The following is a 144179-nucleotide window of genomic DNA, read 5'->3' as shown; positions in this document are numbered from 1 at the left end:
GCCGGTTCATGCATGAAGTACTCAAACTATGTATTTTTTGGCCTCTACTTAGCTTTTGCTGACAAATGTTACAGATAACACGAGTTGGGTCATCTTTATCGATCTGAAAAAATGCCCAGGCTATGCAAAGCTTAGCACCCATGCGACCTGAAGAGCCACCACGACTTGTGGTGAGAGGCAGAGTTGTGTTTGAGGATGCAGTTGTTGACGTGCTTCCAGTACTACGTCTCTGTCCAGGAAGGCGCAACCTGACCTCGTCGTCACTAGCATCTTCCTCCACCTCCTCTGCTGACCTCATCTCTTGGCTGACTGTGGGTTGACAGTAAGTGGGATCTCCAACCTCATCATCATCACCCTGTGCGTTATCACACCCGTCGTCCTCAGAGCCAACCTGTTCCTGCCCTGACAAAAAACTAAAGTTGTCGCTCCAATCAGGTATTTGAGTCTTATCATCGTCTTCCTCATTGTCTCCACCAACAGGAGTTACAGTTTGGGAATGAGGGTCTACATTATGGTCAGAACCTTCTGCGTCTGGTCCTGGATCCGACTCATAAAGATTCTGGGCATCAGTGCAGATTATTTCCTCGTCTGGATTCACAGAAGCGCTGGAGTCGACCTCTGATTCCCAGGCTATAGTATGAGTAAACAGCTCTGCAGACTCAACCATCTGTTCTACCTCATACTCAGATGGGCAGCTGGAGATTTGGGAGCTGTGAGGAAGCAAGTGCGATTGGGGTGACACCTTTGAGGACTGGAGTATTTGTGATGTTGAAGTTGATGTGGAGGAGAGCCCACTTAAAGGAGCACTTGATATCCGTTGAAGCACCTGCTGTTTTTGTGCCTCATCTGGAATTTGTAGCGATTGGCGTGGCCGTAAGAAAGGGTTCTTATCACATTGTCCGCTAAAAGAAGTAGACATTTTAGTTTGGCTGGAAGATGGTCTTTCTTCTGCAGATGTTACTGTTGCTTTAACACCTACCCCACGGACACAACCTTTTTTCCCCTTCCCAACACGCCTATTCCCCTTTACACCAGCAGCAGGCCTTTTTCCACTCATTTTGGTGGTTAACTAATTCACAACTCTGGAGTTGTTTGCACAAAAAAACAATGGATGGGAACCGAGCAGAGCTGAGTGGCCAAACTGTGGTATTAGGCCAAAACTATTGGCTGGGTTAGATGCAGAAAAAAATTATATTCAATTTGCAACCTGATGGAGGTCAGTACAGATGGACTAATAGAACAAGTCCCACACACAGCTAGAAGCCCAAATATTTTTTCAGAGGTAGATGCAGAAAATTTTTTTATTCAGTTTGCAACCTGATGGAGGTCTGTATAGATGGATTAATAGAACAAGTCCCACACACAGCTACAAGCCCAATATTTTTTCAGAGGTAGATGCAGAAAAAAAATATATTCAGTTTGCAACCTGATGGAGGTCAGTATAGATGGACTAATAGAGAAAGTCCCACACACTGCTAGAAGGCCAAATATTTTTTCAGAGCTAGATGCAGACAAAAAATTATTTTGAATTTGCAACCTGATGGAGGTCAGTATAGGTGGACTAATAGAACAAGTCCCACACACTGCTAGAAGGCCAAATATTTTTTCAGAGCTAGATGCAGAAAAAAATTATATTCAGTTTGCAACCTGATGGAGATCTGTATAGATGGATTAATAGAACAAGTCCCACACACAGCTAGAAGCCCAAATATTTTTTCAGAGGTAGATGCAGATAAAAAATATTTTTAATTTGCAACCTGATGGAGGTCAGTATAGATGGACTAATAGAGAAAGTCCCACACGCTGCTAGAAGGCCAAATATTTTTTCAGAGCTAGATGCAGATAAAAATTATTTTTAATTTGCAACCTGATGGAGGTCAGTATAGATGGACTAATAGAGAAAGTCCCACACACTGCTAGAAGGCCAAATATTTTTTCAGAGCTAGATGCAGATAAAAATTATATTCAATTTGCAACCTGATGGAGGTCAGTATAGATGGACTAATAGAACAAGCCCCACACACAGCTAGAAGCCCAAATATTTTTTCAGAGGTACTGTAGATGCAGATAAAAATTATTTTTAATTTGCAACCTGATGGAGGTCAGTATAGATGGACTAATAGAGAAAGTCCCACACACTGCTAGAAGGCCAAATATTTTTTCAGAGCTAGATGCAGATAAAAATTATATTCAATTTGCAACCTGATGGAGGTCAGTATAGATGGACTAATAGAACAAGTCCCACACACAGCTAGAGGCCCAAATATTTTTTCAGAGGTACTGTAGATGCAGATAAAAATTATTTTTAATTTGCAACCTGATGGAGGTCAGTATAGATGGACTAATAGAGAAAGTCCCACACACTGCTAGAAGGCCAAATATTTTTTCAGAGCTAGATGCAGAAAAAAATTATATTCAGTTTGCAACCTGATGGAGGTCAATATATATGGACTAATAGAGAAAGTCCCACACACTGCTAGAAGGCCACATATTTTTTCAGAGGTAGATGCAGAAAAAAATATATTCAGTTTGCAACCTGATGGAGGTCTGTATAGATGGATTAATAGAACAAGTCCCACACACAGCTAGAAGCCCAATATTTTTTCAGAGGTAGATGCAGAAAAAAATATATTCAGTTTGCAACCTGATGGAGGTCAGTATAGATGGACTAATACAACAAGTCCCACACACAGCTAGAAGCCCAATATTTTTTCAGAGGTAGATGCAGAAAAAAATATATTCAGTTTGCAACCTGATGGAGGTCTGTATAGATGGATTAATAGAACAAGTCCCACACACAGCTAGAAGCCCAATATTTTTTCAGAGGTAGATGCAGAAAAAAATATATTCAGTTTGCAACCTGATGGAGGTCAGTATAGATGGACTAATACAACAAGTCCCACACACAGCTAGAAGCCCAAATATTTTTTCAGAGGTAGATGCAGAAAAAAATATATTCAGTTTGCAACCTGATGGAGGTCTGTATAGATGGAGTAATAGAACAAGTCCCACACACAGCTAGAAGCCCAATATTTTTTCAGAGGTAGATGCAGAAAAAAATATATTCAGTTTGCAACCTGATGGAGGTCTGTATAGATGGATTAATAGAACAAGTCCCACACACAGCTAGAAGCCCAATATTTTTTCAGAGGTAGATGCAGAAAAAAATATATTCAGTTTGCAACCTGATGGAGGTCAGTATAGATGGACTAATACAACAAGTCCCACACACAGCTAGAAGCCCAATATTTTTTCAGAGCTAGATGCAGAAAAAAATTATATTCAATTTGCAACCTGATGGAGGTCAGTATAGATGGACTAATAGAATGATGCTATGCCCAAAAGAATTTACTTCACTAGGTGCAGTAAAAAAATTGGTATTTTATACACAGGTGGTATATCTTGCAACACAGATAGGCTACTCCACTGACTAACACACTCTGCAATAGGCCAAAAAGGATTAGCTTTGCTAGATTCAGCCAAATGCTGTGAAAAAAACTTGCACAGCACTGGCACAGACCTGCCTGGCAAAAACTGATAGGAACTGATGTAACCTAGTCCTGAAAAGGACTCCAATTACAATTAGTCTTTACTCCCACAATCTATCTATTTAAGAGCACAGACCTGCCTGATAAAAGTCGTAGGAAATGCTGTAACCTAGTCCTTAAAAGGACTGCAATCACAACTATTCCCTACTCCCAAGCTATCTGTAGATTTGTGCGAAAATTGGCTTGAAATTAACAAGGTATAGCGCACACAGCAACAGCGGTGCCGTCTAACACGCAGCTGCAGCAGTGAGAAAATGGTGGCGACGGGGAAAATGGCTTGGTCTTATAGGGCAAGGACATGTGACATACACTGCCAATGACACATGCCCTTGCTTGTGTGAAAAAAAGCACTTCGCTCCGTGTGTGCGCTGCTGATAGGCTGACAGATTGCACCTCCCCACTGTAAATGTGGGAAAGAGATAAAAAAATGGTGATCTTCATTGTTCCTGCAGAGATCCATCCCCTGCCCCTCCCCCCACCCCGCTGTACACTCAAACTGCGTATTAACATTCATTTTCATCATTACTGAGAAAAAATCCAGTTATGATTTTGGTGCACGAACAGTTATCGAACATAACCTCGAACAGCCGAATTTTTCTCAAATTCATCGTGTTCGCCGAACGGCTCGAACACCGCCCAAAACAGCTCGAATTTGAGATTGGCGAACAGTTCGAGTAGAACAACGCTCATCTCTACTTATATAAAAAAAACTACTAACAGGAATTGTTTCATGCGTTGCGCAAGTAGTCGTCCACAAAATAGGAAAGAAATCACTTTCACTTACTCAATACAAACGATACAGTGAGGAGCCAAATATCTGTATGAAATTGGAGGAATTGACAGGTAGATTTTTAGAAAGGGCATATCTACTCAACTTCTAGAAAAAGAGAGAACATTTTATTTTACATTTGCACAGGTAAGGTAACGCAGGACGAACACAGTGTATCAATATGTATCATGCACTTATAACAAACATTTACTCTATGTTGTGAAAACACTAGCCACTATTTGAAGAAAAGGCACACCAACAGATAGATAATATAAAAAAAATTAATAGTAATTTAGCTACAAACAACAAAAAAAACACAGGGATACTTTGGTCATAACCGATATGGTCTCATTCAAGAACCAATTGAAACAAACAACTCTTAATCCTGGCAAAATCCTGCTACATATCTTTGCCTAGGATCTGAAGAGTATATAAATATTACCAAGGTAATTCTATTGTCCACCCTTATTCAGGGAAATTAAACTATGCAAGGGACTTCTACACATGTGAATCTGCTTTTGTTGTATTTGCAATTACAAGTAGTGATGAGCGAGCATGCTCGTTACTTGAGATGTACGAACATGCTCAGGTGTTTCCCGAGTATCTTCAGTGTTATGTTTGAGTCGTGTTGTGTGCATGATTTGCGACTGTTTGACAGCTTTAATACATGTGAGGAATGCCTGTTTCACCTCACATACACACTGCATACACCTCACATACACACTACACACACCTCACATAACATACTGCACTCACCTCACATGCACACACCTCACATGCACACACTGCACACACACACACCTCACATGCACACACTTCACACACCTTATGTACACACACGGCACACACCTCACATGCACACACTACACACACCTCACATAACACACACTGCACACACCTCACATGCACACACTGCAAGCACCTCACATGCACACACTGCACACACCTCACATAACACACACTGCACACACCTCACATGCACACACTGCACACACCTCACATATCTTTCACTGCACACAACTCACATGCACACACTGCACACACCTCACATACACACACTGCTTTATGCTGGAGGGAATGATGATCTTCCACACTATGAGCAGCAGCTTCTCCTGCTGGCAGCAGCACTGTCCCAGCAGACACCTCCCTGCCTCTACTCTGCTGGGACTGCCGACAAGAGCAGCAGGAGCTGACAGGAGCAGGGGGAGCTAACAGGAGCAGGGGGAGCTAACAGGAGCAGGGGGAGCTGACAGGAGCAGGGGGAGCTAACAGGAGCAGGGGGAACTAACAGGAGCAGGGGGAGCTGACAGGAGCAGGGGGAGCTAACAGGAGCAGGGGGAGCTGACAGGAGCAGGGGGAGCTGACAGGAGCAGCACAGTACACAGGGGGACACAGGAAGACTTATCTGGTAGCTGAATTTGGTAGGTTCTGGGTCTCTGGCTCTCTCCCCCTCAGAGGCGCAGTGCAGGAGGGCAGGAGCACCGGCCGATGAGCACTTCTATCACTATCACTATTGATGGGGGAGGTTCACTGCTCCTGTCCTTCATTGCACCCTCCTCCTCTCTTAATGCCAGGCCCTCACCCAAGGTCCTGAAGTTCCCCAGAGTGCAAGGCCTGTGGTGACATCACGGTCACATGACAGGACACGTGATCATGATGTCACTACAGGTCCTGAATGAAATTATCAGCGAAGCTGCTGCTGTAGACTTTGGAGGTCCCCAAGAGGGTGGGGGCCCTAGGCAGATGCCAAGGCTGCCCTGCCCTAATTCTGGCCCTGTGCAGAGTCTCCATCCAGATTAGGCCTCACTGTCCCATCCTCACTAACCATCATGTTTCATGAAGGGGCAAATACAGCTAGATGATATCCACACGATCTGGCCATGTGTAACTACCAATGGCTGAACGTAGCTCCTGCACCTTAGGCACACCTGCACTTGGCAGTAGATGGTTGTGTACACATGAGGATCAGGCAATCACTCACCCCACTGGCAGACATCTTGTTCCCTCATGATGTGTTCTCAAGTTAGCTGTTCCCAATACTGTCCGTTAGGAACAGGGGAATGGATTCCCTCACATGCTGGCTGGGTGTTGTGGTGCTTCTCTGTGTGATGTTACTTCCTCTCCATCTTGATCTAATCTGATCTCTTCTGACTAAACTGTACTTTGTGTAACCAACTCCACCCACCAAAGCATTACCTAGCAACTTGCTCTAAAGTGGAGAATTAACTATTTACTTACTGAACTAGTGTAGTAAGTGCTGAGTCATAGTGGCATAGAACATAACATTAAAGGCACATACATAACATTCATCATTCTTATAAAACACAAATGCAATCCCAGCTTTGAAGCATTACAGATATAGATATGTTTATTTCCTTTATGTGTATTGGAACAATACAATAAAAATAGAAAAAAAAACGCAAATTTGACATAATTTCACAGAAAACCCCAAAAATGAGTCTGACAAAATTGTTGGCACTTTTCCAAAATTGTGAGAGAACAACTTTGTTACAAGCATGTGATGCTCATTCAAACTCACCTGTGGCAAGTAACACATGTGGGCAATATGCAAATCACATCTGAAACCAGATAAAAAGGGGAGAAGTTGACTCAATCTTTGCATTGTATGTGCCACACTAAGCATTGAGAGCAGAAAGTGAAGAAGAGAACTTTCTGAGTTGCAACACAGAATAGTCTGGATGGCAGATAAGCAGCCCCAATCAAGTTCCAAAGAAATTCAAGCTGTCCTGCAGGCTAAGGGTGCATCTGTGTCAGTGCAAACTATCTGTCAACATTTGAATGAAATGAAATGTTACGGCAGGAGAACCAAGAGGACCCCACTTCAGACACAGAAACATAAAAAAGCAAGACAGCAGTTTGCCAAAATATACATGAGTAAGCCAAAATCCTTCCAGAAGAGCGTCTTGTGGAAGGATGAGACCAAGAAAAAGCTTTTTGGTAAAGCACGTCATTCTACTGTTTACCAAAAATGAAATGCGACCTACAAAGAAAAGAACACAATCAAATATGGTGGAGTTTAAAGATGTTTTGGGGTTGTTTTGCTGCCTCTGGCACTGGGTCCCATGACTGAATACAATGCATGATGAAATCTGAAGATTTCCAAAGGATTTTGGATAACAATGTAGTGCTGTTTGAAGTTTGCAAAAGAAGCGCAGTCTAAAATTCCAGTTGAAAGGTGTAAGAAGTTTGTTGATGGTTATAGGAAGCGATTGATTGCAGTTATTTATTCCAAAGGGTGTGCAACCAAATATTAAGTTGAGGGAGCCAACAATTTTGTCAGGCCCATTTTTGGGGTTTTGTGTGAACTTATGTTCAATTTGCCCTTTTTCAGTTTTTTTTTGTGTTGCGGCAATACACACAAAAAAGTAAACATGTGTATAACAAAACATGTGTAAGTGCAATAATTTCCTGGGAGAAATACTGTATTTTGTGAACTATAAGACATTGTGGACCATAAGATGCACCCCAAATTTTGGCGAGGAAAATTCATTTTTTTTAAATAAAATAGTGGTGCGTCTTATAGTCCGATTTTACGATAGCTAACCAGGAGGGGGGCAGCAGTGGAATGAGGTCTCTGGAGGCAGGGTTGACGATGAAGGAGGCTGGCGGCAGCAGGAGTGGGGTGATGCTGAGGGCCCCGAGATGGTAGGAGGGGGTGTTCCGTCAGTTCAAGGCTCCCGAGATCATAATCTGCACATACGCTGCCTCCGGCAGCCATTTTCCTGCAGCCCACCACAAGGAGATCAATGGAAAGGGGACTCATCTCACTGCCGACATACTATGAAAGCCAAGGGCCCACAGCCTTTCACAACTGGGACACCCCTTCCTCCCAACCTGGGGCCTGGTGCAACGCCCCAATCCTGCTGCCGCCAGCCTCCTTCATCGGCAACCCTGCCTCCAGAGACCTCATTTCACTGCCGCCGCCCCACTGCCGGCCTCTTGCAGCAGTGACCCTGCCTCCTGTGACCCAGCTCCACCACCGACACCCCCCTTGGTAAGCTACCTTCAGATTATTAGACGCACCCCCAATTTCTCCCAAATATGGGGGGAAAAGTGTGTCTTATAATCCGAAAAATATGGTACTTCATTTTCTGGAACAATTTAAAGTGTGTCAACACTTTCGCCAATGACTGTTGTGGTAGATCGGCTCACTTGGTTGCACATAGAGGTAGACACAGGAACAGTGTCACTTTAAACCTTCTGCTGGGTTTATTAAGAGTGCTGCATAAACCACAGCAATGTTAACAAAAACAAACATGGCCTTCCGAGCCTAAAAGAAAAAACAAAACATAATGTATGGCACAGTCCTTGTTGCTATGGGTAACCGCCTGCTTCAGGAAAAAACAACCCAAGGTTTATCTTTCCTTCACATGACAAAACAGCTCAGAGCTTTCACCTCCAGGCACACCCCATGCCAAATGCTCTAAAATGCTGGTATTTTATCCTCTGACCTTCTCTTTTTCTGCTGGTGTTTAATCACCCCAACACTAAAGATGGCTGATTAACCCCTTATCAATTTGTGTGCTGGAACTTTTTTCCTATGTTTATATTACTGAAGCTAACAATCTCAGTGCTACATATCTCCCCTCCAGTATGTTGCTAGTAACTTTGTCACATTGTGTACACATGTATATATATTTGTAATAATGAAAAATTAGATATTCTGAAGAATAACCAACATAATTTAAAAGAAAAATGTTTAACAATACTGTAATAAAAGTTGATGTTTATCTTTAGGCCTACGCATATTCACTGCTTTAGGTAACAGATATATTTGTATTACATGCTATATGATGTTTTATCTTGTCATATATAAATGAGATCATTGAATTCACAGAGCTGGTGAATCTCCATGGCAGATGTTTCTAATCCGCAGGGATTGCAACTTTAACGACACTATCTATGATTCATAAATTGCTTGAATAGCCTTAAAATTTAAAAGGTAGTTCTGAAATAAGCAAAGAGATTGCAACCTTCAACTTGTGATTTCAGTTTTCTCATAAGAAACATGCTTGTTTTATAAACAGTAAAAAATGGTAAACTTGAACACATTCGAGAGATATTCAATTAATATTTGCTCCGAGCAGATTTAACTTAACTCCAGCTAATCTACATGCCTGTGATCAGGTTCCAAGTAAATTTCAATGGCTAGTTTACCAAAAAATTTTCTTTCCATGGTAAATAAGATTATAGATAAACTCCAATAGCTATTTGGTAGATATTTACCTACAGCTCTCAACCGTCCCGAAATCAGCAGATTTGAGTCACTGTTCCGGTGTCCTGGGTGGTGAGCCAAGTGTCCCAACCTATTCCTTCCGCAGCGTGTGCACTGATTGCTGATCCCACACTGCACTGCCCTTTAAATAAACCGCAGTGTTACTTGAGAAGACAGAAGCAATGTATCACCACTATCTGTCTACTCTTCTGCAGCAGAGAGCACACAGTGAGCACCATGTGCTGAATAGTAGCTTTGGCAAAGCTGAGGCTTCTATTAGACCAACCAGTCACGTGATTGATTGTTTCTGCCTGACATATTAGAGCCGCTTGGTACTAGTTCACCATTATCAGCTCTGCCAGTCATTTATCACTAGATAGTTTCCATGTAACTGAGGCTCCTAGAGATGCCTCAAATACAGTGAAAATTATGTACAGTACAGAAAAAAAAAAGTGTCCCCCAGAGGTCTGCTAATAGCTTTTCGGGGAACAAATTATGTAAAAAAAGAAATAAGATTATGTATCTTTCATTCTATCTCTCTTATCACATATCTATCTACAGTGGGGAAAAAAGCATTTGATACACTGCCAATGTTGTAAGTTTTCACACTTACAAAGAATGGAGAGGTCTGTAATTTTAATCGTAGGTACACTTCAACTGTGAGAGACAGAATCTAAAAAAATTCAGAAAATCACATTGCATGATTTTTAAATAATTAAATTGCATCTTATAGCATGAAATAAGTATTTGGTCACCTACCAACAAGCAAAAATTCTGGCTCTCGCTAACCTGTTAGTTTTTCTGTAAGAAGCCCTCCTACTCTGCACTCATTACCTGTATTAATTGCACCTGTTTGAACTCGTTACCTGTATAAAAGGCATCTGTTCACACTCTCAATCAATCACACTCCAACTTCTTCACCAAGGCCAAGACCAAAGAGCTGTCTAAGGATACCAGGGTAAAAATTGTAGATCTGTACATGGCTGGGATGGGCTATAGGACAATAGGCAAGCAGCTTGTTGAGAAGGCAACAACTGTTGTCGAAATGATTAGAAAATGGAAGAACCACAAGATGACTGTCAATCATTCTCGGTCTGGAGCTCCATGCAAGATCTCACCTCGTGGGGTAAGGATGATTTTTAGAAAGGTCAGAAACCCACCCAGAGCTACATGGGAGGACCTGGCCAATGACCTGAAGAGTACTGGGAACACAGTCTCAAACATTACCATTAGTAACACACTACGCCGTCATGGATTAAAATCCTGCAGGGAACGCTAGGTTCTCCTGCTCACGCCAGCACATGTCCAGGCCCATTTGAAGTTCGCCAATGACCATCTGCATGATCCAGAAGAGGCATGAGAGAAGGTGATGTGGTCAGATGAGGCCAAAATAGAACTTTTTGGTATCAACTCCATTCTCCATGTTTGGAGGAAGAAGAAGGATAAGTACAACCCCTAGAACACCGTCCCAACTGTGAAGCATGGTGGGGGAAACATCATACTTTACAGGTGCTTTTCTGCAAAGGGGATAGGTTGACTGCATCGTATTGAAGGGAGGATGGATGGGGTCATCATTCACAGACTTATCCAATTGGAGTAAATTTAAACTTTAAAAATTAATTTTTATTAAATATTCATTAAGACTTATTCAAAACACTAGCTATAACTTTAAAATAGATGACTAAAGACCCTTAAATCACTGGACTAAAGTTACAATAGGGTGTTATTCTGCGCACTCAAATTGCTATTGATAATCTTAGAACTTCATTGTGTAACGGGTCTGGGAGGCGGAACCTCTGAGCAACTTATACAAGGGGGCGGTCCTTGTAAGGAAGCGGGTGGCGACCAGGGAAGACAGGCAGGTAGTCACAGCAGGTGACCGGGACAGTCTCTGGGTAAACGGGCAGGAGGTCACAGCAAGTGACCGGGGCAGTCTCTGGGTGAACGGGCAGGAGGTCACGGCAAGTGACCGGGACAGTCTCTGGGTGAACGGGCAGGAGGTCACGGCAAGTGACCGGGACAGTCTCTGGGTAAAGGGTAGGTACGACCTGTGACGGCTGAGCCTCCAGGTAGTGTTATGTTCTGCTACCAGAGCTAAGGAAAGAGAGGAGATCTGTCCCTACGATAGAACTCAGCTGAATCCCTACGATGTAACAGGGAACCTGATCCTGCGATCAGACCTGCTAAAATCCTAAGCTAGTCTGTACGGAGACCTATAGATGTGGGGAAGGAATCCCTACAAGTACTAAGGACTGGGAGGAAAATGGGACACCTCCTAACAGAAATAGTAGCAGACAGACGAACAAACAAAATATATAGAACATAGAGGTCCGTAGACCAAGCAAACTAACAGAGTTAGATACAGAGCACAGGCTAGCTAGAAAGTAGTTATACAATGAAGTCCAGCAAAGCCAGAAGGGCGGAGCAGGATTAAATAGGCCAACAAGGTCATGTGACCAGCAAAGGAAAAAACCTAAGAGCAAGGTTCTAACAGTACCCCCCCTTCTAAGAGGATCCTCCGGATCCCCTAGGACCAGGCTAATCAGGAAATCTCCTGTGAAACGCTCTGATAAGTCTGGACGCGGAAACATCATCTGACCTCACCCAAGAGTTATCCTCGGGTCCGAAACCTTTCCAGGCCACAAGATACTGCAAACTACCTCTATACCGTCTAGAGTTAAGGATGCGAGAAATTTCATATTCCCCGTCCTCCACCACCGGAGGAACAGAGGCAGAGGCGTCACCATCCGACACAACAGCTTTTTTTAACAGAGAGACATGAAATACCGGATTAATTCTCCAGGAGGTAGGAACCTCCAACCTAACAGCAGATTGGTTGACAACCTGAAGCACCTTAAAGGGCCCTACAAACTTGGGACCCAATTTCTTAGAAGGAATCCTCAACCGCAGATTCCTAGAGGACAACCAAACCATGTCACCAACAGCGAACAAAACCTCCTGTCGTTTCCTATCAAAGTAGTCTTTAGATTTTCTGTTGGCCTCCTGAAGATTACCACGCACATCCGTCCAAACTCTCTCCAAATCACCGGAAAAATTCTCCTCCTCAGGCATGGCAGATCCCAAATTGGAGAACGACCCAAACGACGGATGTCTCCCAGAACAACAAAAAAAAGGCGAACAACCAGCAGAAGAAGATGTATGATTGTTCAGAGCAAATTCAGCAAGTGGCAGAAACTCAGACCACCCCTCTTGATTGTCTGCCACAAAACAACGCAAGAACTGCTCAACATCCTGGTTTTTCCTTTTTGTCTGGCCATTAGATTCAGGATGATATCCGGACGAGAACGACAAATGAACTACCAACCTGTCACAAAAGGCACGCCAAAAACGAGCCACGAACTGAGGACCCCTATCAGAAACAATGTCAGTAGGAACGCCATGAAGTCTGACAATTTCCTTGACAAAGGCCTTAGCGAGAGTTTTAGCGCAGGGCAGTTTGACGAAGAGAACCAAGTGACACATCTTGCTAAAACGGTCCACGACCACCCAGATGACAGTAAAACCCTCAGAGGGGGGAAGGTCAGTTATAAAGTCCATAGCCAAATGTGTCCAAGGAGCACTGGGAACCTCCAAAGGACAAAGCAACCCCGCAGCAGGAGTATGTGAGGACTTAGATCTAGCACATATAGTACATTGACGCACCCACTTAATGACTTCCTTCTGCCATCCAGGCCACAAAAAACTGCGACCCACCAGTCTCTATGGGGAGGCAAAACCTGCGATTCCTTCTCAGAAAAAACTCTCCAAAAATCCTGAATAGGAACAGGCAATTCTCCCCTATCCAAAGCTGCAATACGCCCGTTACAACACTTGTCATAACATTTATGGCTCCAGGATTTAATTTCACTGGTAGACCAATCCAGTACAGGATTGTGAAATTTTAACCAGGGCAATCCCAATATTACTGGAGAAGGCAAGTTATTCAAAACTACCAAATCCAATTTCTCATGGTGAACACCATTAATAGTGAGAGGAAATTCACAGACCTTGAGAGTAATATTCTTCAAAGGGGAACCATCCACAGAAACCACAGCAATGGGGGATGATAAAGGTTCGGGTTTTAAATTGAGTCTTTCCAAGAATCCCCCATCAATTACATTCAGAGTAGACCCACAATCAACAAACACCCGAAATTCCATTAATTTTTCCTGAGCAATCGTGGAAGCAGCTAAAAATACACCCTTGGAATTTAAACAGGCAATACGGGCATGACTGACCATTTTTTTTTCTTTCTTCATACGAAGCTCACAGCCTTTAATCAAATGACCAGATTTTCCGCAATAGAAACACAAGCCTTCAGAAAATCTACGGTCTTTTTCTTGAGAGCGAGGTGCCACCGATCCAATCTCCATCGGTTCACCACTGTTAGTACACACATTCTCATAACCAGAAACTGACATAGCAGAGGATTTGCTCTCATTAACCCTTGCACGCAGTCTCCTATCCACCCGTATAGCTAATTGCATAGGCTGTTGCAAATCTTCAGGTGTAGGATAAGCAATTAGCAGGTCTTTAACCCTTTCATTGAGCCCAGCAAGAAATAGACTTTTCAGAGCAGAATCGTTCCATCCTGTTTGAGTAGACCAACGACGGAAATGAGTACAATATTTTTCCACATTACCTGATCCCTGTTTCAAATGTCTCAACTCAGTCTCAGCTGATGCGACACAGTCAGGATCATCATATAATAGTCCCAAAGCAGAAAAAAAACTATCCACTGATCTGAAGCACGTATCACTAGGTTGCAAAGAAAAGGCCCACTCCTGAGGCTCTTTGCGCAAAAGTGACATTATGAACCCTATGCGCTGGGATTCATCCCCAGAGGACTTGGGTCTCAAACGAAAATACAATAAGCAAGCATTTTTAAATGAAAAAAATTCTCGGTGTTCACCAAAAAATAAATCCAGCAAACATACCTTAGGCTCCAAGAAATGTGCTCCAGGACAGTTACTCACGTGCTGACGGAGCTCGGCCACCTCCAGAGAGAGTCCCTGCAGGCGATGAGCCAAATCCTGAACCGACACCATGATGGAACAGAAAAATCTTTCCTTATAGAATTTGCAGGCTGGACTTACTGTTATGTTCTGCTACCAGAGCTAAGGAAAGAGAGGAGATCTGTCCCTACGATAGAACTCAGCTGAATCCCTACGATGTAACCGGGAACCTGATCCTGCAATCAGACCTGCTAAAATCCTAAGCTAGTCTGTACGGAGACCTATAGATGTGGGGAAGGATTCCCTACAAGTGCTAAGGACTGGGAGGAAAATGGGACACCTCCTAACAGAAATAGTAGCAGACAGACGAACAAACAAAATATATAGAACATAGAGGTCCGTAGACCAAGCAAACTAACAGAGTTAGATACAGAGCACAGGCTAGCTAGAAAGTAGTTATACAATGAAGTCCAGCAAAGCCAGAAGGGCGGAGCAGGATTAAATAGGCCAACAAGGTCATGTGACCAGCAAAGGAAAAAACCTAAGAGCAAGGTTCTAACAGGTAGGCTAGCAGGCAGATGGCAGATGTGTGCTCCCAGGTGAGCAGGCGAGAGTCTCTGGATAAGCAGGTGGTCACAGCATGTGACGGCGGAGCCTCCAGGTAGGCTAACCGGCAGGTAGCAGATGAGCGCTCCTAGGTGAGCGGGCAAGAGTCTCTGGACTGGCAGGTGGTCACAGCACGTGACGGCGGAGCCTCCAGGTAGGCTAGCAGACAGGTAGCAGATGAGCGCTACCAGGTGAGCGGGCAAGAGTCTCTGGACTGGCAGGTGGTCACAGCATGTGACGGCGGAGCCTCCAGGTAGGCTAGCAGACAGGTAGCAGGTGGGCGCTCCCAGGTGAGCGGGCAAGCTGGTCCATAGACAGACTGACAGGTGTCGGAAGGCAGACCGTCGGACCTCAGGCTAGCAAGCAGGTAAGCGGATAACAGGCAGGAATCAGACAGCAATCTGGCAGGAAACTGGCAGGTAACTGGCAGGTAACTGGAAACGGGACCTGAGGGCTGAAGCAGAGTAGTGAACAGTGCAACAACATTGCTCGGGCACCTCCATTTTGGAGGAGGTGCCTTATATATGGTGAAGTCCTCCGGCCATTGGCCGGGGACTCCTTAGGACGGCGCGCGCGCCCTAAGCACCGTGGCCGGGAAGGAGCGCGCGCTGCCAGCAGAGCGGGAGGAGGACACCGGGCTCGGAGCGGAGAGGTGAGGGGAACAGCTTCCCTGCCTAGCAGAGGGCAGGGACGCCGACGCTACAGTACCCCCCCCTTTAGGCCCCCCCTTTTTTAGGCCAGACAGAAATTTAGCAAGGATGAGAGGGGCATGGATGTTCTCCCGGGGCTCCCACGTTCTCTCTTCAGGACCAAACCCCTTCCAATCTACTAGAAAAAAGGTCTTTCCTCTTACCCTTTTTGTGGCCAGAATGTTCTCTACCTCAAACTCGTTTTCAGCGGAAACCGGAGCAGGTGGCGTACCTGTAGACTTGGAAAAAGAGTTAAGTACCACGGGTTTGAGGAGAGATACATGGAAGGAGTTAGGGATCCGCAAGTTGGCCGGGAGTTTCAATTTATAGGCCACCGGGTTGATCTGACTGATGACCTCCAGAGGACCGATGAACCGAGGCCCTAACTTATAGGAAGGAATCTTGAGCCGGACATACTTGGACGAGAGCCAGACCTTTTCCCCTGGACGGAATTAAGGAGGATCCAGACGTTTTTTGTCAGCGTGTCTTTTCATACGCTCGGACGACTGAAGGAGTGCGGACCGGGTACTCTCCCACAAGGAGGAAAATTTGTTAACAAGAGATTCCGCAGCCGGATTATCCACCGAGGTGGAGACGGGAAATGGGATCCGAGGACGCTGACCGAAGACTACAAAAAAATGGGGATTTGGAGGAAGATTCGCTCTCGTGATTGTTGTAAGAGAATTCGGCCCATGGCAGGAGATCCACCCAGTCAGAATGGTGGGCATTAACGAAGTGCCGGAGGTAACTGGTCAGGATCTGATTGATCCGCTCCACTTGACCATTAGACTGTGGGTGGTAAGCGGAGGAGAAGTCCAGGGTGACGTCTAGCAATTTACAAGTGGCTCTCCAGAAACGTGAGGTGAACTGTACCCCACGATCCGACACGATGTGGAGGGGCAGGCCATGAAGACGGAAGATGTGGCGGATAAAGTCTTTAGCCAGCTCGGGTGCAGACGGGAGGCCTGGCAGGGGAATAAAGTGAGCCATCTTGGAAAAGCGGTCAGCGACCACCCAAATGACCGTACAACCGACAAAGATGGGGAGATCGGTTATGAAGTCCATAGCAATATGCTGCCAGGGGGCAGCAGGCACAGGAAGCGGAAGGAGGCGACCGGCTGGCAGGTGTCTCGGGACTTTGTTGCGGGCGCAGGACACACAGGCAGAAACAAAGTCTATTACGTCCTTGTGCAGGGTAGGCCACCAGTACTGCCGGGTAATAAGCTGGAGGGTCTTTTTCTGACCGGCGTGGCCAGCTAGTTTAGACGAATGGCCCCAGTGTTGGATCTTCTCCCGATCAGGTACTGAAACGAACGTCTTACCGGGAGGGAGACGATTTAGACTCACGGGAGCCACTTGCATTACTCTGGCGGGATCGATGATATGTTTGGGTTCTTCCTCGAGATCGGACACCAGAAAGGATTGGGACAAGGCGTCTGCTTTGATGTTTTTGTCAGCCGGGCGAAAATGAAGAACAAAATCAAAGCGAGCAAAAAACAAGGACCACCGGGCTTGGCGCGGGTTAAGTCTCTGGGCATGCTGGAGGTAAGCTAAGTTCTTGTGGTCAGTGTAGATTATTACCGGGTGAAGAGCCCCCTCGAGTAGGTAACGCCACTCCTCCAATGCCAGCTTGATGGCCAATAACTCTCGGTCTCCTATGGAATAGTTGCGCTCAGAAGAGGAGAAGAGTTTGGAGAAGAAGCCACAAGTTACCATTCTCCCGGAAGACGATTTTTGGGTAAGTACCGCTCCGGCTCCAGAGGAGGAGGCGTCAACTTCCAGGAAGAACTGCTTGTTGCCGTCCGGGCGATGCAGCACCGGGGCGGAAGAGAAGGCCTGTTTTAAGGAAAGAAAGGCCTCCTCTGCTTCGGGCGGCCACTCTCTGGGATTAGTGCCCTTACGGGTGAGCGCAGAAATTGGGTCAGTCCGGGAAGAGAAGTGCGGTATGAATAGGCGGTAGTAGTTGGCGAAGCCCAGGAACCGCTGAATAGCCTTCAACCCCTCCGGTCGAGGCCATTTCTCGATGGCAGACAGTTTCTCAGGATCCATTCGGAGGCCGGTCTGAGAAATAATGTAGCCCAAAAATGGAAGCGAGGTCTGCTCAAAGAGGCACTTCTCATATTTAGCGAAGAGGTGATTCTGCCTGAGCCTGAGCAGGACCTGACGAACATCCCTCCGGTGAGTCTGGAGATCCGGAGAGAAGACCAAGATGTCGTCCAGGTACACCACTACGCAGGAGTAGAGAAGGTCCCGGAAGATGTCATTGACCAACTCTTGAAAGACAGCAGGAGCATTACAGAGACCAAAGGGCATTACCAGATATTCATAGTGGCCGTCCCGGGTGTTGAATGCAGTCTTACATTCATCCCCCTGACGGATACGGACCAGGTTGTACGCCCCACGGAGGTCCAGTTTGGTGAAGATTCTAGCCCCCCTCAGACGATCAAATAACTCTGGAATGAGCGGAAGGGGGTACTTATTCTTCACCGTGATCTGGTTAAGGCCTCTATAGTCTATACAGGGACGGAGAGAGCCGTCCTTCTTTTTAACGAAAAAGAAGCCTGCTCCCGCCGGGGAGGTAGATTTCCGGATGAATCCCCAGGCCAGATTCTCCTCAATATATTCGGACATCGACCGGGTCTCAGCAGCGGACAATGGGTAAATACGCCCACGGGGAGGCGTAGTACCGGGTAACAGGTCGATAGGACAGTCGTATGGTCTATGAGGGGGTAATGTCTCTGCCTCCTTTTTATTAAAGACATCAGCAAATGACCAATAAGGAGTCGGAAGTCCAGGTAGATTAGTTGGGGTAGGAGAAGGACGGACGGGATGAACGGGAACCAAACAAGTCTTATGGCAGTCCTGTCCCCAACGAAGGACTTCTCCGGTCCTCCAGTCAAGCACGGGTGCGTGTCTCTGGAGCCAAGGTAGGCCTAGTAAGAGGGCGTGAGAGAGTCCAGGCAGAACATGAAAAGAGATGCTCTCAGAATGCAGCATTCCCACCTGCAGAGTAATGGATTCGATGATGAGTTGGATGGGACGTGGTAAGAGGCCCCCATCCACGGCAGCGACAGATAAGGGTACAGCCAGAGGTTTGGTGGGAATGCGGTGTTTTTCTACCAGGGACTGTGAAATAAGATTCCCGGCTACTCCAGAGTCAAGTTGGGCTAGTTCGAAAAAACGGTTCTCCCCGCAGATAATTGAGACTGACAGCAACAGAGATGGAGAGGATTTATTCTTGTCTAGGTCGACCTCTCTGAGCGAACCTAGACACAGGCGTTTCCCGACCTCTCCGGGCAGGTACGGATCCGGTGCTCCTTGCTGCCACAGTAGAAGCAGCTCCCCTCGGCACGGCGTAAGTCCTGACGGGTTTTGACCATCTTGGTTTGGTCGACCTGCATAGGCTCAGGAGAGTGTACCTGGGGAGAAACGGAGGGAGTGACGGGTTTCTGGAAGGTAGGAGCTAGACGTGGAAACCTCCTCTCACGGGTGACCTCTTTGGCACGCTCCTGGAACCGTAGGTCAATCCGGGTGGCAAGAGTTATTAAGTCATCGAGAGTGGTAGGAATGTCCCGACCGGCGAGTTCATCTTTAATACGGCCAGACAGACCCTCCCAGAAGACAGATACCAGAGCGTCGTTATCCCAGGCCAGCTCCGAGGCAAGGGTACGGAACCGTATGGCATATTGGCCCACGGTGAGACTTCCCTGACGGAGGCGTAGCAGAGACGATGCGGATGAGGTTTTCCGTCCGGGTTCGTTGAAGACTTTCCGGAAAGCCGTGAGAAAGGCAGGCAAGTCGGACACCAGGGGGTCTCCTCTCTCCCATAGAGGATTTAGCCAAGCCAGTGCCTCCCCCGTGAGATGGGACATGATGAAGGCTACTTTGGCCCGGTCGGAGTTGAACTGGTGAGACAGGAGTTCAAAGTGCAGGGTGCACTGGTTTATGAAGCCCCGTGCCTGAGCGGAGTCGCCTCCGAAGCGAGGAGGTGCAGAAAGCCGGGGTCCGGAGCAGGATACCATGGTATTGGTGGGCAGCGGAGCTGCCGGGTTGCGAGTCATGACACTAGCGGAGGTTGCTGGTGGAGCAGTCAGAGTGTCCAGGCGAGAATTGACATTCCGCAGGTGACTCAGGATGGACTCCTGTTGGGACCTCTGACGGGACAGTTCATGACAAAGGTCCGAGAGCGAGGGAGCTTGGGTGCCACCGGGTTCCATGGCCCGAGCAAACTGTAACGGGTCTGGGAGGCGGAACCTCTGAGCAACTTATACAAGGGGGCGGTCCTTGTAAGGAAGCGGGTGGCGACCAGGGAAGACAGGCAGGTAGTCACAGCAGGTGACCGGGACAGTCTCTGGGTAAACGGGCAGGAGGTCACAGCAAGTGACCGGGGCAGTCTCTGGGTGAACGGGCAGGAGGTCACGGCAAGTGACCGGGACAGTCTCTGGGTGAACGGGCAGGAGGTCACGGCAAGTGACCGGGGCAGTCTCTGGGTGAACGGGCAGGAGGTCACGGCAAGTGACCGGGACAGTCTCTGGGTAAACTGTAGGTACGACCTGTGACGGCTGAGCCTCCAGGTAGGCTAGCAGGCAGATGGCAGATGTGTGCTCCCAGGTGAGCAGGCGAGAGTCTCTGGATAAGCAGGTGGTCACAGCATGTGACGGCGGAGCCTCCAGGTAGGCTAACCGGCAGGTAGCAGATGAGCGCTCCCAGGTGAGCGGGCAAGAGTCTCTGGACTGGCAGGTGGTCACAGCACGTGACGGCGGAGCCTCCAGGTAGGCTAGCAGACAGGTAGCAGATGAGCGCTCCCAGGTGAGCGGGCAAGAGTCTTTGAACTGGCAGGTGGTCACAGCACGTGACGGCGGAGCCTCCAGGTAGGCTAGCAGACAGGTAGCAGGTGGGTGCTCCCAGGTAAGCGGGCAAGCTGGTCCATAGACAGACTGACAGGTGTCGGAAGGCAGACCGTCGGACCTCAGGCTAGCAAGCAGGTAAGCGGATAACAGGCAGGAATCAGACAGCAATCTGGCAGGAAACTGGCAGGTAACTGGCAGGTAACTGGAAACGGGACCTGAGGGCTGAAGCAGAGAAGTGAACAGTGCAACAACATTGCTCGGGCACCTCCATTTTGGAGGAGGTGCCTTATATATGGTGAAGTCCTCCGGCCATTGGCCGGGGACTCCTTAGGGCGGCGCGCGCGGCCCCTTTAAGAGGGGGGGAGCGCGCGCGCCCTAAGCACCGTGGCCGGGAAGGAGCGCGCGCTGCCAGCAGAGCGGGAGGAGGACGCCGGGCTTGGAGCGGAGAGGTGAGGGGAACAGCGTCCCTGCCTAGCAGAGGGCAGGGACGCCGACGCTACACATTGTCTAACATCAGACCGAATTTGATTGTGGAGTCCACACTATTGTCAACTGATCACAATTCTGACTGTTTAATCAGTCAGGCAAATAATTCTGTTATTACAAACACATTCAGTGTTATCATACCTCTAATCACTATTAAGGGGTTCTATAGTGAAAACATTGTGGTTATGTAATTCCCACAGTATGCACCACAGTCCTCAGTATGATACTATGGAGTAATCACAGACATGTCATTAGCCCTTTGGCCATACGATTCTTTTAAGATAATCCATATTGACAAAGCACTGGGTCTATTTTATCATACCCTAAAAACGTTTCACTTTTTCAGGAATAGTTCTTGATACACCCCGGCTAGAAACCAGTGCTGAGGCTAATACCTTCAGTTGCTATCATGCATTGGTGTCCAGCCTAGATCTTCCTGTTTTGGATTCTAACACCCAAGGTGGTCTAACTGTATGATTAGTAAAGCCCTACGCGCTTCATCATCTTTGTGTCTGACTGCTGTGATCATCAGGGGCTAGCACTCTTTTATTTTTCTGATAGCGTAACATACTGGTCACTGATAAACAAATTGACTGCACCGTATTGAAGGGAGGATGGATGGGGTCATGTATCGCGACATTTTGGCTAAGAACCTTCTTCCCTTAGTAAGAACATTGAAGATGGGTCGTGGCAGGGTCTTCCAGAATGACAATGAACCGAAACACAAAGCCAACTAAAGGCCCTGTCACACATAACGAGATCGCTAGCGAGATCGTTACTACGTCACGGTTTTGAGATCGCTGGAGAGATCGTTGGGGAGCCGTCAAACATGTTGAACTTGCCAACGATTTTGGCCGCCCCAGCGATCTAACTAACGATCTCGTTGGTCGCTGGGGCGCTTTCACACAGCAGCTATTTCAATGATCCACACCTTGAAAGGGACTGTACTGTGTCACCAAGGCGTGCATAAAATTACCTTTCCGCGCCCACTCATCTCCGATTGGTGGACGCTACTGCGTTCTGATTGACGGCAGGTTTAAAATAAGGCGACGTTGCAGCAATTCCGTTCCTTTGTTCTTATCTGCGCTCTGCTTTCGGATCGTAGAAGTGTTCTCCGGGCAAGATTCGTCCATCTGGGATTTGTTGAAGCCTTGTCAGCGTCCTGATTTTTGGATCCTAGTAGCGTTCTACAGCTGTGATTCCATTCATTTGTGGATTTTCTTCAGCTGTGACTCAACATCGATTTTTGGGTTCTTCAGGCAGCTATATTGCTTTGTTTACACGGTAAGTTATTTTAGTGGATTTTTGCCACACCCACCAAGTATACATTTGCTTATGCATTGGAGGCCATTTTTAAGGGGGTCAACAAATGGTGTGCAGTATTTTTTACTATGTTTTAAAATGTTTCATGTATGCTCACTGTATGCTATCCTTTTTCAGATGGCTTTCAAAAGTGAAGAGTTTGTGAGGGAAATGATTGACCTCTACCGCTCCCTGCCGTGCCTTTGGCAAATAAAATCAACAGACTACTGCAATAGAGAGAAAAAGAGGGAGGCATACCAGCAATTGATTGCCCTCTTTAAAAGGCATGGCCCCAACGAGAAGGTGGATGAAGAGCTGGTGAAGAGAAAGATCCAGGGTCTACGCACCGTATATAAGAAAGAACTCAACCGGGTGGAGAAGTCAAAGAAGTCGGGTACCGGCACAGATGAGGTTTATGTGCCGACATTATGGTATTATGACTTGCTTGCCTTCACCCGTGACCAGGAGCTACCTCGGCGAATGGCGTGTACGATGCGGCCGACCCCGGAAGAAGACCCCGACATCCGGACTGACTCCCCTGTTGAAGATGTAAGTACCTTCTTTGCTTCCCTGTAAATAGCATTTATACTTTCAATGTACATGCCATAGTTTAGCCGCCCCTCATATTTGTTTTTTAGTGCACGTGTACCCATGCTGGTCATAACATACCTGCTGGATGTTGTAACCAAATCTTAACTTTAATTTTGTGTTTCCACAGCACCATCGGCAAGATGACGACATCCCGGCTACGGAACGTGGTATGGAGGAGGCGAGTGTGCTGTCAAGGAATGAGGAACCTATGGCATCGGCGAATGAAGACCCTATGGCCTCTACAAGTGAAGACCTTGTGCCTCGGCGACAAAGAAATTCAAGAAAAAGAAAGGCCAGCTTGCCGCCATCGCCAGATCTAATATCTCTGGAGAACAAGATTCTACTGCTGCAGACCCAGGCCAAGCGGGACAGCTTTGCAACATTTGCTGGCGAGAGACTACAGAGGCTGGATGACTGACAGAGGCCGCACGCAGAAAGGGTCATGTTTGAGACTTTAAATAAAGCGGCAGCCGGTGAACTTAATGAAACTTCTACTGTACATACTCTGATCGACCCTGGCCCTTTTCAACAACATTCTTGGACCCATATGCCAGACCCACTTCGCAGAACACCAGTGCAGAGGATACGGCATCCACAAAACTGTAGTGATGTTTCCTTTCAATTTTTGTTATCATTTTGTAAATATTGTTAATTTAATACTTATTTAAATTATTAAAATTGTTCACATTTTTGTTTGTTTATAAAAAAATGTTTTATTGTCCTCTTTTTTAACTTTACCCCTGCCCTCCGATCTCCCCCTGATTGAAATAAAAATGTTTTTTTGTTGTCTTATTTTCTGCTTTACCTCTTCCCGAGGGTGGGACCCCTCACCCCTGCCCTCCGATCCCTTCCCAATCTCCATTACCTCCCCTCCATTCCCTACCCTCTATTCCCATCCCTGCTCTCCGCTGGTGATCACCTCTTCCCCTTCTCCTTTTCCGGCTCCAGGCTTCATCACCTGTCTTCTGTCTTCTCCCTGTGTCCTCTGGTCTTCTTCACAGCTGGTCTTCTTCCCCTCCTCTTCCTACTTCCCTTGTTTTAGTCTTGGGGTCATAGTCATGGTGCACTGTATGGCAATGATCTGCCATACCATGCACCATGAGTCTGACTCTGATTATAGGTTGTATATACTAGATTCTTGATAGGGCATTGATCCAGGGAACTAGTCTGATTGCCGTATGTGGAGTCAGGAAGGAATTTTTTTTCCCCGAAACGGAGCATGGTTTTTTTTTGCCTTCCTCTGGATCAACATGTTAGGTCTTCCTTCAACTTTTCATACTATGTTCCTATTCTTTCCTATTCTTTCCTCTTCTCTCTTCTTCTTGAATTAGCTGGCATCTGTGAAAGCCGACTTCAGACGGCTTTCCTGCCCCCACACAACATCAGCTGATAACCTCAATTAGCAGGCGGCTATGAAACCCGACTTCAGACGGCTTTCCTGCCCCCACACAACTTCAGCTGATAACATCAATTAGCAGGAAAGTGTGAATGCCGACTTTGGAGTCGGCTTTCCTGCCCCCGCACTGCTCGTCAGGCAGTATCACACAGGATAGGATTAGATACACAACTCGTCAGGCAGTATCACACAGGATAGGATTAGATACACAACTCTTCAGGCAGTATCACAAAGAATAGGATTAGATACACAACTCTTCAGGCAGTATCACAAAGAATAGGATTAGATACACTGCTCAGCAGACAGTATCACACAGGATAGGATTAGATACACAACTCGTCAGGCAGTATCACACAGGATAGGATTAGATACACAACTCTTCAGGCAGTATCACAAAGAATAGGATTAGATACACAACTCGTCAGGCAGAATCACACAGGATAGGATTAGATACACAACTCTTCAGGCAGTATCACAAAGAATAGGATTAGATACACAGCTCAGCAGACAGTATCACACAGGATAGGATTAGATACACAACTCGTCAGGCAGAATCACACAGGATAGGATTAGATACACAACTCTTCAGGCAGTATCACAAAGAATAGGATTAGATACACAGCTCAGCAGACAGTATCACACAGGATATGATTAGATACACAACTCGTCAGGCAGTATCACACAGGATAGGATTAGATACACAACTCTTCAGGCAGTATCACAAAGAATAGGATTAGATACACAGCTCAGCAGACAGTGTCACACAGGATAGGATTAGATACACAACTCGTCAGGCAGTATCACACAGGATAGGATTAGATACACAACTCTTCAGGCAGTATCACAAAGAATATGATTAGATACACAACTCTTCAGGCAGTATCACAAAGAATATGATTAGATACACAACTCTTCAGGCAGTATCACAAAGAATAGGATTAGATACACAACTCAGCAGACAGTATTCGGAGTTGGCTTTCCTGCCCCCGCACAACATCAGCTGATAACCTCAATTAGCCCACAGGCACAGACCCCGTAAGTATCACGGCTCTTTCCAGCAGCCGCGGACATCAGCGCTGTAGTGCAGTGTATTGGCGCGGAGACCGGCTCTCTGCACAGCAACACCAGTGCCAGCCGCCGGCCTATCAGAGGCCAGCAGCTGACATATGCGCATGGCAGTGACATCATACGCCGCTGCGCTGGGATGCAGATGTCAGCTGCTGGCCTCTGATAGGCCGGCGGCTGGCACTGGTGTTGCTGTGCAGAGAGCCGGTCTCTGCGCGGCAATACACTGCACTACAGCGCTGATGTCGGCGGCTGCTGGAAAGAGCCGCGATACTTACGGGGTCTGTGCATGCGGGCCGCATGAAGCAGCCGGAGGGTCCGCATGCGGCCCGCGGGACACGTGTTTGAGACCTCTGATCTATACAGATGCATACATATAATGGGTGTGAGTGATGAAACATCTTGTTTGTTTGTAACAAAGTGTAGACAACAGTGGATATAAACTTTAACTTTTTTTTATAAAAATAGAAAAAATATAACAACAAACCAAAAAATATCAACAACATAAAAAAAAAAATTTATTGGCTGCCGCGACGCTCTTGGGCTGCCACAAATCTTGCCAGCATCACTCCGTGCTGGTGGATCTCTTCACTCAGTCTCCGTTGTGACGCCAGGAGATCGTGTAATGTTGGGATTTCTACAGAGGTAATTGTTAAACTTAAGTCCAATAATTCTGTACATTCATCAAATTAAGGCTATGTGCCCACGATGCACCACACCCGGGTACCATCCGCACATTAGAACGCACTAATTACGCAAGTACAGATGCAGTATTGCGGAATTGACGCATTATAATGCAAGTCAATGGCGGCGCAAAAAAAAACCCTTCTGCAAAATAATTGGTAGTGGTTCGTTTTTTTCCGCAATGATAATCTGCAGCGGAAATTTCTGCAGCATGTGCATAGCACATACGGATTATCATTGGGGAACATGACAGACCTTCTACCATGCGCTTTTAATGCGTTTCCACAGCTGCAAAAACGCTGCAGAAACGCCTTAAAAAACGCATCGTGGGCACACAGCCTATCAGGTACATGTTTGTTATTTAACACTTACGGTTTTCGATTTGCTCGGGTGATGACGAGCTGATGGACAACCCGGATCCCCTGGCATCACCGGCTAGGGAAAGACACAACACTTCATAGTACATGACAGCCCTATACTTTCCAAGTTGTATGGACCGTATTTTATGTGAAAGCATTACCGTAAGATGAAGCTGCACCTATATCACGGAGTGATGCTGGCGAACCTGTGGATGAGTGCTGCTGGGGCTCCGGGGCTGCAGGTGACTCCCTCTGGGGCTCTGGGGCTGCAGGTGCTGGAAAACAAATAACATTAGATACCTAAGGTAATTGCAGTTGTAACTAACGTGCTGCTATATATTGTGCTAACGTATTTTAAAACCACTCACCACGATGGGGCAAAGTCTGTGACCGGATGCTGACGATACGGTCGGCAGACCTATACTTCAGGTCCGCCAGCTTTTTTCTGATTTGGGGTGCAGAGCGCTGCACCCCAAATCTCCGGACCAGGCCCCGACCGATCCTCTGCAGCACCTACCGTTTATGGAGCACTGGATGTTCAGAGTGCACATGGCACTCATAATCCAGTGCATCCAGCTGCTCCACAAGGTAGCGCACCCCAGCATCACCCCAAGGAGATGCCCTCACCCTGGATGCCATATTGCTATTAATGAGCTAGGCCGCAACTACGTCGTTAGACCCACCCACGACGCATCAACGTCGGTAACCACGCCCACGACGCATCAACGTCGCCCATATAGAGCGCGCGGTTTATTAGAGAACGCTACTGTGACCTGAATATTAGCATCTGTCAGACTGGAGACGCTGTATTGATAATGCGTCATCTGTAGAACGCAGCAGCATCTCCAGTCTGACGGTCACACAGGAACACTGGTGTCTAGGTGGTTTTAAGTAGAAATATGTATCTATATTTTTATATAGGTATGTATACTTTTGTGTCTGTGAGTATGTGTGTGTATATCTAGTTATCTGTATATAAGTGTGGATATGGGTGTAGATTTTTATGTATCTGAATATGTATGTGTATATGGATGTATATGTATACATATGAGTACAACAGTGGCGTAAAGCCATTGGTGGCAGGCCACATAACTGCTATGGGGCCCGTGGCCGTAGGGGGCCCGTGAGCCAGCGGACCCCATAGCAGTCTCCCCCATTCTGTACCCCACGCTCCGCTGTTTGATTGCCGCCGCCGCCCACTGCCACTGTGTTCAGACATGGCCGCGCCTTTAATTGTGCTTGTGTCGGCCCTGCTGCGGCATTACTACAAGACACAGCCGCACAGCACACTACACGCAGCCATTACTGAGTACAGTGCCGGTGGGTGGCGGTTAATCAAACAGCGGCAACACTGCTACGATGCACCACGCTGTGTCAGACAGTGGAGCTGCCAGCTGCTGTCATGAGAGAGACAGGCTGCAGAGACTGAAGCAGCGGGGAATAAGGAGTGGTAAGTATGTATTTATATATTTTTGTAAATCAGTCAGTACTGATAATACTGGAGGACTGGGGCTGCCTTTTACCCTATGGGGGGCTGCATTATACTGTGTGGAGGACCACAGCGAGTGCATTATGTATATGTATGCATATGTATATGCTCTCCCATCCTGGCATACAGGGCTGTGGAGTCGGTAAGCCAAACCGACTCCTCAATTTCCATGACTCCGACTCCACGACTCCAACTCCCTCATACATGGCTCATGTGATACATTAGGGTCATTACACTGTGCATGTGGAGGCTAAAAAGGAGGAATTTACCATCGGGGTATCATACTGTGTTAAGGGGGACACTTTTGTTGGCATCTCATTTTTATGGGGCTATGAAAGAGGAATCTAGGAGTTCAGAAAGGAAGAAAGTTGCTATGCAAAGGCTGGAAGGTTGTGAGATCTGCTCTTCTGTGTCCCCAACAATTATTTACTTTTTTTTTTTTGTGGGGGGGTCCCAATTATAACTTCTGCTATGGGCTCCCATGATTCCTATGTACGCCCCTGGAGTAGTACACGTATGTATATATGGGCCCTTACTACTGAAACAATGAGAAACAAAGCTTTTGCAAAGTTAAACACAGTTTATTACACAAATCAATACAAAACTGAAAGTAGTGTATAATTGTCAGTAGTTGCCCACTATAAGTTCTGATGCTGCCAAGTAACAGCACCAGGACCGTTAAAATACTGGCAGTAGTTGTCGCGGCTGGTCTTCGCATCATGGGTGTTTCTGCCATATCCCACTGTTTGAAGGCCTACAATTGCAGGATCGTTTGAACGCCATTCTCCGAGCTCCACTTCCCCATTGGCTAGGTCCACAGAGTCCACGAAGCCAGGCGGACAGTACGTAATTGCATTACGTCGACGAAGAAAGTTGTGAAGCGTGCAACAGGCCAAAACAACAGAGGCTATTGATGTAATCTTCATGTTAATTGGCGTGTGAAAAACTCTGAAGCGGTTGGCCATGATACCGAAGGCATTTTCGACAACACGACGTGCCCTTGACAAACAATAATTGAAAATTCTTCTTTCCTGGGTAAGACTTTTTTGGGGGAACGGTTTAATAAGATTGGGATGAAGTGGGAAGGCTTCATCGCCGACAAAAACAAAATTAAGGTTACCTGTAGTCTCTGAGTTGGGAGGCAAGTGTAGGTCACAGTTGTCCAATCGCTCTCCAAAAAGTGTGTGCTCTAAAACACCTCCATCAGAAACCCTGCCATTCATGCCAACATCTACATTTATAAATTTGTAATTGGCGTTAACAAGGGCCATCATGATGATGCTGAAATAGCCCTTATAATTATAAAAATAGGATCCGCTATTTGGTGGCTGTGTGATTCGGACATGTTTCCCGTCCAAAGCCCCACCACAGTTAGGGAACTGCCACAGCTGCTCAAAATCAGAGGCAATCTTTTTCCATTCCTCCTCCGTGTTGGGAAACTGTATGTAACTACGTAGACTGTGGTAAATTGCATTACATGTCTCCGTAATTAGAACACTGAGCATGGGCCTTGAAATGGCTGCAGAAAAATGCAAGTCTTTGAGTGAGCGTCCGGTGGCCAGGAATCTCAGTGTGACTGCCAATCTTTCATCTGCCGGAATGGCAGCACGCATCGCTGTATCCTTCCGTTGAATACGTGGCGTAACTCGTTCCAGTAACTCTTTAAATGATTCCTCTGACATCCTCAGATAGTTGCGGAAATCATGAGGATTCTTCTCCTGAAGCTATATTACAAGTTGCATGTGGGACAATTCAGACCTCTTCTGCAGCCACTCTCTGGTCCACATTCGACGCTTTCGTTTGGAACGGCTCTGTAGCTCTCGTGCCTCATCTTGACGCCGAGCTTCCTCAACCAGCAATGCAGCAACCACAATAGCCCACTGCCTGTCGTCCATAATGTGCAAACTGCAAACATAACATGAAAAGATGAGAACACTTTCAACAAAACAATTAACACAAGTATTGAAACTGTACATAAAAAATATCATGGAAAACCATGTTCCATTCTGTTAGTGAGCATGACGGAAAACGTGCTGTGTGGGTGCGTGTGCACGAGACCCCTAAAATATCTGTCCATGCAAAAGCATATATATATATATACAGATAGAAGCCAAGCCCTCCCTCCCTGAAGAGCAAAGATAGCAGATAATTGGTAAATGTGCGATAAATGGATCTAAAATAGAAACGCATTTGAGACCTCAAACAATACCTACCTCGCTAAAGATGCCTGATTTGTTCAAAGCGGAGTCACAGCTGGAGAACGCTACAATGATGCGCAAAAATCAGCACTAGTCCAATGAACGGATATTAACAGCCCGGAGAACTCTGCTAGGATCTGCAATCAAGCACGAGGTCAGAAACAAAGGACGGAATCGCTATTCTGTTGCCTTCTGTATGCGCGGCCGGAAATGAGAATGCTGTAGCGACCACCAATCGGGGACGAGGGGCGCGGAAAAGTCCAATTTATGCACGCCTACTTGTCTCTGCTCTGAATCGCTGACGAGGTCGTTGGCTAGGTGTCAAATACAGCGATGCACACTGCCCAGCGGGAGTGCAACGACCCAGGAATGGTCCAGGAAGCTTTGTAATGATCAACGATCTCACAGCAGGGGCCTGATCGTTGCTACCGGTCAAACGTAGCGAGATCGCTAGCGATGTCGCTATTGCGTCACAAAACCCGTGACGTATCAACGATCTCGCTAGCGATCTCGATATGTGTGACAGGGCCTTAAGACAACTAATGAGTGGCTCCATAAAAAGCATTTCAAGGTGCTGGGGTGGCCTAGCCAGTCTCCAGACCTGAACCCAATAGATAATCTTTGAAAGGAGGTGAAACTCGATGTTGCCCAGCGACAGCTCTGAAACCTGAAAGATCTGGAGAAGACCTGTATGGAGGAGTGGGCCAAAATCCCTGCTCCACTGTGTGCAAACTTGGTCAAGAACTACAGGAAACATCTGACCTCTGTAACTGCAAACAAAGGTTTCTGTATCAAATATTAAGTTCTATTTTTCTATTGTATCAAATACTTATTTCATGCAATAAAATGCTAATTAATTATGCAAAACTCATGCAATGTGATTTTCTGGATTCACAGTTGAAATGTACGTACAAGAAAAATTACAGACCTCGCCATTTTTTGTAGATGGGAAAACTTGCATAATCGGCAGTCAATCAAATTTTTATTTTCCCCATTGCATCTATCTATTTAACAATCTATCGAAGTGGAAAAAAATGTTGGTACCCTTCTGTTAAAGTAAGAAAAACCCACAATGGTCACTGAAATACTGCTAATCAACAAACGAAAATCAGACATTGCTTTAAAATTGTGGTTCAACAGAACAAGAAAATAAAAACTAATGAAAGTGGTCTGAACAAAACTGATGGTACCCTTAACTTAATATTTTGATGCACAAACTTTTGAGGTAATAACTGTACTCAAACTATTATTGTAACCCTCAATGAGACTTCTGCACCTGTCCACATGCATTTTTGTCCAATCCTAATGAGCAAACTGCTCCAGCTGTATCAGTTGTGAACAGTGCCTTCTCCAGACTGCATGACTCCAGACTTCCTCCTTCCACAGATGTTCAATAGGATTTAGTTCAAGGCTTATACAGTAGAAGCCACTTCAGAACAGTGCAATGATATGCTCTTAGCCATTCTTGTTTGTTTAAAGCTGTGTGTTTTCGGTCACTATCCTGTAGGAGGACTCATGATGACCTGTGACTCAGAACCAGCGTTCTGACACTGAGCAACACATTTCGCTTCAGAATGGTTTGATAGTCTTGAGATTTCACTGCATCCTGCAGAGAGTCAAAATATACTGTGCCAGATCCAGTAAAGGTGCCTCAAAACATAACTAAGCCTCCTTTATTTTTCACAGTAGGTACAATGTCCTTTTCTTTATATTCTCCATTGTTTTCATCTGTGTACATAGACCTGGTGTGATAGTGACAGATGGTGCATTCTTATTCCTCCTCTGCTGTCTTCTATGCAGTCTACTTTGGCTAAGATAGTGACGGATGGTGCATTCTTATATTAGTTCTTATACAAGGTTCTTTGAGCATGGAGATCACCTCTAATCTGTTTGAAAATTGTTCTCTTGTGGTCACATCCAGCGATGCTGGCTACAGTCCCATATACCTTAAGCTTTTGAATAATATGTGCAACTGTAGTAAGAGGACCATCAAGCTGTTTGAAGATGGACTTATAGCGTTATTAACCTGCCCGATGCCCGCACATAGCTGAGCGCTGCGGGGAAAAAATAAACTTTATTCTCCCTTGCAGTGTTCTGGTTTCAGTCACGGGGCGGCTCAGGTTCAGTCACTGACTGGTGGCTCTAACTACGCCCTCAGTCCTGACTGACACTGGCTTGGCCGTGGGTGCAGCTACCACCGCCATTCTCTATGCTATGAGCAGTGACTGAACCTGCACAGTCACCTCCCCCGTGACTGTGACATGAACGTTGCCGGGTAAAATAATGTTCACTTTCTCCCCGCAGTGTTCGGCTACGTGTGGGCCCTGGGCAAGTTAATAATAGTGTTGAGCCACCCCCGTAGTGTTCGAGTTCGGTTCGGTTCGTCGAACACCCGTGTGTTCGCCGAACTGTTCGTCGAACTGTTCGTCGAACACCTTCGAACACCGTTAAAACCAATGGCAGGCAAACAAAAACACATAGAAACACATAGAAAACACCTTCAAAGGTGTCCAAAAGCTGACAAACTGCTCAGAAGACACAACTAACACATGGAAAAGTGACAAGTACATATAGTCATGCGAAAAGAAAAGAGGTGGAGGAGTAAAAGGAGGGGGAGACACAGATATAGGCATGTCATGCCCTTCTAAAATCCAAAAAGTCAGAAGCCAGTCCGTTCCTGCCCGTGCCACCTCCGTGTCGCCGGGTTTGTGCCAGAGCCGCGGTGGACCCTGACGGCCAGCCCCCCTCTCCCAATACTGGTGCCTGTCCGCTGGTGGGTGGAGCGAGCCCCCCTGTGGTGGAGGCAGCTCTAAGCTTTTTAATTTAAATTGTCTCTCTAATTTGAATGAATACACTTTAAATCCTTTTACAAGGATCTATTGGAGGGCAAGTCTCATGCCAGCAGCTGCGTAATTCCAGCTCCAGTAGCGTCCACTAAAGCTGCTGCAGTTAAAAAGCTTTTATAAGGATCGAGCTCGGCTGTCCACCGCAAGGCATCCTACCGCCATTCCCAGCCCCTATGCCTTGGGGTGCCTCCTGATGCTATTCACTGAGTATCCCGTGGTCCCGAAGCATTTCCTTTGAAAAAATTAAGTGTCCAAACTACAGGTGGTGTAGCTTGCTTAACAGCCGGGATAATCCGCTGACTAGCAGACACTGCTACTAGGCACAAAGTATTTCCTGGGCTAGATACAGTTAAAAATTTGTAATTAGATACTCTCGTTGGATGCTGAGAAAGCATTCCATAGAGTCTCCTGGCACGCCATATATTATTCTCTTAAAAAGCTTGGGGTAGGGGACTAGGGGACCCTTTTATAGCCAAAATCACAGCCCTGTATCGCAATACGTCACCTAGGCAGAAGATAAATGGAACTGTAGCACCATGAGGGCTTAGTTGCTACAAAGGTATTGCACCTCACCCAGAGGTGTGATATCTCACTCTCAGGTAAGGATGGAGTGTGGATCAGGACCCGACACCTGCATGCATTACACCACATTGCCGTGGGGCAGGGCGACCAATATGCCCCTGAGATGGGCACGACAGTCCCTGTCCCTGGCTGGAGTGGGAGGAGTGAACACTGAGGAAGGGGAACCCTGTAGTGCAGGAGCAGGGAGGAAGCAGTTCCTGGGTGCATTGAGAAGGGAGTATAAATAGTGGGCACCATCTTAGTTCAGTTCAGAGAAGTCTGAGCTGAAGTGACAGGGAGCAGGGGCTCTGCATGAGCTCTGCTCCGGAGGCGGGCCTAGTAACAGAGGCCCAGGCCTGGAAGAGGGAGAAGGAAGGAAGAAGAGTGGAGAAGGCTTCAGGAACGAGGAATGAAGGGATCCCAGGGGTGCGGACGGGCGAGTCGCCACCGCACGCCCGAATCCACCTGCGTGGAGGGGTCAGGCCAAAGGGGGAGACCGGTCCCCGAAACTAGTGGAGGCGGGAAACGACCCTCAGCTAGAAACCGGAGGCTGTTACATTTTATGTGGCGCAGCCCCTCGCTACACCCGCTAGGAAGGCACCACATAGGGTCAGGGAAACTGGCGCCAAGTTTACCAAGAGGAGGCCCGAGGCAGCCAGACAGAAGGGTTGGTAAGAAAGGCCAGACAAAGGACACACAAAGGGGGTAGTGTGAAGCGCTCCAAAGTTATCTGGGAGTTGTCTGAGCCCCTCACCTGGTGAGCACAGTACGACGTGGGCAGCCGTTACCTGCAGAAGTTGTCTGGATAATAAGAACTGTGAGTTAAGGCCCTGGACTGCATCACTGACTCCGTGTCGTTACTGCTGCTGCCCTGCACCATCACCCCCATCCTCCACATACACTGCCCTGAGGCTATACTCCTCCCGTGGGGAGTTATGCTACGCTCTGCTGCATCCACAACACCAGCCTCAGCGGTCTGCCCTGAAGCGGCGGTTCACTCTGACCGCAATCCACGGGTGGCATAGTCGGACATTTAAACATCAAAACCACATAAATAGTTCCGCCACTGGTTTGACCGCCCTGAGCCACGGAACCGGGTCGCCACCACGGAGACTACAACCACCAGCATCCACCAAAAAGGGTCCGGCTCCGGGTGTCCCAAGGCCCAGGAGAAGCGTCAGAACATTTTCATCACCTTTCATAATCACCAATGGGACAAGGCAGGGATGTCCTCTGTCCCCTCTCTACATCCTAGTGACGGAGCACCTACTCTCATCAATTCGCCATAACCCCAATATTAGGTGGATTGAGGTGGGAGGCACCGAGTACAAGTGCTCTCTATTTGCTGATGATGTCCTAGTATATATCACTCAATCACATATATCCATCCCTGCTGTTATGGCTGAAATAAATCACTTTGTTACATGGTCAAATTTTAAAATCAATGCAGCGAAGTCTGAGGCCCTCGATGTCTCCCTCCCCAAATCCATACCGGATTCCATTAAGTCCAATTTTCCCTTTGCCTGGCCCTCACAGGGTATCAAATACTTAGGAATTCCTATTCATAGAGACCTCTCCCGTCTATGTTATCTTAATTTTGGGCCCTTTATTGAACAACTCCATACAGACCACGGTTGGCAAGTTAGAACTGTAAGATTCACTACGTGAACCACTGGTGTTTTGTGGAAAAGCACATGTAAACTATGTTCCAAATTATTATGCAAAAAGTGTTTAGGAGTGATAAGGGAAGAATTTGTTTGTTTGTCAGTTAAACTCATTGAGGGTGATGTGTGTCAGGGCTCTTTATATCACTGTAAGCAATTGCAGACACCTGTGCTAATTAGTTTGGCAGGTGTGTCCAATGAAAGGCAAGACTACTTAAGAAGGCTGTCCCACATTATTAAGCAGCCTACATTTTCTGCCAAAATGGGAAAGAAAAAGGATGTGTCGGCTGCTGAGAAGCAACAAATTGTGGAGTGTTTAGGTCAAGGCATGACTACAATCAACATTGTGCGATGATCAGGATGAAGTGTCTTGGCAATCAAGAAGTATGTAGCTGATTCACAGTACACACGTGTGCGTGCTGATAAGGGCAAATTGAGGACTCTTTCCTACAGGCAATTACGTCAGGTTGAAAGAGCAGCGGCAAAAAAGCCTTGTCATAGCAGTAGACAAGTTTTTGAAGCTGATGTGCCTCCAACTTCCCCCGAACAACAACATGCAGGGTCCTTCAGAGGTTTGCAGCTGTGCATACGCCATCCTGTCGACCTCCTCTATCCACTTCACACAAGCAGAAACGGCTCCAGTGGGCCAAACATTACATGAAGACTGATTTCAAAACTGTTTTGTTCACGGATGAGTGCCGTGCAACGTTCGATGGTCCAGATGGATGGAGTGGAGGATGGCTGGTTGATGGACACCCCACGCAAACACGGCTACAGCGCCAACAAGGAGGAGGTGGAGTAATGCTTTGGGCTGGAATCAAGGGGAGAGAGATTGTCAGCCCCTTTAGGATCCCTGAAGGGGTAAAGATGAACTCCATAATGTATGTGGAGTTTCTCAAACAGCACTTCCTGCCATGGTTCAAGAAGAAGAACCGTGTATTCCACAGCAAGATAATTTTTATGCATGATAATGCACCGTCTCATGCTGCACATAGCACATCTGCATCTCTTGCTGATATGGACATAAAAGGGGACAAACTTATGGTGTGACCCCCATGCTCCCCTGACCTCTACCCCATTCAGAACCTCTGGAGCATCATCAAAAGGAGTGTCTATGATGGCGGGAGGCAGTTCACATCTAAGCAACAGCTCTGGGAGAGTATTCTGTCCTCATGCAAAATAATTGAAGCAGAAACCATCCAAAACCTGACAAATTCAATGGACGAGAGAGTTCAGAAGCTCCTTTCGAACAAGGGGTCCTAGGTGCGAATGTAACATCACCTAGAATAAAGTTTTGAGCTGAAAACTGTTTGATTTCAGTTTCTAATAACCTGCTAATGCTTATAATTTCAAAAATGACCATTTTTTTGGTCTTTATTAAAATGAAAAGGTTGATCGAAGAGTGTGGGGGATCTAAGAGTGTGGCAACCCAGTAGTCAGGATTACTTCGAATTCTGACAATCTTAGGGTCATGTTGCAGGTAGTGCAGCAAGAAGGCACTTATGTGTCTTGCGCATCTCGGAGCCCCAAAATTATTTTCCGGGCTAGATGCAGCTAAAAATTATTATCAATTTTAAATCTGGTGGAGCTTAGTATAGATGGCCTAATAGAACCAGTACTGCACACTGCTACAAAGCCCAAATTATTTTCCAGCCAAGATACAGATAAACATGATTAGTAATTTTAAATCTGGTGGAGCTTAGTATAGATGGCCTAATAGAATCAGTGCTGCACACTGCTACAAAGCCCAAATTATTTTCCAGCCAAGATACAGATAAACATGATTAGTAATTTTAAATCTGGTGGAGCTTAGTATAGATGGCCTAATAGAATCAGTACTGCACACTGCTACAAAGCTCAAATTATTTTCCAGCCAAGATACAGATAAACATGATTAGTAATTTTAAATCTGGTGGAGCTTAGTATAGATGGCCTAATAGAATCAGTGCTGCACACTGCTACAAAGCCCAAATTATTTTCCAGCCAAGATACAGATAAACATGATTAGTAATTTTAAATCTGGTGGAGCTTAGTATAGATGGCCTAATAGAATCAGTATTGCACACTGCTACAAAGCCCAAATTATTTTCCAGCCAAGATACAGATAAACATGATTAGTAATTTGAAAGCTTAAAACGGTTGGTGAGGTGATTTTAACCAATCATCAAGCTTTTACTCTCCCCAGGATGACACAGGGGTAGAAAAGTCATTTCGGATCCATGATTTGTTCATCTTTATGAACGTGAGTCTGTCTACATTATCAGTGGAGAGCCACGTGCGCTTATCTGTCAGCACACCACCAGCAGCGCTGAACACACGTTCAGACAGAACGCTGGCTGCGGGGCATGACTAGATCTCCAAGGCGTAAGTGGCTAGCTCCGGCCATTTATCCAAATTGGAAGCCCAAAAAGAGCAAGGGTCCAGTGACACAGTCATGGCTTCAATGTTTACTCCTGTACCATCGTCTGTAGGCGTTGACTATGTGTCAGACTTCTTGTCTCCTGTGGCCTTGCAAAGGATGGGCTAAAAAAGTGGTGAAATGATTCCGCAAAATTGATGTTACCAGCAGATACTGTGTTTCTGTTACGGTTTGAGTGCTGAACACTCGACGGTCCCACGGTTGGCAAGTTGGAACTGTGAGATTCAGTACGTGCACCACTGGTGTTTTGTGGAAAAGCACATGTAAGATTCTGCAACAGTCTCTGCTGATACTCCTGCATGCGTGCATCCCTTTCTATGGCAGGAATAATTTCTGCAAATTTACTTTTGTACCGGGGATCTAACAGTGTGGCAACCCAGTAGTCAGGATTATTTCTAATTTTCGCAATTCGAGGGTCATGTTGCAGGTAGTGCAGCAAGAAGGCACTCATGTGTCTTGCGCATCCAGGAGTACCAAGTCCCTGTTGTGTTGGTGGCGAGGAAACAATCATGCTTCCTTCCTCTGTCCTCTCCCCCCAACCTCGCACAAGAGAAATGTGATCAAGGTCTCCCTCATCTGATGAGTCTTCCATCAGTTCGTCCTCCACTTCTTTCTGGGCTCCTGCACCTTCCTCACTAGTTAGGCTGCTACCATGCGCCCTGGTAAAACCATCTCCCCCACCCTCACAAGCCTGCCGCCTTGGTGCTGCCGACCATCTGGACCTTGCATATGTTAGCCCTTCCGCATACAACTCCTCCTCCTCTACTTCCTCCACCTCCTCTTGTGCCACCACCTGACTCCGAATTCTGTTTAACATGTGCTCCAGCATGTAAATCACCGGAATAGTCATGCTGATAATGGCAACGTCAGCACTAAACATCTTCGTCGCCATTTCAAAACTGTGCAGAAGGGTGCATAGGTCCCTGATCTGAGACCACTCCTCCAGCGTTATTTGCCCCACCTCTGGATCTCGTTGGCCCAGGCAATACGTCAGAACGTATTGCACCAGGGCTTGTCGGTGCTGCCACAGTCGCTGCAACATGTGCAGAGTTGAATTCCACCGGGTAGGCACATCGCATTTTAGCCGGTGAAGTGGCAGGCCCAACGACTTCTGTAAAGATGTAAGTCGCTGAGCTGCGGGATGCGAACGGCGAAAGTGAGCACACAGCGACCGTGCCCTCTGCAAAAGGCCATCTAGTCCGGGATAGTGGGCTAAAAATTGCTGGACAGCCAGGTTCAACACGTGAGCCATACAAGGCACGTGTGTGACATTGCCCCGGCAAAGCGCCGCACCCAGGTTTGCAGCATTGTCGCACACGGTCTTCCCTGGTTTCAGGTCCAGTGGAGACAACCGTTCATGAAATTGGTTCTCCAGAGCTGACCACAACTCCACAGCTGTGTGACTCACATTTCCCAGACATTTCAAAGTAAAAACCGCCTGATGACGTTGAGCCCTACTGCCAGCATAGTAAGGAGGTGTGCAGGATCCCTTCTGCGCAGTTAGAAAGCTTGTGGCATGACCAGACAGGCTTTGGGTGCAGGTGGAGGACCGAGAGGAGGTTGAGGAGGCAGAAGCAGTGGAGGAACTTTGAGATAAAGAGGATTGACGCACAACTCGAGGGGATGGCAAGACTTGGACAACAGCCCCTTGTCCTGCTGTCATTATAGTTACCCAGTGCCCAGTCAGCGACATGTAACGCCCCTGTCCATGCCTACTCGCCCAAGTGTCTGTGGTGAAATGCACCCTGTCACACACAGAGTTTCTCAAAGAAGCGGTGATGTTGTGTGCGACATGCTGGTGGAGCGCAGGCACACCTTTCTTTGAGAAGTAGTGCCGACTGGGCATCTGGTACTGGGGCACTGCGACGGACATAAGGTCTCGAAAATCCTCTGTGTCCACCAGGCGGAAAGGCAGCATTTCTGTAGCCAAGAGCTTGCCGATGGTGAAATTTAACCTCTTAGCTTTCTCATGGCTAGGAGGAAATGGTCTTTTACTTGTCCACATCTGAGGGACCGAGGGCTGGCTATTGTGCTTAGACGGGGTTTATAAGGGTGTCCCCGGCAAACTGCCGGTCTGTGAGGAAGATGCAGGCGGACATGTTAGGTTGCCTTGATCCAAAGGTGGTGCTATCGATGTCGGACAGCGCTCAACACCAGCTGGTGTTACCACCTCCAAAGAAAATGATGACCTGCCAATCACGCTGGCTGTTGCGGGTAAAGAGGTGGCAGGTCTGCGTCCCAAAACAGGTGTGACTGCTGTCCCCCCAGTCACAGAGGATGAAGAGGCCGCGGATGCACAAGATATGGCAGACGGTGGTTGGCCCGGCCGGCTAGGCCGCATTGTAGCACAGTGAGCTTCCCACTGCAACTTATGCTTCATGTCCATGTGCCGGTTCATGCATGAATTACTCAAACTATGTATTTTTTGGCCTTTACTTAGCTTTTGCTGACAAATGTTACAGATAACACGAGTTGGGTCATCTTTATCGATCTGAAAAAATGCCCAGGCTATGCAAGGCTTAGCACCCATGCGACCTGAAGAGCCACCACGACTTGTGGTGAGAGGCAGAGTTGTGTTTGAGGATGCAGTTGTTGACGTGCTTCCAGTACTACGTCTCTGTCCAGGAAGGCGCAACCTGACTGCCTCGTCACTAGCATTCTCCTCCACCTCCTCTGCTGACCTCATCTCTTGGCTGACTGTGGGTTGACAGTAAGTGGGATCTCCAACCTCATCATCATCACCCTGTGCGTTATCACACCCGTCGTTCTCAGAGCCAACCTGTTCCTGCCCTGACAAAAAACTAAAGTTGTCTCTCCAATCAGGTATTTGAGTCTCATCATCGTCTTCCTCATTGTCTCCAACAGGAGTTACAGTTTGGGAATGAGGGTCTACATTATGGTCAGAACCTTCAGCATCTGGTCCTGGATCCGACTCATAAAGATTCTGGGCATCAGTGCAGATCATTTCCTCGTCTGGATTCACAGAAGTGCTGGAGCCGACCTCTGATTCCCAGGCTATAGTATGAGTAAACAGCTCTGCAGACTCAACCATCTGTTCTACCTCATACTCAGACGGGCAGCTGGAGATTTGGGAGCTGTGAGGAAGCAAGTGCGATTGGGGTGACACCTTTGAGGACTGGAGTGTTTGTGATGTTGAAGTTGATGTGGAGGAGAGCCCACTTAAAGGAGCACTTGATATCCGTTGAAGCACCTGCTGTTTTTGTGCCTCATCTGGAATTTGTAGCGATTGGCGTGGCCATAAGAAAGGGATCTTATCACATTGTCCGCTAAAAGAAGTAGACATTTTAGTTTGGCTGGAAGATGGTCTTTCTTCTGCAGATGTTACTGTTGCTTTAACACCTACCCCACGGACACAACCTTTTATCCCCTTCCCAACACGCTTATTCCCCTTTCCACCAGCAGCAGGCCTTTTTCCACTCATTTTGGTGGTTAACTAATTCACAACTCTGGAGTTGTTTGCACAAAAAAACAATGGATGGGAACCGAGCAGAGCTGAGTGGCCAAACTATGGTATTAGGCCAAAACTATTGGCAGAGTTAGAGGCAGAAAAAAATTATATTCAATTTGCAACCTGATGGAGGTTAGTATAGATGGACTAATAGACCAAGTCCCACACACTGCTAGAAGCCCAAATATTTTTTCAGAGCTAGATGCAGAAAAAAATTATATTCAATTTGCAACCTGATGGAGGTCTGTATAGATGGACTAATAGACCAAGTCCCACACACTGCTAGAAGCCCAAATATTTTTTCAGAGCTAGATGCAGAAAAAAATTATATTCAATTTGCAACCTGGTGGAGGTCAGTATAAATGGACTAATAGAACAAGTCCCACACACTGCTAGAAGCCCAAATATTTTTTCAGAGCTAGATGAAGAAAAAAATTAATTTTAATTTGCAACCTGATGGAGGTCAGTATAGATGGACTAATAGAACAAGTCCCACACACTGCTAGAAGCCCAAATATTTTTTCAGGGCTAGATGCAGAAAAAAATAATATTCAATTTGCAACCTGATGGAGGTCAGTATAGATGGACTAATAGAACAAGTCCCACACACTGCTAGAAGCCCAAATATTTTTTCAGGGCTAGATGCAGAAAAAAATTATATTCAATTTGCAACCTGATGGAGGTCAGTATAGATGGACTAATAGAACAAGTCCCACACACTACTAGAAGCCCAAATATTTTTTCAGGGCTAGATGCAGAAAAAAATTATTTTTAATTTGCAACCTGATGGAGGTCAGTATAGATGGACTAATAGATCAAGTCCCACACACTGCTAGAAGCCCAAATATTTTTTCAGAGCTAGATGCAGAAAAAAATTATATTCAATTTGCAACCTGATGGAGGTCAGTATAGATGGACTAATAGACCAAGTCCCACACACTGCTGGAAGCCCAAATATTTTTTCAGAGCTAGATGCAGAAAAAAATTATATTCAATTTGCAACCTGATGGAGGTCAGTATAGATGGACTAATAGAATGATGCTATGCCCAAAAGGTTTTACTTCACTAGGGGCAGTAAAAAAATTGGTATTCTATACACAGGTGGTGTAGCTTGCAACACAGATATTCTACTCCACTGACTAACACACTCTGCAATAGGCCAAAATTGATTAGCTTTGATAGATTTAGCCAAATGCTGTGAAAAAAACTTGCACAGCACTGGCACAGACCTGCCTGGCAAAAACTGATAGGAACTGATGTAACTTAGTCCTGAAAAGGACTGCAATTACAATTAGTCTTTACTCCCAAGCTATCTATTTAAGAGCACAGATCTGCCTGATAAAAGTCGTAGGAAATGCTGTAACCTAGTCCTTAAAAGGACTGCAATCACAACTATTCCCTACTCCCAAGCTATCTGTAGATTTGTGCGAAAATTGGCTTTAAATTAACAAGGTATAGCGCACACAGCAACAGCGGTGCTGTCTAGCACGCAGCTGCAGCAGTGAGAAAATGGTGGCGACGGGGAAAATGGCTGGGTCTTATAGGGCAAGGACATGTGACATACACTGCCAATGACACATGCCCTTGCTTGTGTGAAAAAAAGCAGTTCGCTCCTGTGATGAACCCGTAGCCGCCATCTTGGTAATGATAAATCATATCCAGGGATGGCCACACTTCAGCAGCCCCCACCCTTGGGACCTTCTGTTAAAACGTCAACTAGATAGTTTCCCCCCATCCAGGCTCCTGTAAGATAAGAAGCCCCAGGGCCTACTTAACACTTGAATGCTAGGAGCTTCAAAGACTTCGAGAGGAAACACAGCTAGCAGGGGGGGTGCTTCGTCCATCTGTAACTCGGACCATTTGTCCCATAGGACTAGTTTCTTCGTCTGTCACAAGCATGGAGGCATAAGATATAGAAACATGAATAGTACACGCATGTTGCGTGGGATGGGCCAATAAAAAATATCACGGCGTCCCGGAGCCATTGCGCACACAAGCCTCCGCGGTAGACGTTTGTACGTGCTCTGTAAGCCAAGATATAGCACTGAGCCATTCCTGAGGACCGTATGGTATCATAATTGATATCAAAAGGTCGGTTACGGCAGCCCGAATCCATGGGAACCCCTGGGGATATCCTGAGACCTTCCCAGAAGAAGTTATTGGGCTCCTTAGAATTTGGGCTTCTGATCGAAGTTAGACCTGAGGGTGGAGACTGAGCCAGCTGACCTCACCAGCAGTGGGCGGGACGGGGCAGGTAAGATAGCAGGACAGACAAGAGATCCCTCAGTCTTGACCCGAGAGTGGGGTGCTGAACATCTGAGCACCAGCTGAGGCCACCAAGGGGAGGAGCAGTTTGACCATGCGGTGGTAGGCCTCAGCCTGTAACAAAGGACCGTGCCTGCGACCGCAGAATCCTCTCCCTGCGTCACAAGAAAATCCAGAAACCGGTAACTGATATGCTGTGGTGATTCTGTGTGTTGTATTCCATTGTTGTATAGTTTAGCCTGACCTTATACCTGTGTATATTTAGTTGTATATCGTGTATCTAGTGTATTATTATAATCAATTACCTCAAGTAATTGTGGGCCTGCCTTTTATTCTGCATAACGAACGCACGTCCGTGTGAGCTCGGCTCAAGCCAAAAACGCTGCCCAGGGTTGGTTCCTGACCCGATATAGGCCCATTCACGGACTGGGCGTATATCTAAAATGGGGACTGGTGGCAGCATACCAACTGGGGATTGGGGAAGGCTGGTAGTGACGGTCAGGGGTTCAGATATATATATTCCTGGCGCGGCCAAGGAAGATATATATACCGCCCTCACTACAGAGGGCCCCGATACCCAGTAGGTTACAGGACAGTCTCCCTGGCGACCGCTTATCCTAGGTGCAGTTCCTTGACTGACCTGAGGCTAAGAGGGCACTAGCAAGTTATGCTGTGTAGTGACGTTACGGTTTAGTGACGTTGAAGGGATAACACTCTACCGTGTTCCCTGCGCTGGTTGCAGCTACCTGGCACTACTTTCTCTAGGTGCAGTACCTTGACTGACCTGAGAGGTAAAGGGGCGCCAGAGAGCTGCACCCACCGGCCGGCTTTCATCACATTGGTGGCAGCGGTGGGATTGCAGAATAATAGTGTTGTGGGACCCCTACTCCCAGGCACTAAAGACTGCCAGTGGTAACTTCCACTGCTGGAGTCTTAAGGTCAGCCCAACGTTAGACGGTCAGGCTAAAAGTATAACAAGGTGTGTGCAAACTCAGGGTTGCAGCGGTGTCGGTTACCAAGATGGCAGACGGCACCAGGAGCAAGACCCTGCAGGAGGCTAATGCTACGGTCCGTGTGGCAGGAGGGGAGGACAATGTTACGCATGGCAAGGAGGAGTCCAGCCCGGGCACCTCAGGGAGCCAGTCCCCAGTATACGGTCGCACAGTGGGCTGCCCACCACCTACCCAGCCCAGCCTGTCCAGATCACAAGCCCTTCTACAAGCGGCTATGGCAAGTCTCCAGTCTCATGGTGATGCCGTCTACAAAACCCTCCTGGCAGCATCAGAGAAGGCAGTGGAGGAGGAGCGTGCAGAGCGGGCTGCGGAGCGTGCAGAGCGAGCTGCGGAGCGCCAGCACCAACTGGACCTGGCCCAGCGGGGGCTTCCGCTAGAGCAACCAACCCATCAGGAGACCAAGTCGTCCAAAGTCCGAGCTGAGGACTTCCCTCTACTGGAGAAGGATGGGGACCTGGACTCCTTTCTGGTGGCATTTGAAAGGACCTGTCTTCAGCACCATCTGGCCCGGGATCAGTGGGCCAGATACCTGACCCCCCGTTTGAGGGGTAGGTCCCTGGATGCCTTGGGGGACTTACCTGCCGGGGAGGTACAGGACTACGACTGCATCAAGCGGGCCCTGATCCGGCAGTACAACCTCACTCCCGAGTCGTACCGCCAGTAGTTCCGGAGCCTGCTGCGTGGCCCCAAGGACACCTGGACCGATCATATGCGGGTGCTGTTGAGAGCCGCAGAGCACTGGACCTCGGGTCTAGCGCTTACTACCCGCCAGGAGGTCCAGGAACTGTTCGTCACGGAGCAGTTCTTGTGGAACTGCCCAGAGGACCTCCGACAGTTCCTCCGTGACCGAAAACCAACAGGGGCTTCTGCTACAGCCGCCCTGGCAGACGAGTATGCCAATAACAAGGCGCCTGAGCTGAAGAAGTCTGCCAGCAGCACCTGGAGAGGGGGTAAGCCCAATCATGCCCCTGTTTCCCCGGCCCCTAGAAAACAAGGGGTGTATTCCCCTGTTGCCCTCTCCAGGCAAGGACCAGACGTAAGACGTTGTCATCTATGCAACAAACCAGGACACTTTAGGGCTGAGTGTCCCCAGCGCCAAAAGACCCCATCCCAGTCCCAGAGAGCGCCCAATGTTTTGTGTGTGGGAGGGGGTGGTGGTAGGTCCCTGGACAACATCCAACCCGTCACCATAGGCCGTTCTGCGGTCATGGGACTGCGGGACACTGGCGCTGAACGAACACTGGTACGGCCTGAGGTGGTGTCCCCCCAGGAGTTGGTACCAGGAAAGACTCTTTCCGTCTCCGGGGTTGGAGGCGTGGAGCCGGCACTTCCCGTTGCCATGGTGTATTTGGACTGGGGTGCCGGGAGGGGGATGCGGGAGGTGGGAGTAACGCCAAATATTCCCGCAAATGTTTTATTAGGGACCGACTTGGGGCGTCTAGTATCGCAGTATGTACCCTCTGAACCCCCAAGTTTGGCCCCCCAAGAGTGTATTGATTTGTCTGCTGCTAATGCCAACCATGTTGTATGTAGTGTGCGTCCTGCTGAGGAGGAGGGAGTGAAACCTGAGGGTAACACCTGCACAGACACAACATAAACAGGGTTAGTGAGAGCAGGTGGGGAGTGTGGGGATGCCCACAGAGGTGCTCAGCCGGCGTGCCGTGACCTCTTGTCCTCCGGTGAGGGAGGGGGTGGGCAGGATTCTGTAGAGGGAAGCTCAGGGATGGAGAGGGGGGCAGCTACCGGCAGTGTAGGGCTCCCAGGGGTATCCAGGCTGCTGAGTATAGGCCCACTGCAGGGGGAGGAACAGGCCATGGGGGGTGGGGGTGTCCCAAGAGCGGAGCCGCCAGGTAAGACCCCAGGGCATGAGTTCCCCACATCCGAGATGTTCAAAGGCCTAGGACGCCTGCCTGATCGGGCGGCTTGGTCAGAAACAGAGGGGAAGCGGGCACTATCCACGGTCACAGCGGTCATAGCCGCTGTCACCAGGAGTGGGAGCGCCGGAGCCCAAGGAGCCTTGCAGAGGTCCGACGGCTTCCCCACTTCTGACCAAGTGTCTGCCGGGTCAGACAGCGGCCAGGTGACATGCCTGGAGGGGCTGACGGAGGATGTGGCAGTTTCGTCGATTCTGGCCACATCAAGTCAGGAATTTCAGGCTGCGTTGGAAGCAGACGACAGCCTGAAAGCTCTCAAGGAACAGGCGGCACAGCCTCCCATGGAGTCAGACTGCGAGCGTATGGTCTGGGACCAGGGATGGCTGTACCGGGTAACGGTCCAGCAGGGTTCACCGGAGGCGTGGCCCAGGGACCGACAGTTAGTGGTACCCTATCCGTTCAGGGTGGAATTGTTGCGGATCGCACACGAGATTCCGATGGCCGGACACCTAGGGATCGCTAAAACCAAGGCCAGGATAGCTCAGCATTTCTACTGGCCTGGGATGGGAGCCGCGGTGGGTGCCTACTGCCGTTCGTGTGACACCTGTCAGAGGGTGGGGAAGTCGGGGCCGCGCCCCAAAGCCCCACTGGTAACTCTGCCAATCATCGAAGAGCCTTTCTCGAGGGTCGCTGTGGATCTTATTGGACCTCTGTCCACTCCCAGCCACTCCGGGAAATGCTTCATACTCACGGTAGTGGACTATGCCACCCGGTACCCGGAAGCGGTAGCTTTGTCGTCCATTCGGGCCGACAAGGTGGCTACCGCCTTACTAGAGATCTTCTCCAGAGTGGGTTTCCCCCAGGAAATGCTCACCGACCGAGGGACCCAGTTCATGTCGCGGCTGATGGAGTCCCTCTGTAAGCAAATGCAGGTGCAACATCTGGTGGCCAGCCCGTATCACCCACAGACTAATGGCCTGTGTGAGCGGTTCAATGGCACCTTAAAGCAGATGCTTAAGATGTTGGTCGACTCCCACGGGAGAGACTGGGAGCGTTACCTCCCACACCTCCTATTTGCTTACCGGGAGGTTCCGCAGGCCTCAACGGGGTTCTCCCCCTTTGAGCTCCTGTACGGGCGATGGGTACGGGGCCCCCTGGCTCTGGTGAAGGAAGCATGGGAAGGGGATTTGGCCACCCCCGAGGTGTCGGTCATCGAGTATGTCGTGCGCCACCGGGACAGGATGATGGCCTTGGCAAAGCTGGTGCAGGACAATATGGCCCAGGCCCAGGCCGACCAGAAGCGGTGGTACGACCAGAATGCTTGTGAGAGGACCTACCAGGTGGGTCAAAAGGTATGGGTACTGGTCCCCGTACCACAGAACAAGCTTCAGGCAGCCTGGGAAGGTCCCTAATTCGTGCACCAGAAACTCAACGCTGTCACCTATCTGGTCACCCTGGATCACGCCCGTGGAAGGAGGAAGGCCTTCCACGTGAACATGATGAAGGCTCATCATGAGCAGGAAGCGACTGCCCACCCAGTGTGCAACCTTCCCGAGGAAGGAGAGGTAGAAACCCTCCTGGATCTGCTCACCCAAGCCAAGGCGGGTGGGTCCATCGAGGATGTGGGGGTTGGCCACCAGCTCACGGAGGACCAACGGTCCCAGCTGGGGACCACCCTGCACCCCTTCCGGGGGCTGTTCAGCAGCCTGCCCGGAAGGACTGAGATGGCTGTCCACGACGTGGACACTGGCGATCACCCGCCGATCCGGCGTTCAGCATATCGGGTCTCTTTCGAGGTGCAGGGAAACATGCGCCAAGAGATAGACGAGATGCTGAAGCTGGGGGTGATCCAGGCATCCAGCAGCGCGTGGGCCTCGCCTGTAGTCCTCGTTCCAAAAAAGGACCGAACTACACGGTTCTGCGTGGACTACCGGGGACTCAACGCTGTAACGGCCACCGATGCGTTCCCCATACCACGCATTGATGACCTGCTCGATCGGATGGCCGGGGCTAAGTACCTGACCATCATGGATCTGAGCCGGGGGTACGGGCAGATTCCTCTGACCCCCGCGGCAAGGGCACGCTCTGCCTTTATCACCCCTTTTGGATTGTACGAGTCCACAGTGATGCCATTCGGCATGAAGAATGCCCCTGCCACTTTTCAGCGGATGGTCAATACGCTGCTTGAGGGACTTGAAGGGTACGCGGCTGCGTACTTGGACGATATTGCAGTCTTCAGTCCCACTTGGGAGGATCACCTAGAGCACCTGCGGCAGGTGCTCGGTCGGATCCACCGGGCAGGCTTGACCATCAAGCCGGAAAAGTGCCAGCTGGGCATGAGTGAGGTCCTCTACCTGGGTCACCGGGTAGGCGGGGGGGTTCTGAAGCCAGAACCTGGGAAAGTGGAGGCCATCGCATCCTGGCCCACTCCTAGGACCAAAAAGCAGGTGATGTCCTTCTTGGGGACCGCCGGATACTATAGGAGGTTCGTCCCACACTATAGCACCCTGGCCAAGCCCCTGACGGACCTCACCAAGAAGAAGCTGCCCGTCGCAGTCGACTGGACAGTCGCCTGCGAGACAGCTTTCGGGGCACTCAAGGCCGCCCTAAGTAGCTCCCCTGTACTGCAAGCTGCCGACTTCGACCGGCCGTTTGTGGTACAGACCGACGCCAGTGACTTTGGCCTCGGTGCTGTGCTAAGTCAGGTCAACACGACAGGCCAGGAACATCCTGTCTTGTACCTGAGCAGGAAGCTACTGCCCCGGGAGGTGGCTTACTCCACGGTGGAAAAAGAATGCCTGGCAATTGTATGGGCCCTGCAGCGTCTGCAGCCCTACTTGTACGGGAGCTATTTCACCGTGGAGACGGACCACAACCCCCTCAGCTGGTTACACACGGTCTCTGGGTCGAAAGGCAGGTTGCTACGCTGGAGCCTCGCTCTCCAGCAGTACCACTTCTCCATTCGCCACAGAAGAGGCCGTGACCACGGTAACGCTGACGGGTTATCCCGGCAAGGGGAGGGTGCAGAAGGACGCACGGGGGAACACAGGAATGTGCTACCCCCTCGCGCCCTCGTATAGGGGGAGGTGTGATGAACCCGTAGCCGCCATCTTGGTAATGATAAATCATATCCAGGGATGGCCACACTTCAGCAGCCCCCACCCTTGGGACCTTCTGTTAAAACGTCAACTAGATAGTTTCCCCCCATCCAAGCTCCTGTAAGATAAGAAGCCCCAGGGCCTACTTAACACTTGAATGCTAGGAGCTTCAAAGACTTCGAGAGGAAACACAGCTAGCAGGGGGGGTGCTTCGTCCATCTGTAACTCGGACCATTTGTCCCATAGGACTAGTTTCTTTGTCTGTCACAAGCATGGAGGCATAACATATAGAAACATGAATAGTACACGCATGTTGCGTGGGATGGGCCAATAAAAAATATCACGGCGTACCGGAGCCATTGCGCACACAAGCCTCCGTGGTAGACGTTTGTACGTGCTCTGTAAGCCAAGATATAGCGCTGAGCCATTTCTGAGGACCGTATGGTATCATAATTGATATCAAAAGGTCGGTTACGGCGGCCCGAATCCATGGGAACCCCTGGGGGTATCCTGAGACCATCCCAGAAGAAGTTATTGGGTTCCTTAGAATTTGGGCTTCTGATCGAAGTTAGACCTGAGGGTGGAGACTGAGCCAGCTGACCTCACCAGTAGTGGGCGGGACGGGGCAGGTAAGATAGCAGGACAGACAAGAGATGCCTCAGTCTTGACCCGAGAGTGGGGTGCTGAACATCTGAGCACCAGCTGAGGCCACCAAGGTGAGGAGCAGTTTGACCATGCGGTGGTAGGCCTCAGCCTGTAACAAAGGACCGTGCCTGCGACCGCAGAATCCTCTCCCTGCGTCACAAGAAAATCAAGAAACCGGTAACTGATATGCTGTGGTGATTCTGTGTGTTGTATTCCATTGTTGTATAGTTTAGCCTGACCTTATACCTGTGTATATTTAGTTGTATATCGTGTATCTAGTGTATTATTATAATCAATTACCTCAAGTAATTGTGGGCCTGCCTTTTATTCTGCATAACGAACGCACGTCCGTGTGAGCTCGGCTCAAGCCAAAAACGCTACCCAGGGTTGGTTCCTGACCCGATATAGGCCCATTCACGGACTGGGCGTATATCTAAAATAGGGACTGGTGGCAGCATACCAACTGGGGATTGGGGAAGGCTGGTAGTGACGGAGGGGGGTTCAGATATATATATTCCTGGAGCGGCCAAGGAAGATATATATACCGCCCTCACTACAGAGGGCCCCGATACCCAGTAGGTTACAGGACAGTCTCCCTGGCGACCGCTTATCCTAGGTGCAGTTCCTTGACTGACCTGAGGCTAAGAGGGCGCTAGCGAGTTGTGCTGTGTAGTGACGTTACGGTTTAGTGACGTTGAAGGGATAACACTCTACCGTGTTCCCTGCGCTGGTTGCAGCTACCTGGCACTACTTTCTCTAGGTGCAGTACCTTGACTGACCTGAGAGGTAAGGGGGCGCCAGAGAGCTGCACCCACCGGCCGGCTTTCATCACAGCTCCGTGTGCGCGCTGCTGATAGGCTGACAGACTGCACCTCCCCACTGTAAATGCGGGAAAGAGAAAAAAAATCGAGATCTTCATTATTCCTGCAGAGATCCATCCCCTGCCCCTCCCCCCGCCCCGCTGTACACTCAAACTGCGTATTAACATTAATTTTCATCATTACTGAGAAAAAATCCAGTTATGATTTTGGTGCACAAACAGTTATCGAACATAACCTCGAACAGCCGAATTTTTTTCAAATCGTTCGTGTTCGCCGAACGGCTCGAACACCGCCCAAAACAGCTCGAATTTGAGATTGGCGAACAGTTCGAGTCGAACAACGCTCATCTCTAGTTAATAACTCTATTAACCTACAGATTAACTCCATATCTGCAGGTTAATAACATTTTTTTCTGATGACAGGTTCCCTTTAACATGTTTAGAATTTTCTTTCTAACCTCCTGATAAAATGCTCTCCTTAGTTTTCTTTGGTCTATGTTCAGTGTGGTACACACCATGATTCCAAACAGCACAATTTCTACTTTTCACCCTTTAAATAGGCAGATTCGCTGATTACACGTTTGTAAACACTTATGATGCTAATTATAGGACATGCCTTAGTTTAACATGTCCATATGGTTTAATTATTTTCAATCTTTTCTCGGGGTACCATCATTTTTGTCCAGACCATTTCCATTAGTTTGTTTTGTTTTTTAATAAATTCTGTTGAACAATAATTCAAAGGCAATGTCTGATTTTCATCAGACATTTACCAGGCATATTACCACGTCCGAAACGAGACAGTCGTGTCAGTGTGGCCAAGACCCATGGCTGAAGGCCATGGTGGAGGCAATGATGGTGAGTGTAACTCAAGACTTCCTAAATAGGCCCTGGCCTGGGGAACAGCCCCTACCCTCCTGTCATGGGTGTACATGGAGGAGACCCCAACCCCATACCCTGAGAAGACCTGATGGGTAGCCAGAGTGATTCAGCGAAAGAAGGAACAGGAAAATTGGGTGCGGATCTTGTGAGTCTTCTTGGAGGTGAAGAGGTCGGTGACCCGATGACCAGTGGTTGCATGAGATATTTTGATGGAAAGAAGAGGTACGGCTTTGTGCAAGAAGACGAGACAGGCCACCGCGTGTATGTGAATGCTGGTTCCATGCGGTACAGGCCCACCTTACAACAAGGACATTGTATCTGATTTGTAAATTAAGACAATTAAGACGAGGACCCTACTCGACCACCTACATGGGGAAGTCCAGTGTTAGAGAGACATGGGTGTGAGAGCATCCACCACACCCAGCATGGCGACAAGGAGGTAACGGGTCAACTTTGGCTAAAGTGCCATTGTGCTAGCTCCACATAAGAAAGGAACTGTTCTGCGTTCCTGGTGCAGTAGGCCCAACAGTGACCTTGATTCCTGGTGTTGGCCAGGATGGCCGAAGAAGTTTGTCTTTCCCCCTCCCAGTTTTATTTTGGCACATTTGCTCATAACCCTGCTGGATTTCATGACAGTGGACGATGAAAGGGGTCTAAAACCCTTTTCTGTCTCTAAGGACTGTTCACTATACACCATGGATTCTTCCCTATCTCCCTGTGACCACAAGGGACTGCAAGCCTGATGCATGTTCAGCATTGTGTATTTAAAGGGACTGTTGTTCATAAAAGGAGGTAGGGGAGGAAACAAATGACCCAATATTCCAACCGGGTCAGGAGTTTTTGTGGACTATACCCTTGTCTTGAGGACTGACAAGGGATCTATGTATTGTGCTCATGGACTGATGGGCCATTGTTGTGTTGGCCTGAGGACCTCTGTTTTTGAAACAAATGGACTCAAATTTACATAAGTGCTACAGTCATAACTTAGAGAACTGGTTGCTCTAAGCAATGTGCAGGAGGAGGTAGCAAGACATGCCCATGGACTATTGGGCAAACTGTTGTGTGTTGGCCTACGGGCCCAAGGAACTGAGACTCTGTATTCTGGGGTCAGTGAATTTCCGGCAATGGACACTATATATCTACTGGAGAAAGAGTCCTTTTGTTTTATGTGTTTCACAGGTTTTATGAAAATTTATGCCTTTCAGGTTCCTAAATGGTTGAGGATGACCTTTGTTAGGGGAGGAATGTAAAAATGGTGGACTGTAACCAAGGTGAAGTTCAAGTGCAGTGGGCTACTGGCAACAGCAAGGAATTATTGTTCATGGCAGTGAGAAGCCTTACTAGAATCCCTTGAGAACAAACCTGCAAAGTCCGGAGCTCAGGGCTCGGTACAGGTACTGGGAGGAGTTCCTTATCCTTTGGCATAGAGAAGACTATGCATGAGGAACCACGAGAAGGAAAGATAGCAGATCCTGTGTGCACTGCGAGACTGGTGGCAGACAAGAATAACCAACGTAAGGATAGCCCAGGAGGAACGGATAGTAATGTTGGAAACTGACTGTGTTAAGGAAACATACTATGTTAAAGAAACAAGGAAAAAGAAGTGTTGTGTTTCATACTGTGTTACAATGTGATGAACTTGAACTTTCCAGAAAACATTTTGTTGATTATTACGAACTGTGTGTCCACTGAGTAATGTGCAGCGACTCCGGAAGATGGAGGCCTGAAAGTAGTGGAAGTCTGTGGTCTATACGTGAGTGTGATGCACCCCACACTGGACAGCACATTGGCACTGGGACACGATATTCATGTAAAGTGCCAGAGCTCAGTCATGGCTACTGCCCTCAGTCACTTTACACTTATACATTTTATAATCCATTATATGTTTATAAATGTTAGAGGTTTTATTTTCTGTTACAGATGTCCAAATACCCTGATTCCACACAGGCATAGAAATAAAATACATACAGTTTTCCTATTTTTATAGCAGGCCACTAGACGAGCTCACTGAAGACCTATATACAGCTATGCACAACTTCTTTTGAACGCAATAGTAAATTTGACTTTAGTAAGCTCAAAAACACCCCCTAGTTGTGTTATTATCTCTCTGGCTGTGTGAGGAAAAACAAGGGATCTACAACACTATAACTGATATTCTAAGGTATAAACAAGTTGCAGGAAGGGTGCAAGAATAAGGCAGGCTGAGGCCCACTAAAATTTCTGTACATTTAATAAACATTTTTTTCTTCATGTGGAGAGTTCATACACTAGCTCTAGGCAGGAGATCATCAAAAAACAGGCAGAGGTCAAAACAAGTTAAATACCGACAAATGAGGACCAAACAGACTACAGATAACCAGAGTAGTATTCATTATAACTGGCAATGGAGACAGCCTGTAAGGAATTTAAATAGAGAGCAGCCCCAGCCAGAGCTGACAGAAGGGAGAAACACTAACTAAATAAGGAATTGACCACCAAGCTTACAGGCTGGGCAGAACCACAAGTCCCTGGAGTAAAGCAGGGCTAATGTATTGTCTTGATGCATCATCCACCAACAAAAGCAGGCATAGAAGGGACAGGCACTAGCACAGATGTCACTCTCATTTATAACTCAGTTTTCACATATGATTAACCCTGTTTTTTAGTGATAGAACTGATACCTAATACAGTCTATGGGGCTATTCATATGTCCATGTGTAGCACCCTGAGGATTCGGTTGCTACAGGGGTATTGCACCTCAATCCAGAGGTGTGATATTCCACTCCCGGGTAAGGATGGAGTGTGGATCTGAGCTCGGTAGGCTGCATGCACTACACACATCCCATTTCCGAGGAGCAGACCGACGGTACTCCCACTTAGAAATGTGCAGGTACGACCGAGTCTGTTCCTGGCTGGAGTGGGAGGGGGGTGGTACATCCCAAGTAGTGTAGGGGCAGATAGGGGGAGCAGCCTGGGTAAAGTTAGGAGCTCATTGGGTGCTGGTCACCTGAGCTCACACATAGAGGGTGTATATAAGGTGGGCACCAACTAAGAACAGGGTCAGATGCAGAGAACAAGTCAGGAGCAGAGGAGAAGGAAAGACCCAGAGTGAGAGAGGAGAGAGAGAGACCCAGAGGCACAGAAGAACAGGACTCTAAGATCCCAAATTAAAACCCCGGGTGAAGAGTCGGCATCAGGGTACCGGAACCCAAGCTGGTGGGGGTAAAAACATTCCCCAGCCAGAGACCGGAGACCGTGGGCAGCGTTTGCCACGGTCACCCACTACATCCACCCCGAAGGCACACCACATGAAGGGTCAGGGAACCCAAGGCCAAGGGTGTCCCAACAGAAGGCCCGAGGGAGCTGGACCTAGGTGGATCACTGGTGGGGACGGCCAGAGAACGGGACAGAAGGAGAGCTCAGGGCCACGCTCCGGACTTGTTTGGGGGTTGGCTGGATCCAGGACCTGGTGGACGCAGCACGGCTCGGGTGGTCACTCGGAGCTGGAGTGACCAGTACAACATCTGCAGTAAGTAAACACCCTTAACTGCATAACCCGACTCTGTCTTCACTGCCGTCTGCACTGCACCACCACAACCCCCATCCTCTGCACCTGTCCCCCCTGAGGCTATACCCCTCCCGTTGGGGGTTATCATCACAAGCTGCACCTGCATCATCAGCCTCAGCGGACCCTGCTGCAGCGGCGGCCACAGTGACCGCATCACAACGGGTGGCGTAGTCGACACAAAAGAACTCTTAATAACATCCGTAGGACTGCCACATAACACTGAGCTTGACGCCCTGGGCACGGGGCCGGGTCACAGCCGCTCAGAGACTACAACCCCCCATCTGATCCGGTGCCGGGTATTCCCCTCAAAAAGGAATATGTCCCAGGGGGCGCGTCACATGTATTATTGTGGACTGAGTGGTCTCCATCAAAAAATGGAGACGTCTGAATTTGATTCAAGTCACTGATCAAACTCACCAATGCAGGTAATGGTCTGTGAAAAAAATCAAACATCACTCATGCACCCATCTGTGAAAAACACAGATGTCACCAATGTGCTGTCCATTTTTCACTTACTGTTCGATAGAAGAAGCTTGAAAAATCTCCATCAATAGGCGTAAGAAACGCCATCGCAGGGGGTGAGTTTTAACTGTATCTGTGTGGTGCTTTTAACAGTATTTGTGCTTTCAGGATGCAGATACAGTTAAACAATGTGGTGGAGAAACAAACCCTTGGCTCCTTGCTTCGTCACTAGCTCTACTAAGTCACAGGCTGTTTAAGGCTGTCGGCCTACCAGAGCTCGGGAGGGTGCAGAGGAATTTAGGCAGCGCAATTACATCATATCATCATATCACAGTGACTCATATGTCTGGCCGCGGGCTGGAAAGAGAAGAAAAAGGAGGACCTTGTTGATCTTCCTGTGTGTCAGAGAGAGGCGAGTATGATTTTTTTTTATTGAAAATCGCAACATTGGAGGGTATTAAGGTCAGCATTTGTGTGATTGGGCAAAGGGAACATCATTATTACTGCAAGGTATGTTATTATTACCAAAGTGGGGCATAAATATTGTATGGGGTAGCAAAGGGAAACATAATTGTTGTATGGAGCTCAATCGAGGACATAATTATTCTATGAGTGCCCAAAGAGGGGCATAAATATTGTGTGGGCCTGCAAAGAGAAACAATTATTGCATGGGGAGCAAAGAGGGACATAATAATTGTTTGGGGCACAAAGCAGGTGATTTCCAAAAGGACATGATTTGGGGGAAAAAGAAGGCACTATTACTGTGTGGAGGCATAGAGGGGGCACTATAGCTGTGCTTAGTTAGAAGAGGTACAGTGTTAGCTGTGGAGGGAGAGAAAACTGCGGTATCGAAATAGGGGATAAAATGAATGGAATTATTACAATATAGTTTTAGTTTAGTAAGAGTTGAGTAAAAGTTATGAGCCCAAATTTTTGTGTGAAATTCCACAGAAATAAGACATGAAGGGTATTAAGTTAGCAGCTAGCAGTCTAGGCTGGGGAAGAATAGGGGAAACAAAGAACTTTAATAGCAGAAAAAGTCATTGGTGAGCCATTGGATTTATCAGTACATAATACACATATCTATGGTATACAGATCACCTGTGTACAACTGATATCTACCACTATTTTGTCACTGTATGGTGGTAGTATTAGTCTTGGTGCAGTGTTTTTTTGTTAATTATCAGTATGGTGGTATTATTCAGTTGCTATGTGGTAGTAACAACTAAATTAATAATGTAAATGTTCCCATTTAAATTGTTTATTTTCAATAATACACAACTTTAAATGCTCAAAAATAAATTTCTGAAATGTCAAATAATATCAGTGACCAATATAGCCACCCTTCTTTTTAATAACAGTCATAAGCCATCCATCCATGGAGTCTGTCAGCTTCTTAATCTGTTGAAGATCAACTTTTTGGACAGCACCAACCACAACCTCCCAGACACTGTTCAGTGAGGTGTACTGTTCATTTTTATGTCCTTTTCTGGCTCCTGCATAATAATCATGGTTTTCTTAAAAGATGCAGCGTTTTATTGTTCCACTTTTTGAATGGTGTTTTCTAAAATTGGCAAAAGGTTTGGGAGTTGATTTTCAGTCCATTTTCAACTCAAAAATGTCCAACTAGCTTACCTTTAAAAATACCAGCCCATAGCAGTGCCCCACTCCCCTTTTCTGACATCTGAGTCAAAGTGAAGGTCTGTACCTATTACTGGATAGAAAGCAACAGGTTGGCACTCCATATTCTGAGGTCAGGTGCTCGTGGAGGGAAAATGCAGATAAAAAGATTTCATCACAATTACAGTTTAATTAAATTCAGTGCATAGAAATCCATTTAAACATTTCAGTTCATCCCAGGCTTTTATCAAGTACCCATTATTGATCCAGTCACAGGCCCATCCAACTGGCTCTTCAAAAGTCACTCTCAGTCCATAAAATCTGTGAAAAATTTGTCTTCAGATATTTCTTAGCCCATTCTTGACATTTCAACTTATGTGTCTTTGTAAGGTGCCCCAGCGAGGTAGTCGTTGGCGAGCTATAGCCCATGCTTGCTTTGGCACCCTACAGACAAAGTGTGACTTCCCTCTGATGTGCTGCGGTGTATGTGGTGTTTTCTAGTGTTGAGCGAGCACTAAAATGCTCGGGTGCTCGAAGCTCGGGCCGAGCTCACCGTGATATTCGGGTGCTCAACCTGAGCAATGAGCCCAATGTTAGTCTATGGGAGACCCGAGCATTTTTGCGGCGGCACCCCCGACAGTCTGTAGAAAGCAAAAAAGTGCCCAAAAGGATAGTGACAGTGCTCAAATGACATGGGGACAGCATGAACAACAACATGTTCAAAGGTATTAAGCCACTTTTACAGACTCACAATAAAACGTTCAAAAACGAAACTGAAACTGTTTTCCTGTGAAATATGTTAAGGAACATCCTTTCCAGGGTATAGACTTGTGTATAAGGTAAAATAAATAACCAAAAACAAAAATACTCCTCCACACCTTGGGCTATGTTCACAAGTAGCATTTTTTATGCGTTTTTGCACTTTTGTATTGCTTTCAACCATGACAAATGCATTCACCGTGAAATGTCATTTTAACATTTTACAACCTTATCTGGCCATGTGCTGTGTGACACATGCATACAGTGTTGAAAATACATGGGAACAGCATGGGGAAGACCCCTGGAAGCATCTCTGACACCCAGGTCACTGCCTAAAAGTGTGCCCATCAGAAGTGATCCTTGCCGCATCAGAAGATGCAGACTTGCAACTATCCCCGTGCAAGTCCTTGTCTATCTGGGATGGATATTAGTCCTCAGAAGGACTGTTTGTTTGATTTTGCAGGCTTTAGAGACCCTACAATACCTATTTCACAGTATAAATCTCTCCCTAGCTCAGTAGCACTTTCCCTACACTGTCTGATCCGGAGCGACTGTGTCCAAGATGGCGGCGCCCGGTTTTAAATACTCGAGGTGACACTGTGCGGCCAGCCAATCACTGTAATGCCCACAACCAACATGGCTGCGGCATTACAGTGACTGGCTGGCAATCCCTGCATGTTCATTGGCTCTGTAAAGAGCGCCAAATGTGCAGGGCGGAGACTCGAGCTCCCGCCCGAGTAACCCGGAAATGCTCGGTGCTTTCCGAACATCCCGAGTAGTGAGATGCTCGGGCAAGTACCGAGCAGTGTCGAGCATGCTCGCTCAACACTAGTTAAGAGGAGACTTTGTGCAGCTGGCCTTCATGGTAAAATAGCTGCTAGGAAACCACTGCTAAGGACAGGCAACAAGCAGAAGAGACTTGTTTGGGCTCCCGCCCGAGTAACCCGAAAATGCTCGGTGCTTGCCGAACATCCCGAGTAGTGAGATGCTCGGGTGAGTACCGAGCAGTGTCGAGCATGCTCGCTCAACACTAATAGAAACATGTCAGTCACATATATAATAAGTAAAGTGACAGTGTTGATTACTGTACTTGTCATTTAGTGTTAAAATAAAGGATTTATTAAAAAAAAAATTGGCGTGGGGTTCCCCATAATTTTAGTGTCTAGTGGAGGTTAAGCAGACGCCTGGGGCAGATGTTTGAAGCCTAAGAAGGGGGTAATATCCACGGAGCTTCCCAGGCTACTAATATCAGCCCCCAGCTGAATACCTAGCCTTTACTATTAAAATGGGGGACCCAAAAAAAAAATGACGTGGGGTACCCCCTATTTTAATAGCTAGCAAAGGCTAGACAGACAGCTAGGGGTTGATATTAATAGCCCAGGAAGGGTGCCATGAACATTGGCCCCCTCCCAGGCTAGAAACACCAGCCATCAGCCGCCCCAGAAATGACGCATCCACAGGATGTGCCAATTCTGGCACTTAGCCTCGCTCTTCTCACTGCCCTGTAGCGGTGGCAGTGGGGTAAAGGGTTGGGGTTGATGTCAGCTTATAATGCCAGCTGACATCAAGCCCAGGTTAGTAATGAAGAGGCATCTATAAGACACCCCCATTACTAACCCCATAGTCAAAGTTAAAAAAAAAACACAAACACCGAAAATAAAGTCCTTTAATTGAAAGAAAGACACAATTCTTTAATGTTCTAAATTAAACTCTACTTACCATCACGCCCATTCCAGCTGAAGCCAACGATCTCCTGCAATAAAAGTAAAATAATAAACCAACCTCATCCTTACCTTTCCATGATTCCTAGGACAGCTTCAGCTCTGCTACATTGACAAGACAGGCTGGATCGCAGCAGAATGCTGCCATCCAGTTTGCCATGCCACAGACTCTGAGAAGCTCCTCAGTGAAGCTCCTCAGTGTCTGGCTGTGACTTCATCCAGATGAGCCGAGTTCATGTCCAATAAACTCATCTCACCTCATGCACATCACTGACAGCGTGGGAGAATTCTCCTGCCAGCAAATGACATCACCGCTTGAGCATGAGAGCTTTCCCACGCTGGGACGGCATTGAGATGGCAGGCTGGATGTTAGTAGAATGCTGCCATCCAGCATGCCATCCTTCAGAGACACTGCAGGGCAAGCATCATGAGCTCATGAGCTGCTTTGAGTGCCATCCTGTTGTGAATATGGTTGTTCTGTCTCCTCATCCTCCCAAACTGTCCCATGGTGGGACAGTTGGGTACCCGGCCGCTGTTAGGACAGTAACCCACCCTCCGAACCATGTGTGGACAACAGGCCTGATAATGTTTTGAATTAGCCCTGCTCCTCCTGTTCCTCTTCTGCCATCACCTCATCAATAATCTCCCGCAGGCATATAAGTGGTATAGTAACACTGATGATGGTGTCATCAGCGCTGGCCATATTGGTGGAGTATTCAAAGCAGCGCAACTCGGCACACACGTCCTGCATGGAGGTCTACTCCTTGGTGGTTGTGAAGACCCGGGGTCTTCCGTTGGTGTAACGCTACTCAGACAACACAGGGTGAGGGTAAAACAGCGTGGCAATATTTTGTTGAACCACAAAGTGGACAATAAAAACACAGAACAGTCCAGGCAAATACCCAAGATGGTGCAAAATTACACAGTCTCCCCCTTCCTTCTCTGCCCACCTGGGATAGAACAGCTGCGACTTTGGAGACTACCAGGGCTGACTACCTCAACCAGTGGCACCCCGCTTCTGGCGAGCCCCCACAGAGAGGAGGTAGCGGCAAGCTTAGGAAACTAGCAGTCCATCGAGGTACAAGACAAGAAGACCCAAGGGTCCCAACCTGGCCTCTCTGAGAGTTTCCATGGGGCCAGATGACCGGTGGCTCATCTGACTTCTCCAAATGTCTCCGGGCATTGCAGGCGACTGGTGGGTCCCTCCTGGCAACTCCAAACAACATATTCATGGGACCAGGTGACTTCTTCGTCCCAACCCTGGTTTCCCCAAAATGTATCCATGTCTCTCTGATGGTCAAATCGAGTAGATTCGTATCTTTCCAGTCAGTGCCAATACCCTTAGACTAGTATCATATAGAATACAAATCTGTGTCTCTTTGGGTGCCATGATATGCATCTACTTTCCTGAAGGATGCCTCTCATTCTCTTTGTAAATTCTTTCTGACTCTCCTTGATTCTGCTTCCCACGTCTGACTGCTACAAAAACACATGTCCCTTCTGCTTCTCTGGGCTCATCCCCCTGAATGGCAGAACTGCTTTCACCCCCCTCCCCCAAAGCTAAGTGTGCATTAGTGGAGGTATCTTTCTCAGGTCGACCCCATCACCTGGGTCTACATGTGAGACTCCCTGCGGCGAAAGCTCTGCAGGATCTTCTTTCAACACTTACACAATTGGCCTAGACAATTTTTGAACAATGGTTAGAGGCTCCTGAGATACTAACGACATTAGTGGAATGCTGGACACTTTACAAGTTAAATTAGTGTACATAAACTGACGAGCAAGCAGAACATTAATAAAACACAGCCAGCAATCTCTAATAAAACACAATAAGGTATTTCTCTTGGATTAACAAATCTAATCGTCTGGCTAATTTAGATTTTAGGCTGTATCATCACAGTGGTGAAGTAGTGTTGCTCCACAGAGCGATTCAGACGTGCGTGCTGCAGCTGAAACTCCACTGTTGCATGCAGCTGCTCGCACAGTCTCTCCAGCATATGCAAGGTGGAATTCCACCTTGTTGGCATGTCGTATATGAGGCGATGAGCGGGAGGCAGAAGTGATGCTGCAGCGCAGACAGGCAAGCAGAAGCAGGATGAGAACACCAAAAGCATGCATACACTGCCCACACTTTCAACAGCAGCTCTGAAAGGTCAGTTTTGGGTTCTCACAACTTTGTTTTCAGTTTGCTAGCTGGGAGGACAGGTAGAAAGTGACAGAACTTGTACTACAAATGGAGAATGGGGAGACAGTGACAGATCCAACCCTACACATTGAGGGCAGGCAGATAGTGACAGATCATGCACTCATGGGCGGGCTGGGCCGGGGGACAGAGGGGCATGTGCACCCTGGCCGGTCACTAAGCAGCTGTTTAAGGCTGCCGGGGGGCCAGCGCTGTTGTATCTGTGCAGGCCGTCCGCATCAGTGGGGTAGACATGCCCACACTGCACACTGTATATCTGTGCTCATAGTATACCACTATAGTATAGAGAATAACACAGTCACCAGCTGTTATACAGTATACACACTGTCATATATCAAAATATATGTTAACTAAATACCCTTTATTATTTATTATTATTTTTTGCACTGTGCGATCTATACATTTACTTTCAGTTATTTGGGTATTTTTCTTGCCTTTGGTTTCTCTCTGTTTAATGGCCTTGTGTGAACATGCATTTACATTTTGCATGCACATCAACTTACGTTTCAGTTCAGACCTCCAGTTTTTTCTTTGCAGTCAGTATGCTTCAGTGCATATAAAAGGGTGTGGCCGCCCTTTGTCTGGGCTGAGACGCTCGTTCTGCCTCGGTTTTATGCTTACACTAGGGATCCAGTCTCTCTGCCCTTGTCCATACAGTATGTATGTCACTTGACAAATGGTAAGGTTTTTAATATTAGAGTTAGGACTGTCCCATAAGGGTTGCCGTGAAGTTGCGGGATGGCTTTTACATTATTTTGATCAAAATTATGTTAACTAAATACCCTTTATTATTTATTATTATTTTTGCACTGTGCAATCTATACATTTACTTTCAGTTATTTGGGTATTTTTCTTGTCTTTGGTTTCTCACTGTCATATATCTGTATATACATATAACAATGTGTATACTGTATAACAGTATATGAAATGCTAGTCATATATTATCCTGTATGTGTTAGGGCAGACCAGGGCAAAATGCGGTCCGCGGTCCGTGGGCCACATCCGGCCCTCTGGCTTTTCCAGTCCGACTGAGACAGCCACACCGTGCCCTCGCCCGCTATGTCCTCTAAGTTTGTCTCCATCCATTGTAGGGCGCTCATGCTGGACACAGGGAGGCTGTGTGGGACGCTCGTGCTGGACACGGGTAGGCTGTATGAGGCTTGCATGTGGGACATGGGGAGGCTGTGTGGGGCTCGCATCCTGGACATGGCGAGGCTGTGTGTGGCTCGCATGCTGGACACGGGGAGGCTGTGTGGGGCTCGCATGCTGGACACTGGGAGGCTGTGTGGGGATCGCATGCTGGACATGGGGAGGCTGTGTGGGGCTCGCATGCTGGACACGGGAAGGCTGTGTGGGGCTCGCATGCTGGACACTGGGAGGCTGTGTGGGACACTCTTGCTGGACACTGGGAGGCTGTGTGGGGCTCGCATGCTGGACACTGGGAGGCTGTGTGGGACACTCTTGCTGGACACAGGGAGGCTGTGTGATGCTCACATGCTGGACACTGGGAGGCTGTGTGGGACACTCTTTCTGGACACAGGGAGGCTGTGTGGGGCTCGCATGCTGGACACTGGGAGGCTGTGTGGGACTCTCTTGCTGGACACTGGGAGGCTGTGTGGGGCTCGCATGCTGGACACAGGAAGGCTGTGTGGGCCTCATGCTGTTTATAGGGAGGCTATGTGGGGGCTGTTACAGTAAATAAGGGTCTGTGAGGGCTCATACAATATATAAGGGGCTGTGGGGGGGCTCATATGATATATAGAAGGAGCTGTATTCGGATTCAAACAGTATATAGGGGAATGTCAGCTTTCTTAATTCTGCTCAATATTAATTGATACAATTAATATAATTATTAATAATATAATAATTATAATTAATATATTGATATTAATATTGAGCACAATTAATTTCAGACTATTGGTTCAGCCCTCCACAACAGTCACAGTCTCTCAGGAAAATTAATTGCCCAACCCATGTGTTAGGGTATGTGCCCATGATCAGGAATAGCAGCGTTTTGGACACAGCTCACCTGCGCTGCTTCCAAAATGCTGCATGCTATAGTACAAGCACAGTGGATGGGATTTATAGAAATCCCATGCCCACTGTAATTGTTTTAGATGCTGCGTAAATGACTCGCCCCCTGGGCTGTGGGGCACTCGAGACCGGACTTCAGGGCAATGCTGGGAGTAGTAGTGGCGACCCGGTCCCGTGGCTCAGGGTGGTCAGTCCAGTGGTAGTCTATGATGTGCTGTAGGTAATGTCCGACTACGCCACCCATGGATTGCGGTCAGGGAGGACCGCCGCTGCAAGGCAGACCGCTGAGGCTGGTGATGGGGATGCAGCAGGGAATAGTACAACTCCCCACGGGAGGAGTGTAGCCTCAGGGCAGTGTAATAGGATGCTGGGGATGATGGTGCAGGCGCAGCAGTAACCACACAGAGTCCAATAATGCAGTCCAGGGTCTTTTACTGCAGATCTAATCACAGACCCACCAGGAGTACAGGGTAGGAATGGACCTGGGTGTCTGAGGGCATTCAGGCGAGCTCCGCTGGTCAGGGTGAGTGGATAGGCCTACCGTTCTCTCTCTGCCCTTGCTGACTATCTCCCCCTTTAGTGGTATGATAGCCCACGTCCCTGAGCTTGCCGTGTACTACGCCTGTATGGCTTGCAACTCGGGCCTTAGGTACCTGTAGCTTCTCCGTGCTGTACCGGTCCTTCAGTGTGGCAGAACCTCCAGGCTTCTTGGCCAAGGGACCTGAAATCTCTTGCGGGTTGGTGTTCTGCTGCAGGACCTGCAACCCTGACAGCCTCGGACCCCAATGTCCGGTTGTGTAATCTCTCTCTCTGCCAGGACCGTCTCTCGTCGCCTCTGTCCCTGGCTTTCTGCTCCTCCTTTGCCTCCTGGACTCCTCAGCTGCGGCTGACCTGTCCCTCTCTTCTGGGAACCCTTCTGGATGCTTCAGAAGTGGGTCCTGGTCTCTCTAACCCTGCTCTCAGTACTAGTTTTTATAGGGGCAGCCTGCTCCCCCTACTGGCCTGGGACAGGAGGTGCTGCATGCAAATGGTCCATGACCAGAGAACCTCCCTCCTGCTCTCAGACACAGCCTTACAAGTTTGTGGCATTCAGGCCTGGGGTGACACATAAACTCACCAGGTTTACGAGCCATAGCATGTTAATTTCTGTAGCAGAGACGCAAGTCTCCGCTGCAGATTGTGACCAATTGAATGTCACTACATGCGGTGGATCCGCAGGTACTGACAAAAGTACACAATAGGCCAATAGCATACTCAAAATTTGATGGGAAGGGCACCATGTGGTGCCGTAAATCACGAGTAACACCAATTCATGTAAATGATTTATAAACTAGGAGAAAATGGAGTTAGGTGAGTATAAAAACACATCTTTATTGATTGATGAAAAATTACAAAATTTACAAAACCAATTAAAAATAGCATGACAGTATAATAGACGGGTGTCAAAATTAGCATACTGCAACCCCCAAATTCATCTATTTAAATGGCAAAATGCCGTACAAATAGGTGAGGTCCTGCAGATCAAAGGTAGTGAGCCAATGCAGCCAATGTAGTAAGATCAAAGCAGACCATTGACAAGAAAGGCAAGAAAGGCAGGGTTGTATCCTTACCACAAGGGGTGACTGGCAGTGGTTTACAGTGGTGGTAGTGGCAGTCCCCGCTTTCTCAAGAGGCATTGTAGAAATGGTGCTGGAGAGGATCTTTTTGTAACCGAAGAAACCAGTCACGTGTAGTAGCTTCATTGCTGAGGAAGGGCGTAAGTCCTGGAGTGCTCCTTGGTGCAAGCGCGAAGTACCCATTGCGTCACCCCACGAACCCAGGCCGTTAGGATGATCGCTCATGCGCGGGAGCGCGGCAGAGTACGGTTTCTTGCTACTACACTTGACCGGTTTCTTCGGATGCAAAAAGGTCTTCTCCAGGACCAGTGTGGCAATAGAACGCAATGCTTTGGACACAGTGAATATACGCTGCTGGTTTCTAAAAGCGCTGCTGGTTTCTGATCATGGGGATGTAGCCTTAAGGCCTGTGGACACTTTGCAGATTGTCGCTGATTTTTCTGCACACATTTTTCACAAAACTTGAAGGGTTTCCTGATGCCAGAAAAGTGAATAATAACCCTGAGGTCTCACATTGCTTATTTTTTCACCCATACTAATGAATGGGGAAAAATCTGCAATAAAAACGCTTATAAATACACATAAAAACGTGCCTACTATACGCAGCGTCTTTGCTGCCAAGAGATGCAGAAATGGTGCAGAAGTTTCTGCACCAAATACTTAATATGTGCACATGCCCTTATGCCTTGTGTACAGACATCAGATATATGTATATACATACAACAATGTGTATACTGTATGACATCCGATGCCTGTAGAACCGAGTATCATATGCAAGTAATATATTATCCTGTATGCGTTATACTTTTTGTACAGACATCAGATGTTATATACAGGCTAGTATGTGATATGTAAATGTAATATCTGATGTCTGTATTCATAGTATAATTTATACCATCACATACTATACTGTATACAACATCTGATGTCTGTAGTCATTGTATAACACACACCAGTCATGTATCCTGTATACTGTATGTAATATACTGTGTGCACAGACATCAGATACTATATACAGGATAATATGTGACTGGTGTAATATCTGATGTCTGTACCCATAGTATAGTATACATCCCGTATAGAGTATGTGCTATACTTTGTGTACAAACATGGTATATACAGCATAAGTGACTCATATATCATATACTTTTACCCGTTTCATGTTGTGCAGTTCAATTGAGACTTGCTTGAGTGAGTAGGTTTGCAAAAAAACTGACAAAAAAGGCGACATTCCTAGGTAATTCTGTGTTACCCCTATGCTTATATGTAACCACCATTACTTCGGGTATATGTTTTTCTAGGAGTGTAGAACAGCACAGCACACCTTGCTTTACTACACTTCTAAAAACGTATCCTCTGCCTAAAGCCAGTTATATATAAGCCTAGGTACCACTGACTATTACAGTGTATGGCTATGCAGAGCGCTGCCTCTCAATCCCTTTTCTGTGTTTTTTTTAACGAGTACTCGTTTGGTTGATGCTTAGATTGTAACAAGGACAACTATCTTAACGTATGTGCACATGTTAGTTTTCTGCTGCGTTTTACCCTCATTTTTGCTGTAGAAAACCGGTGTTTTACAGTATCAGCAAAGTGGATGAGATTTCTGAAATCTCCCGCACACGCTGCTTATTTTTTCATTGCAGATTTGAAGTAGTTTCATATCTGCAGAATGTCCATTCTTTCAGTGTGGAAAAAACGCATAAAAAACGTGTGTATGTTATGCAATATTTTTTCTGCCAATGGACACGTTTTTGGATCAGAAATGTCTGCAGCAAATATGTAACATGTGCATATGTGGCACCCCAGGGGTCTGGTCTCCACAGTAATAGCAATGTTATGTCTGAGAGCAGGTGGGAGGTCTCTTGGTCAGGAATCCTATGCATGCCACACCTCCTGCCCAGTCCTGGGAGGGGAAGAACTTCCCCTATATAAAACTGGGGCTGTGGCAGGGTTAGAGAGAAGAAGAGGAGTCCCAGACAGAGACATAGTCTGGTCTGGAGAGGAGCAGCTTAGGAAAGAAAGATCAGGAGCTCAGTGGGAGCAGTGCTAAAAGGAATCAGGGGCTGGCAGCTGAAGAGCTCGCCCTGATTGAAGAGTTACCACCGGACCCGGAGTCCGACGCTGTGGGGATTAACCCAGACCCAGCAGCAGAAACCGACCGGCAGGGGATTTCAGGTCCTCTGGCCAAGAAACCCGAAGGCACGGTCACACGCGTGGGACCAGCACCGCCGTCGTGGAGCGGAAGCCACTAGGAGGCCCCGAGTCACCGGCCATACGGGTGAGCACCACACGGTACACTCAGGGACGTGGGCTACCTTTACCCGCCTCTAGCAAGGAAGCCAGAAGAGTACAATTAGTTGGGGAGGCCTACAACTCCGCCTGGCCAAGGGGGATCCCATCTGCTCAAGGACTGACCAGGCCCCGACCGCTAGCCAGTACTCCGGGAGGGTCTATCTTTGTCACCAGTAAAGACCCTGAATTACACCGCATCGTCTCTGAGTGGTTCCTACTACCCCCATCATCCACGTCGGCTGCCCTGAGGCCATACCCCTCCCGTTGGGGGTTATACCATCCACGCTGCACCATCCTTCCACCGGCCTCAGCGGTCTGCCCTGCAGCGGCAGCTCCATAGCTGCATTCAACGGGTGGCGTAGTCGTCCTACATCTACTGCTAATATACCGCCACTTAGTCTGACACCCTGGGCACGGACCGGGTCACCGCCACAAGGACTACTACCCCTATCCAGATCCGGCTCCGGGTATCCCTTGAACATGGCCCAGGGGGCGCGTCAGCTTTTGGCGTAGTCGGCAGGATTTCGTGCCCGCAGCCACCGGGTACTGCGTGCCTGAAAAAAGAGACTTTTACCTGTGGTGAAGATTCCCGCCATCCGGCGCCATCTTCAGCCTTCTTCCCACCATCGGTGAAGATTCCCGCCATCCGGCGCCATTTTCAGCCTTCTTCCCGCCTTCCGTGGAGTTTTCCCGCCGTTGGACGCCATCTTGAAGACGCCGCGCGGGAAGAAGAGGGGCGTGGACTCCAAAAGCGCGCGAGAACTGAAGCCCCGCCCCACGTCCAGACGTCGCGTAAGGTCCTGGAAGGAGCCCAGCAGACGCTGACGTCACAGGAGCGCGACGGAAGGTCCTCAACCCTGACGATCCACTGCGGAGCCGCGGCCTACGGAAGAGGATCATCGCAAGGTAGGCCACGGTCCACTAGGGGGGAGGAAGATGTCGGATACGGAGGAGAGCTTCACTGCCTCAACCCCCGCCAGCGCCAGCGCTGCTGCAGTCATGCCTTTTACCATGCCCTATATCCCGGGAGCAGCCTGGCTACCCCAATACTCAGGGGAGTCACATACCCTGATTGACTTTAGAGAAAAGCTGGATAGCCTCTTCCAGGTGTACCCCCTCACAGAAGAGCAAAAAGTGAGCATCCTGGTGGCCCAACTAACCGGGGCAGCCCAAAGGGAGGTAAAGTCCTGTTCACCTGGGAGGAGGACTGTCGCAGGGATATTAACCCGGATTAGGGACACCTTTGATACCCGCACCTCAGCCGAGATTAAGCTTAAATTCTATGGGTGCAAGCAGCGAGCACATGAGAGTATAAGGGACTATACACTAAACCTACAAGAGGCCCTGAGAGCCATTAAGCAGACCGACCCCGACAGCGTGGGAAACGAGGACAGGCTGTTGACCGAACAATTTATAGAGGTACTATATTGTAATGTCCACCGAACCCAGTTGCGGGCCATAGCCTTACAGGATAATCATCTGGACTTTGCACAGTTCAAGGACAGAGCCATCCGGGTGCTCCGAGAACTGGCACCGGGTGGCGTTGTGACCCACAGGCGCCCAGCTATCACTTACCACCAGGAGGCGGCGCCCTTGTCGGCAGGGCCTGTGGGGGCTGATGCGCAGGCTTTGAACAATGACCCGGCTCCAGACCTGCACCATCAGGTCCAAGAGCTAGCTAAAAGCGTTGCTGCGCTAACCCGAACTGTGCAGTCTTTACAGGTTTCCACTCCAGGGAAGATCCAGCTGGCATCCGGACCGGAGGACATCCCGTGGCGTCGACCAAGGAGGACCCCACCGGCCAGAGGAAGACCCAGTGACCGATACAACGAGGACGGACAACCCATCTGCCGCCGCTGCAATCAACCCGGACATATGGCAAGGTACTGTCCTTTTAAACTGGCACAACCTGGGGTAGAGGGCCAACCCCCAGGAAAAAGATCACCAGGCCCATCGAACTGGCGCGACAAATATGTGGGAGGACGTCCAGTCTTGCCTGTGGTACTGGATGGCATTCCCATGAGTGCCCTACTGGACACCGGGTCACAGGTCACCACCATCCCGTACATGCTCTTCAAGCAGTACTGGAATGACTCGGATATAACCCGCTACCCTGACGACGACTTGAGTATCATTGCCAGCAATGGTCAACCCGTGCCGCAGATCGGATTTAAAGAGATGACCATTAAAATCGGTAGAGTTGAACTGGCAGCACAGGGACTGATCATTGTGGACATTGACAAGCGCGAGAGTCACCCAAAGATAACTCTAGGAACTAATGTGATTGAAAATTGTCTTGCAGAGGTGATTTTCATTTTACAGCAGGTTGCCAAGAACGCCAGCTCCGGCCAGCAGCGAGTGCTCCAGAAAGAGATCCGGGCACTGATGCGACGGCAACAAGTGGAACTCTCCAGCGGTGAGATTGGTAGCGTAAGAATGTGTGACCCTTTTCCTATTGCCATACCCCCGAAAAGTGAAATGATGATTTGGTGCCGGGCAGCTATTGGTCTGAGAGGTAGAGATTACCAGGCCATGGTAGAGCCAGTCTACTCAGATAGTAGGCCCACCATTTTGACAGCCCGGGGGGTAGTTGATGTACGCCATGGGAGGGTACCCGTTCGCATAATAAATATTGGGAAAAGGGAAGTATACCTGCCCCGGTATGCTACGCTAGCCAAATTATATACTATCAACCAAAATTCTATACAGTCTGTGGAACCCTTGCCTCCATCTCATCCGGAGGAAGGTAACGGCTCTGAGAAAATAATGGAGGATTGGTGTCAGCAACTACATTTGGGTACTGACTCCACTCCCTCCCACCAGAAACAGGGAGTCTACCGGGTGGTTCAAGAGTACGAGAGAGTGTTTAGTAAACACCCGTTAGACTTCGGGCGAGTCAAGGGGGTAGAACACCACATTCCCACGGGAGACCATCCTCCCATAAAAGAGAGGTATCGGCCCGTACCCCCTGCACACTACCAACACGCCAAGGGGATGCTTAGAGACATGAAGGAGGCTGGGGTAATCAGGGATAGCTGTAGCCCCTGGGCAGCTCCACTAGTCTTGGTCAAAAAGAAGGACAACACCATGAGAATGTGTGTAGATTACCGGAAAATTAACCGTATCACACACAAGGATGCGTACCCCTTACCAAGAATAGAGGAGTCTTTGGCTGCTTTAAAATCTGCTAACTTCTTCTCCACCTTGGATCTCACTAGCGGGTACTGGCAGGTTCCTGTAGCAGAGGCGGATCGGGAGAAGACCGCATTCACCACCCCAATGGGACTTAGCGAGTTTACCTGCATGCCGTTTGGACTCTGCAACGCACCAGGAACCTTCCAGCGATTGATGGAGTGCTGTCTGGGACACCGGAACTTTGAGACGGTCCTGTTATACCTGGACGATGTCATCGTCTACTCCAAGACCTACGAGGACCACCTGAAACACCTGGCAGAAGTGTTCGAAGCCCTGGCAAACTACGGCCTAAAGGTGAAACCCTCCAAGTGTCACCTCCTGAAACCAAAGGTGCAGTACCTGGGACACGTGGTGAGTGCTGACGGAGTGGCTCCCGACCCTGATAAGATCACCGCAATTAAGGAATGGCCAAGCCCCTCCAGCGTAAAGGAAGTGAGGCAGTTCCTCGGGTTGGTAGGCTACTACCGAAGGTTCATACCCGGTTTCACCAAAAAGGCAGCTCCTATGCAGGACCTCCTGATAGGCTAGTCCAGGAAGGCCAAGAACCAGAAGCCGCCCTTCAGATGGGAGAAGTTGGAAGAAGAGTCCTTCTGCCAGCTGAAGCTGTCCCTCACGGGGGATGAAATCCTGGCGTACCCGGATTATAGCCAACCCTTTATCCTCTACACCGATGCCAGTAACATCGGGCTAGGAGCCGTACTGTCCCAGATCCAGCAGGGGAAAGAACGGGTAATTGCTTACGCAAGCCGAAAACTGCGACCCACCGAAAGAAACCCTGAGAATTACAGCTCATTTAAGCTAGAGTTCCTGGCAGTGGTGTGGGCAGTCACCGAACGCTTTAAGCACTACCTCGCTTCTTCCCGGTTCACCGTGTACACGGATAACAACCCGTTGACACACCTGGACACTGCAAGACTCGGTGCCCTAGAGCAGACATGGATGGCCCGCTTGTCCAACTATGAGTTTACAATCAAATACCGGGCAGGACGCTCCAATACCAACGCGGACGCCCTGTCCAGGATGCCAAACCTACCGGACGTAGGGGAAGATTCAGAGGGATTGGAAGAAGTTGAGCTCCCCGCGTTCCACCGTCATGGGACTATCCAGTATTCCCACCGTGTAAGAAGTAAGCAAACCGCTACGTTGAACCCCTTACCTCACTACAACTGGGTGGAGACGCAAGACAGTGACCCTGCCGTCCGTCTGGTAAAGGAGATGCTGACTCGGCCAGATGCACGCCTTGACCCAGACGCTCCGGAGGAAGCCAAGCAACTGTGGGCTGAGAAGAGTCGACTGTTCCTTTACAAGGGAAAGTTGTGCCGCAGAATGGTTAACTCCCGGACGCATGAACTAATCTGGCAAGTAGTGGTGCCAAGAAGAGACGCAGCTATGGTGATGGAGGCATACCACGACGGAGCTGGGCATTTCGGATGGAAAAAGCTGGAGTTCCTGCTGCGCGGGCGGTTCCATTGGGTAGGCATGAGAGGAACCATCGAGAGGTGGTGCAGAGACTGTGGCCCATGCAACTTAAGAAGGAGGGACCGTGCCAGCCAGAAGACTCCCCTGCGGTCCATCATCACCCGACAGCCGTTGGAACTGGTAGCCTTGGATCATGTAAAACTGACCCCAAGCAGAAGTGGCTACGTCTACGCGTTAACCATCGTGGATCACTACTCCCGGTTCTTGGTTGTCGTCCCCGTCAAGGACTTAACGGCTCACACAGCAGCTAGAGCCTTCCAGCAGCACTTCTGCCGTCCGCATGGATACCCGGAGCAGGTGCTGATGGACCAGGGGCCTGCCTTTGAAGCGGAGGTCTTCCAGGAGTTCTGCACCCTGTATGGATGCTGGAAGATAAGAACAACACCCTATCACCCGCAAACTAATGGACTTTGTGAGAAAATGAACCAGGTGGTGATAGATCTCCTGAAAACATTGCCCCTGGAGGAACGCAGTCTGTGGCCTGAGAAGCTGCCCGACCTGGTGGACCTATACAACCACATCCCTGTAGGTTCCACCAACTGTACCCCGGCTTACCTAATGAGGGCAAGACCTGGTAAGCTTCCTGTTGATCTGGAGATGGGAGTCCTGACACCCGAGGACACTTCACCAGAAGCCAACTGGGACACAGAGAGGCAGCAGCAATACCGAAAAGTACAGGAGAGCATGGAGCGTAGTCTCTGTCAAGCTAGGGAAAGGCAAGAGAAAACTTACAACCAGTATGCTCCCGCTGTTCCCCTGGTGCCCGGAGAGCAGGTCTTGAAGAGGAAAAGACGGCTCCACAAGTTGGACGACCAATGGGAGAAGGACCCGTACACCGTACTGCCCTCAAGCCACGACAACCCAAAGGTCTGTACAATCAGTAAAGACGGAGGGGAAACCACAGCCATTGTATCCCGGGATCACCTAAAGAAGTGTCCCGAATAGCTACGGAACCCTGAAGAGGAACAAGAGGACCCTCGACCCGTAGAGGAAAGGGAAGATATGGTCAGTACTGTGCTCGGAGACTTCCCTCGGTCTTGGACTCAAGTCAATGGTGCTGTTGTGGTACCCGTCCTCACGTTCCTCCAACCAGCATCCCAAGTGCCTACGGAGACACAGGTAGAGCTGGAAGAGCAGCCGGTCCAGGAGGCAGAAGGCCCCACACAAGCAGACCAGGAAAATCAACCCTCTGCTTATAGTGAGCCTGCCATACCCCTAGTGAGCCAAAGAGTCCGTAGACGGCTGCCCAGTTTACCCTTGACAGCTCCTATACCCTGTAGCTCAGGACCAATCAAGCAGCCCCGTAGGTCCACTAGGGTCACTAAAGGCCAGCTGCCCATACGGTGGAGGATCTAAATGTTCAAGCTATTTTATTAATGTTTACCTGTTTATTGTTGCTTGTGTATAATTATGTGTTTCTAGTTATTTGTAGGAGTCTTTGGTGGATTTACCGGGAATCCTTTGTGCATATAGTTGGAGCGTAACCCAGGACGGACTGAAAGACTGTTAAGGGCTCGGGGCAGGACAGACCCCTACCTGGTTACGTCTCCCTGTGTTGGTGAAATGGACACCCTTGTTTTCCTCAAAAGTTACACCCGGTTGCGGACACGCCGTGACCACCTTATGTGTTGTCTCTATCAGAATGTTATTGTTTGCACCTTGTTATGTTTACAAAAGTATGTTTAGTCCCGGAGTACTAACTTTCACCAGGGGGGAATGTGGCACCCCAGGGGTCTGGTCTCCACAGTAATAGCAATGTTATGTCTGAGAGCAGGTGGGAGGTCTCTTGGTCAGGAATCCTATGCATGCCACACCTCCTGCCCAGTCCTGGGAGGGGAAGAACTTCCCCTATATAAAACTGGGGCTGAGGCAGGGTTAGAGAGAAGAAGAGGAGTCCCAGACAGAGACATAGTTTGGTCTGGAGAGGAGCAGCTTAGGAAAGAAAGATCAGGAGCTCAGTGGGAGCAGTGCTAAAAGGAATCAGGGGCTGGCAGCTGAAGAGCTCGCCCTGATTGAAGAGTTACCACCGGACCCGGAGTCCGAGGCTGTGGGGATTAACCCAGACCCAGCAGCAGAAACCGACCGGCAGGGGATTTCAGGTCCTCTGGCCAAGAAACCCGAAGGCACGGTCACACGCGTGGGACCAGCACCGCCGTCGTGGAGCGGAAGCCACTAGGAGGCCCCGAGTCACCGGCCATACGGGTGAGCACCACACGGTACACTCAGGGACGTGGGCTACCTTTACCCGCCTCTAGCAAGGAAGCCAGAAGAGTACAATTAGTTGGGGAGGCCTACAACTCCGCCTGGCCAAGGGGGATCCCATCTGCTCAAGGACTGACCAGGCCCCGACCGCTAGCCAGTACTCTGGGAGGGTCTATCTTTGTCACCAGTAAAGACCCTGAATTACACCGCATCATCTCTGAGTGGTTCCTACTACCCCCATCATCCACGTCGGCTGCCCTGAGGCCATACCCCTCCCGTTGGGGGTTATACCATCCATGCTGCACCATCCTTCCACCGGCCTCAGCGGTCTGCCCTGCAGCGGCAGCTCCATAGCTGCATTCAACGGGTGGCGTAGTCGTCCTACATCTACTGCTAATATACCGCCACTTAGTCTGACACCCTGGGCACGGACCGGGTCACCGCCACAAGGACTACTACCCCTATTCAGATCCGGCTCCGGGTATCCCTTAAACATGGCCCAGGGGGCGCGTCACATATACCCTCAGGTTATGTGCACACATTCAGGATTTGCAGCAGAAAATTCGGTTGCAAATCCTGATGTGTTGGCAGGGAAAACGCTGCATAAAATACACTTGTTTTTGCCTCGCTTTTGACATGGATTTTTGTTGCGCATTTTTCCACACTCATTAGTATGGGTGAAAAAAGATGCGAGAATTGACATTATGCAGATTTGAATCTGCTATAAATTTGCTAGGAAAAAATAAGCAATGTGTGCATTCACTTTGCTGGGACAGCAAAACGCTGCGTATTTTCAGTGACAATTTTTTTCTGAAAAAATGCATCAAACATGCAACATGTGTACATGGCCTTAAAAAAGATTTGTAAATTTTTAAATGTATGCAAGTCTACTACAAAGAAAGGATATAACTAGAGATGAGCAGATCAATATGTGGATCTCCGGTCCAGCATTCAGTTCAGTACCTGGCAGCTAAACGGGAGGCCTGCGAATCTCTTATCTGACGTCACTGGTCTCTGGTCTCTCAATCTTTACTTACATTATGCAATGCCAGTGCACTCTGTGGCCGGCTCATCACTTCTGACTAGAGCCGGTGAGAGAGCGCATTGTCACTGTGCACTGCGAAGAACAGTGCACAGTGACAGGAATCTACTGAGCATACGTCAGAATTGACAACTAACACATGCTCATTACAGCAGGGACTACTCAGTCCCTGAAAGAGTCACTGATGATGCTTCATTTCAGGGAGGGGGCAAAGGCTGTGGCAGTAACTGCAGACTCTTCCCATAGATGACGATTCGTTTGAGTATCCCAACATGCACTGGGATTGTCAAATGATGGGTCATCAAAGAGGAAGTAATAGAAAAAAATAAACCAGTTAGAGTAGTGAGGGAAGGATAGTGAATTTTTAATTAAATATTAGAAAAAAATTATATTATGACATTAAATAGCTCGAGATTTAGAGGTAAAATAAAATTTTGTTTTGGACCACCCCTTTAATGAATCAGAGCCAAAATGTATAGGTTGCTAATCATGGACCACTACTTTGTGCTTGCCCCCCAGGCCAAAATTTGCCAGCCAGCCCTCATGCACTACATATGGAGGTTAAGTACAGAATGTCAAACTCCACACTACACATGGAGGACAGGTAGAGAGTTACCGAGCCCACACTACACATTGATGGATTCAGGTAGAGAGTGACAGACCCCACACTACACATGAATGTTGATTAGAGGATGACAGACGCCATACTGCACATGGAGGGTAAGTAGAAAGTGACAGACCATGCATTACTCACAGAGAGCAGGTACAAAGTGACAGACTCTGCACAACACATGGATGGCAGTTAGATACTGACAGACCATGCCCTACACATGGAGGTCAGAAAGAGAGTGACAAACCGCGCACCACACATGAAGTGCTGGAAGAAAGTGACAGACCCCGTACTGCACAAGAAGGATAAATAGAGTGTGACACACCTTGTACTACACATAAATGAAATGCAGACAGTGATAGACCCTGCACAAAACATGGTTGGCAGGTAGAGAGTGACAGACCCCATGCTAGACATGGAAGGGAAGGTAAAGAGTGACAGTCCCTCACTTCACATGAGGGCACAGGGGATGGTGCAGTGCAGCATCGTCAGTCAGTGCAGGATAGAACCTTTGTAGTCCAGAACTTTGTTTCAGGTCAATGGTGAGGATGGCACCACAGACATATAGAGCTCCAGCATTATTTCTCTCTTGAAGTAGCAAAAACCTATAGTGTGCGTACAGTGGGGCACAGGACATGGGTAAGATCCTGTGGACACTGAGCAGAAAGAAGGAAGTTCCCAAGATGAGAGCTCCACCTTTTCATTAAACCTTAAAGGTGAGTGCAATACTATTGTGGCACCCCAGGGGTCTGGTTTCCACAGTAATGTAATGTTATGTCTGAGAGCAGGTGGGAGGTCCTTTGGTCAGGGATCCTGTGCATGCCACACCTCCTGCCCAGTCTTGGGAGGGGAAGAACTTCCCCTATATAAACCCGGGGCTGAGGCAGGGTTAGGAGTCAAGGAGAGTAGAGACGAGAAACAGTCATAGGAAGAAACAGCAGAAGCTCAGTGGGAGCAATACTACTACGAGTCAGGGGCTGGCAGCTGCAGAGCTCGCCCTGACTGAGAAGCTTTCTTACCGGACCCGGCGTCCGAGGCTGTGGGGACTAACTCTTACCCAGCAGCAGAAGCCGACCGGCAGGGGATTTCAGGTCCTCAGGCCCAGAAACCCGAAGGCAAGGTCACACGCGTGGGACCAGCACCGCCATCGTGGAGCGGAAGCCATTAGAAGGCCCCGAGTCACCGGCCATACGGGTGAGCACCACACGGCACACTCAGGGATGTGGGCTACTTATATCCGCTTCTAGCAAGGTAGCCAGAAGAGTACAGTCAGTTTGGGAGGCCTACAACTCCGCCTGGCCAGGGGAGATCCCATCTGCTCAAGGACTGACCAGGCCCCGTTCGCTAGCAAGTACTCCGGGAGGGTCTATCGTTGTTACCAGTAAAGACCCTGAATTACACCGCACCGTCTCTGAGTGGTTCCTGCTACCCCCATCTTCCACGTCGGCTGCCCTGAGGCCATACCCCTCCCGTTGGGGGTTATACTATCACGCTGCACAATTCTACACCGGCCTCAGCGGTCTGCCCTGCAGCGGCAGCTCCATAGCTGCAAATCAACGGGTGGCGTAGTCGACACTCAAATAACATCTATCAAGACTGCCACACACTGAGTTTGACTCCCTGGGCACGGACCGGGTTCCCGCCACTCGGAGACTACAACCCTCATCTGATCCGGTTCCGGGTAAGCCCCCGTGCGCGAGACGCTGCGCGACACAGCAGGCCCAGGGGCGCGTCAACTTTGGCGTAGTCGGCAGGATTTCGTGCCCGCAACCACCGGGTACTGCGTGCCTGAAAAGCAAAGACTGTTCAAACTTACCAGTGGTGAGTTTTCCCGCCATCCGGCGCCATCTTCGGCCTTCTTCCCGCCATCCGTGGAGTTTTCCCGCCATTGGACGCCATCTTGAGGATGCCGCGCGGGAAGAAGAGGGGCGTGGACTCCGAAAGCGCGCGAGAACTGAAGCCCCGCCTCACGTCCGGACGTTGCGTAAGGTCCTGGAAGGAGCCCAGCAGATGCCGACGTCACCGGAGCGCGACGGATGGTCCTCAACCCTGACGATCTACTGCGGAGCCACGGCCTACGGAACAGGATCATCGCAAGGTAGGCCACGGTCCACTAGGGGGGAGGAAGATGTCAGATGCGGAGGAGAGCTTCACTGCCTCAACCCCCGCCAGCGCCACCGCTGCTGCAGTTATGCCCTTCACCATGCCCTATATCCCGGGAGCAGCTTGGCTACCCCAGTACTCAGGGGAGTCACATACCCTGCATGACTTTAGAGAAAAGCTGGATAGCCTCTTCCAGGTGTACCCCCTCACAGAAGAGCAAAAAGTGAGCATCCTGGTGGCCCAACTAACCGGGGCAGCCAAAAGGGAAGTAAAATCCTGGCCACCTGGGAGGAAGACTGTCGCAGGGATACTAACCCGGCTGAAGGATACCTTTGATACCCGCACCTCAGCCGAGATTAAGCTTAGATTCTACGGGTGCAAGCAGCGAGCGCATGAGAGTATAAGGGACTATGCACTAAACCTACAAGAGGCCCTGAGGGCCATTAAGCAGACCGACCCTGATGGAGTGGGAAACGAGGACAGGCTGTTGACCGAACAATTTATAGAGGGACTATATTGTAATGCCCACCGAACCCAGTTGCGGGCGATGGCCTTACAGGATCCCCATCTGGGCTTTGCACAGTTCAAGGACAGAGCCATCCGGGTGCTCCGAGAACCGGCACCGGGTGGCGTTGTGACCCACAGGCGCCCAGCTATCACTTACCACCAGGAGGCGGCGCCCTTGTCGGCAGGGCCTGTGGGAGCTGATGCGCAGGCTTTGGACAATGACCCGGCTCCAGACCTACACCATCAGGTCCAAGAGCTAGCTAAGAGCGTTGCTGCGCTAACCCGAACTGTGCAGTCTTTACAGGTTTCCACCCCAGGGAAGATCCAGCTGGCATCCGGACCGGAGGACATCCCGTGGCGTCGACCAAGGAGGACCCCACCGGCCAGAGGAAGACCCAGAGACCGATACAGCGAAGACGGACGACCCATCTGCCGCCGCTGCAATCAACCCGGACATATGGCAAGGTACTGTTCTTTAAACGGGCACAACCTGGGGTAGAGGGCCAACCCCCAGGAAAAAGATCACCAGGCCCATCGAACTGGCGCGACAGATATGTGGGAGGACGTCCAGTCTTGCCTGTGGTACTGGATGGCATTCCCATGAGTGCCCTACTGGACACCGGGTCACAGGTCACCACCATCCCGTACGTGCTCTTTAAGCAGTACTGGAATGACTCGGATATTACCCGCTACCCTGACGACGACTTGAGTATCATCGCCAGCAATGGCCAGCCCGTGCCACAGATCGGATTTAAAGAGGTGACCATCAAAATCGGTAGAGTCGAACTGGCAGCACAGGGACTGATCATTGTAGATATTGACAAACATGAGAGTCACCCAAAAATAACTCTAGGAACTAATGTAATTGAAAATTGTCTTGCAGAGGTGATTTTCCTTTTACAGCAGGTTGCCAAGAACGCCAGCTCCGGCGAGCAGCGGGTGCTCCAGAAAGAGATCCGGGCACTGATGCGACGGCAACAGGTGGAACTCTCCGGCGGTGAGATTGGTAGCGTAAGAATGTGTGACCCTTTTCCTATTGCCATGCCCCCAAAAAGTGAAATGATGATTTGGTGCCGGGCAGCTATTGGTCTGAGAGGTAGGGATTACCAGGCAATGGTAGAACCAGTTTACTCGGACAGTAGGCCCACCATTTTGACAGCATGGGGGGTGGTTGATGTACGCCATGGGAGGGTGCCCGTTCGCATAATAAATATCGGGGAGAGGGAAGTGTACCTGCCCCGGTATGCCACGCTAGCCAAATTATATTCCATTAACCAAAATTCTATACAATCTGTGGAACCCTTGCCTCCATCTCACCCGGACGAAGGTAACGGCTCTAAGAAAAACATGGAGGACTGGTGTCAGCAACTACATCTGGGTACTGACTCCACTCCCGCACACCAGAAACAAGGAGTCTATCGGGTGGTTCAAGAGTACGAGAGAGTGTTCAGTAAACACCCGTTAGACTTCGGGCGAGTCAAGGGTGTAGAACACCACATCCTGGTAGGTTCCACCAACTGTACCCCGGCTTACCTAATGAGGGCAAGACCTGGTAAGTTACCTGTTGACCTGGAAATGGGAGTCCTGACGCCCGAGGACACTTCACCAGAAGCAGACTGGGACACAGAGAGGCAGCAGCAGTACCGGAGAGTACAGGAGAGCGTGGAGCGAAGTCTCTGTCAGGCTAGGGAAAGACAAGAGAAAACTTACAACCAGTATGCTCCCGCTGTTCCCCTGGTACCCGGAGAGCAGGTCTTGAAGAGGAAGAGACGGCTCCACAAGTTGGACGACCAGTGGGAGAAGGACCCATACACCGTACTGCCCTCAAGCCACGAGAACCCGAAGGTTTGTCCCATCAGTAAAGACGGAGGGGAAACCACAGCCATTGTATCCCGGGACCACCTGAAGAAGTGTCCCGAACAACTGAGGAACCCTGAAGAGGAACAAGAAGACCATCGACCCGTAGAGGAAAGGGAAGATATGGTTAGCACTGTGCTCGGGGACTTCCCTCGGTCTTGGACTCAAGTCAATGGTGCAGTTGTGGTACCCGTACTCACCTTCCTCCAACCAGCATCCCAAGCACCTACGGAGCAACAGGTAGAGCTGGAAGAACAGCCGGTCCAGGAGGCAGAAGACCCCACACCCGCAGACCAGGAGGATCAACCCTCTGCTTGCAGTGAGCCTGCCATATCCCTAGTGAGCCAAAGAGCCGATAGACAGCTGCCCAGTTTACCCTTGACAGCTCCTATACCCTGTAGTTCAGGGCTAGACAGTCAGCTCCGTAGGTCCACTAGGGCCACTAGAGGCCAGTTACCCGCACGTTGGAGGATTTGAAGTGTATAAATAGTTTTATTTATGTTTACCTGTGTATTGTTGCTTGTGTATAATTTTGTGTTTCTAGTTATTTGTAGGAGTCCTTGGTGGATTTACCGGGAATCCTTTGTACATAGTTGGAGCGTAACCCAGGACGGACTAAAGACTGTTAAGGACTCGGGGCAGGACAAACCCCTACCTGGTTACGTCTCCCTGTTTTGGTGAAATGGACACCTTGCTTTTCTTCAAAGACTGCACCCGGTTACGGACATGCCGTGACCACCTTTATGTGTTTCTTCTTATTGTACTATTATTGTTGTTATATCTTGTTATGTTTTTCTAAAATATGTTTAGTCCCGGAGTACTAAATTTCACTAGGGGGGAATGTGGCACCCCAGGGGTCTGGTTTCCACAGTAATGTAATGTTATGTCTGAGAGCAGGTGGGAGGTCCTTTGGTCAGGGATCCTGTGCATGCCACACCTCCTGCCCAGTCTTGGGAGGGGAAGAACTTCCCCTATATAAACCCGGGGCTGAGGCAGGGTTAGGAGTCAAGGAGAGTAGAGACGAGAAACAGTCATAGGAAGAAACAGCAGAAGCTCAGTGGGAGCAATACTACTACGAGTCAGGGGCTGGCAGCTGCAGAGCTCGCCCTGACTGAGAAGCTTTCTTACCGGACCCGGCGTCCGAGGCTGTGGGGACTGACTCTTACCCAGCAGCAGAAGCCGACCGGCAGGGGATTTCAGGTCCTCAGGCCCAGAAACCCGAAGGCAAGGTCACACGCGTGGGACCAGCACCGCCATCGTGGAGCGGAAGCCATTAGAAGGCCCCGAGTCACCGGCCATATGGGTGAGCACCACACGGCACACTCAGGGACGTGGGCTACTTATATCCGCTTCTAGCAAGGTAGCCAGAAGAGTACAGTCAGTTTGGGAGGCCTACAACTCCGCCTGGCCAGGGGAGATCCCATCTGCTCAAGGACTGACCAGGCCCCGTTCGCTAGCAAGTACTCCGGGAGGGTCTATCGTTGTTACCAGTAAAGACCCTGAATTACACCGCACCGTCTCTGAGTGGTTCCTGCTACCCCCATCTTCCACGTCGGCTGCCCTGAGGCCATACCCCTCCCGTTGGGGGTTATACTATCACGCTGCACAATTCTACACCGGCCTCAGCGGTCTGCCCTGCAGCGGCAGCTCCATAGCTGCAAATCAACGGGTGGCGTAGTCGACACTCAAATAACACCTATCAAGACTGCCACACACTGAGTTTGACTCCCTGGGTACGGACCGGGTCCCCGCCACTCGGAGACTACAACCCTCATCTGATCCGGTTCCGGGTAAGCCCCCGTGCGCGAGACGCTGCGCGACACAGCAGGCCCAGGGGCGCGTCACTATTAACAGCCTCCATGCAGCATACTATTTTCCATAATTATTTTTATAATTGGCAAAGCAGTTTACCTTCAGTTGTAAAACTACAGTTCCCAGAATGCCTCACCTGAATTAAACAGGACATGCTATCACTTTTTGTTTTACCATAGAAGTAGAAGAGGGTTAGCTGTGTTCTCCTGACCTTAGGGCACCCTATATTTATGCTTATGACTACTTTCACCTTGTGTCACACTTTTACAGAAGAAAGTGTCAATCGCTGTATATGTCTGGGGTTTTCCAGTTTTTTAAACTGTAAGTCCGCAAGGGCAGGACCTCTCCGCCTCTGATGCAGTCTGTTAGGGTTAGCCTGTTCATTGTAATTTATATCTGCATCTCGTCAAGTACAGCACCATTGAATCAATGGTGCCCTAAAAAGAAATATTAATAATCTGCCAAATAAAGGAATTAAGTTCAGTCCGTATAGGGTCTAAACATAAATAATCTTCTAAATAAAACTTACTTTGACACTAGTTTTGACCAGTGCTTTCTCATTAAAGGTGCATAGGATTTGCAGACATCTTCATGTAGTGTCATCAATAAACAATCACTTCTAGACAGTAAATCTTATGTTAGTTCCTAAACTAAGGATTTACAGGATGAATGATTGACATTCTTGTTAAACAGTGGACAGGCTATTTATGAGACCTGGATATTACAATTTCATATCAATAAAATTTAGAGGACATTCGCTGTTCTTAAAGCATGATGTAACTATATTATATATTACGAAAATGAGTACTTTTTACAAAGACATTTTGTTTATTTTAATACCTTTAATATTTTTCCTCACTTTATTGAGTTTGGAGGAAAATAACCACAACTGAAGTGAAAATGAAGTGTTCCTAATTTTTCTTCAACTTCAAATTAGCAAGTTGCAAACCTTACAGAAGAACAGCAGAATGACACAATTTCAGCTATGACCATACATTTTGGGGTTGAATCTTAAATGTTGATAATTATGAAGTTCTTTAAAACGAAGAATGCCATAGAAATCACTGGAATGCAAGAAAGGGTTGGAGTGGGGACTTTTTGCTTGCCAGCACTGTTATAAAGGCCGGAAACATAGCAAACTTTAGTAAAGAGTTGTAAGGTAAGCTGTATGTATAGCTCTTAATAAAGCTTCCATAGATAGTCTTTCCTTCAACCACTCCTTTTATCAGATCCCAGAGGAACCCTCACCTTTAGGCCACTGCCCCACTATCAGTATTTGGTCAGTATTCGGTCAGTATTTTTTCTCAGGAGTGGGAGCCAAAACCAGGGGAGGAACAATCAGAGAAAAGGTATAATGGAAACAAGTCACCAATTCTGCATTTATCACCCACTCCTGGTTTTGGCTCCCACTCCTGAGAAAAAATACAGACCAAATACTGACCAAATACTCATAGTGGTCTCGTGGCCATTATCAGATCTCTGCAGCAAAACAAAGGTTTACTGATTCACTGACTGGGGGAACTAAAAGACCTATCTATACTTAAGTTTAACAGTATGATGCTTGCATCATCCAGAAGCATCTTCAGTCTGAGCAAAGTGCCATTTATAAACAGAAGCAGAGCAGTAGGGGCTAGCTCAGACATGGATATAAAAAGATTATACAACAGAGGATCGCCATATAAACCAAATGGATCGGACCCCTGTCCAAGTGGAAAGGAGGGCGACCCTAAACCTGTGCTGCAAAATAAGCACTACAAAAGGAAGAACAAAGCAGCAAAGAATTTTTTTGAATATATATGCAAATTTATTAGACACATAATATAAAATGTATATTATAATAATATAATATACAATACATAATATAAAATACATGGACAGACAATGAGGGAAATTGCATAAGATGGAACAATGTACTGAGGGTAGTATTAAGTACACACATGAGGGGGTAACAGAACACCATGGTAACAACCCAGGGGATGTAAAGAGCCAATATAATATAATTGCACAATGCCCTCTTACCAAAGAGTTAATTAATTCATATAGTAGAGCACCATAATGCTAATAAATATTAAATTAGAACACAGAGGCAGCATGGCACAATTGATCAAAGGAAAGAACCCCCAACATGTGGATGTGTCTATTGGTCTATAACAGTCCGTAACCAGAGCAGCAAGTGTATATTGGACACTAGAAACGATATCACTCCGTCAGCACATAAAATTACCTGCTCAGTCACCTGCTCAGGGGAGGAAAGCAAACTGGCCAGAAAAATTAGCAAGGCTCCAGCTGTCCTTTTTGTCCTCGTGATCATCTTTCTAGTAACCAGTTTGCATCTGCAAGTAGTGCCTTATTGTTGTGAGAAACATGAATCAGTGGGCACAGCCAAGTAATTTAAATGGGGGCTACTAAATCTGTGCAAGAAGCAATGATAAAAGAAAAAAGCTGCACAGAAGACAAATAATGCACACCAAATAATAAAAAAAACGAAAGTTTACTGGGAACAAAAATACTAACAATTAAAAACATCTAAAAAGAGTACAGCAATGTACAGACATCAAGATTGGGGTATGGATATGATAATCCAAAGAATGAGCCCTATGAAAGGCAAATATAGTCAAACACTAAAAATATTACATGTCAGTGTACGGCTGAATAATACCACAATCACAAAATGAGAAAAAATGTGCAAACTTGTGATATATGCAAATAAAAGCTCAGAATGGTAGGAAAAGTTAGAATGAACCTATAAGAAGGATAACATACAAATTGCCTCTTCAGAGAAAAAGAGGACTTGTACTCTATAGCGCCACCTATTGGAAGCAGCAATTCTACAAGTCACAATCAACCCTTTAACGAGTCGTGCAATATGACTTAGGATAAAAGCCAAATCAGAATCTCAATTTGCAGACACAGTGTTTTGGGCTGTTGGCCCTCATCAGTGCAAAGTATGAGAACTGATTTGGCAAGATGAGCGGCTCTGGACCAAGGTCTAAGGGGTAATGTTTCTCCTCGTGGAGAGTGACATACCGGCTCTGACGTATCAAGGTAAGGAGGCTTATTCGCCGTGCAATGCTCCTCTGGGAAATTTAATATGCAAATTGCCTCTTCAGAGAAAAAGAGGACTTGAACTCTATAGCGCCACCTATTGGAAGCAGCAATCCTACAAGTCACAATGAACCCTTTAACGAGTCGCGCAATATGACTTAGGATAAAAGCCATATATTCAATATTATTCAATAGCTTAAATACTATAGTGTTTCTGAGTGCAGCTTTAATTTGTTAATAATAATAAATGAAGATAGGAACACGTCCAAAAACCAGTACCTGCAACAATGTGCTTTATTGGAGTGGCATGTACAGTTGTAAAATTTGACTAGCAAAATAGATGTGAAAAAAAAGTGTTTTCCATGTTTGCCATAAACATATTTGAAAAGTAGACAGTTGTAGTTCAATGTCAGAACTTTGTAAAATTTTCTTTTGCATTTTAAAAAAATAATTAATATTTTCCTTGTCTGACTTTGATTTCTGATTTTTTTTCTGAAAAAAAAAATGTTGTGCTTCCTTGTTTCTGCTTTTAAGAATAAAGAAAAAATAAATGAATGTGTAATTGTAATTCAAATGCAGCAGAACCAGCTACACCAGATCATTGATTAATCACACTGAGTCTGTCACTGCTGCTGGCACCTCTCCTATCGCTCTCCCCCATCAATTGAATCTCTGTATTAGGCTGGAGTCACCCGATAGAATAAAAAATTGATCTGATTTTCAGCCCTGAGAGTTGTCTGAGTGCAATCCGTTTTTGATTGCGTGTGTAATGCGAGTGCAATCCGAGTATGCAATTTTTTCCTCACAATCATTGCGTATGCCATCCGTATGCTATCCATATGCAATCTGTACGCAATGCTTTTTTAACATGATCTTTTACATACTGTAAATACTGTGTGTTAAATTAAGGTATTTAACAAAAAAAAATCAAACAATCATATATAAACATATAGAGCTAAAAATGAAGGGTAGCTAGCTAGATATATAGAATGATTGATCAAATGATTGATAGATAAAATCATTGATACATTGATAGATAGCTAAATATATATTATGATTGATAGAATGATATATATAGATAGGTATATAGATGATAGATAAATAGACTAGATGTCCTGTAGATATCTATAATATAACCAGGGTTGCGTCCCTCTGTTTGAAGCCTCGATAGACTGCGTATGCGCGACGCACAGTCTGGCTCCAGACAGAAGACCGCATCCAGCCGTTACAGGTAAGAGAAGGTGTATGGCGCCGGAGATCGCGGTATGCATAGACACTGAATGCATACCGCGATCTCCGGCGACATACTTGCATACTTTCCTGACCGGAAGGAGCGTTGCCGCCTCGCCTCTCTTCTGGCCAGAGACCGGGGGCAGGAGTGAGGTGTCGGATCGGTGCATGCGCATAGCGCTCTCCATCGCCATTTTACTGAAGACACATTTACAATGCAGGCGCCGCTCTCCTTCCCCGGCCTCCGGCAGAACAGGATGCTGCAGCGCTGGAGCACAGGGAAGAAAGGTGAGTATAACTGATTATTTTTTTTTGCATGTGTGTACAGTGTAAATGGGATGAGGGGGCAACATATATCAGGATTGTGGGGTGAGGGGACCATGCATATACCAGGATTGTGGGGTGAGGGGACCATGCATATACCAGGATTGTGGGGTGAGGGGTACCACGCATACCAGGATTGGGGGGTGAGGGGTACCACACATACCAGGATTGGGGGGTGAGGGGAACCACGCATACCAGGATTGGGGATGAGGGGAGCCATGCATACCGGGATTGGGGATGAGGGGAGCCAAGCATACCAGGATTGGTGATGAGGGGAGCCAGGCATTCCGGGATTGGGGATGAGGGGAGCCACGCATACCAGGATTGGGGATGAGGGGAGCCACGCATACCGGGATTGGGGATGAGGGGAGCCACGCATACCGGGATTGGGGATGAGGGGAGCCACGCATACCGGGATTGGAGATGAGGGGAACCACGCATACTGGGATTGGGGATGAGGGGAGCCACGCATACTGGGATTGGGGATGAGGGGTGCCACGCATACCGGGAATGGGGATGAGGGGAGCCATGCATACCGGGATTGGGGATGAGGGGAGCCACGCATACCGGGATTGGGGATGAGGGGAGCAACGCATACCGGGATTGGGGATGAGGGGAGCCATGCATACAGGGATTGTGGATGAGGGGTGCCACGCATACCGGGATTGGGGGGTGAGGGGTACCATGCTTACCAGGGTTGGGGGGTGAGGGGTACCACGCATACCAAGATTGGTGGGTGAGGGAGCCACACATACCGGGATTGGGGATGAGGGGTGCCATGCATACCGGGATTGGGGATGAGGGGTGCCATGAATACCAGGATTGGGGATGAGGGGTGCCATGCATACCGGGATTGGGGATGAGGGGTGCCATGCATATGGGGATTGGGGATGAGGGATGCCATGCATACCGGGATTGGAGATGAGGGGTGCCATGCATACCGGGATTGGGGATGAGGGGTGCCATGCATACTGGGATTGGGTATGAGGTGTGCCATGCATACTGGGATTTGGATGAGGGGCCATGCATACCAGTATGGGGATGAGGGATTGGGTACCATACATACTAGGATAGGGATGAGGGATGGGGTACCATGCATACCAGGATAGGGATGAGGGGTGCCACGCATACCAGGATTGGGGATGAGGGGTGCCACGCATACCAGGATTGGGGGTGAGGGGTGCCACGCATATCTGGATAGGGGATGAGGGGTGCCATGCATACTTGGATAGGGGATGAGGGGTGCCATGCATACCGGGATTGGGGATGAGGGGTGCCATGCATACCGGGATTGGGGATGACGGGTGCCATGCATACCAGAATAGGGATGAGGGGTGCCATGCATACCAAGATAGGATGGTGGGACAGGATGGGGGCAGCACAAATACCAGGAGGGGGGCAGCACATACCACACATACCAGCATGGGAGACCATGTACCAATAAAAATGCTCGCCACCCGGGCGTAGAACGGGTTCAATAGCTAGTACAGTATAATGTCAGAAGCCCCATACATGTAATAAACTAGCACCCTTTAGTACCTTTAATGTGGCAATATAGGGTGTTTATTAAACCTATTAAATAAATAGTTTTAAAAAAAATTACGTGGGGTCCCCCCGATATTTAATAACAACTAAGGGAAAGCAGACAGCTGCGGGCTGATATTATCCGACTGGGAAGGGCACAATAACCATGAAGCTTTCCAGCTTATTAATATCAGCTCACAGATGTCTACGTAGCCTTTACTGGTTAATAAAAAGGGGGGACCCAAAAAAATTACGTGGGATCCCCCTTTTTTTAATAAACATCAAAGGCTAAACAGACAGCTGCAGACTAATTTTAATAGGCTGAAAAGGTGCCATGGATATTGACCTTTTTCCAGACAAATAAAATGAGCCCTCCTCGCTTTTCCTGATTGCCCTAGTGTGTTGGCTATCGGGGTAATGGTTTTGGGGTTGATGTCAGCTGAGTAATGCCCGCTGACATCAAGCCCATAGGTTAGTAATGGAGAGGCGCCTGTCAGACACCCCCATTGCTAACCCCATAACTTAAAAGAAAAAGTCCTTTATTTGTAAAAAGCACGCCCCGACAATTACCCTCTTTTATACATTTAATACCATAAAAAAGTAATCCAAAGGATTCGTCGTAATCCATAATATGGATGTCCCACGACAATGTCCAATGACGATCCGCCACTTTGCTACATCTGGAGGCTGTGATGAGCAGTGACATCAGTAACGTTACTCTTACCTTACTGATGTTACGGCCATGGCCCCACTATCAGTATTCGGTCAGTATTTTTTGTCAGGAGTGGGAGCCAAAACCAGGTGAGGAACAATCAGAGAAAAGGTATAAATAGAAACAAGTCACCAAATTCTGCATTTATCACCCACTCCTGGTTTTGTCTCCCACTCCTGAGAAAAAATACTGACTGAATGCTGACCAAATACTATCAATGGGGATAGTTGCCCCTTCGCAGAATAATAACACCAGCTCACAACATGTCTGCTTTCCTTAGGCTGGTTATTAAAAATAAGGGGGATCCCACGCCATTTTTTTTATTTATTTTTATATTTATTAGCTAAATACATTTACTGTAAACTAAACCTGCACTTCTCTAATTATATATCTCACTGACATATTTCTATCTATCTATTCTATTTTTATATTGTATTTTTTCTGTTCTATTCTGACAGTTCGGGCTGTGAATTTACTGTACTTGCTGATGGAATATGGGCTTTCTCTTGAGATGGGTGTGTAAAAATCGGACAATACATGCTTGGTCTGTCTGCCGTGCAATTTTTTTTTCTCCCTCCTATTCACTTGCGTTGGCAAGTGCGATCCGATTTTCGCAGACAATTGCAGCATTCTGCAATTTTTTTTCTCAATCCGATCCGAGCTGAGAAAAAATTTGCAGATGAGCATTGACTCATTTACTAACAATGGTCAGAGTGTAATGTGATGTTTTCTCGCATTGCACTCTTTGGATTTATACACTCATGTGAGTGAGCCCTTATTCACAGACTTTTACACTCATTTTCTTCACGGCTGCAGTTGTTCAACACATTATTGTTTGTAGTATTGGTCCAGTGTTTTAGGACTTTCTCTTCCTATCTCTATAGCTGAGCCCAAAAATGGCTGCTGCATTCCCTGCCTGGGATTTAATATGCATGAATCAAATCGTGAATTGTTTGAATTTGCCAGAACCTCCAAATTTCATAGAATTCAATTCACATTTGATTCACAAAAAATTGATAGTCACTATTAATTATGCATGAGACTTGAAAAACTAAACACTTAGCGCCAGATTTATCAAGACTGGCATTGTTGTTGCTGGTCTTGAAAAGAAGATGTGCTGGAGTCAGACGCTCTTGACTCATGTAGAAGCATATGGATCAGGTGTGACAAACGAGCAGCATTCAACTTGGTGTGCACCTAGTCATAAATCCCACTCCAATCCCTGCTGGAGTGAGATTTTTAGCATAGTGAACACTGTAACTCATCAAGAATTTGAAGAACGTCTCGCCATGCCCACAACTATTTTATTGTAAATAAATGAAAATGTCATTAGAACCACTGGTGTACCGGCAATGGCGGCAGGCCACGCCACTGCTGTGGGTCCCGTGAGCCGGGGACCCGCAGAGGGCCCTCACCGCACAAGGCCCTCACCGCACAGGGCTGTCCCCGCACTGGGCCCCACCTCCAGCTGTTAGCACCCGGCCGCCTGCACAAAATAATGGGAGTGGAAGCGTCTGCTGATACTCCCTTCTACATCGTCATTGCTCGCACAGGGCCCCCACTCCGACCGTCAGCGGGAGCAATGATGATGGAGGAAGGAGCGTCAGAAGACGCTTCCACCCCCATCATTCTTCCATGACTTCTGACATCTGAGATGTCTGGCACTTCACACCGCACGCTGAGGAGAATTGAGCATCGGGTGGAACCAGGAGAGATAAGCACTGTGTTAAATTTTTTTTTAAATCAGTGACCAGTTGCCATAATACAGTATGGTAGGACTGTGCATTATATTGTGTGGAGGACAATGGGGGTGCATTAAACTGTATGGAGGACCATGGGGGTGTATTATACTGTATGGAGGATCATGGGGGTGCAAAATACTGTATGGAAGACCATGAGGGGTGCATTATGTTGTGTGGAGGACATTGGGGGTGCATTATACTGTCTGGAGGATCATGGGGGTGCATTATACTATATAGTGGCCTATGGGGGTGCATTATACTTGTATAGAGGACCATGGGGGGTGCATTATACTGTATGGAGGATCATGGGGGGCCCATTACATTGTATGGAAGCCCATGGGGTGTGCATTATACTGTATTCAGGACCACAGTGGTTGCATTATATTGTATGAAGGACCATGGGGAGAGCATTTTATTATATGGAAGACCCTGGAGAGAGTATTTTATTATATGGAGGACCATGGAGGTGCATTATATATTATGGAGGACCATGGGCGGTGCACTATATTTTATGGAGGACCATGGAGGGTGCACTACATTTTATGGAGGATCATGGGCAGTGCACTATATTTTATGGAGGACCATGGGGAGTGCACTATATTTGATAGAGGACCATGGGGAGAGCATTGTATTCTATGAAGGACCATGGGGAGTGCATTATACTATATGGAAGGCTATGTGGGGCCATTATAATATGTGGGGGTCCATTATACTGTATGCAAGCAATTATACAGTGTGAAAGGTTTGTCTGGGGTCCTTCATACTGTGTGCGAGCCATTATACTGTTTGGAGGTCTAGTGCAGGCCATTATACAGTGTGGGGCCATTATACTGTATGTAGGCCCATTATAGTGCATGAAGAGCAGTGTGGGGGTCAGAGTTGGGAGATCATACTGTGTTGGGGTCACCATACTTTGCCTTGAGAGTTGAAGTGGGGTACAGTAGGGTCATTATACTGTGCATGTGGAGGAATTCACCATGGGGGTACCATACTGTCTTTGGGGGGCACTTTTCTTTGCATAATACTTTATGGGGGCAATGAAAGAGGAATCTGTGACTTCAGCAGGAGGAAAATTACTATGTAAAGCCTGGTAAGTTGTAAGATATGATCTTCTGTGACACCGGCAATTATTAATTTTTTTGAGGGGGGCCTGATTAGAATTTATGCTATGGGGCCGCATGATTTCTAAGTACGCCCCAGATTATAACGCCAATAAGTCACAAATTTTTAGCTTAGCCCTGAGTTGCGCCAAAATTTTATGACGTTTCAAAGCTTTTTACACTAGAATATTGGTGTAAAAGCTTAAAGGAATCAGGTCCATTGTGTGCTGAGGGGATAATGGTTTTCGATCTTGGCTGGACAGTAGACCTATTAGAGATTTAATTTCTTGGAAAATGGTCAGAAATGGAGGGGGGCTAGAGATGTATAATCCTTCTCAATGATTTAAGTTGCCTTGTTTATAAAATTGATTTTAAAATACTGTTTTAGCGATTTGACACTTAAGATTGCGAAGTTACTGAGTGGATAAAGCAAAGAGTAGCTTGTGGGTATGTAAGGGTAATGGACTGTTCTGCTGTGTTCCTACCCCTGAAGACAACAATCGCGCTGTGTGTAAAATGTCATGCGGTTTTATATTTAATGTGAATATTGATGTGTGTCTTTTAAAATTGTGTGATGGTAATGTACAATGTGAGTAGTGCAGGGTAAGCACAGGATTAGACTTGGGATAGTAAGAGTACTGTTCATATAGTTAAGTGGCAAAGCAACGGTATAGGACATACAGTGGCTTGCAAAAATATTCATCCCCCTTGGCATTTCCATGTTGTGCTACTTCACAAACTGGAATTTCACAGGGTTTTTTTAGGGTTTGCATCAGGTCATGTAAAAAACATGCCTACAACTGTGAACATTTGTTTTTCTTTTTATTGTGAAGCAAACAACAAATAGGACAAAATAACAGAAAACTTCAGTGTGCATAACTATTCACCCCTTAAATTCAGTACTTTGTAGAGCCTCCTTTTGTGGCAATTACAGCTGCAAGTCACTTTGGATAAGTCTCTATAAGATTTCCACATCTTGTCACTGGGATTCTTGCCTATTCCTCAAGGCAAAACTGGTCCAGCTCCTTCAAGTTAGATGGTTTCCTCAGGTGAACAGCAATCTTCAAGTCTGACCACAGATTCTCAATTGCATTAAGGTCTGGACTTTGACTAGGCCACTTCAAAACATTTATATGTTTCCCCTTAAACGAATTGAGTGTTGCTTTAGCACTATGCTTTTGGGTCATTGTCTTGTTGGCAGGTGAACCTCTGTCCCAGTCTCAAATCACTGACAGACTGAAACAGGTTTTGCTCAAGAATATCTCTGTATTTCACACCATCCATCTTCCCCTTGACTCGGACCATTTTGCCTGTCCCTGCTGCCAAAAAAACATCCCCACAATATGATGCTGCTACCACCAATGTTTCACTGGGGGGATGGTGTTATTGGGGAGATGAGCTGTGTTCTTTGGGCACCAGACATAGCATTTACCTTTGTGGTCAAAAAGTTAAATTTTTGTCACATCTGACCACAGCACATTCCTTCATACATTTAGATAGTCTCCTACATGTCTTTTGCAAACTCAAAATGAGCCTTACAATATTTATGTGTAAGTAAAGGCTTTTTTCTGCCCACTGTTCCACAAAGTTCACCTCTATGGAGTGTACGGCTTATTGTGGTCGTATGGACAGATACTCCAGTCTCTTCTCGGGAACTCTGCACCTCTTTTGGGGTTATCTTTTGGGGGTCTGTGTGCTGTCTCTCAGAATAATGCCCTCCTTGCCCAGGCTGAAAGTTTTAGCAGACGACCCTCTCTTGGCAGGTTTGTTGTGGTACCATGTTATTTCTATTTGATGATAGTGGATATGATGGTGCTCTGGGGGATCATGAGAGATTTGTATATATTTTTTTAATAACCTAACCCTGACTTGTACTTCTCAACAACTGTGTCCCTGCCTTGTTTGGAGTTCTTCTTGGTCTTCATGGTGTTGTTTGGTTAGTGGTGCCTCTTGCTTCTTCCTTAATTGTTGTGCAGACTCTGTGGCCTTTCAGAAAAGGTGTGTATATACTGACAGGCCATGTGACACTTACATTGCACACAGGTGGACTTCCTTTCACTAAACATGTGACCCCGACAACCTTTTTTTTTTTTTAGGGGGGCCCAATTAGAACTTCTGATATGGGGCCCTATAATTTCTAAGTATGCCCCTGATTAGAATGCCAATAAATCACAAAATTTTAGCTCAGCCTTGAGTTGCGCCAAAATTCTATGATGTTTCAAAGCTTTTTACACCAGAATATTGGTGTAAAAGCTTAAAGGAATCAGGTCCATTGTGTGCTGAGGGGATAATGGTTTTCGATCTTGGCTGGACAGTAGACCTATTAGTGATTTAATTCCTTGGAAAGTGGTCAGAAATGGAGGGGGGCTTGAGATGTATAATCCTTTTCAATAATTGAAGTTGTTTAGTTTATAAAATTGAATTTAAAATACTGTTTTAGCGATTTGACACTTAAGATTGCGAAGTTACTGACTGGACAAAACAAAGAGTAGCTTGTGGGTATGTAAGGGTAATGGACTGTTCTGCTGTGTTCCTACCCCTGAAGACAATAATTGCGCTGTATGTACAATGTCATGCGGTTTTACATGTAATATGAATATTGATGTGTGTCATTTAAAATTGTGTGATGGTAATGTACAATGTGAGTAGTGTATAGTGCAGGGTAAGCACAGGATTAGACTTGGATAGTAAGAGTACTGTTCGTATAGTTAAGTGGCAAAGCAACGGTATAGGACATACAATGGCTTGCAAAAGTATTCACCCCTCATGGCATTTTCATGTTTTGCTACTTTACAAACTGGAATTTCGCAGCTTTTTTTAGGGCTTGCATCAGTTAATGTAAAGAACATGCCTACATCTGTGAACATTTGTTTTTCTTTTTATTGTGAAGCCAACAACACATAGGACAAAATAACAGAAAACTTTAGTGTGCATAACGATTCACCCCTTAAAGTCAATACTTTGTAGAGCCTCATTTTTGTGGCAACTACAGCTGCAAGTCACTTTGGATTTATTTATTTATTTATTCTATGAGCTTTCCACATCTTGTCACTGAGATTCTTGCTCATTCCTCAAGGCAAAACTGGCCCAGCTCCTGCAAGTCAGATGGTTTCCTCTTGTGAACAGCAATCTTCAAGTCTGACCACAGATTCTCAATTGGATTAAGGTCTGGACTTTGACTAGGCCACTTCAAAACATTTATATGTTTCCCCTTAAGCACTATGCTTTTGGGTCATGTTCTTGTTGGAAGGTGAACCTCTGTCCCAGTCTCAAATCACTGACAGACTGAAACAGGTTTTGCTCAAGAATATCTCTGTATTTCACACTACCAATCTTCCCCTTGACTTGGACCATTTTCCCAGTTCCTGCTGCCAAAATAACATTCCCACAGTATGATGCTGCTACCACAAATGTTTCACTGGGGGGATGGTGTTATTGGGGAGATGAGCTGTGTTGTTTAGGCACCAGACATAGTGTTTACTTTGGTGGCCAAAAAGTACAATTTTTGTCACATCTGACCACAGCACATTCCTCCACACATTTGGAGAGTCTCCCAGGTGTCTTTTACAAATTCAAAACAAACTTTACAGTTTTTGTGTGTAAGTCAAGGCTTTTTTTCTGCCCACTCTTCCACAAAGTCCACCTCTATGGAGTGTACGGATTATTGTTTTCTTATGAGCAGATATTACAGTCTATTCTTGGGAATTCTGCAGCTCTTTTGGGGTTATCTTTTGGGGGCCTGCGTGCTGCCTCTCTGATTAATGCCCTCCTTGCCCAGGCAGAAAGTTTTGGTGGACGGTCTTCCCTTGGCAGGATTGTTGTGGTACCATGTTATTTCTATTTGATGATAATGGATATGATGGTGCTCTAGGGGATCATGAGAGATTTGGTTATTTTTTTATAACCCAACCCTGACTTGTACTTCTCAACAGCTGTGTCCCTGTCTTGTTTGGAGTTCTTCTTGGTCTACATGGTGTTGTTTGGTTAGTGGTGCCTATTGGTTCGTCCTTAACTGTGTGCGGCCTCTGTGATCTTTCAAAAAATGTGCGTATATACCGACAGACCATGTGACACTTACATCACACACAGATGGACTTCCTTTCATTTAGCATGTGGCTTGTGAAGATAATTACATACACCAGAAATTTTTAAGGGCTTCATAGTAAAAGGAGTGAATACATATACACATGACAATTTTTAGTTATTTGAGCCCATAAATTTAATTTCTGCCTATTTTTTTTCTCAGTTCATTCCACCAATTTTGACTATTTAGTGCTGATGCATCACACACAAATCGGATTTGTGACAGAATCACAGGTGTTATATGCTAGGGGAGGTATGTGTCACTCCGGCTGCTAGCCTGTGTGAACTGAAACCTACAAACTTTCCTCCAGCATGTTATATGTTGGGGGTTAATTAACCTAAAGGGTGTGGTTTTATGTGAGTGGCAAAGAGGCTGGGAAGTCATTCACCCTACCTCCCCTCAGGGTGTGATTGAGCAAGCTTAAATGCTCAGTCACTATTTTTTTTCTGTTGTTGTGCTTGGAGAGGTAAGGTCTAGTGTTGAGCCACCCCCGTAGTGTTCGAGTTCGGTTCGGTTCGTCGAACACCCGTGTGTTCGCCGAACTGTTCGTCGAACTGTTCGTCGAACACCTTCGAACACCGTTAAAACCAATGGCAGGCAAACAAAAACACATAGAAACACATAGAAAACACCTTCAAAGGTGTCCAAAAGCTGACAAACTGCTCAGAAGACACAACTAACACATGGAAAAGTGACAAGTACATATAGTCATGCGAAAAGAAAAGAGGTGGAGGAGTAAAAGGAGGGGGAGACACAGATATAGGCATGTCATGCCCTTCTAAAATCCAAAAAGTGAGAAGCCGAGACGGCCAGTCCGCTCCTGCCCGTGCCACCTCCGCGTCGCCGGGTTTGTGCCAGAGCCGCGGTGAACCCTGACGGCCAGCCCCCCTCTCCCAATACTGGTGCCTGTCCGCTGGTGGGTCGAGAGAGTCCCCCTGTGGTGGAGGCAGCTCTAAGCTTTTTAATTTAAATTGTCCCTCTAATTTGAATGAATACACTTTAAATCCATTTACAAGGATCTATTGGAGGGCAAGTCTCATGCCAGCAGCCGCGTAATTCCAGCTCCAGTAGCGTCCACTAAAGCTGCTGCAGTTAAAAAGCTTTTATAAGGATCGAGCTCGGCTGTCCACCGCAAGGCATCCTAGTGCCAGTCCCAGCCCCTATGCCTTGGGATGCCTCCTGATGCTCTTCACTAAGTATCCCGTGGTCCCGAAGCATTTCCTTTGAAAAAATTAAGTGTCCAAACTACAGGTGGTGTAGCTTGCTTAACAGCCGGGATAATCCGCTGACTAGCAGACACTGCTACTAGGCACAAAGTATTTCCTGGGCTAGATGCAGTTAAAAATTTGTAAGTAGATACTCTCGTTGGATGCTGAGAAAGCATTCCATAGAGTCTCCTGGCACGCCATATATGATTCTCTTAAAAAGCTTGGGGTAGGGGTCTAGGGGACCCTTTTATAGCCAAAATCACGGCCCTGTATCACAATACGTCACCTAGGCTGAAGATAAATGGAACTGTAGCACCGAGGGCTCGGTTGCTACAGACGTATTGCACCTCACCCAGAGGTGTGATATCTCACTCTCAGATAAGGATGGAGTGTGGATCAGGACCCGACACCTGCATGCATTACACCACATTGCCGTGGGGCAGGGCGACCAATATGCCCCTGAGATGGGCACGACAGTCCCTGTCCCTGGCTGGAGTGGGGGGAGGGAACACTGAGGAAGGGGAACCCTGCAGTGCAGGAGCAGGGAGGAAGCAGTTCCTGGGTGCATTGAGAAGGGAGTATAAAAGGTGGGCACCATCTTAGTTCAGTGCAGAGAAGTCTGAGCAGAAGTGGCAGGGAGCAGGCGCTCTGCATGAGCTCTGCTCCGGAGGCGGGCCTAGTAACAGAGGCCCAGGCCTGCAAGAGGGAGAAGGAAGGAAGAGGAGCGGAGAAGGCTCCAGGAACGAGGAATGAAGGGATCCCAGGGGTGCGGACGGGCGAGTCGCCACAGCACGCCCGAATCCACCTGCGTGGAGGGGTCAGGCCAAAGGGGGAGACCGGTCCCCGAACTAGTGGAGGCAGGAAACGACCCTCAGCTAGAAACCGGAGGCTCTGACATTTTATGTGGCGCAGCCCCTTGCTCCACCCGCTAGGAAGGCACCACATAGGGTCAGGGAAACTGGCGCCAAGTTTACCAAGAGGAGGCCCGAGGCAGCCGGACAGAAGTGTTGGTAAGAAAGGCCAGACAAAGGACACACAAAGGGGGTCCTGTGAAGCGCTCCAAAGTTATCTGGGAGTTGTCTGAGCCCCTCATCTGGTGAGCACAGTACGACGTGGGCAGCCGTTACCTGCAGACGTGGTCTGGATAATAAGAACTGTGAGTAAAGGCCCTGAACTGCATCACTGACTCCGTGTCGTTACTGCTGCTGCCCTGCACCATCACCCCCATCCTCCGCATACACTGCCCTGAGGCTATACTCCTCCCGTGGGGAGTTATGCTACGCTCTGCTGCACCCACAACACCAGCCTTAGCGGTCTGCCCTGTAGCGGCGGTTCACTCTGACCGCAATCCACGGGTGGCGTAGTCGGACATTTAAACATCAAAACCACATAAATAGTTCCGCCACTGGTTTGACCGCCCTGAGCCACGGAACCGGATCGCCGCCACGAAGACTACAACCACCAGCATCCACCAAAAAGGGTCCGGCTCCGGGTGTACCAAGGCCCAGGGGGTGCGTCAGAACATTTTCATCACCTTTCACAATCACCAATGGGACAAGGCAGGGATGTCCTTTGTCCCCTCTCTTATACATCCTAGTGACGGATGACGCACCCCCTGGGCCATATTCTTTAGTGGGAATATCCGGAGCCGGATCAGATGGGAGTTGTAGTCTTCCGAGTGGCTGTGACCCGGTCCGTGCCCAGGGTGTCAAACTCAGTGTGTGTGGCAGTCCTACAGATGTTATAAGTTCTTTATTTGTCGACTACGCCACCCGTTGTGTTGCGGTCACTGTGGCCGCCGCTGCAGCAGGGTCCGCTGAGGCTGGTGGTGTAGGTGCAGCTTTGGTGATATAACCCCCAACGGGTGGGGTATAGCCTCAGGGGGATCAGGTGCAGAGGATGGGAGTTGTGGTGATGCAGTGTAGACGGCAATCAGAGACACAGTCGGGTTATGCAGTTTAGGATGTTTTACTCACTGCTGATGTTCTGGTCACTCCAGCTTCGAGTGACCTCCCGAGCCGTGCTGCGTCCACCAGGTTCTGGATCCAGCCAACTCCCAAATAAGTCCGGAGCGTGACCCTGAGCTCTCCTTCAGTCCTTTCTCTGGCCGTCCCCACTATTGATCCACCCAGGTCCAGCTCCCTCGGGCCTTCTGTTGGGAGACCCTTGGCCTTGGGTTCCCTGACCCTCCTCGTGGTATGCCTTCGTGGTGGATGTGGTGGGTGACCGTGGCAAACGCTGCCCACGGTCTCCGGTCTCTGGCTGGGGAGTGTTTTTACCCCCACCAGCTTGGGTTCCGGTACCCTGTGCCGACTCTTCACCCGGGGATTTAAGTTGGGTTCTTGGAGTCCTTTTCTTCTGGTTCCCCCTCTGGGTCTCTCTCTCTCTCCTCTCTCACTCTGGGTCTCTCTTCTCCTCCGCTCGCTGACTTTCTCTCTGCAACTGACCCTGTTCTTAGTTGGTGCCCACCTTATATACACCCTCTATGTGTGAGCTCAGGTGACCAGCACCCAATGAGCTCCTATCTTTACCCAGGCTGCTCCCCCTATCTGCCCCTACACTACTTGGGATGTTCCACCCCCCTCCCACTCCAGCCAGGAACAGACTCGGTCGTACCTGCACATTTCTAAGTGGGAGTACCGTCGGCCTGTTCCTCGGAAATGGGATGTGTGTAGTGCATGCAGCCTACCGAGCTCAGATCCACACTCCATCCTTACCCGGGAGTGGAATATCACACCTCTGGGTTGAGGTGCAATACCCCTGTAGCAGCCGAATCCTCAGGGTGCTACATTCCCCCCTGGTAAATCACAGCACGTCCTCGGGCTGTAAGACATAAAACAACACCAAAACATACAAATTTTTTCATAAACATATAAAACATATAAAAACATTATATATATATAAAACATTCTCGTCGCCTCTGGCTCCTCCTCCGGTCACTGTGCAACATGTGACCGGGTAAAGTGCGACAGTCTTTCTAGAAAAATGGTTTTCCTATAAAACCGGTAGGGGGCGCTTTAGGACGCGCAACTATTTACAAGGATATGGCCGCTCTCAGTCCTCGGCCAGTTAAGGAGGGAAAGGGAATGGCTGCTCACAGTCCTCAGCCTGTGGGATTAAGGGTAAACGGGAAAACAGTTCACTCAGCTGGTCCCAACGGGGACTATATTTGCAGTAACAGTTTCTTTATACCCCGATCGGGTAACTATTTACAGCACCTACTCCGCTGTACTCAACAACGTCTTCCTCCTGCTCCTTCTTTGGGGATCTCAGCTTCAGACCCGTCCGGATCCTCTTGCTCTTCCTCCTCACATCGCAGCTCCTCCTCTGTCAGGCGATGCACATGGAGGGCGTAAGGTCCTTTGGCACACTTGTGCCGGGTAAAGGTGACCTCGTCCCCGATATAAAGGTCACGACCTCTGTGCCCCTCCGGCAGATGGGACTCCACATCTCTGCGCGTGACTAAGACGTCGCCGGGGGTGTTGTGGTCTCTGATGAAGCCCCACCCATGCTGCATGTTGAACTTCATTACAGTCCCGGTGGTGCGGGGACTGTGCGCTGCACGGGGGTCCCTCCTGGTTCGGCTCTTCTGCTCGGCGCTCCTTATTTGGGCCTGTTGTTCCCGGACCCGCCTCTCTCTCCGCTCCCTCGCAAACTCCTCGAGCTGCTGTCGGCAGCACTCTGCACGCTCCGCTGCAGCTGCCCTGGTTTCTTGAGTGAACCCCATTAGGTCTTCTCCGGTGGGGTCCCACTCAAATTGGGTCTCTTCAAGCGGGGGCGAGATCCTTATCACGGGCTTCGGAGCCGGAATCAGGGGTGCACACATGGCCCCAACTCTCCTCTGGTTCTCCAGTTCATAATATTTCTGGGGCCAGATGAAAGGCTGCCCGTCCGGCCACGTGTGCTGGGCAAACAAGTCCTCTCCCAGACGCGGCACCCTTGGTTTTACGGGTGCGGGCGCGGTGGTGGTGGCGCCCGGGTTGCCCAGGCCTTGCGGCCAGGCCTGGGGCACCTGGAAGGTGAAGGGCACCGTCAGGACGGCGGCGCCCTGGGCTACCTGGCCTTGCGGCCAGGCCGGAGGCTCCGCGGAGGTAGGGGGCGCTGTTGGTGATGCGACGCCCGGGGGTACTAGGCCTTGCGACCAGGCTGGTGGTACTTCCTGCTTGGTCACGCTCGGGGTCGAGGCGTGTGACGTCACAGGGGTCGCGGCGGCGGCTTCCGGTTGGGGCCTAGTCTGCGTCGGTGACATGGCGTTTTCGGGCACAGCAGGGGGACTTTCGGGCTCTGCGACGGGGAGCTGGGGCAGGTAAGCGGTTTCCCGGCTTGGGGTATAGACGTCCCCTTTACCTGCCTCCATGCGTTCGGCTCCCTTCTCGGCGCCGTCTCTGGCCTTGGGTCCTCCCGCGCCATCCTCAGAGGCGGTCTGTCTCCTCATCTTGGCTGGCGTGCTCCGGGTCTTGGTTTGCTGGGCCATCTCTCGGCTCCACTCCGCCAATGTCTCTCGCTGTACCCGGGCCATCCTCCGTGCGAGGCCCTCCAGGGCAGTCTGTGCACACTCCCGGTCTCGGGGGAGCTGTGCGAGGACCTCCACTAGTCCTAGTGGGGTCGTTGTTTCCAGCAGGCTCCTGACCAACGGGTCGGTGCTGCTCTGCTCTTCTTCCAGCAGGCTCCTGGCCAGCGGGCCGGTGCTGCTCTGCTCTTCTTCCAGCAGGCTCCTGGCCAGCGGGCCGGTGCTGCTCTGCTCTCTGGCCATCTCCGGGTGAGCTTCTCTGCTACTCTTCTCCAGGCTTCCTGCCTCCGGGTGCGCTCGCTCCAGACTGCTCCAGGCGACACCCATCTTTTCTCTCTCCTTTCGTCTCCTCCCCCTTCGAGGGCGGTCCCGGGGCCACTGGGTGACTGTCAGCTCCAGGGTCAGTTCTTTCACGCTGACAGACACCTCTAGCATCACAGTCCCTGTTGGTGGGGGCGGTTTCCACTTTTGGCGCCATTTTCGGTCCTGGCCCACGATGGGAGGTGGCCTCCTGCCACCCTCTGGCACGCCCATAATGGCGTCCGCTCTTCCAAGGCGGGAAACCTTTGGAAATGGCGGGAATCGCTTCCCAGTGGCGGGAAACACTGCAGATGGCGGGAAAACGCTGTTAATGGCGGACAACCGGCTGGAATCGACTGCTGATGGGGTCCGATGGCGGGGACCCTCCGGAACCGGCAGGAGACTTCTTTCTGAGGTAAACTTGCACTTTTCTTCAGGCACGCAGTACCCGGGTGTTGCGGGCACGTAATCCTGCCGACTACGCCAAAGTTGACGCACCCCCTGGGCCATATTCTTTAGTGGGAATATCCGGAGCCGGATCAGATGGGAGTTGTAGTCTTCCGAGTGGCTGTGACCCGGTCCGTGCCCAGGGTGTCAAACTCAGTGTGTGTGGCAGTCCTACAGATGTTATAAGTTCTTTATTTGTCGACTACGCCACCCGTTGTGTTGCGGTCACTGTGGCCGCCGCTGCAGCAGGGTCCGCTGAGGCTGGTGGTGTAGGTGCAGCTTTGGTGATATAACCCCCAACGGGTGGGGTATAGCCTCAGGGGGATCAGGTGCAGAGGATGGGAGTTGTGGTGATGCAGTGTAGACGGCAATCAGAGACAGAGTCGGGTTATGCAGTTTAGGATGTTTTACTCACTGCTGATGTTCTGGTCACTCCAGCTTCGAGTGACCTCCCGAGCCGTGCTGCGTCCACCAGGTTCTGGATCCAGCCAACTCCCAAATAAGTCCGGAGCGTGACCCTGAGCTCTCCTTCAGTCCTTTCTCTGGCCGTCCCCACTATTGATCCACCCAGGTCCAGCTCCCTCGGGCCTTCTGTTGGGAGACCCTTGGCCTTGGGTTCCCTGACCCTCCTCGTGGTATGCCTTCGTGGTGGATGTGGTGGGTGACCGTGGCAAACGCTGCCCACGGTCTCCGGTCTCTGGCTGGGGAGTGTTTTTACCCCCACCAGCTTGGGTTCCGGTACCCTGTGCCGACTCTTCACCCGGGGATTTAAGTTGGGTTCTTGGAGTCCTTTTCTTCTGGTTCCCCCTCTGGGTCTCTCTCTCTCTCCTCTCTCACTCTGGGTCTCTCTTCTCCTCCGCTCGCTGACTTTCTCTCTGCAACTGACCCTGTTCTTAGTTGGTGCCCACCTTATATACACCCTCTATGTGTGTGCTCAGGTGACCAGCACCCAATGAGCTCCTATCTTTACCCAGGCTGCTCCCCCTATCTGCCCCTACACTACTTGGGATGTTCCACCCCCCTCCCACTCCAGCCAGGAACAGACTCGGTCGTACCTGCACATTTCTAAGTGGGAGTACCGTCGGCCTGTTCCTCGGAAATGGGATGTGTGTAGTGCATGCAGCCTACCGAGCTCAGATCCACACTCCATCCTTACCCGGGAGTGGAATATCACACCTCTGGGTTGAGGTGCAATACCCCTGTAGCAGCCGAATCCTCAGGGTGCTACACGGAGCACCTGCTCTCATCAATTCGCCATAACCCCAATATTAGGTGGATTGAGGTGGGAGGCACCGAGTACAAGTGCTCTCTATTTGCTGATGATGTCCTAGTATATATCACTCAATCACATATATCCATCCCTGCTGTTATGGCTGAAATAGATCACTTTGTTACATGGTAAAATTTTAAAATCAATGCAGCGAAGTCTGAGGCCCTCGATGTCTCCCTCCCTAAATCCATATAGGATTCCATCCAGTCCAACTTTCCCTTTGCCTGGCCCTCACAGGGTATCAAATACTTAGGAATTCCTATTCATAGAGACCTCTCCCATCTATGTTATCTTAATTTTGTGCCCTTTATTGAACAATTCCATACAGACCACGGTTGGCAAGTTGGAACTGTGAGATTCACTACGTGCACCACTGGTATTTTGTGGAAAAGCACATGTAAGATTCTGCAACAGTCTCTGCTGATACTCCTGCATGCGTGCATCCCTTTCTATGGCAGGAATAATTTCTGCAAATTTACTTTTGTACCGGGGATCTAACAGTGTGGCAACCCAGTAGTCAGGATTATTTCTAATTCTCACAATTCGAGGGTCATGTTGCAGGTAGTGCAGCAAGAAGGCACTCATGTGTGTTGCGCATCCAGGAGCACCAAGTCCCTGTTGTGTTGGTGGCGAGGTAACAATCATGCTTCCTTCCTCTGTCCTCTCCCCCCAACCTCGCACAACAGAAATGTGATCAAGGTCTCCCTCATCTGATGAGTCTTCCATCAGTTCGTCCTCCACTTCTTCCTGGGCTCCTGCACCTTCCTCACTAGTTTGGCTGCTACCATGCGCCCTGGTAAAATCATCTCCCCCACCCTCACATGCCTGCCACCCTGGTGCTGCCGACCGTCTGGACCTTGCAGATGTTAGCCCTTCCGCATACAACTCCTCCTCCTCTACTTCCTCCACCTCCTCTTGTGCCACCACCTGACTCTGAATTCTGTTTAACATGTGCTCCAGCATGTAAATCACCGGAATAGTCATGCTGATAATGGCATCGTCAGCACTAAACATCTTCGTCGCCATTTCAAAACTGTGCAGAAGGGTGCATAGGTCCCTGATCTGAGACCACTCCTCCAGCGTGATTTGCCCCACCTCTGAATCTCTTTGGCCCAGGCTATACGTCAGAACGTATTGCACCAGGGCTTGTCGGTGCTGCCACAGTCGCTGCAACATGTGCAGAGTTGAATTCCACCGGGTAGGCACATCGCATTTTAGCCGGTGAAGTGGCAGGCCCAACGACTTCTGTAGAGATGTAAGTCGCTGAGCTGCGGGATGCGAACGGCGGAAGTGAGCACACAGCGACCGTGCCCTCTGCAGAAGGCCATCTAGTCTGGGATAGTGGGCTAAAAATTGCTGGACAACCAGGTTCAACACGTGAGCCATACAAGGCACGTGTGTGACATTGCCCCGGCGAAGGGCCGCACCCAGGTTTGCAGCATTGTCGCACACGGCCTTCCCTGGTTTCAGGTCCAGTGGAGACAACCATTCATGAAATTGGTTCTCCAGAGCTGACCACAACTCCTCAGCTGTGTGACTCACATTTCCCAGACATTTCAATGTAAAAACCGCCTGATGACGTTGAGCCCTACTGCCAGCATAGTAAGGAGGTGTGCAGGATCCATTCTGCGCAGTTAGAAAGCTTGTGGCATGACCAGACAGGCTTTGGGTGCAGGTGGAAGACCGAGAGGAGGTTGAGGAGGCAGAAGCAGTGGAGGAAAAATGACATAAAGAGGATTGACGCACAACTCGTGGGGACGGCAAGACTTGGACAGCAGCCCCTTGTCCTGCTGTCACCATAGTTACCCAGTGCCCAGTCAGCGACATGTAACGCCCCTGTCCATGCCTACTCGTCCAAGTGTCTGTGGTGAAATGCACCCTGTCACACACAGAGTTTCTCAAAGAAGCGGTGATGTTGTGTGCGACATGCTGGTGGAGCGCAGGCACACCTTTCTTTGAGAAGTAGTGCCGACTGGGCATCTGGTACTGGGGCACTGCGACGGACATAAGGTCTCGAAAATCCTCTGTGTCCACCAGGCGGAAAGGCAGCATTTCTGTAGCCAAGAGCTTGCAGATGGTGAAATTCAACCTCTTAGCTTTCTCATGGCTAGGAGGAAATGGTCTTTTACTTATCCACATCTGAGGGACCGAGGGCTGGCTATTGTGCTTAGACGGGGTTGATAAGGGTGTCCCCGGCAAACTGCCGGTCTGTGAGGAAGATGCAGGTGGACATGTTAGGTTGCCTTGATCCAAAGGTGGTGCTATCGATGTCGGACAGCGCTCAAGACCAGCTGGTGTTACCACCTCCAAAGAAAATGATGACCTGCCAATCACGCTGGCTGTTGCGGGTAAAGAGGTGGCAGGTCTGCGCCCCAAAACAGGTGTGACTGCTGTCCCCCCAGTCACAGAGGATGAAGAGGCCGCGGATGCACAAGATATGGCAGACGGTGGTTGGCCCGGCCGGCTAGACCGCATTGTAGCACACTGAGCTTCCCACTGCAACTTATGCTTCATGTCCATGTGCCGGTTCATGCATGAAGTACTCAAACTATGTATTTTTTGGCCTCTACTTAGCTTTTGCTGACAAATGTTACAGATAACACGAGTTGGGTCATCTTTATCGATCTGAAAAAATGCCCAGGCTATGCAAGGCTTAGCACCCATGCGACCTGAAGAGCCACCACGACTTGTGGTGAGAGGCAGAGTTGTGTTTGAGGATGCAGTTGTTGACGTGCTTCCAGTACTACGTCTCTGTCCAGGAAGGCGCAACCTGACCTCGTCGTCACTAGCATCTTCCTCCACCTCCTCTGCTGACCTCATCTCTTGGCTGACTGTGGGTTGACAGTAAGTGGGATCTCCGACCTCATCATCATCACCCTGTGTGTTATCACACCCTTCGTCCTCAGAGCCAACCTGTTCCTGCCCTGACAAAAAACTAAAGTTGTCGCTCCATCAGGTATTTGAGTCTTATCATCGTCTTCCTCATTGTCTCCACCAACAGGAGTTACAGTTTGGGAATGAGGGTCTACATTATGGTCAGAACCTTCTGCGTCTGGTCCTGGATCCGACTCATAAAGATTCTGGGCATCAGTGCAGATCATTTCCTCGTCTGGATTCACAGAAGCGCTGGAGTCGACCTCTGATTCCCAGGCTATAGTATGAGTAAACAGCTCTGCAGACTCAACCATCTGTTCTACCTCATACTCAGACGGGCAGCTGGAGATTTGGGAGCTGTGAGGAAGCAAGTGCGATTTGGGTGACACCTTTGAGGACTGGAGTATTTGTGATGTTGAAGTTGATGTGGAGGAGAGCCCACTTAAAGGAGCACTTGATATCCGTTGAAGCACCTGCTGTTTTTGTGCCTCATCTGGAATTTGTAGCGATTGGCGTGGCCGTAAGAAAGGGATCTTATCACATTGTCCGCTAAAAGAAGTAGACATTTTAGTTTGGCTGGAAGATGGTCTTTCTTCTGCACCTACCCCACGGACACAACCTTTTTTCCCCTTCCCAACACGCCTATTCCCCTTTCCACCAGCAGCAGGCCTTTTTCCACTCATTTTGGTGGTTAACTAATTCACAACTCTGGAGTTGTTTGCACAAAAAAACAATGGATGGTAACCGAGCAGAGCTGAGTGGCCAAACTGTGGTATTAGGCCAAAACTATTGGCTGGGTTAGATGAAGAAAAAAATTATTTTTAATTTGCAACCTGATGGAGGTCAGTATAGATGGACTAATAGACCAAGTCCCACACACCGCTAGAAGCCCAAATATTTTTTCAGAGCTAGATGCAGAAATTTTTTTTATTCAATTTGCAACCTGATGGAGGTCAGTATAGATGGACTAATAGACCAAGTCCCACACACTGCTAGAAGCCCAAATATTTTTTCAGAGCTAGATGCAGAAAAAAAATATTTTTAATTTGCAACCTGATGGAGGTCAGTATAGATGGACTAATAGACCAAGTCCCACACACTGCTAGAAGCCCAAATATTTTTTCAGAGCTAGATGCAGAAAAAAATTATTTTTAATTTGCAACCTGATGGAGGTCAGTATAGATGGACTAATAGAACAAGTCCCACACGCTGCTAGAAGCCCAAATATTTTTTCAGAGATAAATGAAGAAAAAAATTATTTTTAATTTGCAACCTGATGGAGGTCAGTATAGATGGACTAATAGACCAAGTCCCACACACTGCTAGAAGCCCAAATATTTTTTCAGAGCTAGATGCAGAAAAAAATTATTTTTAATTTGCAACCTGATGGAGGTCAGTATAGATGGACTAATAGACCAAGTCCCACACACCGCTAGAAGCCCAAATATTTTTTCAGAGCTAGATGCAGAAAAAAATTATATTCAATTTGCAACCTGCTGGAGGTCAGTATAGAAGGACTAATAGAACAAGTCCCACACACTGCTAGAAGCCCAAATATTTTTTCAGAGCTAAATGAAGAAAAAAAATATTTTTAATTTGCAACCTGATGGAGGTCAGTATAGATGGACTAATAGACCAAGTCCCACACACTGCTAGAAGCCCAAATATTTTTTCAGAGCTAGATGCAGAAAAAAATTATATTCAGTTTGCAACCTGATGGAGGTCAGTATAGATGGACTAATAGAATGATGCTATGCCCAAAAGATTTTACTTCACTAGGTGCAGTAAAAAAATTGGTATTCTATACACAGGTGGTATATCTTGCAACACAGATAGGCTACTCCACTGACTAACACACTCTGCAATAGGCCAAAAAGGATTAGCTTTGCTAGATTCAGCCAAATGCTGTGAAAAAAACTTGCACAGCACTGGCACAGACCTGCCTGGCAAAAACTGATAGGAACTCATGTAACCTAGTCCTGAAAAGGACTCCAATTACAATTAGTCTTTACTCCCACAATCTATCTATTTAAGAGCACAGACCTGCCTGATAAAAGTCGTAGGAAATGCTGTAACCTAGTCCTTAAAAGGACTGCAATCACAACTATTCCCTACTCCCAAGCTATCTGTATATTTGTGCGAAAATTGGCTTGAAATTAACAAGGTATAGCGCACACAGCAACAGCGGTGCCGTCTAACACGCAGCTGCAGCAGTGAGAAAATGGTGGCGACGGGGAAAATGGCTTGGTCTTATAGGGCAAGGACATGTGACATACACTGCCAATCACACATGCCCTTGCTTGTGTGAAAAAAAGCACTTCGCTCCGTGTGTGCGCTGCTGATAGGCTGACAGATTGCACCTCCCCACTGCAAATGCGGGAAAGAGAAAAAAAAATGGAGATCTTCATTGTTCCTGCAGAGATCCATCCCCTGCCCCTCCCCCCGCCCCGCTGTACACTCAAACTGCGTATTAACATTAATTTTCATCATTACTGAGAAAAAATCCAGTTATGATTTTGGTGCACGAACAGTTATCGAACATAACCTCGAACAGCCGAATTTTTCTCAAATTGTTCGTGTTCGCCGACCGGCTCGAACACCGCCCAAAACAGCTCGAATTTGAGATTGGCGAACAGTTCGAGTAGAACAACGCTCATCTCTAGTAAGGTCTCCAGACTGGACAGCCATAGCTCAAGAAGGAGCTGAAGGCTGGGCTATTACTATTGTGGGCGAACCCCACACTCCCATGGACTGTGCTATCGTTTATCTTTTGTTTTGTTGTTTTACCAGTAAGGCCGTATTGATTTTGCTGGAGCTGCAAAGCTTTATGCCATACAATAAAGCCTGCAGAGAAAACCCGGATCCTGATTCTACTTCCAAAAGCGGCCAAGTGAGTCGTTTTACCGCAGATTACAAAACTGTTTAAACACAGGTTGTATTGTTACAAAATAGGTAAAAACCTAAGGGTGGTGAATATGTAGCACCCCGAGGGCTCGGCTGCTACAGGGGTATTGCACTTCGAACCAGAGGTGTGATATTCCACTCCCGGGTAAGGATGGAGTGTGGACCAGGACTCGTTAGGCTGCATGCACCACACACACCCCATTTCTGAGGGACAGCTCAACGGTGCTCCCACTAGACAGAAGTGCAGGCACGACAGCATCTGTCCCTGGCTGGAGTGGGGCGGGGGGAGGAAAACCCAGTGGTGTAGGAGCAGATAGGGGTGGGTCTCTGGGCATAGGTAGGAGCCCATTGGTTGCTAGTCACCTGGGCTCACACATAGAGGGAAGTATATAAGGTGGGCACCATCTTAGATCTGGGTCCAGTTCAGTTCAGTCAGGAGTTCAGCCAGAAAGGGCTGACAGGGAGCTGTGGCTCAGTCTGGGCCCAGCTCCAGAGGCAGGCCTGGAGTGGAGGCCAGAAACAGCAGAAAGAGAGAGGAGAAGGAGCGGAAAGGAAAGTAAGAAAGGAACTGGAACAGAGGAGAAAGGAAGCAAGGAACACAGAGAAAGGCCCAGAGACGCGAGTAAAGAAGGAACCCCATATGCCCAGGAGATACAGGGTGAAGGGTTGGCAGAGCAGGGTACCGGAACCCAAATTGGTGGAGTTTACAAATTCCTCAGCCAAAGACCGGAGGTTGTTACCACATCTTGGTGCGACCCCTCACTACATCCACCAGGAAGGCATACCATATAGGGTCAGGGAGACCGGAGATAGGTTTCGCCAATAGAAGGCCCGAGGGAGCTGGACAAAGGTGGGTTACTGGTGGGGACGGCCAGAGAAAGGAAAGGAAGGGAGCCCTGTATCACGCTCTGGAATTGCCTGGGAGTTGGTCGGGTCCCTTGCCTGGTGGACACAGCACGGCTTGGGCAGTCATCGCCTGCAGGATTGACACGAATAACAACTGTGAGTAAAGCATTGGAAACTGCAACCACACGTCTCTGTGTTTCATCGCCGCACCAGCACCATTAGTACTGGGACGCTCACACCATCACTCCCACCATATTCCACACTAGCTGCCCTGAGGCAATACTTCTCCCGTGGGGAGTTATTCCATACTCGGCTGCGAAAACTACATCAGCCTCAGCGGTCTGCAGCGCAGCGGCGGTCCCCACTGACCGCAATCCACGGGTGGCGTAGTCGGACACTTGTTACAACATTAAGACTGCCACTGAATTGACCACCCTGGGCACGGACCGGGTCACCGCCACACGGAGACTACAACCCCCAGCATCTTACAGAAGCGCCGGCTCCGGGTATCCCTTGCACAACACAGGCCCAGGGGGCGCGTCAAATACATTTTGCAAGCCACTGCAAGATAAGGACAATAAGTTTAGTCTATAGGATAGGATATAGTTAATTCATAGAGCTAGCCCAGTGGGTGGGGACTACTGTTGGTAAAATTTGGGCACTTCCTAGTGCTGACTCAGATAGGAAAGTACAGTGACAAGGTCAAATTCAAGTACAGTGGGATGCTAGGCTAACATGTACCAATCGGTTCAGACAGTGGGAAGCCATACTGGAATCCCGAGCGGACACTCTTGTCATGTCTGGGGCCCAATTTCTGGCATAGGGGCTGCCAGGCACATAATGTCCTCTTGCATAGAGTGATAGAAGGACAAGGACCCGTGTAGACGGAAGGTAGTGGATCCCGGGTGCACTGCTGAAGTGGATAGGAAATTCCTGAGGCTGACAGAGTCAGTGGGTTTGGAGATAGTCCAGGACAAACAAGTGGTAGGGCTGAAGATGAGTTGTACTAAGGAAGTAAGAAATATGAAGTGTTGTGACCTATCCAACATGTTACAACCTGATTAACTTGAACTGACCTGTAAACTTTAGCTTGTTACAATGAGCTTGCTGTCCCCTGAATTGTGTGCAGCGTCTCCTAAAGATGGAGGCCTGGAGAAAGTGGAGGCCTATGGCCTAAAAGTGAGTGTGATGCACCCCACACCTGACAGCACACTGGGAATGGGACTCGGTTTTCCTGTTAAGTGTCAGAGCATAACAGGACAGCAGCTCGGTCATAACTACCGCTCTTGACAACATTACAGGCAGATACATGTTGTGAATGCCAGGCACCAGTGTTGCTAGATTAAAGTTGTGTTTCTCAGCAGCATGGCTGTTATTTTTGAGGGTATCTAGTAAAATTATATTGACCAACCTGGCCCATCCTCATTCTTGAAAAATGTACATAATACCTAATACTAATTAACATAAATATATTAACTATTGGTCACTGCCACTCCTCAAGTACTGCAGATAGAATACACATTTTTGTACTTTGTGCAGTAAACAACTGAACTACTTTAAAGAGTTTGATTTTTTTTTTGTGAAATACGTGCAGCATCCTCTTTTACTATAATACAGACAGAGGGTATTTGTGAAATGTTGTCTAATGATTAACAGCCATTCTTCCCAAAACAACTTTATGAGCTACATTTTTTTTAACATCGGATCTTTTCAATATATTTTCCCATTTACTGGTTGACTGTTTTACAGCTAACAGATGTTTTATGTTATAGTTTCTCATTGTCTTTAAATCAAAGAATTTCGCCCAACTAGTCAATTTATTTCTTCTATATGACATTCATACCTTGGTCTTAAAAGGCATTCCGGTACTTTTGTTCAGAACACTAAAATATATTTACTCATTTGGAGTTAATGTGTGATCACAGTTGTGTTTCAGCTTTATATTAGTTGAGGTTCAGGGCAGCACATACAGTGCTGTGAAAGTATTTGATTGGGGTTTTTTTGTATCTGATTCTGCATATTTGTATCTGCAAATGTTTTACAAAGTTGCACAAAATTTAAAGGGGTTGTCCACACATGAACATTTTTTTAAAATGCCATCCAGCCTGGGCGAAAATAAGAAAAGAAAGCAAACTCACCTTACATATGCCTCTCCACTCTTCCTCTGCCAGTTTCCATGCTTCCTCTTGCTTCTCTACAACAGTCAAATGTCTGAAATATAAAATATTCAATGATTGGCAACTCTTTAATAAAATAAAAGGACAACCTGAGTGAAATTAAAATACAACAAACTTGAAAGAATAGAATAATTAAAGAGTAACCATCCCATCAAGTAAGCTGTCCTGTTTAAGGTTATCAGAAATAACACTACTTCTGGTCATTATATGACTATGAATTGTATGTAATACAAACATGGTGTTCCATATTTTTTTTAATACCTGAGGAACATGATGTGTCATGCCTATCCCCTCTCCACCATGAAGAGAACATTGGCATCCAGATCAATAAAGTGTCTGGTGGATGATTATATATGTGGTAAATGTCTTACAAACCTCCAAAAAAATACTTTGACCCTGTTTCTTTATTTATGTTTTATTTTAAGTGTTTTTTCTTTTTTCTCTAATACCCTTTTATGAGCCTTTAAAAAAAAAAAAAAAAAGTTGTGCCCCGGGCCGCCTAATGCAGTGGTCCAAAGTGTATCCCTGGGCGGCGGCATTCTGCCGCCCCCCGGATCGGAATTCAGCCGTTCTCTGAGCTCTCAGAACGTGCAGCATTCCAGCTCCCAGTGATCAATTGTACTCACGGCTTTCCGACGCGAGTACAATTGAAGCTCTGACCGCAGGGTCAGAGTGACGCTAGCAGTGTGATCAGGTCATGTTATCACACTGCTGACATTACTTGCCGGCACCCAGAACCGCAAGAGCAACAGTGGTGGTAAGTGCTCCACACTGGAGCTGAAGACACCGAAGATTACATGGGTGGAGAGATTTACTTTGGGGGTGTATATACTCTGGGTGGGGAGAGATTTACTGTGGGGGTATATATACTCTGGGTGGAAGAGATTTACTGAGGGGGTGTATATACTCTGGGGGCAGAGAACTACTGTGGGATATATACTCTGTGTAGGGGGGTATTTACTGTGGGGATGTATATACTTTGTGTGTGTGGGGGTATTTACTGTGGGGGGTATATACTATGTGTGGCAGGGTCTATACTCTGTGTACTCTGTGTGTGGGTATTTAGTGTAACGGGGCTGGGGGGATTTACTGTGGGGTGGTATTTACTGTGTGGGAGAGATTTAGTGTAACGGGGCTGAAGGGGGTTTAGTGTAACGGGGCTGTGGGGGATTTACTGTGTGTGGCTGGGGTTATTAAGTGCGTGGAGGAGAGTTAGTGTAAAGGGGCTGAGGGGGATTTACTGTGTGGGGGAGATTTAGTGTAATGGGGGAAGGTTGGAGGACACAAGTTTTGGGGAGCAAGGAGACACAGTAGGTGCAGACACAGTATGGGGAGTGAGGGTGATGGGATGGGAGCAGATACAGTATGGGGAGTTGGGGGGAAATGTGAGGAGGCAGTATGGAAAGTGAGAGGGTAAATGTATTAGGAGGAAGAAGGAAACGTGTGAGGAGACTATTGAGGGGAATAGTGTGAAGAGATAGTATGTGGGGAGAAAAGTGTGAGTTGGCACAGAATAGAGACTGAGTATTGTGGGGTGTAGTATGGGGGAACAGTGTAAGGGCACAGCCAGGAAGGTATATTAAGCCAAGGAGGGGGAGTGTGATGAGGGGGCATTGTATTGAAACTGGGACTTATAGGGGGGACACAGTGTGAGAGTACAGTGTGAAAAGGGGCCCAATATGGAGAGGAGAGGGCAGTATGGAGGGCATGTATCATAAGAGGGACAGTGTTGGGGTCATATTTTGTGCAGGGAATATAGTGAGGGGCAATTATTCAGGGGCTCAGCGTAGGGCATATATTTTTATTTGAGAGCATTATAATGACACTGCTATGTTTAAAGGGAATCTGTCACCCCATGGAAGATATCAGACCTCTACTATGGGCATACAGGGTATAGAAAAGTAAATCTATACATACCTGTATGGCCCATAGTAGATGTTTGATTGCAGAGAAATCTGTTTTTATAAGCTCCATTTTACATAGGCTTGGCGTCCCCCGGACGCCAAGAAATCCCCGCCTATGTGCTTATTATTCCCCAAAATCCCCACCTATGTGTGTATTTATCATATTGCCTTTATGATAGTGGCAGTGACTCCCTGGCGCCTGCGCAATAGAACCCTGCAGCGCAGTGCACGGAGAGACAGGACCGGGAAGAAGCAAAGCGGGCTTTATGTGAGCGGTGCTTTGCACATGCCCGGGAAGTTAGGGAGCACAGTGCGTGTCACAGGGCCCTGTGACTGCAGGGGAGGGGGGAATATGATAACTAAGCATATAGGTGGGGATTTCGAGGAACAATAAACATATAGGGGGAGATTTCTTGGCGTCCGGGGGACGCCAAGCCAGTGGAAAACAGAGGTGATAAAAACACTGCTTTTCTCTGCAATCAAACCTCTACTATGGTCCATACAGGTTTGTAAAGAGTTTACATTTCTATAATCTGTATGCCCATAGTAAAAGTCTGATATCTCCCAGGGGTGACAGATTCCCTTGAAAGGCATCATGTGGGGATGTGTTGCAGGAGACTGGAGAAGATGGAAGTCTGCAAAGATGAGCTGTGGATGAGAAAACTCATCATGGAGTCTGGACGACAAGATGAAGAAAAGAAAGAGAATGACTCCAGAGACAATGTCATCTATCAGGTACCTGGATGTAAATGTTATTTGTGATACTGACTAATGTTCATATTTTTATTTCTATTAAGAGCATTAAAAGGGTTGTCCAAGTTTGTCATAAGTCTGCAGTCCTTCTATGACTGTAGAATTCTGAATTCTCACAGTGCGTATGACACGCTGTCAGGATTCTCTGGTGCAAGCGATTTGCATACATGCAGTCATATGATGTGGCCTCACTCAATGAAAATGAATTGAGCAAGGCCAGACACATCTAGTCGGAATGTGGCCAGAAGTATACAAAATGTCATACTTGCAAGGGAGAATCCTAAAAGTGTGCAGCGCATGCGCTGTGAGAATTCAGAAACCTGCAGTCACCTAGAGTGACTGCACACTTTCATCTCAAACCTGGACAAGCCCTTTAATTACAAAAGAAAGCCGTATAGCATGCGAATCCTGACAGAATGTAATATACTCACTGTCAAGATTCAGCTCTGCTTGCAGGTTCCAGCAGTCATCACATGGCCGCTTCACTCAAATGTGATTTTCATATGTATGGTTATGTGACAATAAGCTTCTCTTCCTGCTTGTCTGCTTTTCACTGAATATTGAGAGAATTAGAGCAGCTTGTCGGCACATGATTATAAGTATTCAAATTGCATATGTGCTGGGGGCAGTGGGGCACCAAACTAAATTCTTGCCCCTGGTGGCAGAACACCTAGATACACCTCTGATCATACTGACAGGCCATGAAACTGTGAGTGTGTGGGGGACTATACAGATATTATACTATGTGGGGCACTAAAGGCCATCATGCTGTGGGGGTATTATATTGTGTTAGTGGCAATGTGGGGACATCATTGTTTGCAAGAGGCACTGTGGATCTCTAACACTGGACGTGAAACTGTTATTGGGGAATCAATGTTGAAATACCATACTCAGTATGTGTGCGGGTGGGGACATTTTTGGAAGCATCATATTCTATAATTGTCATGCACAGTGTGGGAAAGGCTAAGTACAACACAAAGGGATGAGGAGAAAGAAGCCCAGACACTAGGTAAAGGGGGAGTGTAGAATCCTAGACAGATCTAATGACACCCGGCCTACACTACCGTCCCTTTATTGGTTCCACACCAATCGCTGAGCAGGAAACCTAAGCCCTGTATATCCCTAGAGCTAGGCCCTAGATAAGGATGGGGGGTGAGCACTGGTCAGTCACCACTATAACTAAAGACAACTAGGGAGACAAACAAAGGGGGAAACTTAGCTTGAGCAGACACCAGAGAGATAACACCAAACGACCTCCAAGGGACCAGAGAGGAAGCTAGCCGACTGCTGTAGCTCCAAGCCTTCACAAGGGAAAATGTGAATATCAGCGGCGACTCCCTGCAGCAGACTGAGAGTTTATAAATACCCAGACCAGGTGTGTGAATCAGAGCACGAGTGAGGATGCAGTTGGGTCAAAAAGTGAGAAGGATTTAGAAAGACGTCTGCAATGCCAAGCGCAGTGACCTTCTGCAGCCCGATGCAGAGCGACTGTCTGTCACATCTGATACACCAGTGACAATAATGGCCACAATAGGAGTATCATTGGTGAGAATACTAAGAGGCTTCAATAGGAACAAAATTATAGCGAACATGCCACAATACATGTCCTTCTCCTGGGTTTTAAAAGTTGGGAAATATGACTTAGCTGTATATATATCTTTTTTCTTTTTAGTGGGGCTCATTAGAACTTCGGCTATGCTATGGACCCTGTGATTTCTATGAACAGCACTGTTTATGCACTCATGCTGGATTATATAATGTATATAAATTGCAGCACACATAAAGTGGCTTGTGAAAGTATTCACACCCCCCCCCCCTCCCCTGGCATTTTTCATGTTTTTCTACCTCAGTATTAGAATTTCAGTTTTTTTTGAGGGTTTGCATCAGTTCATGGAAAGAACATACCTACAACTGTGAACATGTGGTTTTCTTTTTTTTGTGAAGCAAACAACAAATAGGACAAAATAACTGAAAACTTTAGTGTGCATAACTATTCACCCCGCTAAAGTTAGTGTTCTGTAGAGCTTCCTTTTGTGGCAATTAGAGCTACAAGTCACTTTGTATAAGTCTCTATGAGTGTCATGCACAGTGTAGGAAAGACAAAATGCGACACGAAGGGATGAGGGGAAGGGAGCCCAGACACTAGGGAAAGGGGGAAATAGCTTAGCTTGAGTCGACTTCAGAGAGATGGCACACATGTCTTCTAAGCACCGGAGAGGAAGTAAGAACTGCACTTGCTCCAAGCCTTCACAAGGGGTCATGTGAATATCACCGGCACCTCTGTGTAGCAACCAGGAAGTATTTAAACACCCAGGCCTGATTGTCAATAAGAGCAGCAGGGAGGTAGCCGCTGGGTCCTAGAGTGAGACAGCTAAGATGTCTGTAAGGCCATATGAAGGGATCTCCTGCAACTGTCTGTCACATCTGACACTCCCATGACAATGAGCTTTCCACATCTTGCCACTGGGTTTTTCTCATATCTCAAGGCAAACTGCTCCAGCTCCTTCAAATTAGATGTCTTCCACTGGTGAATAGCAATATTCAAGTCTGACCACAGATTTTCAATTGGATTAAGGTCTGGGCGTTAAGTAGGCCACTTCAAAACATTTACATGTTTCCCTTTAAATCAATTGAGTGTTGCTGTAACATACCTGGCGGCGTCCTTGCATGGTGGTCCATCTCCCACTGTGCAAGAGGGCGCACTTGATCTCCTGTCCAGAATGTCTCTCTGGCTTCCCTCCATGCTGTCTGTTTGTGTCTGTTTCTGCTGCTTAAGGGCGGCGCCCGATCACTTCCTGCCTTTTGTACCTGCTGTGGGTCACACCCCTTGTGCGTCCTCAGCCTATTGCTGTCTGTCACTTGGTATATAGCTCAGCAGCTCCCTTCTATCCCTGCCTGAGCATAGTGTTTCCTTCAGTGTGTGCTTGCACTCTGAAGGTGCCAGGTCCCGTCTCTTGTCTCCTGCTTTTTGTATCAGTTCCCGTGTCTGAACTGAGTCCTGTATGTCTCCTGCTTTGCGGTATCAGCTCCCGTGTCTGAACTGAGTCCTTTCTGTGTTCTCTTGTCTGTCCTGTCTGAACACGCTCCTAGCCTGTTCCTCCTGCCTTCTAGGGGCCGATTACCTAGACCCGTTCCTGTATCTTGTCTGACCTGTCTGTACTCGCTCCTAGCCTGTTCCTCTCGCCTTCTAGTGGCCGATTTCCTAGACCCGCTCCTGTGTCTGGTCTGTCCTGTCTGACCACGCTCCTTGCCTGTTCGTTCCGCCTTTTAGTGGCCGATTTCCTAGACCCGCTCCTGTGTCTGGTCTGTCCTGTCTGAACACGCTCCTTGCCTGTTCGTCCCGCCTCTCTGGGGGCCGTATTCCCAGACCCGCTCCTGTATCCCTCTGCAGTGTCGGTCTCCTCCGTACACTCAGTTCCAGTCTGAACTCTCTCCTGTCCTTTACCTGTTTTGCCTCTATGTCCGTTCCCTTCCTTTTTCTGCAGAGTCTGAACTCGTACCTAACTCCTGCTTGTTGTCTCTGCAAGTACTGTGTGAGTATCTGGCTCTGTCTTTTCCCTTCCTGTCTGTTCCGTGTGAACAGAGCCCTGTCCTCCCTGCTCAGCCTTGTCTGCACTCTAGCTGTGCTTGCCTGTAACCCTCTGCCTGTATTGTTCCTGAGTCCCGGTGTGTACTGGGTCCTATCCCGCCTGTGTTCCTACCTGCTAGTGCCTCCCTGTCTGCACTCTAGCTGTGCTTGTCTTTACCCCCCTGCCTGCATACCCGCCTGCCTGCATACCAGTCGTGCCTGCCTATACCCACCAGTCTGTGTGCCAGCCTACCAGCCTGTTCCTGTATTCCCCTGTGTGGGTCAACAGCCGTGTCCGGGGTCTGTCCTGGAGTAGCACCTGGTCCCTCTGCTCGGTCCCTCCTTGGTGCACTGGCGTCGTATGCCGTCGTGCGACCCTGGTCGGATCGGGTGAATACTTAGTCACGCCCCTCCAGGCATTCACTCTCCGGCACGGTCCAGTGGAATCACTACCAATCACACGCACACGCCGCTTAGCCCGGGCGTGTGCATAACAGTTGCATTAGCAGTATGCTTTGGGTCATTGTCTTGTTGGAAGGTGAACCTCTGTCCCAGTCTCAAATCACTGACAGACTGAAACAGGTTTTGCTCAAGAATATCCCTGTATTTCGCACCGTCCATCTTCCCCTCGACTCGGACCATTTTCCCTGTCCCTTCTGCAGAAATAAATCCCCACCGTATGATACTGCCACCACCAATGTTTCACTGTGAGGATTGTGTTCTTGAGGGGGATGAGCTGTGTTGGTTGGATGCAAGACATAGCATTTACCTTGGTGGCCAAAAAGTTACATTTTTGTCACATCTGACCACTGCACTTTCCTCCATACATTTGAGGAGTCTCCCACATGTCTTTTGGCAAACTTAAAATGAGACTTACAATTGTTGTGTGCAAGTAAAGATGTTTTTCTGCACACTCTTCTATAATGTCCACCTCTAGGGAGTGCGCGGCTTATTGTGGTCGTATGGACAGATAATCGAGTCTTTTCTTGGAAACTCTGCAGCTCATTTGGGGTTACCTTTGGTCTCTGTGCTGCCTCTCTGACACTTGCACAGAGGTGGACTTCCTTTCATTAAGCATGTCATTTTTGAAGGTAATTATTTGCACCAAAAAATATTTGGAGCTTCATAGCAAAAGGGGTGAATACATATGCACATGCCAATTTTTAGTTATTTGATCCAATAAATTTAATTTATACCTATATTTTTCTCAGATCACTTCATCAACTTAGACTATTTAGTGCTGATGCATCATACACAAATCAGATTAAAAAATGTTTAAACACAGGTTGTAATGTAACAAAATAGGTAAAAAGTAGTGATGGGCGAGCACTAAAATTTTCAGGTGCTCGTTGCTTGGGTCGAGCACATTGGAATACTTGGGTGCTCGACCCGAGCAATGAGCCCAATGTAAGTCTATGGGAAACTCCGTTTTTCAGGCGGCTCCCCCCGGCAGTCTGCAGAGGGCCTAAAAATTGCTCAAATGGATGGGAACAGTGCTCAAATTACATGAGAACAGCATGTGGAAGAATCTCTGACTCCCAGGTCACTGCTATGAACAATGTTGTCAGAGGTATTATGCCACTTTTACTGACTCACAATAAAACATACAAAAACAAAACCAAAATGGATTTTCCTGGGAAATATGTTAAGGAACATCCTTTCCAGGGTATTGACTTGTATATAAGGCAAAATAAATAACCAAAAACAAATATACTCCTCCACACCTTGGGCTATGTTCACATGTAGCGTTTTTGATACATTTTTGCACTTTTGCATTGCTTTAAACCGTGACAAATGTATTCACCGGGGAAATGTCATTTTAACATTTTACAACCTTATCTTATCTTATTTAAATTAAAAAGCTTAGAGCTGCCTCCACCACAGGGGGGCTAGCTCGACCCACCAGCGGACAGGCACCAGTATTGGGAGAGGGGGGCTGGCCGTCAGGGTCCACCGTGGCTCTGGCACAAACCCGGCGACACGGAGGTGGCACGGGCAGGAGCGGACTGGCCGTGTCGGCTTCTCACTTTTTGGATTTTAGAAGGGCATGACATGCCTATATCTGTGTCTCCCCCTCCTTTTACTCCTCCACCTCTTTTCTTTTCGCATGACTATATGTACTTGTCACTTTTCCATGTGTTAGTTATGTCTTCTGAGCAGTTTGTCAGCTTTTGGACACCTTTGAAGGTGGTTTCTATGTGTTTTTGTTTGCCTGCCATTGGTTTTAATGGTGTTCGAAGGTGTTCGACGAACAGTTCGACGAACAGTTCGGCGAACACATGGGTGTTCGACGAACCGAACCGAACTCGAACACTACGGGGGTGGCTCAACACTAGTCGTAAGCAAATACTATGGGAGACACACTCCCCAATAATGGGAATAATGTTTTTAAGATGCTGTTCTGTATGGTTCTTGCAAGGGGCATTAAAAGCGTCATGTTAAGCTACTGCGACTTCCACCCCGTTTCGGAGGGGCATTAAAAGCGTCTTGTTACGCTACTGGGACCTCCACGTCTCTTCTGAAGGGCATTAAAAGCATCTTGTTAAGCTACTGGGACCTCGACGTCTCTTCTGAGGGGCATTAAAAGCGTCTTGTTAAGCTACTGGACCTCCATCACTTTTCCAAGGGGCATTAAAAGCGTCTTCTTAAGCTACTGGGACCTCCACGTCTCTTCTGAGGGGCATTAAAAGCGTCTTGTTAAGCTACTGTGACCTCCACCACTTTTCCGAGGGACATTAAAAGCGTCTTGTTAAGCTACTGGGACCTCCACGTCTCTTCTGAAGGGCGTTAAAAGCATCTTGTTAAGCTACTGGGACCTCCACGTCTCTTCTGAGGGGCATTAAAAGCGTCTTGTTAAGCTACTGCGACCTCCACCACTTTTCCGAGGGGCATTAAAAGCGTCTTGCTAAGCTACTGTGACCTCCACCACTTTTCCAAATGGCATTAAAAGCGTCTTGTTAAGCTACTGGGACCTCCCCGTCTCTTCTGAGGGGCATTAAAAGTGTCTTGTTAAGCTACTGGGACCTCCACCACTTTTCCCAGGGGCATTAAAACCGTCTCGTTAAGCTACTGGGACATCCACGTCTCTTCTGATGGGCATTAAAAGCATCTTATTAAGCTACTGGGACCTCCACGTCTCTTCTGAGGCGCATTAAAAGCGTCTTGTTAAGCTACTGGGACCTCCACCACTTTTCCGAGGGGCATTAAAAGCGTCTTGTTAAGCTACTGGGACCTCCACGTCTCTTCTGAGGGGCATTAAAAGCGTCTTGTTAAGCTACTGGGACCTCCACGTCTCTTACAAGGGGCATTCAAACTGTCTTGTTAAGCTACTGGGACCTCCACATCTTTTCCGAGGGGCATTAAAACCGTCTTGTTAAGCTACTGTGACCTCCCATGCCAATCATGGGTAGAAGGTTTTTAGTATGCTGTTATCCACGTCTGTTTCAAGGGGCATTGCAGTTCCTCATAATTTTTGGAAAGCCTTCCATTCACTGCTTAGGCCAACAGTGTACAGGAGACCCAGTTGCTATAAATGGAAAAAACGGTTTAGTTAAGGCCCTCTGACCTCCATGTCATTTCCAAGGGGCATTGGAGTGCCTCAAAATTTTTGGTAGGCATTGCACTCACTGTATGCCCTATAACTGTGTAGCCGAACCGCTCATTTTGTTACAGAAACATATCCTACAAGACATATGTGGTTGTCTGGCCTGACATTGATGTGAATGGTCCCTGTTACTCCTGCTCTTTCTCCTTTGCCACCACCTCTTCCATCATTTATCACCTGAAGCTTTGTTTTAACGGGAGTCATAGAACTGGGATAGTAGCAGGAAAACATCCAGCAATCCTCGGAGGAGGTAGGATATGCGCCAAAACGCTGACCACCTCAGGCCTAGCCACTTCTACATACATTCGTTTGCATTCCAAGAATGCAAAGCAGATGCTAACTTCTATCATCATCATCATCATGGTCCTCACCTTGGCACTCTCAACTCCCCTGATGGAGAAGCCAGAGCCCACCGGAGGAGTCTGGTTCTCTGGTAGGCTCGTCCAATGCTGCCCTAAAGCAGGCCGGGCTAAGAAAAGTGTGGGGGGGGATGTTCCAAGGAGAAATAGGGGCGGCTGGGGAACGTTTATGGACGACCGGCTGCCCCCATGTGGCTGGGGACCGTGTGTGGGCACCCAGCCGCGGGGCGGCTGGGGACCGAGTATGGACACCCGGCCGCCCTCTGGTGGCTGGGGACCGAGTGTGGACACCCGGCCGCTGGGCGGCTGGGGGCTGAGTATGGATTCCAGGCCTCCAACGCAGCCATGATGTGGTGGCCAGATTCCGCCTCCACATGCCTAAAAGGCACAATTTCAAGTGCAAGCAAGCAAGAAGTAAGGTATTACAGCCTGGGGGTGGGTGGGTGGCAGGCTGCACACTTACGCTTGCATTCCAAGAAAACAAAGCAGATGCTAACTTGTATCATCATCATCATGCTCCTCACCTTGGCACTCTCAACTCCCCTGATGGAGAAGCCAGGGCCCACCGGAGGAGTCAGGTTCTCTCGTGGGCTCGTCCAATGCTGCCCTAAAGCAGGCCGGGCTAAGAAAAGTGTGTGGGGGGATGTTCCAAGGAGAAATAGGGGCGGCTGGGGACTGTTTATGGACACCCGGCTGCCCCCAGGCAGCTGGGGACCGTGTGTGGACACCTGGCCGCCGGGTGGCTGGGGACTGAGTATGGATTCCAGGCCGCCAACGCAGCCATGATGTGGTGGCCAGATTCCGCCTCCACATGCCTAAAAGGCCCAATTTCAAGTGCAAGCAAGCAGTATGGTATTGCAGCCTGGGGGTGGGTGGGTGTCAGGCTGCACACTTATGCTTGCATTCCAAGAAAACAAAGCAGATGCTAACTTGTATCATCATCATCATGCTCCTCACCTTGGCACTCTCTACTCCCCTGATGGAGAAGCCAGGGCCCACCGGAGGAGTCTGGTTCTCTGGTGGGCTTGTCCAATGCTGCCCTAAAGCAGGCTGGGCTAAGAAAAGTGTGTGGGGGGGATGTTCCAAGGAGAAATAAGGGCGGCTGGGGACCGTTTATGGACACCCGGCAGCCCCCATCTGGCTGGGGACAGTCGAGTATGGACACCGGCAGCCCCCTGGTGGCTGAGGACCGAGTGTGAACACCCGGCCGCCGGGGGGTGGCTGGGGACTGAGTATGGATTCCAGGCCGCCAACGCAGCCATGACGTGGTTGCCAGATTCCGCCTCCACATGCCTAAAAGGCCCAATTTCAAGTGCAAGCCAGCATTATGGTATTGCATCCTGGGGGTGGGTGGTTTGCTGCATATTTGCACTTGCATTGCAAGGAATGGTGGATGTACAATTGAACAGTGCCCGGGACTAGAACTTGCATGGGGATAGTTGCAAGTCTGCATCTTGTGATGCGGCAAGGATGACTTCTGATGGGCACACTTTTAGGCAGTGACCTGGGTGTCAGAGATGCTTTCAGGGGTCTTCTCCATGCTGTTCCCATGTCTTTTCAGCACTGTATGCATGTGTCACACAGGACATGGCCAGATAAGGTTGTAAAATGTTAAAATGACATTTCCCGGTGAATGCATTTGTCACGGTTGAAAGCAATACAAAAGTGCAAAAACGCATAAAAAATGCTACTTGTGAACATAGCCCAAGGTGTGGAGGAGTATGTTTTTGGGGGGTTATTTATTTTACCTTATACACAAGTCATAACCCTGGAAAGGAACTTCCTTAACATATTTCACAGGAAAGCAGTTTCAGTTTAGTTTTTGAACGTTTTATTGTGAGCCCTTAAAAGTGGCTTAATACCTCTGACCACGTTGTTGACAGCAGTGACCTGGGGGTCAGAAATGCTTCCTGGGGCGATCCCCATGCTGTCCCCATGTCATTTGAGCACTGTCACTATGGTTTTGGCACTTGTTAGGCTTTTAGAAGACTGCCGGGGGTGCCACCGCAAAAATGCTCGGGTCTCCCATAGACTAACATTGGGCGCGTTGCTCGGGTCGAGCACCCGAGTATCACGGCGAGCTCGGCCCGAGCGTCGAGCACCCGAGCATTTTAGTGCTTGCTCAACACTTGTCCGTACCAGCTTTCTTTGGCACTTGGTCAACGCTCACCATAACGATTGGGTTGAGCTCCTGCCCTGGTCCGAGATCTCCTATAACAACCATGAGAGCGAGTCTTCTTTTAAATCCCCGTTCTTTGTGGTCTAGGGTCAACACCCCCGGATTCCGTTTCCCGTCTCCTCTTCAGTGGACAATCCTGCCGCGGAGTCTCTGGTCAGCGAATTTTCGGCTATTTGGAAAGACACTAGATCTGCGCTTCTTCAGTCCTCCGAGCGGCTGAAGAAGCATGCTGATAAGACATCTTGATCGACCTCAATTCCGTCCGAGAGACAAGGTCTGACTTACCTCCAAATATGTTCATCTCAAGATACTTTGCTATAAGTTGGGTCAGTGGTTCATCGGTCTGTTCGAGGTTCTAAAGCAGATCAATCCCGTGGCTTACAAGCTGAAACTCCAGGTCTCCTTATGGATTCCCAACTCCTTTCATGTATCCCTCCTCAAACCAGTTGTCCTTAATTCTTTCTCTGACGATCCAGGTACTGCTCCAGCTCCAGTCTCTGCTGCGGACGTTTTTGAGGTAGAAAATATTTTGGCCACCAAGAGGGTAAGAGGAAAGACTTTCTTTCTTGTGGATTCGAAGGGGTTTGGCCCTGAGGAGAGGTCTTGGGAACCCAGGGAGAAAATTCATGCCACTCACCTTCTTAAAAAATTTCTTGCAGGCCTAAAGAAGAGGGGATGTAAAGGGGGGTGGGGTACTGTAGCATTGGCGTCTCTGCCTCCTGCCCAGCAGAGACGCCGTTTCCCTCACCGTCGCAGTCCAGGTTCGATGTCTTCCCGTTGCCCTGCTGTGGCATGCACCGCGCGCAGCTTCCCGGGCACTGTGCTTAGGGCGCGCGCACATCCTCCCTCTTAAAGGGACCATGCGCGCCGTCCTATAGTGTCCCAGGCCAATGGCCCACCTGCCCAGTTCCTCCCTGGTTCACTGAGTTGACTAAGCCGCCGTGTGACCTTGTTCGGGCTGAGCAGGCACTTAGTCATGCCCCTCTGGTGCCTCCTTGCACCAAAGCACAGAGGTTCCACCACCTGGGCTCCTAACACAGCTGAATATAATGTGGCAATGCTACTCACTTGGGAACAATTTGTGGCATCACAGGAATCATTTCAGTTTAAAGTCCAGCTGGTTTATTTCAGTCCTCATAAACCACATCGAAAGGAACTCAAATACAGCCCTTGTCCAGCATAAAATAAAACATAAAACAACAACTCCATACAATAGTGCAGGTTAGCCCGCCTGGCTTAGATTCCAGCTTTTTAGTCCTTTAGCAAAGGCACTCAATCCACGAGATCTACACACCTCCATATACACAACCATGTGGGAGACTAACAGCTCTTAGTTTACAAAGTAAACAAAACCCAGGGGTGGAGATATGGTGAAGAGCCATCTCTCCCAACTCATCAGCTGCTCACAATCTGTCATGGCCAATTAATTCTTTTTAGTCCTATATGTACTAAAGCATTACTACCAGTTATCTCCCAACCACTAGGTGTCTAACAGCCACCATACACCATACCTCCCCTCTCTGCCTAAAGCTGTCGGGCGTGGCACCTTCAACCACTAGACATTGAATTCTCGAGAAAGCATAAGCATTACCATATAACTCCCGGCTCTATGTTCCACATCAAAGCGGAAATCCTGCATGGCTAGAAACCAGCGGGTAACATTGACATTTTTTCCCTTTTCCTCTATCAAGTGCCTGAGTGGGGCATGGTCTTACACTAATTTAATTTTCCGCCCTAAGAGATAGTATCACAATGTGTCTACCGCCCATTTTATGGACAAGCATTCCTTTTCTACAATGGAACAATTTTTCTCACATGCCAACAGTTTCCTACTCAGGTAGAGAACAGGATGCTCTTCCCTATGTATCTCCTGAGAAAGAACCGCTCCTAATCCAACTTTTGATGCATCTGTTTGGAGTACAAATTTCTTCTTAAAGTCAGGGGCAACCAGTACCGGCTGCTTACACAGAGCATATTTCAGTTCTTGAAAGGCCATCTCTGCCTCCGACATCCATTTTGCGATGACTGATTTTGTCCCCTTAAGGAGGTCGGTCAGGGGTGAGGCCACTATGGCAAAGTTTGGAATGAACCTCCAATAGTACTCCACGATTTAAAGAATGACTGTAACTTGCTTTTTTGTGAGTGGTTATGGCCAGTTCTGCATTGCGTACATTTTATTGATCTGGGGTTTGATTTGGCCCCTACCTAATAGATATCCAAAGTATTTGGCCTCCTCTTTCCCATTGATGCATTTTTTTTATAGAGAAACCCCACCTTCCTGAGAGAATCAAACACCTTTCCCAGATGGCTTTCCCAATCTGGGTTGAAGATTACGATATCGCCCAGATATGCTGCAACATAATTCTTATGGGGTGCGAGGATCATGTCTATGGCCTTCTGGAAGGTGGCCGAAGCTCCTTGCAGTCCGAATGGCATCTGTACATATTAGAAGCCGTATTCTCCTAGCCGTCGTAGAGAAAGACGTGTTCTCCTGGTCTTCTTGTGACAGGGGGATTTGCCAACATCCCTTTGTTAGGTTCAAGGTGGTTATGTACCTTGCTGCCCAAATCTCTCAATCAGCTCCGCGACAGGCGGCATAGGATTGTTGTAGAACTTGGAGACTTAGTTCAGCTAATCATTACAGCATCTCGATTCTCCGCTGGATTTTGGAGCATGGAAAATTGGGTTAGACCTCCTGCTCTTAGATTCCTCAATGACTCAGAGATTCATCATATGCTTCACCTCCTTGGAGATCAGTTCTCAATGGGCCTCTGGAATTCGGTAGGGTTTTGAATTTACCCGTACATGGGGTTCCATCAGAACCTCATTTTCTATGACATCTGTACATCCCAGTAAATCTGAGAACAGGTCCCGCTTCTGCTGCAGCAATTTCCCGCCTTATCCATTGGCTCTCCATTCACTCTCCTCTAGACCCATCACAGTCCAGCTTCCGCCCCCTACATTCCACAGAAACAGCTCTCATCAAAGTAACCAATGACCTTCTGACAGCAAAACATAACGGAAACTAGTCTCTGCTCATTCTTCTTGACCTCTCTGCAGCTTTCAACACCATTGACCACCACCTCCTAGTCTATATGCTCCACTCAATCGGCATAAAGGACACTGCTCTCTCCTGGTTATCCTCCTACCGATCTGACCGCTCTTTCAGTATATCATTCACTGATTCCACTTTTTCCCCCGTTCCTCTCACCATTGGGGTTCCTCAGGGTTCAGTCCTTGTCCCTCTTCTCTTCTCTCTCTACATAGCCCCAATTGTACAGGCCATCAGCAAATTTGGCTTTCAGTACCATCCTTATGCTGATGGCACACAACTATACACTTCATCCCCTGACCTTACCCCCACTGTACTACAGAACACCAGTGACTGTCTGGCCACAGTTTCCAACATCATGTCGGCTCTCTAGCTGAAACTCAACCTTTCCAAAACCAAACTTCTTCTGCTCCAGCCATCTACTCACCTCCCTAAATCCGACATCTCCCTCTCCGTGTGTGGCACCACAATAAAGCCAAGGCAGCAGGTGCGTTGTCTGGGCATTGTGTTTGACACCAATCTTTCCTTCACCTTTCATATACAATCTCTTGCCCGCTCTTGTAGCTTGCACCTGAAGAACATCTCTAGAATCCGTCCCTTACTCACCTTGGAAACAATAAAAACCTTCACTGTTGCCCTGATCCACTCCCGCCTTGACTACTGTAACTCTCTATTAATTGGCTTTCCCCTCTCCAGTCCATCCTTAATGTAGCAGCCAGGGTCATCTATCTGGCTAATCATTCCTCTGTGCCAGTCATTGCACTGACTGCCCATACATCATAGGATTCAATTTAAATTGCTTGTTCTCACCCACAAAGATCTCCACAGCGCAGCACCCCCCTACATCTCCTCCCTTATTTCTGTTTATCGGCCTACCCATTCTCTACGCTCCGCAAGTGACATTCGACTAACATCCGCACTAATCCGTACTACCCACTCCCAGCTTCAAGACTTCTCCCAAGCTGCTCCTATTTTTTGGAATGCTCTACCCCAAGAAGTTAGGATGAACCACAACTTACACTGTTTTAGGCACTCCCTAAAAACACACCTGTTTAGGGTGGCCTTTCACATTCCCTAATCAAAGTCCTTGTATATTTTTGTTGCCCATTCATTATTTCTCCAAACATAAGTCTCCACCAAACTCCACTGCACCCAAAAGCACTACAAATGCTGGCTGGTGACAAGCTTATTCAGCCTTTATCTATCCCTCATCCCCTCAAGATGGCTGGACCTTCATTGTAAATAAGCCCTTGTACTTTGTGTCACCCCCACCTCATTGTAGATTGTAAGCTCTTACGAGCAGGGTCATCATTATTTTTGCTTTAATTATTGTATTATCTTTAGCTATGTTACTTATGACTGTTGTATATAAATCTCTGAATTGTAAAGTGATGCGGAATATGTTGGCGCTAGTGTTGAGTCACCCCCGTAGTCTTTGGGTTCGGTTCGGTTCGTCGAACACCGGGATGTTCGAGGAACTGTTCGTCGAACTGTTCGTCGAACACCTTAGAACACCGTCGAACACCGTTAAAACCAATGGCAGGCAAACAAAAACACATAGAAACACATAGAAAACACCTTCAAAGGTGTCCAAAAGCTGACAAACTGCTCAGAAGACGCTCTCTTTAAAAAAGCCGGCCGGCAATTCAGCAGCGGCATACACCGGTACCCGACAATTTGGACAAGAAGGAATAGAGCATCACACATAGATTAGATAGATAGAAACATGTCAGTCACACATATAAGAAGCACAGTGACAGTGTTGATTACTGTACTTGTCATTTAGTGTAAAGGATTTATTTAAAAAAATAATAGTGTTTTCGTGCACCGTCTCTTTAAAACAGCCGGCCGGCAATTCAGCAGCGGTATCCGACAATTTATAACAGAAAGAATAGAGCTTCACACATAGATAGATATAAACATGCCAATCACATATATAATAAGTACAGTGATAGTGTTGGTTACTGTACTTGTCATTTAGTGTAAAGGATTTATTTTAAAAAATAATAGTGTTTTCATGCACCATCTCTTTAAAAAAGCCGTCCGGAAATTCAGCAGCGGTACCCGACAATTTAGAATAGAAAGAATAAAGAATCACACATAGATTAGATAGATAGAAACATGTCAGTCACATATATATGAAGTACAGTGACAGTGTTGCTTACTGTACTTGTCATTTAGTGTAAAGGATTTATTAAAAAAAATAATAGTGTTTTCATGCACTGTCTCTTTAAAAAAGCCGGCCGGCAATTCAGTATCTGTACCCGATAATTTAGAATAGAAGGAATAGAGAATCACACATAGATTAGATAGATAGAAACATGTCAGTCACATATATATGAAGTACAGTGACAGTGTTGCTTACTGTACTTGTCATTTAGTGTAAAGGATTTATTAAAAAAAATAATAGTGTTTTCATGCACCGTCTCTTTAAAAAAGCCGGCCGGCAATTCAGCATCTGTACCCGACAATTTAGAACAGAAAGATAGAGCATCACACATAGATTAGATAGATAGAAACATGTCAGTCACATATATAAGAAGCACAGTGACAGTGTTGATTACTGTACTTGTCATTTAGTGTTAAAATAAAGGATTTATTAAAAAAAAAATTGGCGTGGGGTCCCTGTAATTTTAGGCTCTAGCGGAGGTTAAGCAGACGGCTGGGGCAGATGTTTGAAGCCTGGGAAGGGGGTAATACCCACGGAGCTTCCCAGGCTACTAATATCAGCCCCCAGCTGAATACCTAGCCTTTACTAGCTATTAAAATGGGGGACCCCCCAAAAAAATGACGTGGGGTCCCCCCTATTTTAATAGCTAGCAAAGGCTAGGCAGACAGCTGGGGGCTGATATTAATAGCCCAGGAAGGGTACCATGAATATTGGCCCCCTCCCAGGCTAGAAACACCAGTCATCAGCCACCCCAGAAATGGCGCATCCATAGGATGCGCCAATTCTGGCACTTAGCCTCGCTCTTCCACGCTGCCCTGGTGCGGTGGCAGGGGGTAATAGGGCTGGGGTTGATGTCAGCTTATAATGCCAGCTGACATCAAGCCCAGGTTAGTAATGGAGAGGCGTCTATAAGACACCCCCATTACTAACCCCATAGTCAAAGTTACAAAAAAACACAAACACCCAGAATAAAATCCTTTAATTGAAATAAACACACAATTCTTTATTGTTCTAAATTAAACCATACTTACCATCAAGCCCATTCCAACTGAAGCCAACGATCTCCTGCAATAAAAGAAAAATAATAAAGCAACCTCATCCTTACCTTTCCATGGTTCCCACGACAGCTTCAGCTCTGCTACATCGAGATGACAGGCTGGGCCGCAGGAGAACGCTGCCATCCAGCCTGTCATCCCGCGGACACTGAGAAGCGCAGGCATGCTTGCGCTCCTCAGTGTCTCGCTGTGACGGCATAAAGATGAGCCGAGTTCATGTCCAATGAACTCGGCGCATCTCATGCACGTCACTGACAGCGTGGGAGAATTCTCCTGCACTCAGCGCTTCAGCGTGAGAATTTTCCCACGCTGTCAGTGACGTGCATGAGGTGAGGTCATGTCCAATGAACTCAGCTCATCTCATGTACGTCACTGACAGCGTGGGAGAATTCTCACGCTGAAGCGCTGAGTACAGGAGAATTTTCCCACGCTGTCAGTGACGTGCATGAGGCTGATATTTAAATTTGGCGCACAAATCGGTGATTGGTCGCGGGCAGCGTCCGTGACCAATCAGCACGGTAGTGTTTAACTTTGGAGGCAAGATCAGTGATTGGTCGCGTGCCAAGACCGCGACCAATAACCGATTTGGGCGCCACATTTAAATAGCGGCCGCGACCAATTGGATGTCGCGGATACTTCCGCTGCGAGAACCCGGGACATGAGCGGGCGCTCGCAGCAGAAGTATCCCGACCCGCAGCGCCGCTCCCCGGTCCTCCCTTCACACCCTAGCCGCTGATGTCCCCACAGTATCCGCATGGTGTTACAAAGGTCCGGACATTTGTGTTAAAAATCGCTGATTGGTCGCTGGCGCTGCCCGCGACCAATCACCGATTTGGGCGCCAAATTTAAATATCAGCCGCGACCAATCACCGATTTGGGCGCCAAATTTAAATATCCTCCGCGACCAATCACCCATCTTGGCTCCACATTTAAACACCGCTGTACTGATTGGTCGCGCACGCTATTAAAATGTGGCGCCAAAATCGGTGATTGGTCGCGCCCAGCGTCGGCGACCAATCAGCACAGCGGTGTTTAAATGTGGAGCCAAGATTGGTGATTGGTTGCGGCCGATATTTAAATTTGGCGCCCAAATCGGTGATTGGTCGCGGGCAGCGCCAGCGACCAATCAGCGATTTTTAACACAAATGTCCGGATCTTTGTAACACCATGCGGATACTGTGGGGACATCAGCGGCTAGGGTGTCAAGGGAGGACAGGGGAGCGGCGCTGCGGGTCGGGATACTTCTGCTGCGAGCAGTCGCTCATCTCCCGGCTTCTCGCAACGGAAGTATCCGACCAGGCAGCGGCGCTCCCCGGTCCTCACCAATACGATTAGCTGATTGGTCGCGCTCTCCGCACGCGACCAATCAGTGATCTTGGCGCTAAAGTTAAACACCGCTCTGCTGATTGGTCGCGGACGCTGCCCGCGACCAATCACCGATTTGGGCGCCACATTTAAATAGCGGCCGCGACCAATCAGCGAGCTTGGCGCCAAATTTAAACAACGCTCTGCTGATTGGTCGCGGACGCCTGGCGCGTCCAATCAGTGAGATTGGCGCCAAATTTAAACAACGCTCTGCTGATTGGTCGCGGACTCCAGCCACGACCAATCAGCGAGATTGGCGCCAAATTTAAACCCCGCTCTGCTAATTGGTCGCGGATGCCGGCCGCGACTAATCAGCATTATTGGCGCCAAATTTAAACACCGCTCTGCTGATTGATCGCGGTCGCCGTCCGCAACCAATCAGTAGTATTGGCGCCAAATTTAAACCCTGCTCGGCTGATTGGTCACAGTTGCCTTCCGCGACCAATCAGCGATTTTGACGCCAAATTTAAACACCGCTCTGCTGATTGGTCGCGGCCGGCGATTGCGACCAATCAGCATTATTGGCGCCAAATTTAAATCCCGCTCTGCTGATTGGTCGCGACCGCCGGCCGCGAATAATCAACATTGTTGCCGCCAAATATAAACACCGCTCTGCTGAATGGTCGAGGTCGTGACCAATTACCATTATTGGCGCCAAATTTAAACACCGCTTTGCTGATTGGTCGCACCACAACCTATCAGCATTATTGGCGCAAAATTTAAACCCCGCTCTGCTGATTAGTCGTGACCGCCGGCCGTGACCAATCAGTGATATAGTCGCCAAATTTCAACACCGCTTTGCTGATTGTTCGCGGTTGCTGGCCGCGACCAGTCAGCGATTTTGGCGCCAAATTTAAACACCGCTCTGCTGATTGCGCCGGGTCTGCCGCATACATATTCTAGAATACCCGATGCGTTAGAATCGGGCCACCATCTAGTTTCATGAAATAACTTAAAAAAAAATTGACGTGGGGCTTCGCACTATATTTGTGTCCAGCCAGGTACAGCAGGCAGGAACGGGCTGCCCCCAACCACCAGCTGCCTATTTGTACCTGGCCGGACACAACAATATAGGGAAGCCCTTTTTTCCTTAATTATTTCATGAATTTCATGAAATAATTTAAAAAAAAAATACGTGGAGCTTCGCCCTATTTTTGTGTCCAGCCAGGTACAACTAGGCAGCTGGGGGCTGGAATCTGCAGCGCAGGGAGGCCCAAGCTTTCTGGGCCCCACCCGCTGCAAATTGCAGTCCGCAGCCACCCCGGAAAATGGCGCGTTCATAGAAGCGCCATCTTCTGGCGCTGTACCCAACTAATCCAGGGCCCTGGTGCGGTGGCTCACTGGGTAATAAAGGGGTTAGGGCCAGCTTGGCATTATCAGCTGGCCCTAAGCCCGAAATTCATGGTGTCACGCCAATATTAGAGATGACCACTATGAATTTCTAGTAAAGTATTTAAAAAAACACAACACCCAGAAAAAAGTCCTTTAATTGAAATAAACACACAATTCTTTATTGTTCTAAATTAAACCATACTTACCATCACGCCCATTCCAGCTGAAGCCAACGATCTCCTGCAATAAAAGAAAAATAATAAAGCAACATCATCCTTACCTTTCCATGGTTCCCACGACAGCTTCAGCTCTGCTACATCGAGATGACAGGCTGGACCGCAGGAGAACGCTGCCATCCAGCCTGTCATCCCGCAGACACTGAGAAGCACAGGCTTGCTTGCGCTCCTCAGTGTCTGGCTGTGACGGCATCCAGATGAGCCGAGGTCATGTCCAATGAACTCAGCTCACCTCATGTACGTCACTGACAGCGTGGAAGAATTCTCCTGCACTCAGCGCTTCAGCGTGAGAATTCTCTCACGCTGTCAGTGACGTACATGAGGTCAGCTGAGTTCAATGGACATGAATGAGCTCACCTCATGCACGTCACTGACAGCGTGGGAAAATTCTCCTCACTCAGCGCTTCAGCGTGAGAATTTTCCCACGCTGTCAGTGACGTGCATGAGGTGAGCTCATTCATGTCCAATGAACTCGGCTCACCTCATGCACGTCACTGACAGAGTGGGAAAATTATCACGCTGAAGCGCTGAGTGCAGGAGAATTCTCCCACGCTGTCAGTGACGTGCATGAGGTGAGCCGAGTTCATTGTCGGCTCATCTGGATGCCGTCACAGCGAGAAACTGAGGAGCGGAAGCATTCCTGCGCTTCTCAGTGCCTGCGGGATGACAGGCTGGATGGCAGCGTTCTGCTGCGGTCCAGCCTGTTATCTCGATGTAGCAGAGCTGAAGCTGTCATGGGAACCATGGAAAGGTAAGGATGAGGTTGCTTTATTATTTTACTTTTATTGCAGGAGATCTTTGGCTTCAGCTGGAATGGGCGTGGTGGTAAGTATGGTTTAATTTAGAACAATAAAGGATTGTGTCTTTATTTCAATTAAAGGACTTTATTCTGGGTGTTTGTGTTTTCTTTTAACTTTGACTATGGGGTTAGTAATGGGGGTGTCTTATAGACGCCTCTCCATTACTAACCTGGGCTTGATGTCAGCTGGCATTATAAGCTGACATCAACCCCAGCCCTATTACCCCACTGCCACCACTACAGGGCAGTGGGAAGGCGAGGCTAAGTGCCAGAATTGGCGCATCCTATGGATGCGCCATTTCTGGGGCGGCTGACGGCTGGTGTTTCTAGCCTGGGAGGGGGCCAATATTCATGGCACCCTTCCTGGGCTATTTTTATCAGCCCCCAGCTGTCTGCCTAGCCTTTGCTAGCTATTAAAATAGGGGGGACCCCACGTCATTCTTTTTGGGGGGGTCCCCCATTTTAATAGCTAGTAAAGGCTAGGTATTCCGCTGGGGGCTGATATTAGTAGCCTGGGAAGCTCCGTGGGTATTACCCCCTTCCCAGGCTTCAAACATCTGCCCCAGCCGTCTGCTTAACCTCCGCTAGAGCCTAAAATTACGGGGATCCCCACGCCAATTTTTTTTTAAAATAAATCCTTTATTTTAACACTAAATGACAAGTACAGTAATCAACACTATCACTGTACTTCATATATATGTGACTGACATGTTTCTATCTATCTAATCTATGTGTGATGCTCTATTCCTTCTATTCTAAATTGTCGGGTACCGCTGCTGAAATGCCGGCCGGCTTTTTTAAAGAGACAGTGCATGAAAACACTATTATTTTTTTTAATAAATCCTTTACACTAAATGACAAGTACAGTAAGCAACACTGTCACTGTACTTCATATATATGTGACTGACATGTTTCTATCTATCTAATCTATGTGTGATTCTCTATTCTTTCTATTCCAAATTGTCGGGTACCGCTGCTGAATTGCCGGCCGGCTTTTTTAAAGAGACGGTGCATGAAAACACTATTATTTTTTTTGATAAATCCTTTAACAGTAAATGACAAGTACAGTAACCAACACTGTCACTGTACTTATTATATATGTGACTGACATGTTTCTATCTATCTATCTAATCTATGTGTGATGCTCTATTCTTTCTGTTCTAAATTGTCGGGTACCGGTGTATGCCGTTGCTGAATTGCCGGCTTTTCATGTTTCACTGTTGGCACTGTTCCCATCGATTTGGGCAATCACTGTAATGCCACAACCACCATGGCTGTGGCATTACAGTGAGTGGCAGACAATCCCTGCATGATTGGTGCTCTAAATAGCGCCAGACATGCAGGACACGCTTTTGGTGCACGAACAGTTATCGAACATAACCTCGAACAGCCGAATTTTTTGCAAATCGTTCGGGTTCGTCGAACAACTCGAACACCGCCCAAAACAGCTCGAATTTGAGATTGGCGAACAGTTCTAGTCAAACACCGCTCATCTCTAGTTGGCGCTATATAAATAAAGATTATTATTACAGTTTATTATTGACAACCCCTTGGTAAGTGTCTGATTCGCAGCAGATTTAAAACCGATCCACCTACCAGCGCCACTATAAATATCTATTTGAATTATCTTGAGACCCCTATAAATATTTAATAATAAAATCATAAGTACAACATTTATTTAAACAAGCGAAAAAACAAAATTAAGACAGCTATTGCCTGACCCACGATAATGTCTTAAAACATTCCTAAGGACATGAGTAAAACCAGAGACACACATCTGTATACAGCACTGTTTTGAGGTATCAAAATAACTTTATTTAAAGGGTATCCATACTTTCAAGCAACTTTTATGAATAAATTGTCCTGTGTGTAAACATGAGGAATAACATAATTCTAAACATTATATGACTTGTATCATTCATTTGCACCAATTTTCCCCTCTGCAGCCTCTATCTCTAATTTTCTATCCACTGGGAGCTGAGGGGAGGAGACTAGCAGCAGTGACCTCTCTTATACACACATATCATACAGAGAAGACTTCTTGCTTTTCATTTGTTTTCTAGCACAGAGAGAAAATATGCAGGGGCATGGAGGAAATTATACAGCAGAGCTGAGCTATATTGGTCTGAATCAAGTTCTAATGTGAGGAAAAAGACTTGTTGGGGAGCTCTGCATGATGGTAAAGGAAGATGTGATTTATCTGATAAGATATATTACAAAGTGTCCCATATTCAGCTGTAAAAATCATTTATATAAAGTTTGTTGAAAGTACGGTTCCCTTTTAATCAGCCAATTCAGTGCCTTGCAATAGTATTCACACCCTTGGCATTATAACTGCAAGTCGCTTTGGATGAGTCTATAAATTTCAGATCTTACCATTGTGTAACATCCCTGGCGGTGTGCTTGCATAGTGCACCACCTCCCACTATGCAAGACCGCAATCTTACCTGTCAGTCCAGCCTTCAAACCTTGCTCCAGTTCATGCTGTGTGCATGTCTCTTGACTGACTGCTTAGGGCGGCGGCCCGGTTACTTCCTGATTCTTATAGCTGCTGTTGGCACACCCCTAATGCGTCTCCAGCCTATTGCTGTGAGTCACTGGATATTTAAACCCCCTCCACCCAGAATGAGGTGCCTGAGCAACACCTTCACTCAGTTAGTCTTTGCTACTGAATTGCCAGGTCCTGTCCTGTTTCTAGTCTGTTTCCGCCACTCTGGGGGCTGTATACCCAGGCCTGTTACCTGTGACTTCTAGTCTGTATCCGCCACTCTGGGGGCTGTATACCCAAGCTTGTTCTTGTATCTCATTGCAGTAGCAGTTCCTGTCTGAACTGTATCCTAGCCTGTTACCTGTTTGTCTCTATGTCCGTACCTTCCATTTTCCTTCAGTATCTGAACCTGCACCTAACTCCAACTCATTGTCTCTGTACTTCTGTTTGTGAGTTTTGTGTCCACTCGCTACTTCATAGTAGTACCTTGTGTGTATCTGGTTCTGCTTGTCCCTTTTTCCCTTCCTCCGTAACTTCCTCCTGTGCTCTAGCCATCTTCCTGTATTTTCCAGTCTGTTCCATGTGAACAGAGCCCTGTCCTCTCTGCCTTGTCCACCGCACCTGCGTTTTCACTCCGCTGTGTCTTTCCCACCGCTCTGGCGGTTTCTCTCTGCTCTGACTTGCCCACCACTCTGGCGGCTTCCCTCTGCTCTGCCTTATCCAGCGCTCCGGCTGTTTCTCTCTGCTCTGACTTGCCCACTGCTCCAGCGGCTTCTCTCTGCTCTGCTGTGCTCACCGCACCAGTGGTTTCTCTCTGCTCTGACTTGCCCACCGCTCCGGCGGCTTCTCTGTGCTCTGCTTTGCCCACTGCTCCTGCGGTTTCTCTCTGCTCTGCCTTGCCCACCGCTCAGGCGGTTCCGCTCTGCTCTGCCTTGTCCACCGCACCTGCGGTTTCTCTCTGCTCTGCCTTGTCCACCACTCCGGCGGTTCCACTCTGCTCTGCCTTGCCCACCGCACCTGTGGTTTTCGCTCTGTTCTGCTTGCTCACCGCACCAGCAGCTCCTCTCTGCTCTGCCTTGTCCTCTGCTCTGGTGATTTCGCTTTACTCTGCTTGTCTACCGCATCTGCGGCTCTGTACCTGTCTCCCAGTCTGTACTGGACCCTATCCAGACTGTGCTCCAACTTGCTATTACCTCCCTGTCTGCACTCCAGCCATGCTTGCCAGTATCTCCCTGTCTGCATACCAGCCGAGCTTGCCAGTGCCCACCTGTTTGCATACCAGCCGTGCTTGCCACTGCCCACCTGTCTGCATACTAGCCTACTTGCCAGTACCCACCTGTCTGCATGCCAGCCGTACTTGCCAATACCCACCTGCCTGTATGCCAGTCTAACCTGCCTGTTCCTGCATTCCCCGGTGTGGGTCAACAACTGTGACCGGGGTCTGACCTGGAGTCACACCTGGTCCCTCTGCTCGGTTCCTCCTTGGTCCACGGAGTCGACTAAGCCACCGTACGACCTTGGTCGGATCGGGTTGATACTTAGTTACGCCCCTCCAGGCACTCCTCGGTTCATGGTACAGTGGGATCACTAATCACGCTTACGCCAGTCAGTCCGGACGCGAGCTTAACACATTGTGATTTTTGCCCATTCCTCAAGGCAAAAGTTCTCCCGCACCTTCAAGTTACATGGTTTGCTCTGGTGAACAGCAATCTTCAAGTCTAACCACAGATTCTCAATGGGATTAAGGTCTGGGCTTTGACTTGGCCACTCCAAAACATTTACACATTTTACCGTAAACAATTCAAGTGCTGCATTAGCAGTATGTTTTGGGTCATTGTCTTGTTGCAGGGTGAACTTGCCTCTTCACTGAAGATAATGTACTGCGTAAACTGAGGGTCCTGTTCCAATTCTGCAAATTCAGTGCACAGATCTGGGTCATCCTTGTTGAGATGCTGCAGCAGCTGGATTTTGTAAGGGTGCCATTTGTGAGTAGCTAATATCCGCAGAAGGGATATTTGACTGATGCCACTCTCCAGTGACATGCAGCGAGTCCTATGCTGTGGGCTCTTGCTGAATGAAGCTAGTACAGCCACTGATGTTTCTTCATTAGTGACAGTTTTCTTGCGCCCACATTTTGCCAAATCCAACACTGAACCTATTTCACAAAATTTAGCAAGCAGTTTGCTAACTGTAGCATGGGAGATGGGTGATCTCGTAGGGTGTCTTGCATTGAAATCTGCTGCAATGACCCTGTTACCATGTTCACCAGACATCAACACAATTTCTATCTGCTCCTCACATGTTAACCTCTGCGACATGTCAATGACTGTAAACAAAGAGAAACTTGTAAATAACTCATTAAAGAATAAAGTTACCTTAAAACCAAGCACACCATTGTTTTTCTTATGAAATTCTCAATAAGTTTGATGTGTCACATGACCCTCTTCCCATTAAAAAAAGTAAAGTTGGATCCAAAATGGCCGACTTCAAAAGGGCCGCCATGGTCACCACCCATCTGGAAAATATTTCCCCCTCCCATATACTAATGTGCCACAAACAGGAAGTTGCTATCACCAACTATTCCCATTTTATTTAGGTGTATCCATATAAATGGCCCACCCTGTATTTAGTGCTGATGCATCACACCCAAATCTGTTTTGGTAGGCTTGCTGGCAGGATATCAGCACCACTCACTTCCCAATCCAGAAGCAAATGGTGCCAGACAAACCTTTTCACTCATCAAAAATATTTTACCACATTTTTTGATTCAAAAATTTTTTTCCCCTATTTTCCACCTATAAAACCTGGGTGCATCTTATGGTCCCTTCCATCTTGTAGTCCAAAAAATACAGTAAATACTTTTGCAAGCCACTGTACATACTATTCAATAAAGCAGGCGGGGGAACAGTACAATATACATCACTTGAATACACATCAAAATTATAGAGTAACACAAAGAGAATTGGGAAATTGGTAAAAACTCACAAAGCCACTGGGATTATACCAGTAGCCAGTATTTTACTTTTAATTAAGGAAATCATCCATGGACTTAAACATTTTAGATATATTGTAAATCTAGCTTTTAGGAAAAGACTTATTCCAAGTGGATTGGATATTGGGTTTCATTAAAATTATGGTTTTAAATTAGTTGATAGTTAAATGCTGCCATAACCTACCTAAATTTCACCTATTTGTCCAATTTTTACCAAAAACGGAAAACTCAGTCTTTGGCCCCAATTAATTAAGATTTGAATAATTAGGCTACAATCCAAACAGAAAGTATGAGGGCCTTTCTTTCAAGAGTTTGCAATATATGATAAGATAGGGGGTGACATAAAAGGCAAAAAGTGCTTACATTGTATGGTCCAGCCTTCTTTTAAAATAAGTATAGTTGAAGAAGAAAAGTTATGTGAGCCAAATAAAAGCCAGTATCTTTGTACAGATATGAAGGAGTGTAGGGGGAGCTGTTGAAGGAAAGGACCATATTCTGAGGGAAATATCACAAGAGGGAAACTGAGAATATTTAGTTAAATGAATATGATTGGCCTTTAAAAATAGACGTGTTAAGGTGCACTCAGATGTCACTTTTTCACGTACGAGATCTATCCATGGTTTTCATAGATGGAAGTTGTAGCTTTTATAGCTTATTGGGCTGTTCACCCTTCCATGTACAGGTGCATCTCACTTAATTAGAATATCATCAAAAAGTTCATTTATTTCAGTTCTTCAATACATAAAGTGAAACTCATATATAATATACAGTCATTACAATAACAATTTGACCCGACAACAACGCACGGCACTCAGGGAATTACAAAACCTGTAAGGCGTTGTTTTCAAACCTGCGGATAAGGGGGGAAATGTCGTTATCTGGCCAACCCACCTGTATGAGAAGGAAGCATTCAAGCAATTGAGGAATAGGGATACTTATACACCCCTTGAGAGTAATCCAGTGGTGTCATACTCCAGGGAACTGCTTCTTATACTTGAGACAGCAGTTGAAAAAGGTATTATTCCTAAGCAGATTCTTGTGGGGCTTTTGGCAACTCAACCCAAAATACTGACCTATTACTTGTTGCCGAAGGTCCACAAGAGTCTGGTGGATCCACCAGGATGTCCTATTGTCTCTGGCATAGGAGGGCTTTGCGATCTGGTCTGCAAGTTTATCGAACACTATTTACATCCAATTGTTGAGACCTTGCCCTCCTATGTCAGGGACACGAAGGACGTTCTGGCAAAAATTGATGGCATTCAGAAGGAGTCTGATATGTATTTGGTCATGGCTGACGTGGAGTCCCTTTATACATGTATAAGGCACATGGATGGCCTTGAAGCTACAAAGTTTTTCCTCAAAAAAGAAAGTGTCCAGTGGTGCCGCGAAAAGCACGTCAGGCGCATCTTTTTGTCTTACCGCCCCCCCACCTTTGGTAAGCACTCTGGTCATTACACTGCCTTTAGCAGGTTCTGTTTCTTACTCCTTTGCAGCCTGTCTCATGATTTCTCAGGTGCGTCTGTGCCTCTATACTATGTACCAGACTGTTGTATCACTATCCATTTTTTATTCAAATTATTTATATATTGATGTCTTACTGTAGGCCATTGGGGCACTGTGCATTAATGCGAGATCATGAGTATATATTACTGCGACAGGCTATACACATACCCTGGTATATTTTCTTGAAACTAGCTAAATGCAATTCCATTGGTGTCACTGACCAGCTTCTAGATCTCAAACTGTTATATGCATCTGGTTTTTGTATACACCTTGCAAACTGTCCTGTCTAATTATAATATTATAATCCAATAAAGTGATTTTGCACATTTGTTACCAGGTAGTCTGTCTTGTCCTCCTATTCTTTTTCTAGGTTATATTGACAGTTTATGGTTTGTTTACGGGGGGATGTGCTGCCCAAGGTTGGTCAGTAATCCACCCTTTAATATATCATGTTCTTTTTGGCCATGCATAGTTGTCTAAAGTTTTTCCTCAGTGCAAGTAATCTTGACTCACCTATGTGTGATTTCATCTTGGAGTTGCTGCCCTTCATACTAACACATAACTTTTTTCTCTTCAAAGACAGGTTTTTCTTACAGAAACAAGGCACTGCCATGGGTGCGGCATGCGCGCCGTCGTACGCAAACCTCTTTCTCGGATACTGGGAGAGGGGGGTTTTCGGTGATGCCGCTCCCACCGCCTCCCATGTGCAGTGCTGGTATCATTACATTGATGATTTATTTATTATTTGGCAGGGAGTCGAGAGTGAAATATTGGAGTTCATGGCATTCTTGAACCACAACGGCTCCAACATCAGACTCACGCATAGGTATCATAGACAACAAATTGACTTTCTTGACATTAAACTGATTGTGGCAGAGGATGGCTTTATACTCACAGATGTATTCAGGAAGGAATCCTCTGCGAATTCCTTGCTGCTTGCATCATCAGCTCATAACCCTGCCACAATTTGTGCTATCCCTATAGGTCAGATCCTGCGAATGAAGAGGATTTGCTCCTCAGACTCTAGATTTGAACAGCAGGCGGAAGACTTAAGGGATAGGGTTCTGGCAAGAGGTTACAGCAAGCGATGTATAAATCGGGGTTATGTGAGAGCTAAACACACTCCCAGAGCACGTTTGCTTGATAACACTACCAGAGAAAAGAAGCAGGACAATTCTATATGATTCATCTCTACATACAATTCTCAGTGGAACACTATCCGCCAAATTCTTGGCAGACACTGGGATGTGTTAAGGACAGACTCCACGTTAGCCGTCACCTTACCCGATAGACCTAAATTAACAGCAAGGAGGAATAAGAATATCAGGGACAGACTAGTCAGAAGTCACTATATGGCTGACACTGTTCCCCTGTTCGGATCCAGTGGTCCCAGGTAGGGTTTCTTCCCTTGTGGCGATTGCTTAGCATGTAAAACCATGGTCAGGGCACCCGAGTTCTATTCATCTGATGGGAAGAAACAGTTCCAGATTACATCTCCTGTAGTTCTACACACGTGATTTATTATGCCACGTGTGCATGTGGTTTAATCTATGTAGGACTTACCTCTCGTGAGTTACGGATCCGAACAAGGGAACATGTGCGAGACATTCTGGCTGCGAAAGAAGCCCTGGATCCCACTGTTTTGAAAACATTACCAAAACATTTTAGATCCTTTCACAAATG

General features: G+C 47.9%; 1 protein-coding gene across 1 annotated transcript; it reads left to right on the top strand.

Annotated features, from left to right (window-relative positions):
• The first annotated feature begins 22497 nt into the window (after positions 1-22497).
• Positions 22498-110136, top strand: LOC141167210 (uncharacterized). The gene is made up of 3 exons (XM_073654658.1): positions 22498-22990; positions 23160-23296; positions 110001-110136. Exons 1-3 carry the CDS (start codon positions 22541-22543, stop codon positions 110134-110136), a joined length of 723 nt encoding a protein of 240 aa, XP_073510759.1. The 5' UTR covers positions 22498-22540.
• The last annotated feature ends 34043 nt before the right edge of the window (positions 110137-144179 follow it).

Source organism: Phyllobates terribilis, unplaced genomic scaffold, assembly GCF_046119375.1.
Source record: "Phyllobates terribilis strain yellow unplaced genomic scaffold, ASM4611937v1 Scaffold_11__3_contigs__length_659146591, whole genome shotgun sequence".
Classification (NCBI taxonomy): domain Eukaryota; kingdom Metazoa; phylum Chordata; class Amphibia; order Anura; family Dendrobatidae; genus Phyllobates; species Phyllobates terribilis.
The sequence above is the reverse complement of the archived record's forward strand: the minus strand, read 5'-3'. Positions and strand labels throughout refer to the sequence as shown.

Excerpts from the sequence above, each read along its gene's own strand:
- LOC141167210 (XM_073654658.1), top strand. The coding sequence starts at position 22,541 with ATGTTTCATGTATGCTCACTGTATGCTATCCTTTTTCAGATGGCTTTC. Across the intron at positions 22,991-23,159 it reads CTGACTCCCCTGTTGAAGAT|CACCATCGGCAAGATGACGA; the intron begins GTAAGTACCTTC and ends GTGTTTCCACAG. Across the intron at positions 23,297-110,000 it reads AGTGAAGACCTTGTGCCTCG|TAAGGCCGTATTGATTTTGC; the intron begins GCGACAAAGAAA and ends TTGTTTTACCAG.